Genomic DNA, 124330 nt, shown 5'->3' with positions numbered 1-124330 from the left:
CGGATTACATTGGCACCTACAATCCAAACTTGCATAGCGATTTGCTTTCGTGTTTGATGCAAAACACACAACCCACACTCGGCGTTACAAAGGAGTTTACACAACACACACAACACAAGGGAAACACTTGGATGGATGGCTCGAACCCTCCAACTGCATTGGGCGGAGTTGCAAGTTTTGTTTTTTTCATCTTTTTCTTTTGTTGGACGCTACCGCGGATAGAGAAGGCTTGCCTCTTGCCGCCGCCAGCAGATTTTTTTCAAACTGTACCTGAGGACAAAAAGAGTTTTGGATTTAATGAGTTTTTGACTCCCTTCTCCATCAGAGAGAAAACAGGGGATGCTTTTGAGCGCCGGGAACTTTTTGTAATGAGTTTTTAGCTTGCAGCTTGCAGACTTGGCTTTGGGGTCTTGTGCTGCCGCCGTCCCGCTCTACCACAGAGCAGGGGATGATGGGCCTTTTTCGGTGCGTGGAAGAGAAATATACAAACCATTTTAACGACGCGCATTAGTACACTTGGCTCCTCTCTACACTTACCTACGCCTCTTCCTCCCTGCTCATAAACAATCCTCCCATTCCATTTATGACATGTCACTAACTGGATCGAGGCAAGACCCAGGTAGCTGGGAGTGAGCGGTTTTCTCACCTCTAGGATTTTCTTATCCCTTCTTCACGAGGCAAGCGAGAAAACCCCGGTAGTAGGAGTAGGCACGTAGGGTAAGGAGGGTGTGTGTGCGTGTGTGTGTGAAAGTGATAAGTCTGATGAGTGTGGAATGGGAGTACCGGATCGATCTTGGTTTTAAAATTATGATATGTTACGGCCGACGACGCGGGGGTGGTTGGGTTGGGTTTGGGGGGGGGGGGGGGTAGGAGGAGGCGAACGCGCGAAATGGCCAGGGGACCAGGATAGGGTATTTGCTTTTCGTGTTAACGAGTCTAGCGGTTTTCTTCGTTGGCGTCAAAGTTTACATGCGGTAGTGTATGTTTACCTCGCGTGAGGTGCCTTTGCGTGCTTTTTTGCAGCTTTGCTGCAGCTAGGACCTGAGTGCTTTCTTTTCCTTTTTTTTTTTTTTTTCCTCCCCTACAGCCGTCGGAACCGAAACAGGCCTGGAATGGTATATCTGCCCATCTCCTATCCCGTACTAATTCTTCTTGTCTGATTTAGGAAGTCGAATGCGAACGTTGTCTTCCGCTTGGTCATGCATGCTTCTTTTTGATTGGGGGGGGGGGGGGAATGAGGTTTTTGGTTTGGTCCGGATGGGATGCTCCTCTCCCTGCAGTCCTGCGGGCTGAATGAGGAACCACGAACCAGAATGTGAGCTTCTTTGGGTATTAGAGGGGATCGTCTTCAGGGTTATAGATTCCCATGCTCGTGTGGTGTTTCTCTTTCTGCGGTAGTAGTGTCTCTGTATCCGTAGCTCTTTCTTGATTGTTTCATTGCTTCTTCCTTCTTGCTTTGTCTTGATGGGGGGACGGGTTTGAGGATGGTTGGGGGGATATGAACCACAAGGTAGGGTGTCCGGGGTCTGATGTACTACCCTACTTTGTAATTATGTACGGATGTGAATGGGCTAGCTAGCTAGCTGTCTAGCTGGCTGGGACGTTAGCTAGTCGGTTGGATGGCTGGTTGGCTGGTGGAAGAAGGCGGCGGCGGAGAACTGCATATGATCGGCCAAAAAGTGACTGGACGAGGTAAGGCGAAGCGAGGCGAGGCGAGGCAAGGTCCAGCTGAAGGGAGACTAGGTAGATGGAATAGATAGCGGCGGGTATTGAAACAGGGTAGTCGGGATTTGATGGCACAACGGCACGGGGGGGTTTGCTGATGGATGGTGGATCATGGCTTGAAGGGGAGGTACAGAGTAGGTGAGTGATGTACGAGGCTGGAGATTATGGTAGGACGATAACGGTGGTGATGTTGATGCTAGGCATGCAACGGCCGTACAAAGGGGGAGATGTGGTGGTTTGGGTAGGCGTGAGAACCATGCACGCCGGGTTGCTGAGACCATCACCGATGAGGTTGGCTGGTCTCGGCTATTGAAAGTCTTCCATCTTGGGAGTATCTCGTCTTTCTGAAATCGCTGGTCTACTGTATCATTGAGTTCTTGGCAAGCTGCTTTTCTAATCCATGTAGTCCGTCCCTGTTCTAGGTACAGGTTGCCTGAAAGCATGGGCAGATTGGTTGACTGGCCCAGGCAAATCTTCTCCAGACGCCAGTACTCGCGAGATCTGGGCGGCCTGTTCAAGTTGTGAACAATGTACCTCAATGGGCGACGACCTCGTCGTTGCCCTTGTCTTCGGTCTCCTCGGACTGTCTACATCGGACTAGAGACTTGGTCCTGGCTGGGCCTACTTCCGTGTCCGGGAGGGCAGCGATTTCAACTTGGACACGCAACGGATGTTCGAGATATCTCAGAGACTTTGATAAGCAAATCACTCGGGATGGGCGCTATCGTTAATTAGCTCTTGGCGATGCCCTCTCGAGATAGGGGTTCTGTAAACTGGCGGAGGAACAAAAGGAATCGTTTCAGGGGGTTGCTGATTAGGCAGTACTTTCACGTATTCATGTTCATTCCATCAACTGGGTTGGAGAGCGGGATAAAATACAAACGGGTGGGTTTCAAAGCCAAGGAGTCAAGATGATATTCGACTTCGCGTATCATGCCAAGGGGAACCGTGACTTTCATGGCTCAGAGCATGGGGCTTCCCTCATCCGGTGCCATTCAGCATAGAGCAACGAGCGAAAGGGTCACTCCATACCACCCCAACGGTGACTAGCAAATCCTTCCATGGCCAAGAGATAGCTCAGTTGACTTTGTTCCTTCGAGTTTAGGTCGCAAGTACGTGTTGGTAGAATCACTGATCTGCCACTTGTAAAGGTGACTTCAGACAGACTTACGTCCTTGCATCCCTCAAACCTTGTTGTGCTCACTACTGTGACCGACCACAAGGCAAGACGCCCTGTCGTTCTTTTTGTTTCCTAGGTTGTCTGTAAGTTGTGGGTGGAAGAGGTGACAGCTGTGTCGAGCACGCTACGCTGCGACCTTGTAGTTGATGACCGTCTTACTTGAACGAACACTCTACCCGGCATGGAAAGTTGATATGACGATGAGTGTATCCATCTACATACTAAATGCGGACAAGAGTTTCTCGAGCTCAACGCATCACATCACTTCCTTCGTAAGCCCCAACGCGGGATGACTTGTTGATGCTGGGAAGTCTAGAACGATTGATACCGACGATCGAGCTTCGGCGCCTTCATGATCTGCGGTATAACAAGGTTTATCACAACGTTGTAATGTCGAGAGATATAGCGCCTAGCGCTGCCGATGATTGTTGCCGACATATTCGCTTCCGATACACTCCAGCCCGGTAGTAGTTATAGATACCGAAGTCTTATTTACCTTACTGAATGGTGTTTAGTACGGAGAAGAGACTCGGCAACTCTGGAGGACATACGCTGGGATGGCCGAGGAGAAGATGGACGAGATCTCACGCCTGAAGGCAAGTCTCGGCGGAGGACGAGCCAGGTGGCACGCTCTACCACCATGTCTCACATCTCTAGGTCGCGGGAGCTGTACATTTAAAGCACTGAGCCCTTCGCGGACACGGCTTTGAAGTTGTCTGCGACCGTTAGTTGATGAGATAGTCCATCCGGGGGCGCGCTCTGTCACTTTTATCATCGTCAGCGACTTTGAAAATCCAATAAAAATTACCCGTAGCTTGAGGAAAAGAGAATTTTTTGTTCGTGCCTGGCCTTTAAGACTTCTGTCTCGTCTTCTCTGGGGTCGCGCACTGCCTGATTCGGTAGCGAAGAGGGAGTCGCGGAGGCTGAAGTCCTCTTGTCTGGCCGGCGTGGACGTAGACAACCCCCCCTTCTCCTTCATCCAGCTTCATATATCTACCTTCAAACCTTCCTCCTCCAGTTCCAATCGCCCGCCTGGGGGGTATTCAAAACCGTATACTCACGAAACCCACAACGAACACCGAAGGCGCAAACGGTCTTTCGCTCTGTGATCGATCTACTGCGTCAAAGTCTTGAAACATCCCGAGAAGAGTTTCACCAAAGCGGCGTACTAGGAGAGATTGATGGCGCATCAAGTCATCCGCGTCTGGCGCCGAACCAAACCGCAACGATCCCAGCCTGTCTTTATATACGCCATTCAGCCCTCCCGCCTCCAGCACTAAGGCTATGCGTAGAGCCTGCGATAGGGGTCCTATCTTCGAACCAGCAGTACTTAAGCTCTGGTTAATGCCGAGTACCCATCCAATGTAGGCTGACCTCTTCGCGCAACACGCAAGACCGAACGAATACAGCAACTCACAGACAGCACTCCTAGTCACCGACGAAGCTGCCTTCAGGGGCCGAGACCGATCACACACTACCTTACCAACAAGAGAACCGACATCCTAAGTAGCCACAATCAAACTCCCATCAAGACTGAAGATACCAAAACTTGAATTCCCGCGCGACGCGGTGCCCCATTGGGACAGTTGGGGGGTTATAAAACCCCCCTATGCTAAAGCTATCTATCTACCCTATCTACCTATCTACGACGGTTAAAGCCCCATTTTGGTGTGTGTTTTGCATGCATCATGACGCCTTCGCTTCCCATTTCAATACCGGCAGGGCCACGTGTTTTTCCTTGCGCACGGGTTCGTGTTGTCCTGTGTTCAAGCCTCCAACCTTTCTCTCCGAGTATTGGTTCACTTCCAAATGTTGCTTTTGTGAAAACACATAATGGCGTCCTCCCAGCAAGCTTTGAAGGCTTGTCCGGTTCCCCAGGCGCTGCGCCCACTTACTGAAAGTTCCCAACTACTTTGACCCTTCCACCACGAGCTACAAAGAAAATAGCCCATGTACCAAAGAAATAAATGAAAGCGTCTCTCGTCTCCAAGCTGCTCTGCCCATAAACACCCCGTCACATGATGCTGGCTCCGTCGGTATGCTGTGTGAAAAAGAAGAAAGACAAACAAACGATCCGTCTCGGCTGCCCCAATCACTTGTGTCGCAGAGAAAAGTTGATTGCCAGGTGTGTTTGTTTCACATCGTAACTCCGTCGCATTCTTTCTTTCGACTTGATCTTCTCTTGCGACCCAATTACAAGCCTGTTTTGCTCTCTTGATATGTTTCTTCCTCTGTCTCTCTGCTCTGCTCTTTCTTCCAAAAAGCATCGTCATTACTCATTTGTAAAGGACGCCTCGGTGGTATTTTCCTCCCCAAGTCATATCATGAAAGATCGCTCAAAATTGGGCCCATTTTCTTCGTGTTCAACGTCGTCTTCATACGCAAACGCTCAAACTGCGTCCACATGTTCTCGTCATGTAGAGTAGTACCTGCGGAGTTCTTCCTGATCCTCGGGCCGCATTTGGTTCACAAAGTCGTTGAACTGAGGAATCATTTCCCGGTACATGGTAATAACCTAGGATACGTCAGTAGGTATCGCTACACGTGGAGGAGGGGTTAGAGATGCTGACCTTCTGGAAGTGCTCGTGCAGTTCGGCCTTGATTGGGTTCCTCAGAGCAATGTCCTTGTACCTTGCAATGGCAACAAAGAGCTGGGGAAGCGCCTTCTCCATAGCCTGAGGGTTCTGCCCAACGACCAGGGTAAAGCCCTTGAAGGCAGTGGCCTTCTCTTCCAGAAACTCGACGTGCTCTATAGCTGAGAGGAAGTCCTCGGCAAAGGTCGGCAGTAGAGGGGCTAGGACTTCAGAGTTGTGAATGCCGAGGCGACCGAGAGCAATGGCTGCGTTCTCGCTGACGGCGTTCTGTACCCCAGGGTTCGAGACGATCTCGACCAAACGCTGCAGGAGTTCGGGAACAAAAGGAGAGATGGCCTTGCTGTTGACCATGACGATCTCGCCAGCAGACCAGCATGCATTGTTAACAACGCTGAAGCCACTGTCAATCTCCTCGTCGAGAATGTTGTCGAGATCCAGCTGCTTCAGCAAGATGGGGAAAATGGAGTTGAGGTGCTTCTCAAGCTGGGGGAAGACGTATTTCGCACAGTCTCCCAGCAGAGCGTAAGCTGATTGCCGAACGTCGTCCTGAGGATCCTCGAGACAGAAACCGAGAAGCTCGAAATATGTTCCCTCTGAGCCCCTGACCAGCTCCTGCTTCTTGTCCTCCTCCAGAGACTGAATAATAGCACTCAACAGGTCGAGACTAGTGACGAGGAAGTCCTTGTCTGGGGAGTCGAGTGTTGGGTTGTTGGTGGCCTGCAGACTTTGCTCGAGGTTCGTGTGGATAATGTTGACGCATCTTACGAAAATGGGCTGCGCGTAGGGGGTGAAGGCAGAGCCCAGCGCCATGGCAACGTAAGAGAGACACTCTAGCAGGGGGAAGAGCTCGCGCGAATCGTCGCTGACCTTTTGGTAGCGTTCAATTAAGGCCGGCATCAGCAGACTCATAGCGTCCGGCTGAGCAATAACGGGTCCAATGTTCTCCGCCAAGGTTTGGACGCAGTCGTACAGAATGTACATGTTTCTGTCCTTGTACCGGGCAAAGCACTGGACGAACTGCTGCAGAATAGGGATGCAGTAGGGCTCGAGGACCTTCCCAGACTTCTCTTCAAGGTTAGCGAAAGCGGATGCCGCAGCTTCCTGGACCTTCTTGTTCTTGTCGAGCATCTTGCGGAGGATGCCTTCCATCATGGGCTCAAAGTAGGTGACCTTTTGGTTCTGGTCGAGGTTCGCAGCCCACTGTGAGTAGCGGCCGAGCGTCCAGCAGGTAATTTGCCGGACAATGGGCTCGTTGTCTCCGAGAAGTGACAGGAGGTAAGGGACGAGCTCCGGCAGGTGGGGAGTAACGGCGTTGATGGTTCCCTCGGCGACTGCGCCGAGAGCGAGGACAGCGGCCTCTCTGTATTGCCACTCCTCGTGCTTCAGATTGCTCGTCAGATACGGCAGAATCGCAGTGAAGACGGGGTCGGAAAAGTCACGCGCAAAGACGTCTAGAGCAGCGGCGGAGCACTTGCGGATGGTCCAGCGTTCGTCGGGGTTCTCATCGCCATCGTCAAGGTCGTCAATCTCACCCTCTTCCAGATCATCATCCATGCTAGCCAGCTTCTCGTAGGCATTTCCGTTCTGGGCGGTGTCGGCTGAGGCCTCGCCACCCTTACCCCTGGCCGCCGACTTCTTGGCGAATTGAGGTTTGATGTCCTCCTCACGGTCTTCTTCTTCCTCGTCGTCTGATGCACCACCGAGAAGGGCAATATCCTCCCCACTGTATACCATGCACTCCAGCAATACGGGGATGATCTTGTCGAGGTAGGGCGTCAGGGAGCGCCACAGGTCCTCATGCTCGCCCACAGCCAGCCAGAATTCAGCGGCTTCGCACGCTAGATCTTCGTCGTCACTTTTCTGCTGGGTGATGATGTAGTCGACAAGGCCGGCAATGTGGGGCTGCAGCTTGTCGGGGCGAGTCTCGACCAGCTGGACGAAGGCATGGCACACCTGGCGGCGCACATCGGGGTGCTGGTCGCCAGCCAGGATGAAGAGGTGGTTCAGGAGGCTGTCAATGTTGTTGAGCATGGCCTGGGACTTGCGCGGGGTGAAGACATTGATGGCAGTGAGGGCCTTTGCGCGGACCTTGGGCAGCTCGCTCTTAGTGGCCTCGATAAACTTGGGAAGCAAAAAGTTCAGGGGGCGTTGACCGTTGTGCTCCCGCTCCAGAACCTTGACGTTGTCCTCGCAAATCTTGGCCATGGCGGACATGGCGCCCTCCTGGCCTTCGTTGGAAACCTGACCATTCTCGTTGGAAATAAGGCTGAGCAGCTGGGGAAGCAATTCAGGCCAGCTCAAGATACCACCTCTCCTGATGATCTCGGTCGCGATGTTGCCGGCGTAGTTGCGGACCTGGGAGTTCTTGTCTTGGATACCGAGGGGAACGGCCATCTTGATGAGGGCCAGGCTGTTCTCGGGGATCTGCTTGTAGCTGGTGCGCACGTTGTTCTTCAGCATAATCGCGGCGGCAGAGCGCACGAGGTGGAAGTCTTGGGCTGAGCATTGTACACCCTGGGGAGGATCAGCGCTGGAGAAGAGGTAGGCGAGGTAGTTGTTGAAGTCGGGAGAGGCCTTGGCCTGCGTGAGCATCTGCGCATCAATGGCGGTTAGCAAGGGTCGCAATGGGCGAAGGGGGCGAATGGTGGGCAACTCACGATCTCTGCCTGCTTCTGCGCATTCTTGTCGAATCCGCTGAGCGAGTCCTTGAGGCAAGCAGCCAGCTGGCTCAAGGACTCTGGGGCCGGCTGCCAGGCCATGACTGGCGCCTTTCTGGGGGTAGTTTGGAAGAAAAGATGTTAGACCAAAACTGGCGACTTGTGAGGTGGTCGAGAATCGGGGGAGGATTCGAGCGACGGAGCGATGGTGTGAGGTCGATCGGTCGGGTGGTTGTCGAGCACGGCGGGAGGGTAGAGAGGGGCAGTCGTTGAAGTTGTTCGGCCAGGGCCACGGTCGGTAGTAAGGGCAGTGGGCGTTGACATTGGCGACTGGCAACACACTGACTGGCGAAATGGTGGGGTCGGCCTGTCAGCTTTTTTTTCGCGATAACTATGGTGCGGCGGAGTAGCGGGTAATAGGTAAGGTACCTCTGCACGAGACCGCCTCCCAAAGGTACCTTGGCCGTGGTATTTCGAGCGGACGGAGAAGGGCAAATGCGACTTGAGAGAAGGTACCTTGGGCAAAGGTGGGATCAGTGAAGGTCCCTGGTCCAAGAAGCACAGAGTCGCAGCGCTAGTGGTCCGTCGTAGCGCATCTGGGCCCGTACCGTGGACGGTACGCCGTAATAAGGTCAGGTAGTCGTAGCGAGGGCACGCCGCACTACAGCTTTCACCTCAGTATTATGTTACCTTGACGCAAAGGTAGCTAAGGTATCTATACAGTAGGTGCGCTGGCCCCCAAATGTCTGCTTTCTGTTGGCGAGACGAGCGGTTGGAGGCGTCTCTTTTCCGTTCGAATGACCTGAGCAGGTGAGGCAGGCAAGGAAAGGTGGTCAGGAGGGGGGAAGAGGCAAAGGCACCTCAGACGCACATGTGCGAGTTACAAGTATGGCGAGTCCTAATTTTAGCCGTGCCGTGTAGTCTTCTCTCTCTGAGGTCTGTCCATCCCAACAGTCGTGGCGATGAATATACAAAAGTTTAATGTGCTGAGCTGTCATCTGTGTATCAATGTCGTGTGAAAGAACATGTGCGTATCAACTGTCTGCCCTCTCCTCTCTAATCACAAGCCTCTCTCCTCGTTGTCTCCAGCATTCGGGCAGATATGTTCGGAATTGCATGTACGGATACCTATTCACCACTCGATGATGAGAAAGCAGGCTGTGACATTCAAGTCCACAACTTGTTCAGTGGGTATGTGAATGGTGTTGGGGTTTGGGGGCAGAAGCGATAGGAATAATCCGATGGGATGCATGGAGGACGTCTAAAATGGCAGGCATTTAGAAAGCGGGAAAACGATACGGTAGGGGACGGGAGTTAGACGGTTGCAAACGGCAGAGGAAATGTGTAAAATGGAAGGTGGCCCGTCCTGCTGGTCGGTCCTTCCGCCGATGTAGGATGTGTGTCGGTCTCACACTCCGTCCAGTCCAGGTCCAGGTCCTTGTGGTCCTTCCACAAGCTGCAGTGCTGCCCACCATGAGGAGAAAAAATCTTGAGCTCATGGAACTGTGGACAAATGGATTCCTGTCTTCCACTCGTAGACTGCAGTACCTTTACTCTATGGCCCGTGCGCTTTCTACCCCTCGTTCCTACTGCGTCGACCGATGGGGCAGGCACGGCAGGCTCTCCCCCACCACGCCATGTCGATAAAGTCTGTCGTTCCTGCCAGGGTTCACTTTTATCTCAGACGGCACGTGGGTCACGCTTGCTCTTGCCATTGTGCCTCAGCGCTGGAATTCGAAAGAAAGTTTTCAACATATTCGATTTGCCGCCTCGCGAGCACAACCAACATCAGTCCAGCATTTGGCGTTGAGTGGAAAGTCATGAAGTAGTAAATCTTCTCAGGGTATAGTCTACGACAACTGACATGGAACACGTAAAAGAAGAGACCTTGACCGACCCCTGCAACTATCAACTAGCCTCTTGAGAACGGGCATTGGCTTGCATCTTTTTCTCTCTCTTCTTGACGTTGCCAAAAATGCGGTGGGACTCCACAAACGTCGCACAGGCCTCAGGAATCATTCTTTGGTGCACACCGCAAGTGACAACATCCTCCTATCGCTAATCGTACACTGTAGACAGTTGCTGTCCCCTAGACAACTCTGGGTCAGTTGAATCCTTAAACAGGGGGAAAGGAGGCGAGGATCAAACCCCGACGGTTCAACCTGAAGCCGCAAGGGGTACTCCCGCCCACTACCCGCCCCCCTCTGGACTGTGGACTTTACAATGGCAACTCTCTCTGCGTCTGGCAAAGGGGTGGGTTGTCGACCCAAAATCCTGAGCCGCACAGGTTCACAGACTTCTTTCCTTCGCGATTCATCACTGCTGAGTCGCCGCCTCTGCAAAGGTCATTGAACTACCAGTCGAGGTCCCCAGGTTCAAGGTATTACGTGCAGATCCTGTGACCCCTGTCAGAGCGCGTCCCGTGCCTCAACTCTACGGGTGTATTCTTCCACAAGAGAAGAAGAGAAAAGGAAAGGCAAGAAAGAAACAAAACAATGAGCCGAACTTCTACCACGAAACAGGACAAAACAATCTTAAATGAGAACCATGTGGCCGAAATCAACGGACGACTACAGCTCAGATTGCTCGGGCACGTCTTAGCCACGTTCTAGACTCGGAGAGCAAACACCTTCCAGAGATTCCAGAAGAAAGTCAGAACGTCGGACCATGAGAACCAGCAATTATGAGATCAGTTTTCAAGAATTTTGTAGGTGCCGGACGCCATGGTCTGAGATGTCGTCTGCCAAACTTCCATCTAGGTCACTTGCATTATTTGCACATGCTGTCATAGCAACCTCGAGCGCAGCCTCGTGTAAAACTTAGAGATGGCGGTCCTTGTTGTCTATGACGTTGGGTCATCATGGTCGTCCCCTGAACATTCGTCGCGCTGTACAGCCTTCTCACCGGTTCGCGATGATGCGCTTCTCCTTCCTCTTCTCCCTCTTGCACACTCAGCCCGGCAACCCCGTATGTGCAGCCGAACGGCCCGAAGCCACATGTGGGACATCGCCCCTCGGTCCGCCGCGTCCAGACCCCGGGGCCTCCTCGTGAGCCCGGCACGCCGCATGTCCAACATCCCCAAGCCCTTGTGTGACTGTCACCCAGTCCGCTTCAGGAAGTCGCAAGCAGCGAGGGCCTCGCCCCGTTCGCTCCCGCTCCCACTCCCTCCAAAGATTGCAGTGGCGGTCGATCAAATGCGGTAAACAAAGGGCGGGAGAATTGGAACTGTGTGACGCAAGTTCCCAGACCAGTACCCCCTTGCACCAGAATATCACTACTGAGAGTTGGGTGTGCGTGTGTTCAAGCACCGTTGACCAAGGGCTCTCCCTTGAGTTTCGCCGTGACGACGTCGACGATGGCCCGGAACGCCTCCATCTCCTCCTCCACCGAGAGACTCATGGCCGCGCCGCCCAGGTTGATGGAGCAGCCGACGTAGACGGGCATGTTGGCTCTCTTGGCTAGCAGCTTGGCCATCCGCGTCGTGAACTCCAGCGTCGACTCTACCGAGTAAATGGCTGTTGAGATGGGCTGAGCCGGCTCAAGTCTCTTTGTTTGTGTGTCAGCTCAAAAAATCTCGTATTGGTAGGTTTGCCAGTCTTTTGGTAGCATGTGGGATGAAAATACGTTTGGTAGTGCGTATACGAACGAGCCAAGTGCCGCTGGCCCCGACTGTTCGTCTTGCGTCACTGAGGTCAGAAAGAGGGTTGCCACCTTGGCCTTGGTGCTCAGGTGAATATGGATGCGGGTGTCGAGGGAGCGAGGCAGCGGAATCGAGAGCTGCGTGACAGTACCCGCAGAAGCCATGTTGCAAGTTTTTGGTGAGATTGGATTCAGCTGGGTAAGAAATGTTGCTTGGAGTTGATCGAGTGAGGTTGGAGATGTAAACGCCATGAAGTGTGGAGTAGAGGGATTCGTGCCGGAAAGTGCATGCGCACTGTATTTGTACTGTGATCTCCAACACCATCATGTAAAACTCTGGATACTCGGGATGTTTACTTCGCAACGCCATGTTGTGCTTCTAAAGGCGTAGAGGACCTCGTTTAAGTACATAATGATATTCTTTCCTAAGGAGGACTAAATGAAACCTGAAATTTTTAGTTCTAGTTGTTATGTATTGAGATCAGACCCGCGATGGGCTGAGAGGTTCCAAGCGTCTCAATCCCGATATGATCAACTTGACATCACCAAACCCTCACATACGACCATACCCATTGGAAAACTCGGGATCCCGTCCGCTCTCCCATAGATAAGCCAATGAGGGCCGGACTAGTAGTTGGGTCGGTGACGACCAGCGAATACCTGGTGTTGTATGTTTTGTTTTGCACTCAGATGGCATCCTGCCCTTGAAGATGTAGGCGAGAACCCAGGGGATCGGCTCACCTCCTCTATCTTTTGCTCTTTTACTCTGCCGACGTCCGAATCTCAGTCTCGTAATCTCTCTTTCCATCAGGTATACATTTTTGTTATCTCTATGTGACTCTTCTCTATGGGGTTTATCAAGGCGCCTTAATGTACACAGCTATAATACAAATATCCTACAAGGGGAACGGGAAAAAACAATCTGAAGACCCGGGCAGCTCGCCTTCTTCTCCTCCACTGCTGTCCTGTTTATAAGTTTTCTCTCATGAGCTTGTTGGCGCTTCCTTTTCAGGCAATACCTCGGTCTCGGGGACAGACGTAATCTCAGGAACAGCTACAACCTCATCCGCGCTCTCCTCTAGCTTGGCAACCGTCGGAGGCAGCTTTGTAAACACCGCAACGAAGCCGCCCCCGACAACTCGCGATCCGACCTTGGGCCGACAAACAATCCCCCTCGCCGCCGTACCGGTCTCACCCCTCTCAATCGCCTTGCGAATATTCACAACCTTGACGTCCCAGTTCCGACCGCCCGTGCCGTCCTGGAACATGTCATCGCCCGATGTCGACGTCTGCAGCTCCACGACACGGTCCTGCACCAGCGGCTGTTCTGTGTCCTTGGCCCAGACGACAAAGTCGAGGATCTGCGTGATAGATGGGAAGAAGATAACGACTTTCCCGTCGGGCTGGAGGGCCTTGACGGCCATTTCGGCGTACTCCTGCGAGGCCGGGAGGTCGAGGATCACGTGCGAGAGGAAAGCCTCGCCTCCGTTCTCGGTGAGGCGCGAGGCGAGGTACGACCGGATCGTGCAGACGTGGAAGTCGACGTCGGAGAGGTACAGGCCCCTCTTGAAGTGCCGAACGAGGCCGTGCGCCATACGGCTCGATGTCGGGTTGACGTCCAACGTGTGCAGGATCGCCCTGCGACTCGCCAGGTGCTCCTTGTACATCGCCGCGAGTTCCGGATCTTCGATGTCGAGGGCGTGTGGTACTGCCTTGTGCACTTCCTTCTCCCCCTCCTCCTCCGCAGCCTCATCCGACGCGACCTCCTTCCGAAGGGTGTTCCTCGCGTACGGTGCTGTGCAAAGTGCGTCACGGAGGCGCGGCGGCAAGGGCGGGTTCGCGCCGTGGATCGCGCGCGCGAGGTGCAGCGTCAGCGCGCCCATGCCCGTGCCGGCCTCGAAGATCTCGACGGGCGGGCCGGCGTCAAAGTCCGGGTCCTCACCGGGCACGGGAAGATTCAGGTCGAGGAAGGACACGATGAGGTTGGCGTCTTGGGGATAGATCTAGCCCGAGAGTTGCCGCATGGCGCGTTTCAGTCTTTGTCGACCAACTTTTCTTGTTTTCTCAATAGTTCAGGTCCTGGGAAGAAGTCGTTTCATACCGGTGTCGCCACGCGCGGGGAGTTGGCGACGTATTGCCCGAGCGACGCCTCGAGGAGTCGCACATTGCGGCCGCCGCTGTCCTTGATCGAATCGAGAAAGGACTTGCCGATGATGTCGGAGGCGTTTACCTTGCTACCGTAGGAAAGCTTGATCGCCGCGTCCGGTCGGAGAGGAGGCGAGAGGTGGAATTTGGGCTCTTTGGTCCCTCGTTGGCGTAGGATTACTACATCGTGCTCTACGGAGAGGGTTAGTTGATGCACCTAGGATGAAGTAAAGATGGGGTTTGGTTGGAAACGCACCTCTGATAGCGTGGCTAGAGCTGTAGGCGCGGCACAACGACGATTTGGTTCGCCTGAAAAGACTCAATGGCACGCGTCTCGGTAGCATTGTGATAAAGATGCTTTCCGCGATCTTCTTATTGTCGGAGCGAGCTTGCAGGGATTCTGGGAAACTCCTGCATCAAATTTGCATTGATGAATATAGTCTTCTTGTCGCATAGAGTGGGGCGTATATCTATGTAGCCGTATCTCAATTCAACCTCACTCAACCTCCAGGTATGAGCACCCCAATTATCCATCGCCCTGAATTGAAATCACCGTAGCCACTGGCTCTGGAAATGTATGGCATTTGTGGATTTTGAGTCACTGTTTTGCCCATATATAGCGAGAATAACAGCCCTTTCCGTGACGACATTCATGTTCGTTCTCAAAGTTTGGCCCAAGGTTCGGGTTCCTACGGCAGAGATATCTCACGTTCCCTCTCGGCGTCTGCAGCGTCCTATGTCCCAGTTCCTCTTCCTCCCGCCTTTTCTATCGGAATATCAGTCTGTATATTACTAAAAACAACATTTCCAAGCTCTGCGCCTTCCACGGAGGCTGAGCAGCCCCTCACATCAGTCCAAATATCTCAGCCTCGGGAGTGCAACATCCCCTTCTCTGGGCCCACTGGCTATGTGAAGATGAGCGCTGTTATAGCTAGTACAGAGAACCAGATGTATAGTATTGTCTATCGCCGGTACCCAGAATTGAAGTTGAAAACATGAATCAAATCATAGGCCAAACTCTATCATCGAGGTGTCCGCAAGGCAATCGGAGATGCGAGGGATGGTAGCTCGTTAACCTTTTAGATGTGCGTATCATTCGACCCCTTCAGCCAAAGGCAAGATGCCAAACGGAGATATCCCCCTGCTGTCTTTATATAATCATGTTTCTCCCCAATAGTCGGGTTTTTTTTTCCTATAGCACTCCAATTCTCCTACTTCTCATCTAATCCCTTTTCTCGTCTTCACTCAATCCTTCCAACCTCCTTTCTCGTATTTACCGTACAATACTCCTACGACGCCATCTACCAGTCAAATTCATCACGATGGCCACCCAATCCAACGACCGCATCGACTTCACAATGGGCAATCTCCAAAATGCTCTGGCATACACCCCGCGGCCCTCGGGAGACTTTCCGTCTCCCAGGGCTGCGGAAGCGACAGATTGGCTGGCCCACATTCTCTCCGAGAATGAGTCGGGCCACTTCATGAGCCAGGCAACGCGAGCCCGCGCTGAGCGGCTTCACCACCTCTGTTCCGAGTCCGTCTACTCGCCTCTGTCAGATCTGACGGGCCCTGCCCTGGACGCAGTGAAACACGGCCGCCATGAGACTGAGTCCCTCATCCGCATTGATGGACGCCATAAAGCAGCGGGCCTGAAGTGGGAGTGCATGGCCAAGGACTACATCGTCAAGCGTTACGCCCCATACTCCCAGGAGATCGAGAAAAAGCGTCGGAAGATGGAGAGTCAGACATGGAGACAACTCTTCAACGGCCACAAATCAACCGGCCCCATCATCAAGTGTCCCTACGAGACCTCGGCCGTCTTCGCCGTCATGGATTGGGTCGATATTGACCGCATCCTCGACTTCGAGACGCGCGAGAACTCACGATGGACCGAGTACCCGGGCATCTCAGCTTTCGTCGACTTCTCGACGAAGATCCCGGGGAGACAGCCCCCGTTGAAGTTGACCAGCTACGTGGAAAACGTAGCCAAGACGCATGGCGACTTGAACTGGAGGAAGGTGCGGAAGTTTATCAAGATGTACGTCGCGGAGCAATATCCAGCGTCTCCCAACTTGTACACGGAGACCGATTGGTTCGAAAACCGGTTGTTGTTTTCCGATGTTCCCGACACGGGATACGAGATCCAGAACAAGACTTCGAGCCCATCGAGCGGCATGTTCGAGACCTCTGAAGAGGTCCAATGGCAGAGACGCTTCGACGAGGACTCCCGAGCTCTGTCGGAATGGACTCCGAAGTGCTGCTCTGACTACAAGGTTCTGGCGATTCGGGCGATGTCTGCGTTTCAGGCTTGACTCAATTCGCTAAAGACGTCAACATTAGGCATGGTCTCTGTTTTTATGGTTTGTTCGGTGGAAAATTTCGAAGACGATAGCCAACCACGAGTTGTGTTGGTATTGTTCGGGTCATCTTCAAAGCCTCCACTTGAATAATCTGTCAATGAGAGGGCTTATTGTAATCTAGTTTCCCTACGTCGTTACTGTTAATATAGTTGCCTTCGCAAACACTGATCGTACTCCTGGCCGCCATTTTCGAACTCCAACGAGCAGTCAGCCTTACTTCCAATGTGTTGTGTTGACAGGTCGCCCTCACATTTCCGGCCTCTGATTTGACGGCCTGGCAGCTTATTATCAACTTTCCCTTACACATGTGTGTTTCTATCTTTGTCTTGAAACGAGATGAAGCGCATTACTTACACGAGATACTGTAGGATATGTCGAAGGGCTTGAGTTCATCTCGCAAAGTTCCGCATCACATGGAACGCACTCTTCAAAATTTATCTTGTTCATCCTGACGGTATATGCGTTATGTATTTCGAAGTACCAATAGACATATGCTGCAGCTTCGAAATTTGGAAGGGACGATGCCAAAGAAAGAAGTCTTGTGGTCAGGTGACTGCAGACCGTAATGAGGACTGGGCTCCTTCCTCTGATGTCTTCTCACCACCGAAGTAGTAAAATCGCTTGAATTTCTTTTTATACCTCCAAACTGATGCGCCACACTTTTTTACCCTCTCAATCTGTCATTCGGCCCCCTCGGCTCCTCTTCGCTCCTCCCTGAATCAACAAAATTCGATATTTGAAGATCGACGCCAAGACTTCGTTCAAAAATGACGGACATACGTACTTTAACGAACGACCGAGCGCTACAAAATTACCTACTTCTCAGCCACTTGTCGAGTGGTTTGATGTATCGACAAGAGCCGGCCAACATACGCGGGCTAACCTCCCTAACCGTGATCATCAAGATGATCAACTCCTGTCTTTCATTGGAAGCAAGAACCGCCGACAACCCCATGAGACAGCTGGAGGAGAAGAACTCACTGATGCGCCACGCATGGCTGGACTTCAGTTTTGAAGAAGGCGAGGAGGAATATGTCAGAGCTGCGGTCAAGATTCTTGAGGCTTTGTCGTTGGGTAATGGACCATCATTCGCGGAACTAGTCTCATCAGACTCCTTGTACTCTACGCTCTGGGCCAGACCTGAGCATTGTTTCTGCTTCGATCCCATCTCCTCCAACTCGGCATCATTGAGCCATGGGAATTCTATGAGCGGCACGTTCACCGTCATACGACCGGGTGCTTCAGCCCCTTTCAATCTCGGAGCCCTGATTGATCAGGAACTCGACAGAGTAATTGGGAAAGACAATCGATACCGCAGCAATCCGGAATTTCTCCGCCTGGAGTATTCCTCTGCCTACGGCCAACGGGCTGCGTCTGACGGGTTGCACATCTTTAGCATCAGAGACAGATGCCTTATCACCAAAAGTCACAGTGATATGGATGACCGCGGTCGGGTCACATATATACGAGCAGCAGTCCGACTGCAACAGAGTGGAATGGACGGATTGGATCAGATTAAATTTTTCACTCAACATGAAGACTTTCTTTGGGACCGGTTTGGAAATCCAGGGGACACATGGTTCCTGCTTTACTGGAAGACCAAGCCGGGATATCGAGTTGGTGGACCGTCAGCAGAGCTGGCCGACTCGAGAATCGAGGAGAATAGTAAGGGCACTCAAGATGAGTCTCGGTTCGTGCCGCCCCGATAAGAAGCAGAAAGGCGATCCGCTAACCATGCAATAGTCATATAAACGACTCTTCGATGAGAGCTGAACATGAGAGCGCCCTGAAGACAAAGAACAGCACAAGCTTTGCTGTTCCACACCAGAGCTCGTCGAATCAGGGCCATCAAATCTTCTCACCTCGTCGTCCGCTGTCGGGCTGGGCACCTCCGAAGCGGACCCCCGACCCTGTCGCCCACATACCCATGACAGGAAACGATCTCTCCAGCGCGACGAAAGAAACGCCAACGTCATCTGCGGGCACTGCTCAGCTCTCGGCCATGGCTTGATCGATTGCATTTGGCCAGGCCCATTCGGCGACATTGACGGATGCCCCATCTGCAACACAACAGAGCATCGCCTTGGCAATTGCGAGGCCTTCAAGAAAAATAGATACAAGTTCCCGCGGCTGGAATTACTTCGTCATGTCCTGATTGCTCGACGCGCAAACAAACCACCGATCCTGACCAGGGTTGCCTGGGTCGATCTTGCTGACCCCCGTGGGAACCGTCATGAGAGAATATACATGCAGAATCCAGTGGGTTATCCCTGGACGAAATCTTTTGCCATGGAGGTCTGGAAGAACACATTCAAAGACGTCAATAAGCAGTTTTGGCTCACGTACGACTACTCCAAGGATTCTGGAAACCAGAGTAGCCTGGAGGTGGACCCAGCGACTAGGGATTGGGAAACCATCTCGCAGAATAGAGACTTGATCTGGGAAGACCAAAGGCAGCATGGATGGAACGTCATGGATGGAAGATGGGGGGATTTCGGCTTCTGAGAGTCTGGAGGAATTGGACTTCGAGTCACAGAAGGTGGGGTCATGAAGTGTTGGGACGCACCAAATTTGCTTTTGTGAAGTTTTGGCAAGATGAGAAATGGCTTGGAATGGAACTTTGTGAGGAGTATAATGATTAAGTCCCTTTTGTAGAAAACATATTTGCAACCTGCGTCAACAGCCCATACTCCTGCGATGCAATCGTCCATGTGCGGACGTGAATAGTCTTCGATCAATTTGACTTCATCCATGAGAGTTTCTGGTAATTGGGATGTGATATGAAGAAGGACTACCACGGTGACCAGCCATCTTGGCTATTGCGATGATCTTCCGTCAAATGTCTTATATTCGAGATGATTCGAGATCGTACGGAGGCCAGCGATATCTAGCAATGAGTACCATCACCGCACAGTCTCATCCACCAAATTATAGATGAATAACTGCGCGACGATGGAAGCACTTATGATGGAAAAACTCACGAGCGTCTAAATCATATCGAGTAACAAGGAGCTGGGTGGCAGAGGCATTGGAAGGCAGACATCGCCCCAATCTCCCACACAGTGACAGACTCACATGATCAAGTTTGCATAGTTTCAGCTACGGTTCATGGGGGTATCCTCATTCAGTTACTACCCTTGGACAAGATACCACTGCGTCCATCCACCATGGCCGCAACCAGATTAGGAACAAAGTCGATCCATTTCATCCTCCATCCTTCTTCCTGACGTCGCCTAAACCCATCCATCTCAATGAAGATCCAGAGCCAACCAACAACACCACATCAAATCCATCCAGTGTTGCTTGCTTGCCTGATCTCTCTCCAACATTAGGATCAATTTAGTAATAGCCCATGCCAGGTCCCGGCTGCGCTCCAGGATGATGATGATGATGCTGAGGCGCAGGGTAGAAGTGTCCAGCGGTACCTCCGTGGACGACCGGCTGGCCCATTCCTCCTCCTCCTCCCATCATACAGGGTCCCTGCGAATGCATCGGGACGAAGGATCCAGGACCGTGGTTGCCGGTAGAGCAACCACCACCACCCTGGGCAGTAGGAGGAGGACCACCGGGCGCCGCCATACAGGCCGCCGGCATGTGCGCCTGCTCTCGGATGAGGTAGGTCCCAGCGGCGGCGGGGGGAACCGACATCGGGCGGGCAGCGATCGGGGCAGCGGCGGCGGCAGCAGCCGGAGCGACGTCCTGGGCGCGGGGACGCTTGTGCTCGTACTTCTTGAAGTAGAAGGCATACTGCTTATCCATCAAACCGCGGTCGAAGAAGCGGATCTGGCCGTACGTGTAGTCGAACACGTACTTGCGCTCCTCGTGGCTGTGGGCCTTGTCTGCGAAGAAATTCCAATGTCAGCAACGGGTTTTCTCTCCACTTCAACAACCAGTCCTCTCCCCCGTAAATCAGTAGGTGGACCTACCCATAAGCTTCCACAAGCCCTCAAGCTTGAGCCAGTCGCTCGCCTCGAGACTGATGCGGACTTTGCCCTGGCCCGCAAAGTGGCGGTAGACGTGCTCCTTGGCCTCCTGCGCCTTGTCGTAGAGCAGGGCGACGGTCGCGTCGGGCCATTTGGCCACAATGTCAGCGAGGACGCGGTCCTCGAGAATGTCGTACTCGCCAGGTCCCAGGCCCCATCTGGACAGAATCTCGTCCCGCTGTCCCTCTCTCATCCACGTCTGGAGGTTTCTGTCGAGGTCTCCCATGGAGACCCAGGGCTCGGGGGCGGGGGCGGGGACGGGGGAGTGAAGACGTCCGAGGGCGTAATCGTCACGAGCTGACCAGGGTTCGGGAATGCGATGGGTTCGATCCTGCTGGACACGTCCGCGTCCACGGCCACCGCGACCGCGCTGGTCTCGGCCGTTGGCTTGAGCCTTTTTGCCGGTGGGCTGCTCTGATTTGACTCTACCCATCGTTGCTGAGTGTGGATGGGCAGGTAAGTATGGCGGTGTTGAGGGGTGGAAGTGAAAGGTGAGTTGATCTGGAAAGAGCCAGATTAAACAACTTGTCTGATGGTGAAAGAGGGCTGCATATGTGTTCCATTACGGGGAAGTAGGGTGAAAACAATTGGGTTGTCGAGCCGACCCTGGAGGAAGGGTGAAATAGCAGCTCTCGCCGCCTGGGTCGCTCACCGATGTCGAGGCTAAAAGGACTCGGATAGATGATAGGTCGACAGCCTGTATATAGTCAACAAAGCTATGATAGTGATTTGCTATGTAGCACTAGATAGGGCCTGGGAACAGGCGTGGGCGCGGAGGGTGGCAGACAGAGCCTCAATCAACCTCGAGAGGATGATACTGATCCGGGGCGAATTGAACATTTGCTCACAAAGGCGACGGTGCCCACCGAATGTCTGCCGTCAATCAGCTTTGTCAGTACAAACTTGTTTTCGCGGAATAATCTGGGGGTGGGACATAAAGCAAACCAAACCAAACGAACCGAATCAAAGAAATGGCCAAGTCGGCTTCCAGGCCAGGCACAAGTTGTGTTCGGTGGCTTCTTTTCCTATCACGGTCCGTAGATATCTTTCCAGATTGAACCCAAACGTAATCTCGCTTCTATTCATGGTATCATTGACACGTTTAACCGATCATCTCTTCGTCGTCGTCACCGCCGCCACCCATCTTCCGTCTCAACCTCACGGCGTCCTCATCTCTCTTCCTCCGTTCGAGGCCCTCCTTGATCCAGGCATCGTATGCCGCATCGCCGCCCTCAACCTTCTGCGCAACAACGCCTTTCAGGACTTCGCCAGCGAAGCCAACGAAGTTGTGTCGACGCAGGGCATTCTCGAACCTCCAGTTGCGACGCTTCTCGTTCTCTCGCTCCAGGGTCTCGGAATCGCCAATCTCTTTAGCCGCGATCCTCGGGTCGCGCACCATGGCCAGCACGTTGAACCGAATCTCAGAGCTGGCGTACGTAAGCATGCGATCCTGCAGAACCTGCGTCACCTTGGCCGGAAATTCTTCAGTCGTGCAGGCGCCGTGCGAGATAGGCGCAGGCTGCAGTCCATCCAGCTCGTACAGCTTGCCGTTGATGGGCGTGTAAGCGATGAAGTGGAAGGCATCCTCAGCCTCGCCCGTCTTCTGCGTCTCGTCGACAAAGGGACTGCTCTTGGCGAAGCTGTTGTGTACATCGCGGATGAGCTCAGAGTTGCTGAGCGCCTCACCGCGGAACTCAGGAGGCAGGACCATGGTGAATTCACGGAATTCGCCAAGCTTCTCGCCAATCTCCACCTCGTTGGTCTTGTTTAGAACGACGCTCAGCAGCGCTTGCGTGCCGCAGGCATTCTGGATGGTCTGCTGAGCGAAGAAGAGGCTCTCGGCGGCATCGCGGTCGTAGGAGTCTGCTGGCCGCGCGGGCAGGCCTTCGGAAGGGTAGCGGAAGAGGAAGATGATGCCGTAGATTGGCTGCAACGGCGCTAGCTCATCAGGAGAGAGCGTGAGCAGCTCTTCGAACTGAACACCCTTGACACCGAGGTTCTCGAGCAGGTAGGTGAAGACGCCCTGGGCGGTTAGTTTGGCGCTATTTCAATTCGGTGGAGTCACGTACTGCATCGGACTCGACTGCAACAGTTAGCAAAGACAATTGGCTGAAGCTGCTTTCGGGGGCTGCATACTGGTATTCCATCCACCACTCATCTTGGAGGCGGAGGAGGGGTATTTACTTGTGAATGTGGTGGGTATTGGTCGCGGAGTTGTTTGAGTGTTCTGAAAGACGCCTTAGTTGCCTGAGTGGTTCGCGTCACAGTCAAATGGGATTTCGCACTCGGTCTGGAATTGGTAAGCTGGAGATTGAAGCTTCAATGTTTGCAGACGAAGCGCTGGACCGTTGACGCAAGGTCGGAGCTGTGGTGGGGCACGGTGGAACGGGACCAGGGTCAAAGATTCGCCGGGGCACCCGACTCTCCAAGCTTAATGTACCTTATCGCTTACTCACAGACCACCAATGTCACCATCATGGCAAAGGAATTAATTCAAAGCTGGTGTCTCATTGCTATCTACAATCATTGACAGCTGATTCAAGTGATATAGCCAGTAGACCTGGCACAATATTCTTGCAAGAAGATCGCCTCCCCGGTAACAGAAATGAAGAATCTAACCCTAGACCAAGTACTTTTCTTTAGTGCACGGAACGTGGCGTGACCGCACGCTGTGGGATCGTCACCATGTGAACACCGTCCTCCTTTTGGTCCGATGAACCCATGCGCGAACCCGGAGCGTATGAGCTGTCGTGGTCATCCTGCATGTTGAACTGGCGCTTGCTGTCGTTGTCGCCGTTGCTGAAGCAGCTGTTGCGGACAGCGCGCACAAACCAAGGCTTCTTGCCAGAGCCTCTCCAGGACCAGTATTCCTTCGCATCGTACTCGCGGGGCTCGATTCTACCCCCAGACAGCCAAACAGTCAAGGCGATCAGGCCGTTAAGAACAGTGTACACGAAAACGCCCCTGGGATGGTCAGCCATAGTAAAAGGGTTGTCATGAGAAGAACTTACGCAATAAGGCCGTAAGCGACGCTGTAAGAGAAGGGAATGAAAGTCATTACGACAAAGGATGGGAGAACATCGCCGATGTAGCGCCAGTTGATCTGGGTAATTTGACGAATCATCATACAGCCGACCTGCGTCAGTTAGACCGGAACACCTCTCGAGACCTTTGGGACCTTTTGGAACTTACCAGAACGAGCGTGCAACCGGTTGCCCAAGGCGGGATAGACGCAAAGATGGGAGCAAAGAAGATGGAGACGAGGAAGCAAAGACCGGTAGTCATGGAAGTCAGTCCGGTGCGGCCACCTTCTGCAATACCCGCGCCACTCTCGATGAAGGCAGTGACTGGGGAACAACCGAACAGTGAGCCAATGGAGATGCATGCCGCGTCGCAGCAATAGGCAATGGTAGAACGAGGGAAGTCGCCATCCTTGGGGTCGACAACGCCGCAAAAGCGGACCATTGAGTACAGCGTAGCCGTGGCGTCAATGATGTCGACGTAGAGGAAGGTGAAGAGAGCCAGGGCGAATTGAGATCCGTTCTTCGTCACATCCCAGTCCAGGGCGTTGAGGGTGTGCTCGATTGGATGGAACGTGACGACGTTTTTGAAGAAGTTGAAGCGATTCTCGCCCTCCTCGTTGTAAGGGAAGTAGGTGATGGATGTGTTGCGTCTAAAATGGTCAGCAAATTCGCGTCACGGAGTGCGGATGACTTACGGCCAGGACAAGATGGACACCAGGGCAATACCCATGATGAGGGCATACTTGACCCGGAATGACATCAGATACGCCGTGACAAGGCCGCCAGCGAAGATTGCCGTCCACATCTTGGGGCTCGACATGATACCTCCAGCACACATCTGGGTGTCCGGGTCGATCATCTCAACAGGGCATCCCGCGATGGCGAGCGGAGTAGATTTCCAGCCTCCAGTAATGGCACCGATTCCGGCCGAATAAGAAAGTCCAATCTCCGTCAAGAAGAAGCCGATACCGACGCCGGTTGCCGTCTTGATAGTGGCGGGGATGAGCTTGACAAGCCACTGACGCATTCCGGTAAGAGCAAGGACGATGAAGATGAGCCCCTCCACAAAGACTGCTGTCAAGGCGACGCGGTAGGGAATGTTGCCCGAACCGTTGGGTCCGACGACCTGGAAAGCGAAGTATGCGTTGAGGCCCATGCCGGGGCTGTACTTTCTGTCAGTATGGGCCAAATTTGGATACGAGGCAAACACTTACGCAAGGGCCACTGGCAGATTGGTGAAGAAACCGAAGATGAAGCTAGCGAGGCCGGCAATGGCAGCAGTCGCAGTGATCAGGTCAAGTCGAACATCTGGCAAGGTTAGCCGGGCTCATGGCGTGATCTCGGCCGACTTACTCTCTTTGCAGGCCTTGTAGCTGTCGATATTGTCGCAGTCGGCTCTGTTTACCAAGTCGCACTCACAAGTGCCACCTGTCTGCGAGAGAATGATGGCCTAGTTCGATCAGCACATGACTCTCACAATCGATCCAAGATATATACTCACATTGACAGCGATGATGTACGCCATGGTTGCAAAGGTGGTCACTCCCGCGCGAATCTCCCTAAAGAATGATGTATCGGGAATCTCCTTAGGCTATCCGGGGTTAGAGAATTCGGCAACAGAGGCAGGGGGAGAAAACATACATGGCCGCTTCCCTCGAGTCTGAAGATCCGTCCAAAGGTGGACGTGGAGATTCGCTTGTCGCAGCGATCGACAGCTTTCCACATAGCATGGAATTTGCGGCCGATGACGGATCGACGAACGGACGACTCGACGGGTTCCAAACGCTCCATGTTGGAGTGAGTCGACACGTTGCTCATAGCGAGCGATGGAGGAAGGAGAGTCGGTGGACGAGCGTCCAGGCGACTCGGAAAGGTAGGTGGTAGTGAGTGTGGTAGGGAGCCCGAGTGGTGAGGAGGCTGTGGTACAGGACTCAGTACAAAGGAAGAAGGTTGAGATGTCTCAGAGTGCTGTACGAGGCGAGGCGGGACGTGGTTGGCACACAATCCGCGAGGAGGCAGGAGGAAAAAGAAGGAGGAAAGCCGCAGGAAAACCTGGAAGTGAGGTCCGGCGGGTGTTGGAACCGAGATGGGAAGGATTGAGTGGAAGAAAGGAATGCAAAGTGAGGTGACGAGAATTGAGGTAAATCCAGTATTCGGAACTTGGAAGAGGTGGTACCCGGGACGGCCTGGCAACGAGACCAAATCCTGCGGGAAGGATCGATAAAAGAGCTGTCTTGGAAAAAGAGAAGAAAGGGAAGGCAGGTGCACCGTTGGAGAAGAAAGTGAAGGTGCGTTAATGGTCAATAGAATGCCTAGAGAAGGGAAGAACCTGGAAGTGGAAGGGGCGAAAGTGGCAGGATCAATTATATCCTTGCTCGCTCCTGCCCATGTCTACTGCACACCTGCACACCTGCAAACGACCTCATCGTACCTACCTTACCGGACTCACCTACCTCAAGCTTGCTCAAGCCTAAGGTACACACATCTCCTGCATCTCCTGGACGACATCCAATGTCTCTTCTTCCCCTCTCTTCCGAGAAGGATACCTTTCCTCACCGAGTTGACCCTGCTTTAGTCTGCCACTTTCTGAGGTACGCCAGTGAAAGAGGGTGTACCAGTCTTTCTTTTCCTCAGCAAAACCTATACTGCGCCAATGCCGCGTGGAGGTGGGGAACGTCTTGCGGGAAGTCCACATTGCGGACTAAGCCTCCAGACCTGAGTATGAGAGAAGTTCCAGGCCGCCACTAATAGGCGCAGCTTGTCTCTTCCACGTTGACGCGAGGCGCTAGCCTCATGGGAGATCTACACTCGCCGGCCGGGACGTGGAGGTGCTCATGCCAATCTGCCATCAAAGGACATTGCCAGAGAGCTCCTCCTAAACCGGCCATCTCTCGACGCCACGAATGTTCAAAAGGCTTGAGTCCCCAAAGCTGAACGACGACGCTTTTTTCAACGATAAACGCCTTGTCCATTGATTCACCACAAGGCCTCGCCGACGGGCTGTGAGCCGGCCCTCATCATCGATGCCTACGCGCCAAACTTTCAAGCCACGACTGATATCGAGTCTACGCTCTCGTACGAGTTGATAGGCTTTCAGAAGGTGAAAGATACTATCCATCACGTTAGCTTGAGCCTCTCAAGAAACGAACTTCATCTGTGCGCAACGCCTCACGAATCTACGACCCAGCTGTCAGGTTAGGCGCGCCTTAGCCTTGTTCGTCAATCGCTCGGACTGCCGAAGAACCACGCCATCGTCCGAACGAAGCACTGAAATCGCCTGCTTCCTGACCTTATCGTCGATGTTGGACGTCGTCGCGATAGCTTCATCATCGGAAACCGCCCAATCGGCCTTGAAATCAAGCCCTCCATCGCCCAAGCCTGTCCAGAAACGTTCGCCATCGTAGCTCTGTCCCCTATAATCGATCAAGCCGCAGCCAATGGCCTATCCGACTATTCCTTTCTTCATCTGGCCGCTCAGCTTTGCCGTCTTTCCAGATAATAAACCAATAACAACGGGAAACCCAACCATGAGCCAATTTCTTGCCTGCAGGCGGCCGCTGCAGTGCATACCTTGGCAAGCGAGACATGTCTCGAAGTTCCTTGATAGGACCGCCAAGGTCGGTGACCGGTACTTTGCATCATATGCGGGAAATTCGTCCTTGTACCGAAATTGAGCTTGTGACAATGTTCTGCTCTCGCATCAGCCCCTGCTGACCATTGCTTAGCTATCACCTGTTTGCTCTTTTGCGGCTAACCTTGCGTGTGCTACAGCCGTCATCAGTCTGACTTGAGGGCCTCTTCACTGGCCAGTGCTCCAGAAGACTCAGACATACGCACGTCGTACCTTGCCTACGCATCATGCACTGCTACAAAAGGCCGCTCTTTTCCTCGCTCGCTCGCTTCTTGATCGTCCAGCACTACGGAGAGTTTAACGTCGGTCCTGGGCCACGCCCGAAGCGTCGTGGCCAAAATGTCAAACCACGTGGGAGAGGTGCTCCGTGCTTGTTGGGCTGGAGCTATCGTGATTCGATCTTCCTCCGGTCTCCATGGATAGACCGTTAGGAGATGTTGGGACATGTTTGTGGTCAAGCCCGTTGGCAATTTCGAGTTGGTCGCAGGTGATGGTTGGCAAACCGGACCTTTGGGGGGTAAGGTATGCCGCATCTAGCAAGGGCTCAAGAGTCAAGACAGTCTTCTCAATGGCACAAACGGGAAGTGGATGGACTACAAAGGCCCTCCGACTCTGGCCGGAATTGAGTTGGGACCTGCTTGAGACCTCGTTGGATTGGGTCTTTGTTGGAATAAGAAAAGGGAAAATATGTTTGCTTTCCATTGTCGTTGGTTGGCAAACTCGCTTAAAGTGGCCAAGTGAGCCGCGAAAAGGATGGTGGAGGGTGGCACGGATCGCTCCGCGGCGCACCTGGGCGTGTTGGGCTTGGCCGGACGATGCCATCGCTGAGCCGTGAGTGGTCCCTGGGCCACTAAGGTGCCTTAGGTTACCATCTAAGTAACTAAAGTACTGCGGTAAGGAAGGCTTGCCAGCAGTTACGGCCGCCAGGACGTGCCCCGCAGACTGCAAAGTCCCCTGACACGGGCCCCCTAGCGGCACCGCTGCAGTGGGAAGCTGGAACCTGACCACTCACGAACCACTTTGTCCCCCAAGACGGTTTAGATCTCGCAATCCTCAGGGGTGGCCCTGCCCCGGATTGCCGTCTCCCTGCAGATCCACCCGCGCCCTGAGTCCAATCTGTGATCCCGACTCTTTCACCTTGCAGACGACATCCCAGTGGCCCTCGTCCCCTGCTTTGCACTCCATCTCACTCTTAACCTTTAGGTTCAGTCTTGCGAGCCTTCCAACGCCAACACCAAACATCGGACTACGATGCCACCGCCATGGCTTTGTAGCTAGCCACTTATCAGCCCCTGCTCAAGTGTTGACGTTTGCCCAGACCAGTGGCCCCCTGGACCCCTTCACATACACACATCCACGACGCCTCATCATCGTCTGCACTCTGCTCCCAACAAGCGGTCTGCCGGTCCGAGTCTCTGGAATCCGCTTCGAGCGGGTACTGTGTAGGCTGCAATGCCACCATATCGCCCGGATCGTCCGTTTCTCGCCGGGATCATGGACATCCCCGGACGACATGGACGGATACCTCCCGTAAGACGGTCTGCCGGGACCTACAGAGCTACCAGACTGCACAGTTGACAGCTGAAGACGACACTACCGCGTGTGTCATGGACTCATGGAGAGATTCTGTACGACGGCTTCCCCGCCGGTCTTGCCGCTACGCTGCGGATCGAGAGGGGCACCGCCTTGAGTCGAGAAGGCAGCTTGCAGCTGTCTTCAATGGTGCGAGGGCACTTTGCAAGAACGGAAGCAAACACGGCCCCGATGCTTCCCCATCGCATGGCTAGCACACTTTCGTCCAGCATGAATGGTATGCACCAGGCAATTTGGATTCCAAAGATACGGCTAGCTCCCACAAAGACGCAGCTCGACGCGCGAACTTGTCGATAGTCCACAGCCCCCAAAGATAGCAATGTGTTTTGCCATGTGGCCGACAACGTAAGCTTCGCACCGTCCCTTTCGCTGAAAGCTTCCATAGGCGCCGTCTTTGAGTGTTTGAGGCAGGGGCAGCAATGCAGGACACAATGAGCACGTCCTCGTCTCCCTGCCCTTTTGCGTTCCATACGAGCCAAAAATGAGGGTCGCAACGTGCCAGGAGTCGAGGGAGGCCGGGCAAGGGAATTCTGCTGTTTGACAATGCGAAACCCGTTGACGGTTCGGAACGGTTCGTGAAGAAGGGCATTCATCTCAATATTTCCTCCACCAATGTGGCACGGCGCGTTGCGTCCCGTTGACGTTGGCTTCCACAAGTCGCCGCTGCTGTGCTTGGTGCAACTGGCAGTTCGAGCGTACAGTCACCTCTTGTCTGTGGGCGAGGGCAAAGTTGACGATGCCGGCTGGGACGCCCTTGTCTGGTGGTGGTGGAATAAGCAACGCGGCAGCAAGACGGATTGAGACAATGAAAAACACTTGCCGATCAATGTCCAATGATTCTAAACCAGCACGACCAGATGGATGGGGGGCCCAGGGCCACGACCGGCAGGACGCCACAAAATCTCAGATGACTGCATGGGCTATCGGCGAGATTGAGAGGGGAGCCAAGGCCAAGGTGGTTCAAAAAAAGCCGGCTGTGTTAGTCCCAATTCGATATATGGACAAGCCGGGGAGCACAAATTCATACTGGAGCTGGATCGACCGCCGACTCGGCTTGCTAACCAACCTGCTTGCCCAAGAGTATCAACTGGTGTCCTGATCCTATCCATGACACGGTACATAATCAGACGGACACGCACGATCACACACTGTCGAACCTGGTTCCTGTTGGAAGAGAGAAATCAATTACCAATTTGTACAAATACAAATCTCTCGGAACGGGCCACTCACTCTCCTCTGACGCACTCTTCCCGCTCTTGTATCATTTTTTCCATTCTTCATCAAGTATCGAGAAGCTGGCCCGTTTGTGGGTTGCGCATTTCATACTTTCAAATCCATAGGTTGTTGCCGTCGGCCGCACCGGATCTCGACCTGGAGTTGTCATCCCTCACGTTGCATTTCGCATCTGCGGCGCGTATCGAATCTCCTGCAGCTGCCGCACAAGCACGACGACAACCGGAAGCGACGCTCGCACACGTCAACTGTCAACTGCCATCTATCTGCAGCTTCGCATACCACACCTTTGCGTCCACGTCTACGTCCTCGTCCTCGCCTTCCCTCGGTCCTTCCTTCCCCCGGCCTCTATTCTATACCTGACGTCTCCTGCCTTCCCAATTGATACAGGTTTCGCGTGGTTCTCCTGATACACTAGCGTACTTCTCAATCAGAACTGCACCTGCCTTCTGCCACATCGTGACTGCCCTTTTCTTCTCCGGCCATCTTTCCTGGGCTTTAGTCAACCACCACATTCAATCTCCTCCGTACACCACCTGCCGACGTCGGCTTCCCTTTTCACTTTGTCGAATCTCCCCCCCCCCCCTTGAGACGGCACTCTCGTCGATCCAATTTTTTGCATCTTTCTCCCTATTCAACCTCGACCGACTCTCCTCCATGGTCCAGGCTGTCGGTCATCGCAGCTTTTCAACCTTTCACCCCTGCGACTTCCTATCGCCGACCGCAACTGTATCTTAACTTCATCCTCACTCGCTTCCACAACACCAATCATCAGACGAACTACGTCCTCGGTCCCCACAGGATCTGAACATTCAGCAACACGCCGTTTTCTGAACTTCGGGCATGCGATTGATCGGCCGGTTCAAGCTCACAGTTTTGCGTCTCGACCAGCACCAAAGTGGGCTGGCCGTATATATCCAGCATCCCTAACATCTCCTCTGGTCACTCGGATCTTTGTTGTAACACACGTCTCTTGTTTGGACCGACGAGAAAGGACTCGCAATGTGGGAAGTCGTGTGGACGGACCCCGACAGGGAGTCTAGGAAGGAGCACCGCGAGAGGAAAGCAGTTGAGAGGGAGCACAAGGACAAGACCAGGGCATCTAGGAGCTCCATGTCCACTCGCAGCTCTTCGTCGTCCGACAACAAACCGTTCAGCTTCTTCGGATCTAGGAGTCTTAAGAGGACACTGACGCCGTCAAGCACCAAAACATCCACCACACACGCTCTCAAAGCCCCGAGCATTGATAGCACATTCAGAGGCTCGCTATTGTCGGCCGTCTCGGAGCCACCGCCACTACCCACGGAGCTCCCATGCAGCCCCGTCACTACGGTCGAACGCACTTACATGCCGCAAGAGCAACATTCTGTCGAGTCACAGCAGAACTCACCAATTTCATCCAACAGAGGTAGACCGGCCCATTTCCACAAGCTTGCCACAGCTCACTGATATTCAGGATTCCTAGACTCTGTTTTCTCCAAGTGGACAGACACCTCTGTGGGTGGTCCGATATCTCCATGCAATACGTCGGTCGCCGAGTCGACGTCGGCAAAGAGAGAGCATTACGTCCAGACCCTCGGCCCAACCTCATTTATCACCAAGAGCACAGAGGTCACTATCCTGCCTCGGACGATAGAAAACGACATCTCAGGCATGATCTCTCATATAACCATCACTGCTGAGCCGGTTAAAGAGGAGCCTCCAACACCTCCGCGTTCTCCAACGGCGCAGTGAGTATCTCGCAATCCCCTTACAGCATCATCACTGACAAAATGTAGGCCCGCGGTAACAGCTATGATATCACCGGCCATGCTCGACTCGCCTGTCAACCTTTTCCCTGGCCACCCTAGCCCACAGCGTTCATTACGGCGAGTTCCTTCATGGTCGATGGCATTCAAGCCGAACAATCCCGACTCCTGGAGACCACCAGATGCGTGGGACTGCGGCCCACCTCCGGAAGTGCGAACGCCAGTGATCGAGGCAGTCATTGAAGAGACACCAGAGCTTGATGCCGCATGTGCCATGTCCATGGATCTTAACGGGATGCAGCGTGAGATCAGGCGGATGGCCGCTGCCAGCCACAGCATCCGCCTCTTGCGGTTGAAAGAGGTCTGGGGCGAGACCACCGATGCTAGCCTCTATAAGGAGCTTGAGATGGAAAAGAAGAGATGGGTGCTTTCTTCTTTGCACAACATGGACAAGCCAGTGGAGGGGGACCAAGCGAAGGCTCACCCCAACAAGATTACTCCTGCCAAGGCGAAGAAGGTCCTCGCGCTTTACGAGACTCAGGGTAAGTGGAGACAAACTCAACCTTTGGTTACTCCGACTAACGTGCACAGCAACAACCTCATACCTGGCCGCCGTCCACTTCAATAAGCAAGTGTACCATCTGGCTTCGTTGCCGCTGTCTCACACACTCTTTCCAAATATCCACCCGGTTAATGTACCTGCCATTTCGCCATCAGCCTTCCCAGTGGCCCCATCCCTGTTCGGCATAGTCTACTCGTTGGCACTGCCGGCGCTTCTGCCATCGCCTGAAGTTCCCAGTCTCCTCAAAAATGTTCACCGGTGCCTCGCTGCCGGTGGTGCCTTCCACCTTACATTGATCGACCCCCTTCCCGTCACGAGTACGTTGGGTCCTCTTATGCGTTCGTGGATTGAGGAAAACCTCATCTTCAACCTCGAGAAGAACTTTCGCTGCATGAACCCAAGCAAACTCTTCCCTCTGTGGTTAGCAGATGCTTCCCTCCGTGCTGAAGGCAGTACCATCACCACTGTGAGGTTTTCCGCCATACCACCAACAGACAGGCCAGACACGGCCACGACCGATGCCGAGGTGCTTGCAGATAAGGCTGTCAAGCAGGAGCTACGCAGTATCGTCGGTCGCATGCTCTGGAGGGAAGTATGGGGACAGTACATCACTGCAGATCAGTGGTGGTGGGAGAACCCCAGAATTGTGGAAGAGTGCGAGCAGCTCAAGACGGCGTGGGAGTACAGCATCATTGAGGCAGTCAAGGAAGCGTAATGATAGTTGCGCTGTCATATACTGTTTGGTTCTTTCGCGAATCACAAAGAAACGGATGGAATGTTTTTGTCACTTTGAGGGAGCAGAGATGTTTCCCTCGGTACGGCGTTGGAGGCCAGATTTCTTTCACAATACCCCCCTGGATGGCCGACAGAGCCACTTGCTTTACATATCGGCTTGGGAAACGGATCCAACGGGACACGGTGTGGTTTTCTATGTATGCCGCTGTGCCCTCATTTATCGGGCTTCTTGGGGACTTCTGAGAGGCCGGGTGGGCCCACAGCATTACGGAAGATGGCGCTGCCACTATACGTTGGAATCAGCTGTAGTTATTACTTTGCAAGAGTACCCAATGTTAGCAGCAGAACTATACAGACTGGAATCATGGAGACGACACGGTGAGGTCTAAGTCAATCGGTATATGTCACTCGTGGAACAAACAGCCTTGCCAACCTTTGAGGGTGAAACGTCCACGGCGAGGTCCCCGAAGATTTCACAAAAGTTTGACCGCATGACTCGAATACCCAATGCTGGTTACGAAGTTGACACGTCTAAAGAGAAGAGCAAGTGGCAGAGTTGTTGGATTCCATCTGGCTATGAGTTAATGACAGGTGACTTCGGGTTAATCGGGCAGAGAGGTTCCTAGCATCCCCTCGCATATTAAGTCCAGGAACCCTTATCTGAGGAAGGGCTTCTACGATGATGGGACCCTGGTGGTTGGATAAACCACTATTCGAGGGTTTATCCTGGTCCCTTGGTCCCCGCATTATCCACTCGTTTTGTTTCTATATCGCGGGAAACTTTTGGAGAGTTATGTCGTTTATATTGTTGATGGTTTTGGTAGACGCTGGAGGCCGGACTCTCTATCATCTGAATGCTGTTAAGATGAGAAAATTGGGCATGCGCGAGTTCACGGGGCAGAAGTAAGGACAGTCAACACACTCGTAACACACTAGCAACACGAACAATGAATAAGAGAGGTCGTATACTTTTTGGGGATTTTTGAAGGCACTATGATCCGCCTATCTCGTGTTCATTCCATCCTTCTCTCCTTGTGAAGAAAAAAGATAGATGGGAGGTATCGACTGACGCGGGATTTTTTTTACTAATGGTGAACCAATGCTGTCTATTGCTTGCTGACGCTTTGTGGAATTCCATGAATCCTTCTCATCATCTTCCTCGACGCTCAATATCTCCATTCCCCTTCCGAAAGTGAGTGTTGATTATCTCTATACTCGAAGGTATAATCACAATCGTATTCACACCGTCTCAAGGTCGTAGGCTTTTTCTTGGACGTTGGTAAAATGTGTTTCTATCAGGTTCTCAAGCAGACGCGAAAGCGGCGGTGGGAGGAGGAGGGAGGGCTGACGTGGGTTCACAATACCTCGGGGCTGACATCTTCTTCTCGCTTCTCGAGGAATCCCTCGTTCTCATCTTCTCTCTTCTCGAGTAGTTCTTCGGTCTCCTCATCCACTTTGGAGGTTTTCTTATCGTTGTGATCGAATATGACGATTGTTGCGAAGCCTGCTGTGTAGAGGCTGACTAGGGTAACGGCTAGAAAAGTTGCTAAGAGGGGCATCTTGAAGGAGAAGTGATGAAGATACAGTTTGGAAGACGGTTATATGCGGAATTAAGGTCGAGTGGAAGCGGATGAGATGATGCTCTGTTGTCTGAGTGTTTCTAGATACGTTGTGCTTATGCCAGTTTGATGGTTTCTCTTCTTTTCATGGGTTTATCAAAGATATGAAAGGAAAATTTTATATCTCCTCAAGGCTTTCATCTATACTATACTCCATCGAGAACAGCGACGGCTGTTCAACCTTTGCGGACTGGAGCGGTTTGCCGACCTTGGGTTACTATTCGTGGCACATAGTGTCACTTCAGGCAGATAGCAACCATTCATCTAGTTGCAAAAGGCTCAAAAACGCAGTCGGTGGGAGATATATTTCGACGATACTGCCGACAAGGGACAAGGTTATGAAGCTTCCAAGCTCGCAGTTTCTTTATTCGCAAAGACCATCGCACGGGAAGACTAGATGGTGGATATGAAGCCAAGTCCATCTGCACCTGGCTGGAGGGGAGATGAATAATACAGCGCAGTGCAAAACAAGAGCGCTGCTTGGTGGGATATCTGTAACCTCTTCAACTCCAACCTGGCTCCGTTTGCACTCATGCCATCTCTAAAAAATATAAAAATAAAAAATAAAAAACAGTAGGGAAAGTCATGACCTACGAGAAGACGAGGATACAGCCCCCTTCTCTGTTGCATTACCGTACTATACCGCACCGAGACGATTCGATTACCTTACGGCCACAAAGATGCAAAAAAGCAAGTCGTACGATTTGTAAGGTACACGCCTTCCGCCTCAGAGAATGCGGTACTTCTTGCGCTTTGACGTTTCCCTGGTAAGAAATAGCCCCAAAAACAGGGCTTGCTAGGAGCAGCCACTGCCGTTGAAGAACGCCCTAGATCTCATAACCCTGAGTGTCTGTTGAGATGGAGGGGCAAATACCAGGAAGTTTTTGCCTCGGGACTCGGGGAGACGGTATTCATCCCGCCACGACTTGATTATCTCTGAAGTTGGGGGGATGTTGATCCTGTGGTTGTAATTTTCGAATTGTAGTGACCTGCGCCCCGCGCGATGCTTTTACTGTACCTAGGCTGCAGGGCGGGCATCTTCGTACATATTACACCGGGCCGTGAGGAACCGTCGTTGCTTTATCGGAGTGGATGTCTCGGTCTGGTGGCCCGTTGTGTCGTTGATTACCTGAGTCACATCGTCATCGACGAAAAAAAAGAAGAAATGGGTAGATCTTGGAAAATAGCACGGGAATATATGACTGCCGGCGACAGACGATGCAAGGGGAACCAACCGACCACCACTCTCCACACAAGAGGATCACGATGAACAAGAGCGCGTGCGGTTTCACTTACTCCCGGATACTCGGCCTCAACCTACGCGCGGGAAGAAAAATCAGCCACGTAGAAACGAAAACCCAAAGCTGCGTCCGTTCCACCGTAGCTTAGACATGCATTTCGAAATCGTGTGATCCAGACTCCAGAAAGCAACCGTGACGGCAGATGAAACGGGATCGTCGGGAAGGGTTCACCATTCAAAAGAGAACAAGTGCCGTACTACCGTGGTATCGTCAAATGTTGCTCGTCGGGGAATTTTCGACTACGGATACTACTGTCCACATGCCTGCATGGCCTTGCATGCGGCTTCTTACACTAGATAATGGATTCAATAGTCCCGTTTCTCGAAGAGGATCGGATCTTCGACCGCGGCATTTCTTGTTGTTTGGTTACATTAAATTGGTGGTTGCTGTCATTTGTCTTGATGGTCTCTCCACGGACCACAACCCGCCCTAAGCTTGTGGTGTCTGTTATGTACGAATAGAGTAATAGTTTGACGTTGAAGGTATAGGGCGACAAGGATTGAAATGCTTGTCGAGCCGCCGTCAGGACAAAAGGCAGGGCAGGCTAAGAAGGGTGGCTCCTAATAGCAAGAACAGTGACTTCCAAAATGTGTTTGTGTTGACGAGAATATTGCTGGCTAGTGATGAAGACGAAGCAAACCGCCAAGTCCACACTCCAAGACCAACATCGCCTCTGACTCCGAGGCCAGGGTGTTCAACACGGTATCATTTTGAGGCAACGCAGGCAAACCGAACCAGGGCAGATGCAATGGAAGAGCACACAAAGCTTGAGGTTTCCTCTTGCAGTGAAGCCAAGTTTCGGGGAAGTAAACCCGCCCGAGACGGCATCGCCAAGTTTACCAAGCATCAACTTCCCCCACGCTCCCCATTTCTCTTTTATTCCCGCAGCCATTACTGAGGACGAGGTGATTGTCAATCAGGCCAACTTCAGAAGTACATACAGTGATCCCTGTATGCCCCTGCATGCGCGCCGCCAAGGTTCCCCTCCAACTTGGCATTGCGGCATTGCGTGGGACCTTTTTTTCTCCAGAAACCCACTGGGCTGGGAAAGTGGGTTTGTGTGGGAATTGGGAATGGGAATGCAATGGTACTAGGGCAATTTGCTCCATCTTCTCTGCAACCCCAAGTCCGATGTAGACTTCGTCCCAGAGGGTAAGGGGGGCGGTGTATCCGTGATTTTCTCTGTCTGTCCTTCTCTTGAATTGTAATTGACTAAAATCTTCATCAGCGACAAGCACAGTCAAACTCAAAAGCAATAGACTGAGCGAATTTTCGTCAGTCATGACTAAAGACTTCTTTCCCAGCAATCCTGCGTGAAGATGCTCCCAGCTAGGATGGATGAGTGCCCCTGAGAAGAGATCAGCCAGCCGCAGAAACACCGACAGTAAGTCCAGACGAGGTTGCAACACAAGACTCATCACTCAAGAGACCAAAGAAGACGGACCCGAATATCGCAAGGCAGGAAGAGGAAAAAAGACACAGACAACCCCGGCGTCCCTGCAGCCGTCTGCATGACCAAACGACAGACGTGAAGTGCCGGGAACCTGGCACCCTGGAAAGGGACCACGAGGTGTTTGCTCAGCTCTGCTTGCGCGCAGCTGTCTTAATAGAACACGCACCGCCCCGAGAAACGTGCGCCTGGAACAATTTCTGAGCTCACGGACCGCTGGGAGTGTCGATCCATTACGTTCTCTGCAACTAGAAAGAGAAAAAAGCCCAAGCAATATACGCAACATGTCATACTTACGTGCTCTGCTTACACGGCACGGCTCCTGCGCGCGCGTAGTGCCCTGAGACGAGACCAGACAACACCAAGACGAGACGAAAAACCCAAGTGCAGACTTAGACTACCCGAGGAGGAGCGCGCCGTTGGAAAAATGCAGGAACCCATCTGAGTCTTTGGGACGGACGGCACGTGGAAGCTGAATGCGCTTCCTCTCCTCTCGAGTTAGTCCGTCTGGTCGTAAGCGCCAGTCCCAATGGCGTCTTTTTCATGGCGTTGTGGGCAAAATACATTTGCTAGAGACAACGAGTCCGCCAAGAGACTTTACATCAAGGAGATTTCACAAGGCGAAGATACTGAAGTTCTGCAGAGTGACAAATGAACAATAAATGATGTGTTATCTACAACCAACGAGTTTTACAGACAAGATCATTATAAATATTCAGCTGGGGCATGCCAACGCAACAAATGCCCCTCAAAAGCAACAAATTGAAATCTGCTTCCGCGGCAGGGCCTCCCAAAACAACAACATGGCTTCGGGGTATCATCCACAAGAAATCGTTTCGCTATCGTGACAAGGGCGCATCTCCTACATACACTACGACCGCGATGCCTGCTCATTTGAAACCGGTCGACTATTCGTAAGCTCCGTTATGCTTTCACTCTCGTAGTTTTTTGTCCTGCGGTTCTGGCTCGGGATCTTGAACTGGTCGCTGTGCCTGAAACTGCCCACAATTTCCGTCACATCTGGCCGTCGAGACGAATACTTAATATCGGTCCATAGCGTCTTGCAGGCCTTCCATGAAGTCACCACGTAGATGAGCGCATTCCAGAAGCCCTGAAGCGGAAGAACGAAGGCACTCATAAACTCAAGCGGCGTCGAAGACTCCTTGGTGTGAATGACCGAGTAGACGCGGTTGGCACTCGACGGGACCCAGGTGATCAAGATGACTGTGAAGAACAGGATCGAACATTTGGTGTAAGACCAAGCCGCGTTGTTGAGCTCGTAGTTGCGTCGACGAGCAGAGTTCATCGGCCGCTGGGCGGAAGCATCCGCCGTGTTACTTTCGGCAGGCGGGACAGCCGCTTCTGCTTGTGATTCATTGCGGCTATAGCGATTGGCAGAAATGCTGACAGAGTAAGCAGCGTTGGGTAGTCGTGGGACTGGCCCAGCTTCCGAGCCACGTCTTCCCACTGTGGCAAGACCAATAGAACCCTGAGGCTGATCCATCGCTTCCGAGGTGACGTAGACTTCGGTCGTTTTCACCGAGGTTAGAACGTCGTGGAACGAGTTCATTTGGTCGTGGTCCGAGGAGCTGAAATTGTGAAGCTGCTTTCGCTTTTGGTAAATTTCTCGGCCCGCGCGGATGTAGATGAAGAAAGTGATCAAAATTGCAATCCTGGACAATTAGCAAAACCCAATTGAAGCGAGAAATGAACCTACCAAACGGGTCCGTAGAATGTTAGAATGCGCCAGATCTCCCACTCAGGTCGAATCCAGCACCATAATGTCGCGTTGCCATAGACCCTCAATCCATCGCCGTTCCTGACAAAGACATAGACCAGTGCTGGGATGAAGGGAATTCCATAACAGCAAACAAGATACGGTATCTCCATTCTCCGTAGTCTTTCGGCGTCGAACTTGTAGTAGAACGTCAGGTAGACGTTGATGGCCATAGTAAGTGTCCAAAATGCATCAGCCGGCATGAACCTTCAGTGTGTTAGACGAGAACCTGTAGCGGGGCCAGTGTACCAACATTTGAACCAAAAAGGCCTGAAGCTGGCAGCCTGGCGAGTCCGGAGAACCAATGTAGGACCTCGCCATTAGCGTGCCAACGTTCGTCATCGTATTTCCAAAGGAAGCGAAGAATACGAGCCGATTGATGGGCTTGTGGAACGCTCTAGACGAGCAAAATGTGACAATGATGAATACACATCCCAGCAGCGAGAAGACCGAGCAGGTCCGTTCTATGATGCTGAGAAGGTCGAGGTCTCCTTTGTCCAAGTTGGCCTTCTCTTGCGGTGCGTCCATGTTGTCGATGGTAGTCTACGGTACCGGCAGAGGTCCTTTGTGTGGTCGGGTCGATTTACACGGTACGAAACAACGTCGGACTGGTGTCTGCGTTGACGGCAACCAGCGATGTTTTGAACAAGTGATAGTGATTGTCGACGACTTTGGTCGTGGGCCTTGCTCGAAATGTTGCAAATAGGTTTCGTGAAATGGTGGACGGCCAACCGTTCAAGTACACTGACCCCCCTCACTAAATGGTCCCAGCCAACGAAAGTAGCGACAGCTCTGACGAGCAACGGGTTGTAAAGGCGTTGCCCAACCCAATAGGGGCGGTCCAATATGTCAACTTCCTATCAAGATTCTATGCAAACTCCTGACCGGGATGGTCTGCAGGAGAGCACAAGCGGATGTGCTGAGCCAGAATCCAGGAACCGAATTGTCGAGAAACGAGAATCAACATGGTCCGGAAAAGGCGTAGAAGACGGAATCGAAGATGATGGCAACGACGGTAAAATGTAAGAAAAGAGGAAAGGAGCCAGTCATCAACTCGTCGGCGCCGCAGGCCCTGGGCCTTTGCATGGCGTGTAGCAGGGGCTGTGTAGGGCCGGATTGGCCAGGATGCTGTCGAGACCATGTTCCATGTTGGGACCGGGGCGTGTAAGTACGTGAGCACCCTCCTGGACACCCTCTTGGGCAGAGAACCACGGGAGAGAAGACACTACGCAGTAGAGATACCTGGCAATTGCTGGAGATTTGGTGTGGTCGCCATGTCCGCGTGAAGAGAAGTGAGAGGGCACTAGGGGGTTTAGAGGAAGGATGTTGTCGAAGCTGGAACAGGCCAAGTGAAGGACTTAGCTCGCCGCATCCGGACCCACTGGAACCAGCTTGGCGCGGGGTCGGACGAACCTGGGGACGCCAGGGGCCCCTGGGCGATTCCCTATACCAGCACCGTTACAAGGCTCCCCTGGCCCTGGGCCAAAGTTCTTCGTTGGGTGGGTGAGCTGTCGAGCTGCATATCCGTAGGTATTCTGCAGTGCCCGAGCGTTTTCGTTGAACAAAATTGCCATCAATTTCTGAACTCCCTGAGTGATGGCCGTCGCCATCCTCCCTCACCGCGTGGCCTCCTCATGGTGACCGGATACCCCTGAGTTGGCATTGTGATGGGAGCTTGTCATCCTACCCAAGCCAGCCATGTACTTCAGGCGGAAATATCATGTTTTCTCGCAGAGCTTGGACGTGCAAATCATGGTCAAGGCGGCGGGATGGTCGGCGGAAGGGTACCACGGTTCCAAACCCCAAACTGTCTGGCACTCAGGCGCCTCCTGGCCGATGCCTCTCTCGACTTCTATCCTCCTAGTGAAACCCTTGTCAAGCCACCGCAAACCAGGGATCGAGGGCTGTAATTTGGATGTGGCGTCTTTGGACCAAAGGGAGCTCGTGTTTGCTGACCCCATGAAGACTAGCAGGGTAGTTGCGATAAAAGAGTCGGGATTACGACTCGAGGAAATTGTGAGTTTTCCATAGACTGTAGGGCTAGTTGGCCTTGCTTTCAACGAAGTGCTTAAGCCGCAGAAGGGTGTCATTCTGCAACCCTCGGATGGTGCTGTTGGAAACGGGCCGTGGGCGCTGACGTTCTGCTGCAGAGTTCCGTACAGCACCATCCAATTTAGAGAGCATTGCCACGCTGTGGAAGGCGGCAGCTAGCGAAGGCTGACGTCCGCGTTGCTTTCACCGTATCATCCGATGCGCTGGTGACACAGCCATGGTGAATCAGGTATGAACAAAGACTGATCTCTGACCTTGAGATGGGGAGCCATTCCGTTTCGGGACGCAACGGTCAGTATGCAGTCGTTGGTTCGCGCAGGGCCTTTCAAAGAATTCATCATTGAGATGAAAATAGCTTGACGGCCAGCCACAATGACTCGAAATGCCGTCGATTTTGCTGGCTGGCTGCTGCTTTGTCCCAACATTTCTCAGACCGGCTGGCGGCACGGTGGAAGCTTCGCCCACGTGGGGAGCGCCATGATCGACAATGTCTCCGAGCTGATGGTGAACGGGTGCTCGTAGGATGGAATCAAAACAGAGACGAAGGCGACGGCGGCGTGATGTCGTCTGGAGTGTGGTCTCCTATGGGTTTGAGATGGGACGAGCGAGACTTTCCAGCGCCGCGCCGTCTGCGAAATTCGTGGTTCCGACTGCTCGGTGCCAAGCCACACGCCAGAGACAGATCTGTGGAAGATGGCTGTTGGAATGGGTTGTTGAACTGGACGATACCACGCGGTGATGAGAGACCTAGGTAGCTGGACCTCGGCCACGAAGCTCAGATTGATTTTGACCGACCCCAGTTTCAGACAGCCACTTCACAATTAGGCACAAGCTGTGCCGTCGTTTGGAGACCCAGACGGGATAGTACGGCCGTACCGAGGTGTCTGTTGGAGGATCTGGATGGACGCTGATTAGCTACCAGGCCTGCCAAAGCCCGGAGGATGGGAGGCGTAGAAGCCTAGAAGGGTTAAAATGCATGAAGAAGGCAAAGTCTGGGGAGGGAGACTCGTGAATCTGCAGTGCTACAGTGCATGCTCCGAGATGAACTTGGTTGGGTGCGGTCGACCGGAGCGAAGCAGCAGGTGCCAGGAGCCTACTGTGTACGAATAGGAAGTCAGGACCCAAAGAGAAGGAGGCCACTGGGCGGGAGGTTTCTGGTGGTGACAACGAAGGCAGGAAGGGTGGCATTGAAGATGGGGAATTTACCCATATTTACCCCAACACTGCACCACTCATTCCCCAGGACCAAGGTGCCTGTTCCTGCCTATCCCAAGCGGGGGAAGTGGGGCTCTCTTCCGAGCATCGGTACGTACCGCACAGATTTCCGTGGGAATCGGCAACCACCAAGCTTTTCAAGTCAAACACGCCGGCCTTCCAAGAGTCCAACCATGGCAAAGCCAACACGCGGGTCCCGTCCATAGGGCCTAGCCCAAGCTGGTCTTCATTCATCAGCTTAATTTACCGGCTTATGCCGCACCTCTGCGACTCTGGCTACCTGCTTTACCTTTTTCTTTGAGCTCTTCGTTGTCGTTGGCCAGCCTCGATCCTCGGTGCAAAGCCTTTCGCCGCGGCGGATCGTAACCTCGATTGTCCCGTTATTATAATCCACTGGTGAAGGGGCTTTGTTTGGAATCCGGACAAGAGAGTTGTCCGAGGCTGGTTGCCACTGACGGCATCGAACCATGTTACCTTTGCCTCCAACAGATCCGAGGTCTTGGTGCCGGCAGTCCATTGCCTCTGAAGGGGGTCAAATTGTGTTTCATCGATCGCAGCGCTCCAAGACTGCTACCTTGGACGGACTTGAGGGCGTGTTCCCGGCTAATCATAGCCTTGAGAGTGGCTCTTCTCCCCAAAATGCCCAGAGGTTTCTCGACCAGGCCTCTCGTATTGGCTTCTCGTGGGAAGGTACTATGCGGTCGAACTCTAACATATTGTTGGTATACAACCCTCCGCCCCAGGGCGACGGATCTATGGATCTGGATGACTCGACAAAGTAAAGCTGGGCAGATTGCGGAGAAACATAGAGAAGCCTAGCGTGTGGTAACATAGAGAGAGTCCAATCCCAATTTTTTTCACTAATGCCTTTATTAAAACCCCTCACTTTTCCGTATAGTTTACGGATACAGATAACTACAGCAGTTCCAGACCACACTAGTCACAAAATGTCGACGGTCGACCACACCTGCTCTCTTACCCCAGACTTGCCTGCTTCAAGGGTCTGCCCTTGATGCGCAATATGCGTGATCGAAGGAGCTGAACCTGGCCGTCCGTTCGGGGTTCTCGTCTGTGCGTTCCCGTCAGAATTGACATGAGCCGCCACAACGCCGCGTAGGAGAGCTTTCCATTACCGACCCAGCCGGGGCGGTGGTGTCGATGCCCGTTTGAGCCATAAAATTCGAGCAGATACCTTACGCACTCTGATATAGCCCTCCCTGCTGTCCTGCTGGCTGGTGACGACTTTGTCCGACCTCCCTGTCGCTGGCTTCACTTGCTCTGGTGGTCTCGTCGTCTGGCGGTCTGGACATTATACAAAAAGAATAAACGAGAGGAAGGAGGGGGAGTACTGACCTTATTATTCACGCCCCTGCCCGGACTCGAACAGCGCGCCCCTTAGTCAACCTGGACTCTGACTTCATGGGAGTATTTGTTTATTTGACCTTTCGACGACCTCGCACACAGCTTGACCTGACCTCGCCGACCTAGACGGGCGCTGCTGTGCTGGTGACGGGAATAGGATTGAGGTGGGGTTGAGGAAGGAGGGACGTAGAGGTGGGAAGGAACGGCTGAGCGAGGTCTGGATGGTAAATGCTGAAGGTCGTGATCCAAAGGCGCGCATCTACCTAGGTAGATTCTTCGCTTGTTGCAGCCGCCTTCACGTCCTTGTCCACAGATCACTCCAGACCCAGACAAAGGTTGACGAAGAGCGAGAAGGAGAAGTCATCGTTCCGTATCCTGGTTTCTGGCCCAAGAAAAGCCTCGCCCAAGTTTGAGAGTGACCTTCAGAGCCACTTTGGTGGTAGGCAACAGGTATCGGTAACAGAGAACCCCCCTCGCTCAACTCTCCTCTTTGCAGTCTCTGGTGTTGTAATTCAGCCCTCACAAGAAGACGGGACACACACGAGCCAACTGCCTCATTGGGTGGCTGGTTTAATCAACGTGCCGCTTTCTTGACAGCGCTAGCGTCTGGGGTAATACATAGACCCGAATGATTCTTTTCGGGAAAGGAGGGCAACGCATCTATCAGGGGTGTGTACGCCACCACGGCGACATTCGCGAAATTTGAGCATTTACTCCGAGGTCGCTTTGACGGATGCAAGCTGAATCGGTGGTATTCTCTAGGGGTTGGGATTCGATGTTCCCCCTCTTTCTGATCCAACCACGCGGGGACAGATATGAAGGCCATGGTTAGTGACTGAAGGAGGCTAGAGGTAGCAAGGGCCTGGTTGACGGGATCCAAAGGAAGCCGAGAGAAGCCCAGGGGTGCAGAGCTGTCGTCATATTGCACATTGCGGCGAAGGGCATCTAGTTCCTAGGTGTATTTGGTCATGGCGAGTCCGAGGCTTCCAACATACTCTTGTGCCCAGACCTGTTTTTTTTGTAAGTCTTCCTCGGCTTGTCGTCCCGTTATACCCAGCTGCTAGGGAAACGCAACTTGGCGTTCGGATAGAAACCCCTGATATGTGGCCAATGTAGAGAGGCACGGCTCGGTTGTTTGGACTGTTCTGGGCAAAAGGACGAGGCGGACTGCTCCAGTCGACATGCGAAGTCTTCAATCGCCGAAGTAAAACAAGCAGTCCAAATTTCGAGACATACTCGTCGTCGGTCGGTTGACCGTTGATCTACACTCTACCCTAGCACTATCTGGGTCTTCCAGAGTCTAGACCAGCCGCGAGCCAACTCCTTAGTGAATTCTAGCGCTCAATGAAGGTCGGTCTTTCTTTCGGCGAATCTAAGCCTGGTTCAGTATGACCGAAGCAGTGGCGCCGTGATAGTCGGATTATGCCTCAATCGTAGTATTGCGATCGTTGTTCAATCTCGTGGTCAATCTTTGTGTCGAAGGAAATTCAAACGGGAGATAGCTTGATAAAGTCAAATGGAACTATTGCTTTTGAATTGGCAGTGAAATAAGTTTGGATTGGGCATTTTCAGACTGGTAATTGAAGTATGGAGTAGGCAGTGTTACCGGTGATCCTTTTGACTTACAACGCCAATCCATAGCTCTCCTCTGGAATTTCAGGTCCACTTATGCCTGTCAGAACTCGTCAGAAAGCAATAGCTGATCAAAGTCTTGGCCTTGGCGATTCGAAATGCTGGAGTAGGCTTTGTCTCATGTCTCAGTCAGGGCCATCGAAGCAAAAGGATGCTGCTTCTTTGAAGTATTTTGCTGGAAGGGGATAGAAACGACATGTCATCCCAAGAAGTCACAACGGGAGAGGAGCCTCACCTCATCACTGTTGAACCTTTGTGAGGCCTGGCATTGTCGTATTGCTCAGTTTCGAGGTTGAACGAGGCTGGCCTCTATAGATACCTTCTAGTACATTGTTCCGTCACACCGGGGAGTCTTTGCTCGTTGGCTTCTAGAAACTTAACATTCTATCGATGGGAAACAAGATCTGGGTCGTTCTGGCTTTGTCGTCAATATGTCGACAATATGTCGAAGGTCAGAAGATGCGCGAGCAAACCTCGCAGGTACAACCGAGATTAAAATAAGAAGACTTCATCGACGGACAGCCTCAACCGGAAAGTTATACTCCCTGGATATCCAGAGTTTGAGCAGTTTTGAATCCCCTCAGATGGCGGATAGCCACACATGTTAGTATCCTCGTCACACCCCTCTCAAAAAGGATTCGACCTCTACGTGAGGAACGTCACAATGTCACGAGGCCACAGAATGTCGAAACGCGCATCCAAACGCAGGCAAGCCAGTCCAGAGCCGGACCTGAGTCTCACAGAAGGGTTCCCCATCGTCAAGACCCGTCGATACCCTTCTCGGAAAGATATCGAATATCACGCAACTCCAAGACACCGGTCGCTGTACGAACATCATCATCATCCTCCTCCTCCTCGTTCCCCCAAACGCCACCGACAGAACCGCCAAGCCGAAGCCAAGTCGGACACAGACGGCGATCTGAAGATGATCCCCATGCCACCAGAGTCACCCTCGACAGCCCTCGTCCTCAGGACATCAAGGACACCGGGCTATAAAAAAGACCACCGAAAGAACGACAACGACGGCTACTTGGATATCGTGAGGCGCCGCCGAAAACCTAAGCATAAGCCCGACCTCGAGCTTAATCTCGAGCCGGTGAATCACAGAGCCTCGAAACGTCGCCGCAGCATAAACGACACCGGACGCGAGATACGTCAGCACATGCAGCAACAGAACAGCGACCTCGTCGTCGACAACTACCACTTCCGCAACCACATTCTGTCCCTCTTGGACGAGCAACGCTCATCGGTCGAGTCGTGGGCCCGCAGCGTCGGCGCCGGGGGCCCGGCTGAGCCGATGGACTGGCAGCCCGAGCAGGAGCGGGTCGTGTACATTGCCCGCGACCTCGTGGAGTACGGCTGCTACGAGGACCGGTGGAGAATCGGTGGTGGGCAGGAGGAGCAGCCGCAGCAGCAGCTGGAGGACAGGCCGACGGCGCAGCTCTCGTCGGGATTAGTGTCGTGGGCCGATCAGACAGAGGATGGGTCGGAGATGTGTGGGGCGCCGGTACTTGGCTTAAGTCTTGTGGATGTGATTGAGTGAAGCGGGGGCTGGGCTGCATGAAGTCTAGACGTACATGTTGGGGATAAGGGGTTTCGGGAGCTTTCATTGACGACTTCGATGACGGAGGCAATTAGAGCCAGGCGGAGTGGAAGTAGGGGCACATCAAGACAAATGTTAGTCACTGCCATTGTCAGTCACTACGGAGGGGGAAGAAAATGAGACAGCAAAAAGCGCAACGAACTACTACTCCTATTCAAGTCTATAAGCCCATTAAACATGTCATTTTCACCGCGAGGGACTTTTTGAATACCTATATGGGTTAACATGCAAGTTTTGAACTAGACCAGTCCTAAATTCCTAACGCCTGTCCAGATGAAGTCCGACCGACCGTACCCATTGAAGCAAAAGTCAAATCTCGTGGGAATCTCGCAAATGTACAGATTCAACCGCTCACCCACCACTCTTCTTTACGCAACGCATACAATACTTTTTTCTCCCTTTTCGTTTTCACATTTATTTCGCGTAGCGCGAGTACTCGGCAGCGACGAGGCAGTGATCACGCTCGAAGGGCTCTGTGATAGTGTGTTAGTCATGAGGGCTTTCCCTTCTAGAGGAGATAGGGGGATACAAACCTAGCGTAAGCTGCTCCTTGGGGGTGATGCGCTCTCCTCTCAGCTTCTCGACCTCCATGGCGAAGACCTTGTGAGCGGGGGCGGTACTGTCGATACAGTTGGCCTTGATAGAGATAAGGATACCACCGCCGACCTTGAGGAACTGGTGGGCGTTCATGGCGACGATACGGGCCTGGTCGGGCTGGGCAACATCGGCAAAGATGCAGTCGACCATGGGCATGAGCATGCGGTACTTGAGGGGTTGGCGGGCGTCCTCGACAATGGGGACAACGTTGGTGCGCTTGGCGGCCATGCCGATCAGATCACGGCCGGAACGGGGGGAGAACTCGACAGCGTAGACGAAGCCGGTAGGACCGACAATATCGGCGACGTGGGAGACTGAGGTACCGGAGGCACCACCGAGGTAAAGGACCTTGGAGCCGGGGCCGAAGTAGAGCTTCTCGAGACCACCAATGACGGCGGCGGCCAACTTGGAGCGGAAGGGGTTCCACACGCGGTACTCGATCTTGGTGGTTGTGGTGGTGCCGTCCTCGTTCTGGGTTTGGTTGTCGACAGAGACGCGCTTCTCGCCGTAGACGGACTCGCCGGGGACAATGTTGCGGGTTGCGATGGCGTCCTCCTTGCCACGGACAACGAAGACACCCTCGTGACGGTGGGGCTCCTGCGATCTTTTGTTAGTGAACAATGCTCATCATGAGAAGAAAAGCCTTGGGTTGTGACATACCACGATGACCTTCTGACCTCCCTTCTGACCGCCAGCAGCACCACCACGGCCGCCCCTGCCACCCTTGGAGACACCTCCGCGGCCACGACCACCGCCAGGACCACCGCGACCACCACCTGTAGGATCTTGTTAGCACACTCATTCTTCCGCACTTGACATCGCGAAAAGCAGATTCTTTCAAGAACTTACCACGACCACCACCACGTCCACCGAAACCGCCACGGCCGCGGTCACCGCCGAAGCCTCCACGGCCACCACCACCACGTCCGCCGCCGAAACCACCACGACCGCCGCCGCCGCGACCACCGCCGCCACGAGGAGTGAAGGGAGCCATTGTCTTTTAAATATGTGTCGGGTAGTCGAAAAGGACTCGTTGTTGCAAAAAGAAAGAGAACAAGACTGGCAGTTCCCAAGTTGCGAAAGAAGAGTCGAATTGGGGGTGAGAGGCGCAGATAATGCTAATCCTCTTGGTGGCGGGTTGGGACAACTGGATACTGGGCTGGGTGTTTGAAATTTTTCGTCGGACTTTTTTTCTGAGAGCTTCAAGAGTACGCACGGGCCAAACTGACAGAAAGATTGTGGGGTCATCAAGGTGATTGGACAATGCGGAATTTCAGAGGAGCCGCCTTCCGGCAAGTTTTTTTTTCGCGATTAGATAAGGAGGGACACAGGGTCCACCTGCAAAGTGGGGTCTCATGTTCGGGGGAAGGCAGGAGCGTCAGAAACCAGGTGGTAGTGTCCAGTACCTGGCTTGCAACGGAATTGAAGAACACCTCGAAATATCACCTTTTCCATTTATCCCAACTTCCCAAGCCGCCAACTCATTCCAGAAAATCCCAAAAAGCCCCAGGCTGTTCATCATTCAACCAAACGAATCGTGAGTCTCATCAGTTTTTTCATTGTGATTTTTCCCCCGGTCAAAGCTGGAAGAAATCGACCATTTACCCCATAGGGTTGCGGAACCCTAAGGCCGACCCCCCTGCCGTTTCCCGATCCGCAAGCGAGCCAACCCGGCGCAGGAGGGCTAGGGTCAACGAAAGTTGTGAATTTCTTCTAACCTCACTCTGACAGCCAGCCCACGACCGACCACCGACCGACCACCGAAACCATCACCACACCCAACGATCAAGATGGTAAGTCGCACCGCCGCTCGCTTTCCCTATGTTCCGCGTCGACGAGAAAGAGGAGGAAATCTGTGTACTCGACGAAATTTCGACCCTGTTTGCAGCCGCCGAGACGATTCCCTTGCCCCTCGTCGAAAGAGGGTCGAAATTTCACGATGTCAAATGAAGAGAAAAACTGGACTTGTGACTCAATTATGTCACTCATGATGGTCGACCAAGAGGAGGAATGAGGAACATGCGGAACACTTGGAGACATCCAGTGCTCGTTACATCCCAGAACCCAAAAGACTGACCCCTTATTGTCACAATTCAGGTTCGCTACGCCGCTCAAGAGATCGCCCCCGCGAAGTCGGCCCGCGCGCGCGGTGCCTACCTCCGTGTGTCCTTCAAGAACACCCGTGAGACCGCCCAGGCCATCAACGGCTGGAAGCTCCAGCGCGCCGTCACCTTCCTCGAGAACGTCTCCGAGAAGAAGGAGGCCGTCCCCTTCCGCCGCTACGCCGGCTCCATCGGCCGCACCGCCCAGGGCAAGGCCTTCGGCGTCACCAAGGCCCGCTGGCCCGTCAAGTCCGCCGAGTTCCTCCTCGGCCTCCTCAAGAACGCCGAGTCCAACGCCGACGCCAAGGGCCTCGACACCGGCAACCTCGTCGTCAAGCACATCCAGGTCAACCAGGCCCCCAAGCAACGGAGACGCACATACCGTGCCCACGGTCGCGTATGTTTTTACCACCCGAGTCTGTCCTCTGAGAAGGAGAAAGACAGAGACTAGCAGAAGAAGGTGGACGAACTAACACTTGTCCCAGATTAACCCCTACATGTCCAACCCCTGCCACATCGAGCTCATCCTCACCGAGGGCGAGGAGGTCGTCCAGAAGTCCGAGGCCGTCGCCGGTCGCGAGGACGTCCGCCTCAACTCCCGCCAGCGCGGTGCCCGCACCCGCCAGGCCATCACCGCCGCATAAGCGAATCTCCCAACTCTTTAATCTTTTAAGAAACGGATCTTCGATTTTTGTGGCGTGTGTGCGGTTCATGACGTGAGCAAAAAGGGTCGGCGCGAAGTGTGGACAAGCGCGGTACACCACAACAACCCCCCTGGGATGGATTTGGTCTTTGGGTTGTGGATGGATGCGTGGATTCAAATACAAAAAAGAACTTTGCGGCTTTTCATATGCTGGTGTACAGGAAGGCTATGGTCTCATGGCATTTAGGGATTGGCATGCGAATTCACACGCGCAACGGTCTGCATGGGCCACCAATAAACAAACATGCAACAATGATTCCCCCATGGCGGTCCCTAGTTTACCATGATCGGCATCGGCATCGGCGTCAAACGGTTACGAGGAAATGCATTCAATTTTGGCTTGCTTCTAAATCAAATCACCCCAGTGTCGCCCCCCGTGATGAGTATGGAGTACTACGCTGCCCAACTCTTCGAGTCTTGAGGTAGCAATTCCTACTATGGTCGGCCTAAAGAACAGTCCTGTTCTTGTGACTGCAACTTCAGAGACGCAATTCAGCCCGGCTTACAGGTAATGATGACGATGATTGTGTTGTCAACTTTTGTTGTCTTCCTACTATAAGGTGACTACGGAGTTATGGGTCCCTCATCCAGTCATTATCCCGCCCGCCTTTCCGTCCCAATTTTGAGCCCGTGGTATCTTTTGCCAAAAACGCCGAAAAACCAAAGACTCCCGCGGCCCACCCAAATCCCAATTGTTCATTATACAGTTTCCATCGTAATCAAGTGGTGCAGCTCATACCTGCTCAGCCATCTTAGTAATCATGCCCGTGATTCGTCCTCTTCCAGGGTGAACGATGCCATCCCTCTTTGCAGCTTCAATAACCTCCTCATCGTACACACCGGTCCACTCCGTGTCCATACCAAAGGCGGTCGAGAGGTTAAAGTGCTCCTGGTTGCTGATATGATTGGTGATCTTAGCCGCTAGCCTGTCGCCGCAAGACTGCATGAAGGGCATGAGCTCCCGCCGACGCGCAGTCACTTCCGCAGGCTCTTGCCAGGGGGACGTGGTTGGCATGATGCTATGATTGTCAACCATCGGAATGTCCAGGACCACGTAGCCGCAGGACTTGAGGGAGATGTTGTGGATACTGAGCAACTCCTTCTCCCTGACGAGACTGTGCGGCCGCGGCAAGAGCGAGAATCCGTCATCCTTCCGTACAAAGTCATCCACCCAATCCTCTTCGTCATCTTCGGTACCTTGACCGACCATGATCTCTTGAATCGGTGGGGTCGGTGCAAGACGTTCAATGATGCCAGCCCAAGACAGCAGTCGTGGCTGTCGTAGTCGCATCCTACCCCAGCCGGCCATTGGATCAGGTGGAGGTGGAGGTGGAGGCGCCGCGTTGTTCGCCACATTGGCGATTAGCGGAAGAGGTTGCTGCATCATCATGCCAGCTAGATGCGCCGGCAAGATGCCAGGAGCATGCAGCGGGCCCTGAGGGATCGGAACCCCTGGCGCACCCCCGAAGCCCGGGTTGACTTGCGGTTGAAGAGGTGCCGGCGGCAACGGAGGCGCCTGATTCTGACCCGCGGCTTGCGCACCTTGAGCCTGGCCATGCCCGTGAAGTACAATGCCTGGACCATGTGCCGGGCCAATGACGAGTGCAGGTCCAAAGGCATTCTCGGCAGCAGGATTTCTCGTAGGTGCGCCCGTGAGAGAGACACTTTCGAGTTCCAGCTTCTCCAGAGACTGCGATCCCATTGTTCGTAGAACCTGTAGAAAGACGTGAGGCGCCGAGTAGCAGTTCTTGAGCGACAAGTGTCTGATGTGCGGTAGAGTGAGCAAGGCGTCTGGCGACTTGGCACCTTCAGGATGAACCATTTGCATCGGGTCGCAGAATGGAGCGGGAAGCACATATTGATTCCGCTGGGTGATGCCAGGTGCGAACTCGCCACCGCAAATCCACTCAAAATGGAGGAATTTAATGTTGAACTGTGCCGCGATGTGGTCCTGAATCAAACGATACACCTTAGTCACCGCCTTGACAGGCGAGACGAAGTCGTCCTCGACGCAACCAGGGGCAACTTTAGAAACCTGGCGCCAATCGGCTACAACGGCAAGCGCAACGTTGGTCAGGTTGGGCAGACTCTGCCAGAAATCCGACCTCTGGAGCATGTAGACGTGGCTGCCTGGAATCTTGGCGATCGTCAGGGTCGTCAAAGCATTGAAGCTATTCATCCGGGCGTTGTCGATGAGGGCGAGGACGTAAGATTGAATGAGAGCTCGGTGGGCCCATTCCAGCTCCAGCAGCATCTCCTTCTGAGCTCTAGTCAGATTCCTGGGCTGCAGTGGATGGCCAGCCGTGAGCTCATTAAGCACAGTGGCCGCCGCTCTCGCTTCAGCGTTTGCTTCGGCAATCTCATCATCATGGTCGGGAGGATCGAAATCAGCCGCATTGAAGAACGGGGCAGGTTGACCCTGGGCGATGAGTTGGGCAATGTTGGCAATGTTGTGCTGGTTGGCGTGAGCAGCTACGTTGGCGCGAGCATCTGCGGTGGTCTGGGCTGCATGGGCGGCCGCATGGGCAGCGGCGGCAGCAGCGGCGGCGGTACGTTCGTCAAAGTCAATGTTAGTGAGTGACACGTTCTCGGTGCTCAAGAGTATAGCAATCGCGTCCTTAGCCTGCGCCTGCGTGTACCCGGCATTCGTGACCATGGTCTCCAGCACCGTGTATTTGAAATCTCGAGGACTCTCAAAGGCGAGCTTTCGGGCGTTCATAGAGTCCGAATCGGCTCGCGCTAGGCGTCGCTGCAGGTTTCGGTATCGCAGATTGCGGAGGCCAAAGACCGGGTGAGGCAGAGGAGGGCTCTCCAACTGCTGGTCGGGTCCCAGAAGGTAGCCAAGCCCGGCATCGCAACACAGCCCAAGCTCCTGAACCTGAACGAGGCACTTCAAGGCCTCTGTCATGGACGCTGTCTCATCGGCAGTCTGCTCAAGCCCCTCAAGTTCCGCATATCGGTTGTACGACTCATGAGGCCAGCGGTAGATACCCCAGTACGAGGTAACGGCTTGCTGGGTCGGCTTGATGGGAGGGTAGGCAAGGCTCTCCTCGTCCAGCTCAAGCGACAAGGCAAATCGAAGAATATGCTCGCCGAAAGACTGGAAAATGCGCATGCCACTGGAGAAGAGGGTGTCCTTTCCAAGTTGAGGCTGGCCTTGACCTCCATCGTCCAGGTACTTCTGCTTTCTTGCCTTATACATCTCCGATCGGAAAGGAACCACGACGTTGCGGAAGTGCTTGGACGAGATCATCTTGTCAAACTCGTGGTTGACCAAGCGGAGGTTCTTAACATCCGGTCGGGAAAGGTAGGTCGTGATTTCGTCAAAGATCTCGACTGGGACCCGGCCAATGGGCCAGGTGAGCTGGGGAGGGTCTGAAGCCATGGCACTCTGTCCTCGTATCCGCCGGCGTTTGCGGGGCATTTCCGAAGAAGCAGGTGCCCTTCTGTTCATTTCGACCATTGGTTAACCAAGCATAGGTGAGCTTGGCTGGCTGGACTTGGTGTCGGTTGTCGAGGTTCAGTGAGGGAGTCGGAGGAGCTCGGTATTCATCGGTCGCTCGGTAGTGGGCTGTCGGGTCGGACGATTCGGGCAATGGAATGGGAGACTGTAATAATATTGTACTCGACAGTGACCTGTCCCAAAATCGAGGGGAAATTGGTTATTGAAAGCAATGAGTGGTTCGCTGGATAATTGTGCTTCGTGGCTGCAGGAGCACTTGGTCGGATACAAAAATCGATCAAAGAACGAGTCGCGGGCGACCGAGCAATCGTCAAAAGGTGCACAATCGTCTTGGCCAGGGAGTCAGCAATAATGCATGATGATGAAGGATCTAACTGCTGTTTACATACCTGGCTACCGACGGTGCGCAATAAACAATGCGAACGATCGGCTCAAAGAGATATTTGGTTGAAGCGGGTTGTTGGAACGGATTGTTGAAGCAATTAATTGAACAAAAAAAATCCCCAGTGGGGAGGTGACAGTCCACGGAATTTCGCTGCAAAGCACAGCCAGCAGGAGCCGAGAAAAGTGAAGTCACTGGTGGCAGGTGCCCAGGTCGGAGGTTTGTGAGACCACTTTTTAGCGTCAACTCAGACAAAAGCAACTGCACTATTGGCTACTCGGATCAGCATGTGGCCCTAGGTGGGGCTATTTCCTAGGGATCAGCAAGTACCTTACCTCAGCCCTCCCAGGTGTTCAACATGGGATTGTTTGGCGGGGTGCTTCCGGCAAGGACCGGGGCGAGGCTAGGTAGGTGGTGGACCCAGTCAGGGTCCTGACTACCTACCTTAACGGCCCAGGCTTGCACTGAGTATCACCGATGCTTCCTTCCACTTGCGTCTCACTCACCTCATCGTTCTCACATTCTCCTCATTCCTTTTGGGCATGCACTCACATGATGACTTACCCATTATATTGCTGTCTAACCATCTCACAGATGCGGTGACCACTTTCTCTCAATAAGGTTGGCCAAACTGATAAAGTATGATGAAAGGGCGGCACGCCGAATTCACACCGTTTACGGATACGGCTGCCTCCATCTTGTTGGTCTTCGTATCTGTAAATATTAGGAACGAACTTTGACTCATGCATCAATACGAACACCTCGATGGGCTTCACAAGACTCAACAGACGACCATTCCATTACGAGTGTTATCTAGCGGCTTCAGTCTACTGGCCGGCCTAATCTCCAGCCACAACACAAAAGTTCATCAATAGGATGATGACCTATACAACTGCCGTGGGAATACATGATGGTATATCGAATAAGAACAACTATGACATATTTCTGCGGAAACCCAAAAACACCTCCAACGCCTTTCGAATCAGAACAGTTGATTCTCTTTCGCAAAGTGAGTGCTCATCAAGTGGTGCGACTTATTGAGCTGGGCCAGAAAAGAACCAGTATCTAAAGCTTGTTGTGAGTCAAACTGATCTATGCAGTCTCAACTGAGGATGATTTTAAACATACTGTGTAGCGTACTGGACTTCAATCGTAGCAGCCTGGCCCTGGCACGAAGCCGGCGCGCTGCCGCCGACGGTGTGTATCCTGTACACCTCCTGGACGTCCCCGGTGCTGGGCTCGACGGTACGCAGCCGGAGCCAGGGCACCGCCGCCTCGCCGTGCTGACCGGACTGGGCCGTGAGGGGCGCGGGCATGGACGCGTTCTTGGCGCAGTAAGAGTCGCCGACGGACGCGCCGTCGTTCTCGAGCATGAAGAGCGGGACGCCCTTTCCGGTGAAGAGGTGGTGGCCCGAGATGGCGAGGTTGCTCGGCCCCAGACGGCGGTTCGTCTCCTCTTCGGTGAGGTTGAAGTCCATGGCCACCACCGGCAGCTTGTCGAGCAGGTCCGGGTACAGGGAACCGACGCAGCTGGCGTTGAAGAGGGTGGCGACGGCGCCGGTGGCGATAGGGACGGCTGTCGAGTTGCTGGTGTCGCAGGTGTAGTTTTGGGTGCCGCGGCCGATGGCGATGTGCATGAGGGTTAGACCGTCTCTGGGCTTGCCGAGAGTCTCGGTTGCGGCTGGGGAATGTGGTGTTAGTATACATAAGCCTCTTACCAGGCCGCGGGAGCTCTCTCTCAACTCACCTTGAGGTAGCTTAGCCGTGGAGAGGTCGCAGACTGGTGCGGTGGATAGGTACTTGGTGGCCTGAACCTTGGTTGCCAGCATGTTGAAGTACTCGGAGATTTGTTCGATGCTACCCGGCAACGCGGCTTGGAGGTTGAGCGTGGGGTAAGTCGGCGCAGCAAGGGCAAGGGATGCCAGAGCCGGCACCAACAGTGTCGAGCAACGCATGTTGGTTATATGTGACTGCGTGTGTTGGGGGTGATAATGTGGAGTAGAAAGGGCGGATGTCAAGGTATTCGATGATGTTCGGTTGTTGGTGTTGGTGATTATGCTTCGTTCCCCAGAAGAGTGGAAATGTCGAACCAAAATTTCAAGCAAGTAAAAACCCAAACGAAACCAATGAAATGCGAGACTAGGAAATAATGAAAAACTCAAGAAAAGCGGAAGCAGATTCGTTCTCTCGATATATGAGATGAACCGTGGTAGATGGAAGGGGTGGGCTACACAAGTTCCGTAGTGCAAGCGGGCAGCCGTTTCTAATATACCACGACGTCCTCAAATCGCTTACCTCCCTTCCCCGGCGGCAAAGAAACGGCGGCCAATGCATCTCATTAGGGCCCTAGGTTCCTGACCTGCCCAGAATGGCATGGTATCAATGGCAGGTTACAAAAAAAGATGGCGGGGGGAGGGTAGCCGGGGGAAAGGGGGAGTCTGCCGCCGTGGTGTGCGAGGCAACGGCTCGGTATTCGCAGCGGCTTCCATGAATCAAGACTGGCAGCCGCCATGCCATGCAACCGTACGACGGGCGGGAAGAGGACAGGAGGACGAGGATGTGTGGGAGCGAGGGCGAATGAGTGGAATGGCAGAGATGCAAGTAATACCAGCGGGGTGTGTGGATGCCAGGCGATCTTCGCCGGGGTCAGGGAAGATGCAAGCGCCTGGCCCGCTTCGAACGGCCTCGATGTGTGGTGACAGGTAGCGACGCGCTCCACGTTTTCGAGGGTGTTGTGCTCGCTCGCTGCTAAGGACTCGAGGATTCGAGGTCGCAGCCGTGTGTTTGCGTCTATCTTCTATCGATTACTTACCTAAGGTATCTGAGGTATATTGACGAGAATATGTCAGTTTGTACAATAAGAGTGCTATGCGAGTGAGGATGGTGAACAACGGAGGGCGTTATCTTCTGTCAACTGTATCGACTGCTATACCCGACCTACTACATGGCAATAATCAGTCCGCCTTTGTCCTTCTTGACCCGTCTGTTCATTTGCATCAATATGGTGAGTATCGATGAAAGACAAGGCCTGCCTCATCTGGACTTTGACCGAGAGAGTGTGTGTATCCTCATATGTGTGTCTCTGCAAAATAGCGAACCAGAGCGGCTAGAAACCTGAAATAGCAACAAGAGAATCGCGTCAACCCTCACATATGATAGGCCAAACCGACTGAGATTACCCAGGGACGGTACCACCTTGCAAAAAAAGCTGTACCCGTCTCTGGCCCGGCGACGCGCCCACGTTGCATGTACCCGCTCTTGTACATTTTCAAGGTTATGTTTGCTTTCTTTTGCCGCGCTTCCAACCAGGGCCGCAATAGCTTCTCATTGGTTGCAAGTCCATGTCCCCACCCGGGCCGCGCAGACGGGCCAGCGTCAAACGGGAATCGCTCGTCGAATGGGAATTGTCGCTGGTCTTTTTGGATATTTGGGTGGCAGCTCGGGACTGGAGAAAGCCTTCCACCCTACCCTAGGTCGAAGCGGGAAGGGAAACCTAGAATAGAACATCGTGGTGGACCAGGTGGGGAGCCACGGTTTCCCACGCTGCTTGACGCCATCTAAGGTAAGGTATGATCTCGACCAGATGATCTCGGATAATGGAACAAGTTCCCGTTCACTCCCCGGTAACTGATATTCAGAGTGATCTGGCATCTGTGTTCTGACAACATCCCACACTCAGCCAAGTTAAAGTACTGCCGCGGTTCATACCAAATGTCCTAACGCCCAATCGTACAGTTGTCGGTAAAAAACAAGTTTTATGCATACAGTTTTCGCCCACATAGAGTCGTTCGTCGCTGGTTTAATCGACATCCATCTCGTTGCCCCCCCCCCCCTCTCATCGTCAAGCAGACACCTTACGTTACTGAACACCGCCTAGTGCCCACTAAACCCCTCCTCTTGCCAGTCGCCGTGGCCGTTTCCGGCCCCTCCCTTGAGGCCCCCGGCGCCCGCGGCGGCGGCTCCTGCTACCGACTTGCCAAGGTTACTGGCATGCTGCTCCACGTCCACCGTGCCGAGCCAGTATAGCGAGCAGAAGACGAGTAAATGCAACGCGACACAGTACGCCGCAAATAGATTTCTACTAGTCCGAGAGGCCAGCACCATTCGCGTTACTGAGTATACCACTCGTTCGGGGAAGCTCATTCGCTTGTAGGCCCTGGCAGACTCCCGCCCTCGGAAAGCGGCAAATGGCGAAATATTCGATTCGTATGCCTTTTTGTATCTGTCCATTGTAATTCCCGGGTTGCCGCTGCCTCCAATGGAAACCGTTGAAGGGTTCGGGTTAGATGCGAATGCCGCTGAAGACGACGTTGCTGAAGGTCCGGCCCGATTGTATGTCGAGACGTACCTCGTCTTCTCGTAAAGATTGAGGTTGTCCTTTTGAAGAGCTGATACTTCCTGTCTCAGCTGCGAGACGGTGCGATGCGTGTCCGACAATTCGCTTTCTAGTTCGGCAATTCGCTTTTTGAAACGGTCACGTTGCGCTGTGATCATTGGCAGGATGCCAGAGCCGCCGCCAAAGGGCTCTCCTCCACCACCCATACGTGGGTCAATTCCGCTGATGATGGATGACGTTGGCGAAACTCTTCCACCACCTCCTCCTCCCCTTCGTCCTGGTGCGATTGATGGGGCGTAGCGGTTGAATGTTCCTGCGACCGACGCGCCGGAAGGGAACGCGTTGGACGACTCTGACTGCAGCGTCGCAAGATCGTTCTCGAGTCGCTCGTTCAGTTTCTGCGACTTTTCGAGATCCATGTTCGTTCGCGACATGTCCTCCTGGAGGTCAGAGAGCTTAGTCTGTAAGTCCTGGTGGGAAACGCGCAGGATCGTCAGCTCATCACCGAGCTTCTTGTTTCGTGCCAAGAGAAGCTTCTCCAAAGTGTCGCTTTGGCCCTTGGACTCGGTGGCACTTTCGACCACATCCTTCACATCATCATCATCACCCGTGGAGAACTCAATGCTCTTGAGTACCTCAAGCTCCTGCTTGACGTCGTCGTAGTCACTCCACTTCTGCACCTTGGACTTGAGATTGTCCCTTTCTTCTTTGAGCAGGCCAACCTCTCTCTCCAAGCTGCGCAGCCTGGAATCCAGATCACGCTTGAGCCCCTCCTTCTCAACCCTGCTAGCATCCAGCTTCCGGATGAGTGATGAATTTTCCGATCGCATGCGCATGTAAGCAGGGTCGTCTTCTAAAGATGCTGGCGTCTGGGTGGTCGCGGATGACTTTGCCTGTGCTAGTTCCAGTCGCAGTTGCTCGTTCCGGGCCTCGATCTCGGCCAACCGCTGGCTGGTCCGGTCAAGGTCTGAGTGAAGCATCTCGATTTCGGCACTGGTGACGTGGCCTACCTGGCCCTCCGCATCCCCATCATCCGTCTTTCCGAGGCGCTGGTTGACTTCGTAGCTCGCCTTGATCTCGGTGAGCAGACGCTCCTGGTTCTCGACCTTTTCTTCCAACGTCTTCTCCTTTGCAGCCCAGTTGTCCTTCTTTTCATCGAGCACCGCCACCCACGAAGCCTCCACCTCCTTCACCCTGCTATCCAGATTGCTTTCGAGCTCCCTCTTGGCAGCAGATTCTGTCTGCAGCTTGCTCTCGGTATCCTCAAGCTGGGTCGTCAGCTTAGCGACAGACTTTTGCAGGTGCTGATTTTCCTCAGTTAACTTCGGAAGGGTGTCTTCGGACACGAGCATCGAGTCGACTGACGCTTCGAGAAGCGGGTATGGGTCGGGCGCATCGGATAAGGATGTGTATGTCTGAAGGAAGGCCGAGTTGATTGACTTTGAATGGTTCGTAAGGAGATCGATGAAGGTTTGGTACGCTATTGGTTTAGTGAGAGTAACGCTCCAGCCATGAAGACGGCATACCTTTCAACAGGCCCTTGATCTCGCTCAACTTTGTTGTATCATCCAGCTTCCTGAAGTCCTTTGTCTTTTGGGCTAGTTCCTTTCTCTGGACAGTTGAGTCTCGCTGGTATGTGACGATCTCGGAGGCAGTGTTGTCGAGGTTTGCGACGAGGTTCGTGTAGTCGATAGCTAGCTCGGTCAGACTGCGTTTTCAAAGTTACAGCCAAGGGGCTCTCTCACTTCTCCAGGCCGAGATGGCATGCTGGAATTTGTTGCCGCCCTCGGGCAGGTTGGGACTGTCTGAAGGTGCGTCTGGCTGCGGCGCGTTGGCATTGGCCGCCAGGACGGATTCTACGTCTGCCATGTTGGGTCGGTTTTCTCGGTCGCAACTTGAATGATCACTTCATCACCGGGAGCCCATGGAACTCCAAGAAGTCAAGGTTGACGGCAGGGTCGAAGAGTTGTTTCAATCCGCCGGTGTCCGTTGTAGCTGTTGTCGTTCAGTACAGATCGAGAGTGTTTCGACTGAGCTCGCTGGTTCGGGGAACGTGTTCCCTTCCCGGGCAGCAAGTTGATTGGCTGCGCACGGCATGCAGGGGTTCAGAGGCAGCAACAGCTGGTTGTTTCCGTCCCTACGGGGCCGCCCCAGGCACATGCCTGCGCCAGTACCTAAGGTACCTTTAGCACAGCGACCCGGTCACCCAGGACAGCTGGGCTACGTAATCCGCTTACGGTTAGCTGTACATGAGGTAGGTACCTAAGGTGATATACCTACACTACTGGACCATGTCATCAGATTACCAGCCCAGCTTCGGAGCTTCCCAGCTGCATCATATAGGTTCCCAGCAGAACGACTCTTTCGCGCCTCGAGACGACCGTCGCATGAGCTCGACAATGGCATTACGGCACTCATGATAGCACGACTGATTTAATATGGCATCCGAGGATCCAGACGGCCAGACTTCCACTGCGCCCGAGAGCTCCAGTGCGATCGCCCGCAATGACGGGCCCTTTGTCCTGCGCACATTGTTAAAGGATGTGCCATTGTCGGCAGATGGCACTGACGAGGGGACCAAGATCAATTGTGTTGAATACCTAGGTAGGTAGATGTGACTTCTTTCATGGCTCATTACGGTTCTGACCATCCTCTCACCAGACCACAACCTATACATCGGCACGAGCGCATCCGAATTGCTTCATTTTGTCCAGATCCCAGCCGACCCCGCCGATCCGGCCGGACGACCATCTTTTATACTTGCCTCACGTCTGCGGCCGGCCTTTGCCGAGAACAGTAACACCCTCCCAGGCATCCAACAGATTCTCCTTCTGCCCAAAGTCGGAAAGGCCTGTGTGCTTTGCAACCAGACCGTCACTTTCTACTCCCTGCCCGAATTCAGCCCCGTATTCGGGACTACGCAGGTGAAGAACTGCAACTGCGTTGGGGGAGTGGACTTGAACGATCCCCAAGATGATGTTGATGAACCCGCTGCAGGGGTGTTCATTCTCCTGTCGCTAATGCGAAGGATTCAGGTTGTCAGGATCGGTGAGGTCGCAAGAGCAGTCAAGGTACGCAATGCCTCGCCCCGTAGGCGATTGGTGACTAACGGCTATTCAGAATATCGACGTACCTGGGACAACGATATCGATCCGTCGCGACTCCATTGCGTGCGTTGCTGATTCACGGAGTTACTCCTTGCTCGATGTTGGCAGGCAGCTTAGAATTCCGCTTATGACCATATCCTCCTTGGACGACTCACAGCCTGCGGGTGAAATAGGCCAGGCTCAAGACATTGCAGGCAGTGTAGATGGCGGAATCTTGAGAAGTGCCTCAGCCGCTCACAACCGACCACTCCTGTCTGCTGGTGACCCTCACGGCCATGCTAGAAGCACGAGCCTGGGCGGTCTGCTCAGCGGTGGTCGGAGGGACCTCAGCCCTCGAGGAGCTGATGATAGCGCACGGCAAGGATCTTCACCACCAACTCCAGCTGCCAGTCCAAGACCTTCGGGCGAAGGCCCCTTGCCGCCGCCATCAACAGACAAGCCCTTACCAGCGGCGCCTGGTACTGCTCGCGCGGAGACCTCTCCAACAAAGTCGGCTCCCGTCTTCCTCAAACCCCACATTGTTTCGCCAACAGCCGAAGAATTCCTACTTGTCACTGGCACTGGTCCGTTGGACCCCGGCATCGGGATGTTTGTGAACCTTGACGGGGACCCAACGAGACCGACTGTCGAGTTTGACAGATACCCGCGGGAAGTGGTGGTTGATGGTGGGTTATCTAACCAGGCATCTTCCAGGATGGCACTGGAACAGGATGAAGAGGGATATGTCATTGCATCCATGACGAAGGATTCGGAAGCGGGGCTCCGTCACGGGCTGGAGATTCAGAGATGGGATTCCGACGGGGCGGACCCAGAAACTTCCAAATGGTGGTTGGAGACGGAAACACCAGGAGGAGATGAAACGACACCTTTGGGTATTCGCTCGCTGATGGGTACCGACGAGACCCATTTCGAAGAGATTGTCGAAAAACTTTGCCAGAGGAAGTTCTCCCCGTTTCCTGGAGGCCTTGCCGAAAACCCGATATTCTCACCGAGAAGTGCGGACTCGCGCACCGCATCATCCCTAGAGCAGATGACGAAAGAACGAGAACTGTTCGAGCGTGATGTCGACTCCCAGGAAGAAGACGCATTACCCGAGGGGTGGGAAGAAAACAGAAACGCTGAAGAGAGTGAGTTTGCCAGACGACTGGCAAATGCTAACTCCAGGATAGCAGTATGGGCAAAGGATCATATTTGGTGGGCAATTCGGAACCCAATGTTGCTGCGGCTGGAAGCCCGACTAGAAGCTGCATGCGAGCAGGACGGAACGTCAGACCCGGCCAAGCTTAACCGACGTGCAATTTTCACGGTACTCAACTCGTTTAGAGGGCAGGATGCCAGGTCGGAGCTGGAGTTTGTGACATTCAGTTACCTGCGCCAGCGTGCTGGTGTGCTTCTCCTTACCAACTTATTGCATGCGACAGAGGCGCCTTTCACGGATGCTGAGCTGAAAGCCTTGGAGGAAGTTTTGGTGGAAAGCAGTCTGGATCCGCGCGTTGTTTTGTCTTTGATACCCGGCCTACGGAATGAGATTGTTGAGAGCCGAAGAGGCATCTGGATCTTTGGCGGCGTCAAGAGAACGACAGAGAACTACTTGGAAAGCGAGCATTTTCACAAAGACAGTCACTCAATAGGGGACCTTGACAGCAAAGTCGTACAGTTCCTGCGGCGGTTCCTAGCCGCGTGGAGAAAGAAGAAGGGATTCGGCAGCGTTGCAGACGAGAGCGAGGTGTTCCGGACCGTCGATGCCGCGTTGTTACTGGTGCTCCTTGAGCTCGACCAGACTTCACCCGTAGGCCTGGCGAGGAAGAGCTCGTCTGTCCGATCAGAACTATACGATGTTGTCGACAAGGGCGTAGACTGCTTCGATCGAGCTGCGTCCCTTTTGGAGTCATACCACCGCCTATTCGTACTCAGTCGACTATACCAGAGCCGCAAGATGGCGGGCGACGTTCTTGCGACCTGGCGGCGTATCGTCGAGGGCGAGGCCGACTATGGAGGCGAGCTGCAGGATGGAGAGCAGCGCGTCCGTGAGTATCTCACAAAGATTAGCAGTCAGGCCCTTGTGAGGGAGTATGGTGTCTGGCTCGCCAGCCGCAACCCAAAGCTTGGCGTACAAATCTTTGCAGAAGACAAGGGCAAGGCGCCAGGCTTCGAGCCAGCGGAAGTCGTGGCCATCCTTCGTGAAGAGGCTCCCGACGCAGTCAAATATTACCTGGAGCATCTGGTTTTCGGCAAGGGGCACACTGGTTACGTTTACGACCTCATCGCCTACTACTTGGACATTGTTCTCAGCGATCTAGAGACGTCGCAAGAAAGCCGAGACGCGTTTGCCGGCACGTACACGTCATATAGAGCACTACAAGCGCCGAAACCGACATACAGACAGTTCCTCACGGACAACGCTCCCGAAGACGACGAAGTCTGGCAGAGCCGACTGCGACTACTGCAGCTGTTGGGTGGTGCTCACCAGTACGACGCCGCCGCCATCAGGGAGCGCATCTCGGCGCTGCCAGACGAGCTTCTCGTCCCCGAGACTATCATCCTCGACGGCCGCGAAAGGCGCCACGAGGATGCCATCCGGCTCCTCGTACACAAGCTGGGCGACTACGACACGGCTGTCTCGTACTGCCTGCGCGGCGGTTCGAGCATCTACACGCGCCCGGACGGCAGGCGGGAGAGCACGCCGACGCACGACATGCAAGCGCGGCTGTTCCGGGCTGTCCTCGGCGAGTTCCTCGCCATACAGGACGTCAGCGATCAGATTGAGCAGACGGGTGCGCTGCTGGAGCGTTTCGGGGGCTGGTTCGACGTCGAGGATGTGCTGGCGCTGATTCCCGACCAGTGGTCCGTCGAAGTCGTGGCCGGGTTTTTGATGACGGCGCTGCGGCGCATCACGCAGGAGAGGCACGAGACGACGGTCACCAAGGCTCTCAGCTCGGCGGAGAACCTGAGGGTGAACCACGACCTGATTGTCAAGGTGGATGAGAAGGGTCCGTCGATTGAGGCGCCTAATTAGTGGCCGCGTAGCCGTGGTTGGTGTCTTGGAGATTCGAGGAGGGTCATGTTTTGATTTAGAGTAGATTTGGTCCGTAGAGGACAAACATAGCAAGTCAGGAGAAAGCACGATAATGATGATGCCCTCATGGAGTTTCGTTCCCTCTATCCGGTCGTTGCAGTGCAGGGCGAGATGGGAGAAGCTGCTTGATTTCTTGACAGTATAGGCAGTGGGGATACAACACTCTTACGATCAGGGCAATGACCAACCACTGCTATCGTATGCCGGAACATGCTTCACAAACCATCAGGCCTCCCGAACAAGCCGCTGCCGTTGCATCTCAAGAAGACGAGCATCTAGCGTAGCCATCGCAGACGGGGGAAACCAAGGTCTGAGTAAGTGGAGGCCCGGGTGCAAAATAGGAAACGGAAAGCAGCCCCTCCTTGTGCGCCCCTTTCCTTTGACGAAGCCGCTGCATCCGGTCACGGGAAGTTGAGGCCCTCCTCCTTTTCTCTCATCACTTTCCATGGCCGGTTCAAATCACCACGGAAAAGGGTGCCAAGCTCGACGCAAAGAGACGGGAGGGTTCGCTGCTGCTGTTGGGGGGTTGGTACCTTACCTTGCCTGCCTGCCTGCTACCTACGTATCCATCTCAACCTGCTCACTCAGCTCCTGGTTATCTCGCGAGACCGAAACCGAATGCGCCTGGGGTGGCAAGGCATGTAAAGTTATCTCTATCCAGCTTGCCCAGCTGAAGTTTCTCATTTCTTGACACGAACATGAATGGATACACTACACTAGGACCAATGGCAAAATATGTGGTAATGAAGAAAAGATTACTGATCGAAACTTGGGCATCTTGTCTCATGTGGGATTTCTCTCGGAATGGGAAAAAGACAGGAATGGGGGAGCGGGGCTGATGCGGAGGGCGGGAAGAATGGACAATGTTTCGATGGGTCTCGAAGGAGAGAAGCTGCTGTGATGGACATGTTTGCGGTGCTGTAAGGTGGGAAGTAGGAAGGTCAGATACCCCGTACGGCAAATAATGGGGGACGAGTCAATAGTTTATGGAAATTCATTGCTGGCGCGTGGATAGCTTCAAAGGGGGCTCAAGTTCTATTGATAGGTCGGGCCCCTCTTTCGGACCAAACTCCGTCTCTAGTTCTAGTTCTAGTGGTATTCCCCCTCCGAGCCATCCTACGGGCATGGATTCTCCCACTCATAACACCTCTCCCGGCCATCGACCACCAAACAATAACCCAAACACTTGAGTGGGAGTCCCGGCTTTTAGCATCTAGACCACCCTCGGCTACTGCCCAAAGGAGCTTACTCCATCAAGTTCTGGGTGAGAAAACGTAATAGGACAACGACGACGGTTTCAATGATTCCAAAGCGCCATGCGTCAAACCAAAAGTTCCTCTCAGAAAGATCTCAACAAGGGGCCTAGGGGGGCCAGCCACAATGTCCAAGATCGAGCCAATCAAGAGCCGTGAACCGGGCTCAGCTCAGCTTAGAAACAGGAGAACCCGTACCCCGTAGGGCCGTAGGCGCGCCTCTGAGCATCAGGGTTTTCAGCCGCACCGGGCCTGGTACCCGAGCATAGCAAGATGCGCTTTCTGCCCTGTGTTGCTTAGGTATTATTTTGTTGCCATGCCTGCGTCAAAAAAGCTGATTGCGGGCGAAACAGATCCCCCCCGTCATCTTCCTCACGGGCGCTAACTTGCTCCCTCAGCCACCTTTCTCCGAGGAGATGAGAGTGTCAGTGAGTTGAGGGAAGGAGGAAAAAGGCAAAAGTTCCCCCGGAGAATGGAGCGGGACCTCGGATAGGGCCTAGAGCCTAGGGCCTAGAGCTGAATCGAGAAATGATGTCGTTGAATGTCTCAGCATCAGGGAGAGAGAGAGAGAGACAGAGAGAGCGGACCGTCGAGGTCCGCACCATCCTCCATATAAGTAAAACCTCCATGCCCAAAACCACCCCCCCCTGTGCCCTGGCCGTGTGTTGTCCACTGGACCATGGCCACTTGTGCCGTGGCCACCATTTTATAGTTTGTCTTGTTTTTGTTTCGTTTTTGCTTTCTTTCACGCAGCATCTTTGCGTTTAAGCACGGCAATAGTCAACCACCTCTTCCGAATCGTCACGTCCTCGATGCCGCGGTCCCAAGCCCACTCCCGCTCCTCACCGTCGCAGTCCCGCTCCCAAATGGTCTCGACCTCGAGTCCGGCGTCCGCCAAGCTCGCCTCCTCAAAGAAGCCGCGCATCTTGGGCCGTCCCGTGTGAAACCCGGCCACGACCCAGCAGCGGGCCTCGGTGCCCTCGCGAAGAAACCAGGCAATGGATTTCTGCAGGTTGGCGTGCTGCCAGGGCATCCAGAGGCAGTCTGCGACAAACAGGCGGTCGAAGGCGTGTTTGTTTGCCAAGGAGAAGGCGTCGTCGAGCTCGCCCCACGAGTGGCCCTCGACCAGGACCTCGCGGGCCGTGAGGGCTCCCGTCGGGGAGACGGCGGGGACGATGTTGCGTGTCGCGTTGAGGCGGAGGGACTTCATGACGGCCGGGGCGGGGTAGTCCGTCAGCACGGTGCGTTCCGCGCCGAGGAGGGCGGACATGATGCTCGGTAAGGCGGTGCCGGCGCCCAACTCGAGGGTAGACTTGCCGCGGACGTCAAAGTGCGACAGCGGGGGCCCGAGGCGGATGGGCACGGCGGTGTCGATGCCCAGGGTGCCGGCCTCGACGAACTCGCCGAGCTGGAGGCTCGAGTTCCAGAGGTAGTGGCTGAAGAGCTTGCGGTCGTCGGCGGCGTCGGGCTCGGCGAGCTCAAAGGTTAGTGGACGGCGGAGGTGCGGGGAGGTGTACTCGATGCCGTTTACGGCGTCGCCGTGCTGGTTGGTGACGTCGTCGGGGAAGATTACGCCGAGGGAGGACATGAGGTAGTCCTCGGGGGACTCGGCGGGCGGGCCGGTCAGGGAGATACGGGATGTGAGCGCCATTGTTGACGGGACAGGACGGAGAAAGAGCGCCGGGGCCCGGGATGTCGAAGGAGGAGGGGGAGTGGGCGGTCGGGACGCTGGGGACCGAAGGACGACGGACACCGAAGCGAACGAAAGCGAGTACGACGACGAGGACGAGTTCGACAACGAGTTGCCTGCCGCGAGTAGAGTGCCGTTGAAGCGCAGTGGCGTTGAGGGTGGTGCGTAATGCAAAGAAAGACTTGGGCAAATGGTTGAAAATTGTCGTCCTTTTTTTTGGTGTGTGCGCGCGTGCAAGGACAAGACGAGGTCAATTGGCGCATGGCGGGGTAGTCAAATTGCCCCGCCATCCACCTCACATGGAAGTTGCGCTACCTATGGATACCTTACAAAGTACATCTGCCCTCAGTCATCGGCCAGCAGCAGCATCGTGCACAGCGAGTCCGAACCAGCGAAATTCGCCAACGGAAGAAAACAAGAAAAGACCGAGAACGGCACCGCCACGAAAACAGGGAACACGTCAAATTCAAAAGATGGGACGAAAGAGATGTGGCGTCTGTCAATGCCGAAGAGATCTCGCGGTGGCACCGACGGGAGGAAGAAGGGTTTGAGGGGGCACGCATACACAGTACATACGCACAGCCATCAGAGCCGCAAAGAACCGCGTCGGCGTCTGATGTCAGTGATGTGGGATGAAAAGTTGTTGAGCCTCAACGACGCCACGGCATGAAAGACGCAAGAGCAAGAGATGGGACGGGAGGCGTAGAGGACGTGGACGCGCACCCACGACACAGGGCACCGCTGCCCATTAGGAGTTGACATAACCTTCCCATGAGGTGGTTCTTAGGTACGTTACTAAGGTAAGGTACATGGTCTTCATACCTAGTTGGCTGGCAGGGTTGATGGTGAAGGTGGGAGCTTCCCTGGAGGGAATTGTCAGGATCGCCCAGGTTCATGATGATAGTGCACCTATACTGCGTCCACCATACGGAGTAGTAAGAGTAAGCGTGTAAGGTAAGGCACTTTACTTCAAACCTCTCCTCTGGGATGCTCTGCAAGGTACCAACCTGCAGCCTGCCCGTACTCCCTAGGACCTGCCCTGGGCAGAGGAAAACAACCACGGCGGCGCGGATGCTGCCGCGACACAGCCACACCGGCCACGATGTTTTCTTCCTCCAGGTTTCTCCCGCCTGGGCTGTCCCTCGGTCGGTGCGTTGGGGGCCTCTTCAGGGACCACTTCAGGGACCACATTGCCGGAGAAAATCGTCGTCAGCGGGTCCCTTTTCTTGTGTCTCCATCCCTCCTCCTCCAGGGCAGTGGAGGGAACCTGAGCGCAGGTGGCTGTGCAAACAAATCGCTGCAGACTGCAGAGTGGTTCCCCCCCCCCCCCGCCAACCCCCCGTAGCCGGAGCTTAGCATTGCTAGGGGACTCGTAGGAACCCGCATCCCGACAGCAGTCTGCTCGCGCGCCCCGACGGTGGACTGGGCTAGTTGGTGGGTGACCCTCCGCTCCACCCCTCTGAGCTCCCTCTCCCCTCCGTCATCACCACCACCACTAGGGAACCTTACAGAGAGGACCCAAAAAAGAAAGAAAAAAAAGATAGAGGTAGCGCAGTGCAGTGGCTGTGTCGCCCTGTGCCGTCCACTCGCACCCGCATCCGCAAACCAGATCTCATCCATAGGGTACCTTAACCTTCCAATGTGCAAAAATGCTTGTAATTAGTGTACAACCACACCGACAATACCTTGGACTGCGGCCGCAACATGTGCATGCCACTTATGCATGGCTATTTTCATCCCCTCGGGTCATCTTACTTTTCAGTGTTCATCATACTACCACAGCATATGATGCTTACCCTGACACGAACAAACGTACTCCGTACCTTACATTTCATCCCATCGTCATCAACCATCCATCCACCCCCGATCCCGAATCCCGTGAGCCTGGCTGCCACCCATCTCCAACGCCTAGCCACAGCTACGGATACGGGCTACCCAAACAGGCCGGCACGCCCGTCACCGGTCACCGGTCATCCACGCCGCAGAGCGCGGAAGTCGGAACCACTAACCACGTCCCCCTTCACCGTTTATTCTTGCTGCCTGGGACCTTGGTTTTTGTGCGACCTCAGCTAGGCTAGCCGCTCTTCTCAAAGGGCCCATCGTGATTCGTGATAGTCTGACAACGCCTGATGGGGATCTTGGGGACCCCCCATCACACCCATCCCCGATCCGGTAACACCGCTGCTGATTTTCGGCACGGCTCTCCCATCCAAGTGCTCCCCCATTCGAATTCCTCCTTGCTTGACACTATTGCTGCCGATCTTTGCTGCCAGTCACTGACCCTGTCGCGCTGTCAAACCCGTCAGCCTGTTGCTGTTCCTGTTCCTGTTCCTGTTCCGTCATCCCTTGTTTCCGAAGAGTAATCAGATCGGGATTCGTTATCCATATCGCATCATTATACCCGAGGCAGCACGGTTGTAAACCCATCATCACGAGTGAGAAGAGCCAGAGTGAGAGTGACAAGTATCTCTTGTTTTATACCATCAAGCCTTGGGCTATAATATAGTATAGGGTATCAATCAAAATGCTCCTTTTTTCTTCAAGGTGCAAAACAACATGGAACTTGTTCCGTCCAATCATGAACCTCATGTCCCTCCCGTCCTCGTAAGCCATTCGTTATAGTCCCGTACAAGTCTGCGCCAAACCATGCAACACCAAAATGTAGTGTAGAGATTTTTTTTTGTGCCGCTCTTCAAATCGCTCCCGCCGAAAAAAAAAAAAAGAAAAAAAAGAAAAAAGAGACCAATGTAGCATCCCAATGACTTCGTCCCCCGCCACCTTCCATTACTGAGCCGTCTGGCAGCTCTCAAGCATCGCCTGCATCTCCCGCAGCTGCTCCTCCGTCGGATCGTCAGAGATCCAGGGCCCCTTCTCCTCATCCGTCGCACCAAGGAACCCCTCGGCACGCTTCAGCGTCTGCACGTCCAAGTCCGTCACGTAGTTGTTACCGTCCGCGAGCTTGATGCGCACCTCGTGATCCGTCGACAGCATCATGTCGTCCTTGGCCAGCCGCCGGGGACCGTCAAACACTGCCATCACCCGCTTCTTCATCGTCATCTGGCCCTTGTCGAAGCCCCAAGAAGAAGGGTAATCGCGTCTGTTCTTGCGGCCCTTGGCCTTGACAGGCATCGGGCCACCTCCACGGGAGTGTGTGAGGCCGCGCGACTTTTGAACGCCGTTGACCGGATTGCCCTTCCTCTTGGGCGACGCGCTGATGCGCTGCTTGCTGTCTTCCTCATCATCGTCCTCCATCATCTCCTCGTCGTCGACCTCCTCGTTCGAGGGCATTTGCGTCTGCGTGGGCAGATGGTTCTTCTCCAGCGTCTGGTGCACTTCCTTGTCGTTCTCAACCTCGGCCAGGCGCTGCGCGTTGATGGCTTCGGAAGGGTCCTCCTGCTGCACAATGCGCAGCACACAGTCGTCCAAGTGCTCGTAAAAGTCCTGAGCGTTGGAGAAGGTCTGCGAGCAAGTGGAACACTTGCCAGTGGCATCGGGAGGGTATCCCGCGAGCTTCTTGCCGCTGTTGGCGCTGCTGCTCTTCTTGCGACTGTTGGGTGGTGTCTGCTCGACGCCATGAACAGCTGTCAAGTGACGCTTGAAGACATCGGCGCGGTTGAACGACTTCTCAGCCGCCGAACCGGAGCCGGGGCAGAAGCCGCACACCATGGTTCCCTTGTAGTGTGTCAGGGTGTGGCGGTTCTTGTCGTACTTGCGAGCGAATCCCTTGACGTGGTAGTCGCAAGTCACAATGGGGCACTTTTCGGGCCGCTCAGTCTGGTGGGTGAGCATGTGCGCCTTGAGGTCCTTGAAGACCTTGCCGCACTCGGGATGGGGGCATCTTTGCTTCTCCTTGCCCTCATCGCCGCTGTAGTTGTTGCCGTCAGAGTAGGTTGAGGGGAATGAGTGAAGGCTGGGGCGGCGGGCGTCGCCGGGAGTAGCGTAAGGGCTGAATTGCTGCTGCTGTTGAAAGCCGCTGTGGAGGAAGGGCGATTGACTGCCGTTGCGAACCATTGACATTGACTGTGATGAGGGCGAGAGAGCAGGCGAGGTGGGATACTGGTTGGGGTTCTGGAAGTTGGCCATCATGGGTCGGCTGATGTCGGGGTGGATCAAAGAAGGGTCTGGAGCGGAGAGGTGGTCAGCGGGCGTTCCGCGATAAGGATTATGCTGCTGCTTGACAGAGGAAAACCAACAAGAAGAACCAAGAGGAGCGATGAAATGGCCGCTGCTCTGAGAAAAGAAAGTAGAGACTCGAGGAGTCTTTGGCGAGTGGCCCCAGACGGGCGCCGGAGGAGAAGAGAAGGAAGTAGAGCTAGGAGAGACAAAGGACAAGCTTGACTTGCGCGATGCGGGCGTGACAGGGGAGGAGGAGGACGAGTGAGTATCCAGCACTGGGCCCGAGTCGCGCACACGCACACGCACAGCTGAAGCTATAGCTGTACTGGAAGACGGAGAGCCAATTGACTCGTGTGAAGCAGAAGGAAAAGAAGAAAGCGCGCGAGATGAGGGCGCAAGAGTGGTTCTAGAAGCGTTTGGCAACTCACCCACGAAACCCGGGGGCTTGGTGTTTGCAAATTCGAAAGTTGCAAAGTCTTCCATACCTGGGCCGGCGTAGGTCGAGTACTCTGTGCCGGCGGTGTTGTAGTAGTCGTGGGGCACGATGCCCGGGGTCACAGCGATGCCGGGGTGCGCCCAGTCGAGGATTGGCGCCGGCTGGTCGTTGTGGGATTGGGGCGAGCCTACGTTGGAGGAGGCCGCCGATGGTGCTGATGCGGTGGAAAGGTTGGAAGAAGGCAATTGGAACTCGGCGTCCTCGTAGAGGCCAGGTGATGTGCGTCCTTGGTACATAAAGTTGTTGTCGTAGAGGGCGGGCTGGTGATCCATTGCCATGGAGGTTGGGAACATGTAAGAGGCGTCGGCAGGGATGCTCATCTCCATGGGTGCTGTGCTGAAGACTCCCTGTGGTGGCTCGGGGTAAAGAATGTAGTCGTCGTGGTGCTGGGGGCTCAAGTGCCTGGGGAGCATGGTATATGACTGGTCTATCGAAGCCATTTTGTAGGTAGATGTGTTATGATGATGTGGTGAAGAGGGAAGACAAGTGAAGGGTGATGATCTGTGGAAGGCCTCTCGGTCAAATCCGAGTTGCAAAGTCCCAGAGTTGATGTTATATGGTTGGCTGGTTGGTTTGCCTGTTGCTGTCGCTCAGTCCGAAGCGAATACACACTGCTGCTCGCTCAGTTGCCTTGTATTATGCCGTCACTGCTATTCTTCCCGCTGCTGTCAGTCGTCTGTACTATTTGACCTGCTAAAAACTGCTGCGCTGTGCTGCGCCTGCTTTGGATGTGGGGCTGGTGAGCGCACCTGCAGCGATGTTCATGCCCGCGGCGTTTCCGCGTTGTGAGGTACCGGGGCCGTTGGATGATTGGCGAATGCTTTCTCTCTCTCTCTCTCTCTCTCTCTCTCTCTCTCTCTCTCTCTCTCTCTCTCTCTCTCTCTCTCTCTTTCGCAGAGCTTTACTTTGCGGGTGGTAGTATGCCTCCGAGGATGTGGTTCCTGAGTATTTGCCACGTCAAGTAACAAAGTGTAGTATCAAGAGAGTTGTTGCTGACGAGAGTGAAGTAAGAGACAGTTTGGGTGGAAGATGTCTTTCTCGAAACGTGAGACAGACTACTAGGTGATGGACCGTCGTCTTGGTGTCGTAGGTATCCAGAGATCTGGGTCTGATAGATAGATGTAGAGACTGATGGGGGCGAGAAACAAATCACCAAGAGCCTTGGGGGCTTCACGACTGATATAGACCGGCTGCGAGCTACGCTCTTGTCAAGAGAGAGAGAGAGACACACACACAGACGCAGAGACAAGAGACCACCACATCTTGCAGACCGGGGGCACATGGGTTCGACGGCCGTGGCTTGCTCGCTGTTGGCACTTGGGGACCCGGTGGACGACGCGGATCAGTCTCCTCCAGATGGTGAACCCCCAAGATGGACAGGGGACCAACGACGCCGCCCAGGGGGAGGAGGGGTGCCTTTGCTGCAATGTCGAAATCTCGTAGGGCAGAGCAACAAGCAAAAGCGACGAGAGCGAGCAAGCGGCAGCGGCAGCAGCAACGCCAGAGCGAGAGGCGGTACCGTACCCTACGCCGACCTTGCGGCAGGGGTCAGGGGTGCGTCGAGCGGAAAGGGGGCGTGGTGGGGAGGAGGGTGGTGGTTGCTGGAGACCTCGACGTGGGTGTGTGGTGGGCATGAGCCTTGTCCATGGGGCGTGTGGGTGGTGTGCGTGCATAGGTAGACCAGATGAGAGGCGGGCTTCTTGTCCCTCGTTCTTGTTGCTCCTCCTCCTCCTCCACCTCCTCGCCTGTCTGCACCATCCCCTCTTGTCCCCTCTGCTTCCGTGGATACCTCATTTAGCGCAAGATACGCACCCAAACGAACTAGCCATGCTTGACTTGGCTGGGGGCTCCGCCTGAGGACGCCGGGTAGTAGAGCCACGAAACAGCGCCCATTCCAGACTCGGGTTTTCGACCTTCGACTGCGAGCCTTCTCGACACTTTCAAGAGACACAGAGGGAGAGGGGGCGTGTCCTTCTTCGTTGTCTTTGCCCACCGATGCGGGATGCCAAGATCTGTCTCTGAAATGGTCTCCCATTTCTATCCGTCGTGCTCTCTGAGCCGTCTGCCGCGGTGGTGTGCCACAGAGACAGGCTTTCATTAGCTTTCGAGCGAAAAGGAACCATCTGTCGTCGTCGACAACTTCTGGAGACGGGTATCTGGGAACAAAATGGTGACGGTCAGCCATACTGCGCAGTAGCAATGGGTACTCATCAGCTCTGGTACTCGGTACTTCGCTGGCTGAGCTGGTGGCCTCCGAAGACCAGGCCTCAAACCCACTGCCGCGCTACAGAACGGCAGCCAGCAACCCCTTGGGCCATGGCAGCCAGACCCCCAGCAGCTTGGGCCTTGGTACATCCCTGACGTCAAAAAGCACGGTAGACAGTACATTCTCGAATGTACATTTGGTCTGCGGAGCAGAGTCGAGTTGTGTGCAGACCCTGGTATCTGGCTAAACCCCCCTTGAGCGGGCCAGTGCTCTCGGGTCCTGTCCCAGTAGACGCGAGGGGCCCGACAAGGGCCCCAAATGAGACAGACAGCAAAGGTGCAGATGCTGTGCGAAGCATTCCCAGATGGTAACTTGTCAGGACCAAGGACCCAGTTGGGAGCCTCTGTCTGCAACTGTAAGTATCTCACTTCGTAGTCCGGTAGCCTGTTGGCAGCGTACGAAAAAGCAGAGCCGTTCCCCCGCCAGTCAGGTGTGGTCCTGGGGGCGTCGCTCTCCGCCGCCGCGGGATGCCGTCGGTATGATTTGGATCTATTGACCCGTCTGCTGTGGGAGGTGTTGACGTCGCCGCAACCGGGTTGCAAAGCACTGCACCAAATACTCCGTAAGGCTCAATTATCCGTTTGCGCTCTGTTGCCGGCCATGCGTCCAGCGGCCCTTGGTTCGTCCTCCATGAACAAGGAGATATATTGGATCATCAGTGTGTATGCAGCTCATGTTGCGAGCCTGGTCTGCTCAGTGACAAAAGTATCCGTACGTTTCTCGGTCTATGTAGCGCTTTCTTCTTCCTGTACCACTCTCCCATCAACTCTCACATCTAAGAAAGTACGTCGCAACTTTCGACCGTACTGTAAATTCAAGGACCTGTAAACAGCAAGCGGTATATGCAAGGTCCTGCATATGCTGACGGACGTAAAGCAACGTGAGGGTTCGAAAAAAAAAAAAAAAAAAAAGAAAGTTGACTTGGAAATAGGGTGCATGAAGCACGTCCAACAGCCACAGCCCCCTTTCGCCAACCTCAGAGCCAAATGTGGATAGCAACAGCCAAAGTTGTATCTTGAAGCGACAACAACTCGCCAGTGTGCGTCAGATGCGTCAGTGACAGCTTGGGCGCTCCGCATGTTGGCCTCAAAATGGCATAACTTGACTCCAAAACGGGGTTTATCATGACGGAGGGGGGAGCGGGTGATTGTGGAGGCACTGGCGGGAGGTGCTGCTGCGGTGTATTTTCTCCCACACTCTACGAGTCTGTCTGTATTCGTACTCTGTGTCTGTAGGTGTTGCGTTGCTTACTCTAAGGTAAGGTGCCGACGTGGTTGAGGGGCGGGATATTTTTACTCACTGCACACTGCGGGTGCTCGTGCTGTGCTGAACAAGCCTCCTTCATCCCAAGCCCAGGGATCTCTCTCATTGCGATTTTGTACATGAGTGTGGGAGTTGGCCCAATGAACGGCGTCGCGCCTCTCTCCACGCTTGCAGCCCGTGGCAGCACTTTGGTGTGCAAGCCGGGCCCGCCTTCGACTTGTTGGTGTGCACAGCCCGGCCTTATCCGTCCCTCTAAGTTGTTAGTCGAAGCCTTTAGAGGTTGTACATTACATTGGATGATGTCCTGCAGTCACCCCATATCGCGCTGTTCCAGGCGGTGCCTGGAGTGTGGGTAGCACTGTTGACTGGATATAGCGACCTCGAACCATACGACGGCGCCTGTGCCTCCTCAAAGGTAATGGGATCATGTACGGGCCGGAGAGAGAATCTGTACCGATCCACGTCTTTGCGACGGCCACTAATGTTGCTGTTCCTCCCGCCCTTCCTTGAGATAACGATGCGTGTCAGCATCTTGTTCGCGGCATCGTGTCCCAAAACGGTATCCAGGCAGCTCAATCTTGTCAAGCCTCCGAGTTCCAGTGTGCGGGACAGCTTGCATCGTACATGTTCGACTGGCAGAGACAATCGGGTGGGCTGGTGGTTCAAATTCTTCGTTGAGAACAGCCTTCCGGCCACCGGCCACGACACGCGGCAAAAGCATCGAGTTTCGAAAAATCGGGACGGCCCAAATAGAGTTCCACGACCCAAGCGGCGTGACTGAGTCTCTTGTCTGTGATGCCATGCCAATCCGGGCTGGCGGGTTTGTTGGCTGGTCCAAGGGTTCAGACGTTGGAAGGGTTCCAGAGCCGTTCGGTCATAGTCATCGCACGCTAGACGCACCACGTCGCGGCACCGCTCTCTAGAGGCGTATTTCATCCAGTCGATGGCCAGAATTCGAGATGGCCCAGCCCGAGACTTGATGTTGGTGCAACCGGCCCCTTGGGAAATGTATGTGCGGCAGGTGGAGACCAAAGTTCTGGTGGTTAGATGCTTCTTTTCGTCCTCAGTCCTCATGCCACCAAGCACCGGGCCACGATGAGACAAAAGACTAGTGCCGACCTCTGGAAGATTCACGTTGTTGCCATTCAACGCCTCGTTCCCATTGTGGCAGACAAGCCAGTGCTCCTAGGTAGCCTTTCTCGGTTTGTTGCTTTGGCGTTGCCTCGCGACGACCTGCCACGGCGGTCCCAAGCCGCTGCACAGAGTATGACACGTCGAACGCCTGGATAACTATGTGCGTCGCATCGGGTTGGTGAATTCGAGACGTGAAGCCGGACCATTGGAACATCATCGTCCGCCGGCGTACCAAACAATGCCTTCTTGCTAGCGCGCAGGACTGTGATGGAAATTGAAGTAATTCACTAGTCTGCGTGGGATTACGGCCGTTGCCGCACGGGCTGAGCAAGGGCAATCTCACGCTCTCCCACTCTCGTAGAGGTCGCCGAGTCTCGACGATGTTGCTTCTTGAGTTGTCGCTAATGCCCTGGAGAGTAACATTGGCCAAATCATAGTTCGCAATACCAGTCGCATTCAGACGTACACGCATAGGGTGGTTTCGCTTGGCGAGATTCGATGCGCTACTCCGTCCTGACCAAAGCATTCCGCATCATGGGTCGCCAGCCGGGGCGGCTCACACGAGGCACCCATGGAAGCCATGGGGAACTCGAGTTGTCTCCGCACTGCGAAAAAACCGTAGAAAGCCAACGTGGGATAACATCGTCCATCGAGACATGTCGCCCGATTAGGTGTAGCGGTGGCTCATCTGCCCGAGACCCTGTTTGGAAGCCTGTGATTGGTGCTTTTACGGCTCCCGATATCCTTGCCGTGGAGATAGTCAAAATCTTTAAAAAGAAATCCAGGAGGCGGTGCAACCTTGCCGTCGTTCACCAGCCCCAATGAACCCCAACCTTGCCAAGGGCTGCCACCCAGATGCCATGACGGGTGAGGGCAGTGTTCAGTGACTTGAGCATCCACCAATGTTTCATGCTCGTGGCACGTAGTGGTACCTTGCACTCGCCGGCTTGACTCCATCCCGTTTTCCTGGGAACATGGATGCGCCTTACCGACCCGGATTTGTTGTCCATCAGAAACCCTGCAGTCATCAAACGTGGAAGCATGTCGATAATTGGCATCTAATATTGCCTGACCCGCGGGACAGAGGATGATGCATGTACGAATATCTGTAGGTGGCATCCTTTGCACGGCGTATTCCTTCCGTCATCTCGTGTTTATAGCAACGCCATGTGTGCTCCTTGCGACCCGTACAACGCTAACGGTTGATCAATGTGTCCTCGGAATATTGACTTTGACGGTCGGCTCTCTTGGTCACCGAGGATGCGTAGGTTCGTTCCGAGTAACGCAAGTAGGGATGTCGTGTCGACTTGGAGGTGGTGGTCGCCGAGACTCAAAGACTCTCCCCGGAGCTTGTGGTGTTAGCCTGGTGTCTCTGATTCCGAAAGACGTTTGGTCAGATGGGCTGTATGCCGGCCGGGACTTGCAATGCTCTAAGAACCAGCCAAACGGAACCTGCCATGCTCTTCTTCTCCTTGGCACACCTGTGCTGATGCGGGTTGCAAGCGTCATCTCGTCTTTGGACCCGCGTGCGTGCCATTGCTTCGAATGAAGCAGTCCGTAAGTGAGACTCGACCAAGGTGGTTGTTAGCACGGGGCAGAGAAGCCCCCAAGCCCCTTGTTCTACGAGCACACACATTGCATGCTTTCGTTTGGTGGCTTGCTGAAGCTCAAGGGTCTTCGTGTGGAGCCAGGGGACGGGAGCGATCCCGCCATTTTGAGGTATAACCAGCCAGCCGGCGTTGGGTAAAGAGACATGCAGCACGCAAGCCGCTCCTGTCCCGCCCAATCCTTTCCTGTAACCCGCGCGTCGGGTTCTTTCGACGCCGCCATGCGTCCTTTCAAGCAAAGCGAGTCTGCGCCCAGAGAAGTCGACGACGGTCAGCCTTACCGAATCAATAGCACGCCCAAAAACGAAGAAAAAACATCCATGAGAAGGGGTTCGTCGGATGTCCTAATGATCTCTACGACTCGTAAAGTCTCCTTTTACGCTCCTCCTGCCCGTAGTCAGGGGGTTGTTATGCATTCATCGTGTGGAAAGTTTGTCGCAAAATCCTTCCGTACACGCTGAAATTTGCAGTCGAACGCAGGGAGATGGCACGTTAGAGGGCGACGGCGCCGGGCACCCACTTGGTTCTTTCATTGGTTCAACCGACTCGAGGCATCCCCTCGCTGGACACTTTAGCGTCCGTTGCACTGGTTCAATGTTGGATGATTGCGGCCTCCCATGCTGCTGCGGCCCAGTCATATCATTGGTCGTGTCCAAGGTAGAATCCGACTCTGTAGTAAATAGGGGTCTCTTGCTTAACTGGTCGTTGATGATATGGAGTACGTGCGAAGACAACGAGGACCGTCCCTTGGATCGTGCTGACCGGGTAAGCCAGGACCAAGGGGTGAGGAAAGGGCAAATGAGAGGCATAGGCGTGGGGCACCGAGGGATGGGCAGACGTGAAGGATGGGTCGGAAAAGCGACGATTGCGGCAACCAGAGAGAGACGTCGAAATCAGTGGGTGAGATTTGTGGATGTAAGTGTGCGCAATCGTGGCCTCGTCTGCAATGGCATTGGCCACATCCGACTGTGCCGCCTAGTCGCTGCATAACCATGGCTATGCGGGGGGTCGTATTCTATTGAAAATCAGGTTCATAAGTGATCTCATGACTGACCGACGACGTGCAAGGCAAGGCAAGACGGCAAGCTTGGCGAGGGTGCGAGAAATGCTGCAGGGTGGAATGGGCTGAAGGGATGAGACGATCATAGTGACTTTGATCAGACGTACAATGCAATGGCAGCTGCCATGGTATGGTACTTTGAAGCAAAGCGACCGTCGGTGGGATCGAATGAATACGACTTTGGCAATGGCCGGCGATAAACTCTAGGGTCTAGACCAGTCCGTAAGGTGAGCGATCCCACACAGAACGACGACGATGGTCCACTGACCCAAGAGATTGGGCTGCATGCGATGCGAAGTTTGGTAGGCGCAGATGGCGATTCAGACGAGCCAGGAAAATGCTTGTCTGGGACAAGGTACATGGTGCCGGAAATCGATCATGTTGGCGGGGGGTTCGAGGCCATTCACGAACAGTGGATTGTAAAATGAAGTCTCATTCTTCTTCTGGCAAAGGTAGACGAGGGCGAGCCACGAAAGGGCAGAGTACATTGGGGATTGGCGTCAAGGGCGGCGTGGTATCGCATCTTTTGTCGTATGTTTCTGGCCGGCCCCAGAATGTTGCATCGGCAGTCGGATTTAGTTCATGGATGATAGATCATGGCCATGGAGATGCCCTCGCAGTGCCATGCCCATGTCGGCGTTGAAGCCTAACGATGGATGCTTTTGTGTATCCGACCCGCCGGGTCCCTTGCCGTGGACGCCAGCGCCAGTGCGACTCCTGGGATGCTTCGTTTTTCTGATTCTGTTGTGGTGGCCCCCCGAGGAGCAGGCTACAATGTAGTATTGATGAATGCGCATGTGTGGCTGATGACACTAGGGAATCTGGGAGACTGGCAAGCCGTAAGACACTGGGTATCGGGATGGACTGGGAGGTGTGAGGTGGGAGCATCCATAGGGCTGAGTCTGCCAGCCACCGCCGGGCTGGCAAACTCTCAAGTACAGCAGGCAGTCGCAGTCACAGTTGCAGTTACGGTCGGGTTGCAGTTGCAGGGAGGGTGAGATCAGGGGAAGGCGCTGTCGGCGTCGTTCCCAAGGTACGGTAGGTACTCCCTCCAGTCACAGCCTTCCGTTGTGCAATTGCTGAGGTAATGGAAGGAACTAGGCACCTTACGGAACGTAACCTACCTTCCATTCGTGAACATCGCGGCAAGGTACCGGCATCTGCCGCGTGTCTTTCTTTCCTCGCCTCAAATATTGTCATACCTAGGTGTTTGAACGCACACGAATATCCAGACATGGACTCAAGTTTCTCAACCACTCAACGCAGAGGAGAGGAGTATCCGTAATTAGCTCCTGCTCTCGTTGCGATTGGCTTCTCCACGAAACCACATTTCCTGCCGGGGCACCGGGGGGTGGTGGTGGACTGTACTGCCACTGCGTAGTCTGTGGAAGAGAGTAGAGACAAGTGTCGCGAGCGTCAGATGTGGACACGGGGCGATCCTGCATCATTTTCCATGCTGTTGCAGTGGTTTGCTCGAATCACTGGCTGGCTAGCCAAGATGCGGAGGTGAGGCACAAACGGAAGCACAGGGTAGGGCCACAGGATGCAGATGCTCGAGACACCGACACCCATCATCCGAATGCTTGGGACGAGACGGACGGAACGACAGGCAGGCAGGTGCAGGGACGAACAGCGCAAGGGTCATCAGTACCACGGTGGAGATCTCGAAAGGGAGGGGTGCCTTGCACGGACCAGCGCATTTCCTAATTCGGCAAGCTGTGCGATGGCATCACCCTCGACTTTCCTCCACTGGCTGGCAGGCCGCAGCCATACGGCAGGTACGGACAACTTGACCATGAGCTGTATCCGTACGGATTCACATTGGAGATCTGACTGGTGATTTCCATAATGCTACCTTACTCCGTCCGTACGGGCTTTACTTTACCATGCAACACACGCAGTACTGCGTACGCAATTACAAGAGTCTCTCTACCGTGGATGCAGTAGTTGGAAATTGCCTGAACACCCATGGCCCATGGGAGTCGAGACCAAATATGACGGGAATGCGGGTTCAATCAGGTTGATACCCGGAAGTCAGGACGGTCCAAACCCCCAATCGTTCGATTATCAAACCGAACCCGTTCCCCCGCCCAATGTACCTAAGGTAGGTTGTCTTATGCCAAAAGACACAAGACCCCTAACGTCGGTTGAGCGTAGGAACTTGCACATACTCGGGATACCAAGTCCACGCAGACGGAAGAAGTGCTCCATGGCCTTCCTCCAAGACTCCAAGACCTTCTCCGAAGCATCGTCATTGTTACCAGCATTCTTCAATGGTTCCGGGTTGCATCTCGCATTCTGCGGGGCGGCACCACGGTGGACTTTCTGTCGTGATTTCCATTGCAGCGTCAATCACCTGGCGGTGACGGCGGAACGCGGGAAGAGAATAGCGTTTTTGATTGGACCTTGTAACGGACATCCCTCATTGGTCAATGAAGCGACGATCGATGATTAAGGTTCTTGGGATCGGCGTCGCCGAACAATATACTGCGTAGCAGCTGGTGGAGACAATATCTCAAAGACCAATCAGAAGTCTCTCAGAGACCTCACCCAAGGAAACATCTCGGGTACGTACTAATTATTTCCACTATCGACTCAGATGAGCAAATCAGAAGGCGCCAGTACAGTTCCGTTTCCTCAATACCGAATGAGAGACCCATCCACCGTCATTCCGTGTCCTACGGAGTCACATTCCTCATCCTCAAGCCTCAAGGCCTGTTCAGTGTTCACTGCTCAGTCAATCCTCAGTCACCATACACTAAGGTACCTAGTCCAACAGTGCTCTCCCAGGGTCGCAGGGTGGGGACTCCACGATCCACGATGCCACCGACAACCGTTGAGGCTTGTGTGGTTCTCGAATGTCGACGACGGAGGCTAGACTGGCGACTGCCTCATCGGATGGCTGAGACTTGGGCACGCAGAGATTCGGTCGTTTGGTTGCCATTTCAAATATCCATGCCAACGTTTCAAATACGCATCTTTCACTTGCTAAACCCGACCTTCTCTAGGAACTGAGGCGTTCCTATTGAGTCGTCGTTGTCGTCGTCGTGTCGAGTCGTTACGCATAAGTCAGAAGCTCCGACATTGTCCACGGCCCGGGGCAACACTGCATACCTGGCCGGCGGCGGCCAATGGCTCGCATCCGATGGGATGTCGACTCGGATTGGCGGGTTCGCATTCTTCGAGCAGAAGCATTGGCAGGCAAAGAAAGGTTGCGTGTCTCGTTCCCCGACAAAATCAATAAAAGTAATTCCGTACTCCATACTTCATACTGATACCTACCGCAGGGTTGAACGCAACCCTCATGCCTGTCCATCCGTATACGAACTATTAACTGCCGTCGCGGCACCTCATGACTGAAGACAAGACGATTGCAGGCATGTCTCGATTCTCGACTCCTCGTCTCGACTTTCAGTCTGTCGCCGTCATGATCCACACGGGTCATGCGGATGTCATAAACGCGGGCGGGGTCACGAGCTGCCAGGGCCCAGAGCCGGCCTTGATGTCTCTCAAGGCAGCAGCATTTCGACCGTGGTTGCTTTTCTGTGTCGAATAGACGAGATGCAGGCTTTGTACAGGAGAAAAGACGCTAGCCAGGGGCCCAAGTTGCCTGCCCTGGGGATCATTTTCACCATGTTTTCTTTCCCACACACGCTGCACGCACCCAGACGTGCCAGACAAGAGGGGGGAAGATGAACACCAGGGCTTTGGGCAGCAAATCGAGCCGTGTATTTGCAGGACCCGTTTCTCTGGATTCCGCAGATCTCATTTTGCAGGGTTTTGCCTTACCGAATCGATGCTGAGGACGCTTGCGACGAAAACAGTAATGGTAAACGAGAATGACAAGGGAGCCCAGGCCCGAAACGGCATGGGGCGGGCTGTCTTGGTGCGTCGGGGAAGTGTGGGAAGGGAAGCGGGCACGGCGGGTCGGGAGGATGCTAGCGATTTGAAGACTCGAGCCAAGCACCGACCCGTGGACCTTGTCTTCTGCCCCCAAGGGCTCAAGACTGTTACACAGACCATCACGACGCCTGGGCAGGTTGCGACGTCGGCCAAGTCTAGTCTGGGCCTCTACTGGCCTAGGGCGACGACGGCGCAATACGGCGTGATGGTCTTGGGTGGTGCTAGTGTATTGCAAGATTAACGGTTTTGCCCGTGCCGCAATGGCTTGTGGCGGACTGGCGGCATCTGCCCCAGGCTTGCGGCTTGCCAGGCCTGCCAAAGTAGACGAGCACTGGGTCGGCATAGCATGTAGCGTGATGGACCAGACTCCTGGGACGACGGTTCGACTCTGGGGTGTGAGAGTCGGTCATTGACAGTCTACAAACAACAGTGCCTAGGCATTCCTTTGAAGCACGATGAGTTCGCCACCACCAATTCGCTGCGAGTTGGCCGTGTTTCTTCCATTTGGGGGCCAGGACAAGACCACAGACGGAGGCTTTCGCCTCAAAGCTTCGCCAGAGGGCCCAAAGCCATGGATCTGAGAAGAAAGCTAGGAGATCCTGTTACGAATGTGTCTGGCAACACTACGAAGAACTGTCGTGACACCAAGCCGTCGACACCTAGCTCGGGACCCAAGCCGTTCTCAGACCGATCATGTCCCTGATGTTTCATGGCGCTTGCAGAGAGAGATGGAGAGGAGCAATTGGCAGTCTTTGGTGAGAGCGGCATGGCACGTCTGCCCATATCCCCGTCCATGACAAGTCAACAATCCAGTGTCCACTTGCTTAGTGTCACTAACAACCTAAGAGCAAGAGGAGAAAGGACACAGAAATGAAAGGAGTGGAGCTTGTGAGAGTGCAAGTTGTGGACTGTGGTCGGGGCGGGGAGAGAGAGAGGGCCCGGGGGGGGGGGGGGTTGGAAAGACATAGAAGCGGTGCGGGACACGTGAGAGACAGCGGTACGTACTCCCTGGTGGGTAAGTGGAGACGGAACAAGACTTTGATGACTCGGTACGTACTGACTTAGTCGAGGCAGCGAGAAAGAATGAGAGAAACGTCCCCACCACGCGTCAAATCAAGGTTTCTATCTTTAACCCCAAACGAGATAAACTCCGAACACACGCAGCACAAGCGTCTCCTTTACCGTCTACAGATGCCTTACACAGTACACTACGCACAAGAAAGAGCGGGGACCGCAAGGCACCCATTCCCCCGCCGCTTCATGCTCTCCAAGAGAAAGCCTCGCCTACTGCACCACATACATTGCACCTCGACCGACTCACATCACAGTACAACACTACACTACAACAGTGGACAGTGGTGATCCAGGCAAGCCAGGTTGTCCTCTACAATGGATCTGGATACCCCTAGGCGCGATGGCACTCGAAGCCGCTCGCTAACGAGACCCAGACAGGCTATGCATGCCTATGCCTTGCACGCCCAGAGTTCTGAAAACCAAGGTAAGGTAGTCAGTCCCTTGACCCTTCACACACCAGTACGAGGTGCGGCATCTACGCAGTAAGGAACCCTCCCGCTAATAGTCGTATACCAAATCCAGCTTCGTCTGGATCACACTGAACCTATTAGGCTTCGTTCACATGGAGAGCGGATCCCTTTTTTTTTTCATCCTTTCCTCGGCCCTACTACGACTACACTACCAGATAGACGTACCTACGGCACTGTCGTACAGGCTTCAACCACGTTCCAAACTTTCGGCAGAATGCCCCCGGTTCCCTGCCAAGCGTGCCTTGGCCATTGCAAAGTCTCGCCCATCTTTATTATTCCGCAGTACCTATGTTCGCGCCGGGTTTATGGGCATTGGGCATGCATTGTTTGACGAAAGTGGGCGCGCGGGCATGCAGATACAGTACGGATACTCCAGTCTCCGTGAAGGAAAAAGAAACGAAACAAGATCGGTGCCCACTGCTTCTATGATCTCAAATTCTTGGGGGAGAAACACAGGGGGGAGAGGGCCTGGCCTGGACCATCGAATGGGCGTCAAATGGCTACCTGACGTGTTTGTGCCCTGACATACGGGGGACCAAAAAGATGATGGAGTGTCGTTGAAGACAATTACGGGCTACTTGCAATTGGCCCCTCCATCAGGTCTCACCCGTTGTGAGAAAGCGTGTAATTGGGACACATACGGCCCAAACGTCCACGCTCGCAAGCACCCCCGCAAATTCGTTCGAACAAGTACTTACTGAACATCAGACGTTCGTTATCGTCCCATCACTCAGGACGAGTGGGGAGGGGATCACAATCGCGCAAAGGGAACTGCATTCAGTCGTCTGCTCCTCCTCTTTCGGACCACTATCTCGGAGAACCGGCAGTATCAGGTAAGGGAGGAGAGATATGGAAAGAAAGCAAAGGGGAAGAAAATCGCATCTCTTACCAATCGGCGCTACCCCCGTTTGCAAAAACAATCCTTTCCGACTCCCGACTCCCGTCTGCTCTCTTTTTTTGCTCATCGTGATAGGTTGGCCAGCGGGAGATTGCCCTATTACCAGTATGCAGGCTTTCCAAAATAGGTTTGGCGTATCGACGTGTGGAGAGCTGAGGACTGGGGGGCGACAGACAGGACCATGGGCTCATCAGTCACTTTTTTTTCTTCACCCCTGGGCCCTGGAAGTATAATACCGAATTTTTCGCAGTACGGATACAGAATTCTCTCCCCCATCCCCATCCCCTCGTCTACTTCGTACTCCGTCACGTCCGTACGTACGGTCGGCGGCCTGCGGCAAGTTGCCCCTGGGCCCTGCCCACTGATGAGGAATTATGGCTACCTGTCTTGTAGATCCGATGCTACGTCAAAGGTGAGCCGTCACCCGTGGAACTTCTCTGGGAGGTGAATAATGATCGACATATCAAACATGATGTGCGAAACCCCGGTCTCTGTCTCCCAGTCTGCGTGCCTGCGAGGGGAAGGGGAAGGGGAGGAGAGGGGTCCGGGAGACAGATGGCAGAGAGTGATCCACGAGATCCAGCGCTTCCATCATCCATGCATGCCATGATCTCAATGAGAAAATGCAGAAGGGATAGGCAAACGATACCTGGTAACTCCGTAGGTCATCCGTAGGCAACTACATAGGTCTCTCGGCGGGAACGAAACGATGTCACGATCTGCCAGGACAGCGGAATTACGCAATGACACAAGCCTCACCTTTCTCTCTATTCGGTATCCTTACTCTATTTTTCCAAGTTTCCTCCTCTTGGACTCTCGCGCATTCGCTCTTCTTTCTCTCTCCGGGCCTCCCTGCAGTGTAGATCCTGCGCCAATCCCAGGAACCCCAGGGCTGTTCTCTTTCCAGGGCTGTTCTTTTTTCTTTTTTCTTCGTCTTCTCCTTTTCCCAGACCGCCGCTTGAATGCGAAGTCGTGCTCAGGCACTCTGGGTTTTTTTTTTCCCACCGTTACATCGGAGACAAGAAAGAAGGTTTGATTCTCCAGTGGCATCCGTATTACACTACCGCGACTACATAGAGGCTTGTCTGGCTGGAGCCAGAAGAATCTTGATCGGTCTTGGCCGCGGGCCGGGGGTTCCATGCTTCATGATGAGCTGGGGGCTGCAGAATGCTGAAGCTTTTCCAACAACCACCAAGTAGTCGTGATGCGAGTCTTGTTTTTTCTTTTTTTTCCCCTTTGGCAAGGCAAAGTTTTCGGGAGGCAGCCCAGTCGTTGACGACCATGGTTGCGTGGTTCTTGTCATTGATGAGCTGTACCTGGCTTTCGTCCAATACTCTCTCACATAGAGGCGCTGAAGTTCTCAAGCGTGGATAACCCCTCCCTCCATTACCTACTCCTCTATGATACCGTGCCTGCTATCGTTCGTCCCCTGGATTTAATAGAGATGGGTGTGCATAGGTAGTCATGCATTTGCGTGTACGCGTTATTCGCCGATAGTAGGATGAGAGGGGTGCGTCGGAAGACCACATCACACACTCTCTCCCTCCTTTCCCAGACCGTCCAGACGCCGTCCCCGTGCCACGAAAAAGAGATGTGTGTGTGTGTGTGTGTGAGGCGGGAAGCAAGCCCAGTCCCAGCCCAGCCCAGCCCAGACGCCGTGATACTGCGTCTACTGTCTGCCGGCAGCGGGTGTTGGTGATGGATCAACCCGCCCGGACCCTTATTTCGGGGATATTTTCTCTCTCTGTGTGTGTGTCTCTCTTTCTCTCTCCGGTTTTCGCACTTGAGGAAGAAAACAATATCCCCGTAGCGTCTGCAAGAGTAAGATGGAGGCGCTGCAGGCCGGTGGCTGGGACCTCTTGGTGACCTTGGTGATATCGTGGGACTATGGTTCTCTTGTTTTTGTCTGTGTATAGAGACTACTGTTACACAATAGCCAAATGTAATCCACACCTACCGGTCTCCCCTGATCACGGAAGCGCGTACACACGAAAAGGCCTTTCTTGGTGATATTGCTGCTGTACGTTGAGTCTCACACTCAACGATTGAAGTTTCCCAACAACTTGGTTCGAGAGGCGCTTCCCGCGAGAGGAATACCCTTGCTGATAGGAACCAACGCAGCCCAATCATCCTAGCTTGACTAGGCAAGAAATCACTAACAAAAGTAAACCACCATCGACGACACCAAAAGGCACACACACACACACCAGATCCTGCCGTGCCTTGGCTCTCCTCCAACGGGCCGGGGAGGAAAGGTGGACGACGAGTCTAAGTCTTTAGAGACAACCATCTTCTTTTCTCTCCGGGTGCCACAATTGGTCCAGCCCGGAGTTGCGCATTTGCATGGGTAGGTATTGCTGTTCCTCCCGTCTCAGCCATGAAGAAGAGTCCGAAGACTAGCATAAAATAGCACGAGACTATTGAGATATAAGACAGGCTTGAAGGTATGCTGTTTCTTTTTTTGGTGGTGTCTGAAGGAATCTTCACGCTTGACAACACCGTCACACGAAGGAGGGCTTATCTTGGTGCTCAAGCGTGAGGGGGGAGCGGTATAGTTGTCTGATACAACACTGTCTACATGCCAAAACAAAGGCAGGCCTGCCTTTCGACCTTGTAATAAACCCGCACCAGGCGAAAAGTATTCTGGATCACCAAGGCCTTGCCACGAGGGCCTGGAAGTTGAGGTCTTTGACCGGCCAGCTTTCTCCATTCGACGTGGCGCGTGGTCTCTGCCTTGCAGTTGTCTCACTCGCTCGAGCGCTCTACATCGCCCAACTTTTCCAGGGTCCTTAACCAAAGAAAGAGTGGCCGGCCACTTGGCTGGTTTGTTTTTGGCGCCATACAAACTAAGCGTTGCAGAATAGGATAGCGGTTTGGTGAATGGTGATGGGCTAGACAGGCAGGTGGGCGCCTGGGTGGTAACATCGGGGACCTCTACTTGCAGTATGGGCAAAGTTACAATGGCTTGTGACAGGGTAACAAACGAGGGTTTTTACTAGTGTTCAACAAAACGCCTTTGAGATACCGGCGTCGTCGGACTTTGCTTCTTTGTGAGGTTTGGTTCCTCGTCCAGACCTCGTGGCGTCGTCTCCATATCGCACCCCCTCTTCTCTTTGATGCATAGCAACGGTGGAAGAGTCCCAAGAAAACATCCAGTAAATCTCGGTACTTCTGGAGAAGAGGCCAATTACTCGACCGTCGACCGAGGGCACGGATGGACCCTGGCTTGAGATGAGACTGCCGTCCTTGCTCGCCGCGTGTAACTTCGGGGACTAGATCGTACGTGCGAGATGAAAAGTGACCACAAACAGCAACAGTGCCGGAAGATTTTGTCCACCCCCATCGTTTTGAGTGAAGGCGAAATAAGGCAAAGCTACCCGTGATGGTATCCATCTGCCATTACCGCAGTCTTGGGTCCGAAGCACCCAGACCCTTGGGACTAATACATGCATCCCAGCAAAAAGAGGCGTCACGCCGGCTTCTCCTAAGGGGGAAAAAGGCCACTAAGCCAGCGTAAGGGTAGCCACCAACGCGAGTCGCTCTCTCCCTCTTACTTTCGACTCAAACAATGGGCTTAGGTACGATACCGTTGAAAGGGGTAGAGGAAAATAGGTCTAGACCCGAGGGGAAACGCGGGCTTTGACTAGTCCTTGGACGCACACACGCCCGAGAGGAGGTCGGGACAGCACAAGAGACAATAGGGAAAACGTCGAGGTTCATGTTCTGCCTCCCCGTCCCCTTGCTTTCTCTTTGCCATCTGTGCCTGTGCTAGGCTAGTCTGTGGGCTAGATGGACCAGTAGAGTTTAGATAAGGAAAAGGAACGCATCGTGGCTAAACAGCATCTAGATTCTAGACACTTGAGGCAAAACGCCAAGAGAGATTGAGTTGGAACCTTGGGGGTCGGGACTGGGTTTATTCTGCCCGCCCCTCTGCGCAGAAATCAAAAACAAAGAAGCCGCAGTGATGAGAGGCAATGAACGGGCGTTGGAAACCAAAACAACGCAAAATTCGCAAACGGGTCTCACAACCAGAAGTGTGTAGGACCCGAAGCAGCGGGTTCTGACCGGCGCCACGCCCGCCTCCCGACGATGCGATGGGTTGCAACTTGCGGGCGGGTCAGGGTATTTCTTCCCTCTCCGAAGGGAGTCTGCTGCCGTGGCCGCGAGGCTAGACGACGAAATGCCACACCAGACGGATCAAAGTTGCCTCAAAGGCCCTAGGCTCGTCCAAAACCACGTGTTGATGATTGCGCAGGGGTCGCCTTTGTAGGCGAGTGCGGGAAAGAAGCTTGGAGCACACGATGGCCGGCTTCGCGTAGAGTATTCGGGCCTAGCTTGTTAGCTCTGGGAGAGGAAGGCCGGCGTGGTCATTGAATCAGTGAATCTAGACGAGTCTGTCCTTCCCCCGGGCCCTCCTTCGCTCACGATACCCTCGCTGCTGCGGGGATGAGAGGCACGGCGTGGGATGTTCTGCAAAGACTACACCGACGGCGAGGCGAGGCAGGCCGAGGCTGGTACGGGCGATTATGCAGGAGTCGGAGTCGGAGGCGGAAGCGGAGAGGCACGTGAGAGGTGGGAACTTGGGTTGGAAGTGTGACGGTTTGACATGGCCGGTAGATGAGGGAATCTGGAGTCCTGGATGGTTGTGACCAGACCAAATCGATAGTCTCAATCCTTCGCGCTCCACTGCCGAAGAACAGCATCATGGATGAGTAGGTGGCGGGTAGACTACCAGCAAGCAGCAGGCGGCGAACCGGAGCGACCAAGGATTTTGACGTTGTCATATTTCGCCTGCGATGAGCATCATTTCGCGGCTCCCTTGAGCGATCAAGATGGATTAAATCCGGCGCTACAGATGACTTGATGTCGTTGAGAGACTTGGTAGCTAGAGATCGGAATCGGAGTCGGAGTCCAAGACAGACAAGGGCATGGGTGACAGGGGAGCAGGCATGGGGATGATGTTCATGTTCCCGGACGAAAAGCCATCCGAGATTAGTCGCTGCAAGATGAGGTGGAAGATGGTCGCCGACCACTCTTGCACATATTTTTCCTGAGCGAATCGCTGCCCCCTGTGTCGTCAAGGCTCAAAGGTGTGGTTGAAATGACAGACAGAGGCGTGACAGCAGGGAAAATGGGAAATCCCTAGAGAAAGAGAGGTCGGTAAGTCGGTATTCGTACGGCTACATCCTTGAACCTCGCTCGGAGGGGTGCTCCCTGGCAGGGAAAAGACTGGAAAGATCGACACGCCAATTCTGTCATTGTTTCTTCTTCCCTTAACCGCTTGGGGGTGCCAGTGCCACGGTGCCTGGCAAGCCGCAAATGCAGACTCAAGAGAATCAGGATCCCCCCCGTCGCTTTTGGCTTGCCTGAGTAGCCCTGCCTTCCTCGCAACTCTCCACCCGAGTGGTAGCCAAGCAGAAGCCACGGACAGACAGAAATGCAGGGGCTCTAGGGGTGCCATTTCTCAAGAGGGAAAATGCCTGGGATGATGTGCTGTTGCATCCAGTGGCCGTATCCGGCTTGGGGCGAAAATTTTGGTGTGTGTATCAATCGCACTCCTCGGACTTCGGCGTCGGAGCTGCTGGTGATGCCCTCAACTCCTCTCATGGGTGTGTGTACGAATGTGCGTGTGGTTGGTGTTCATGGGTAAGAGTTAGCTTGGCAGCCCACCATCCCGGTCGAGCTACGACCTTCCCTACAGAGTATGCTGCTGTACGCGATGTACTGATCTTCACGGCGCGAACCCATCGTGTGGCCCGGAAACCCAGCGTCAATCTTTGGAGATGGGGGAGGGTTGCACGGCATAGGCAGACCGTAGCAGCCAGGTATCTCTTCCCCATGCTGACAGCTGGTACGCTTGGGGAGGGACAAGGCTCTATACAACGGGTTGCAATATCCATGAACCCCCCCCCCCTAGTCCGTATTCAAGAAGCTTGCCTACGGCCGTATGTGAGTGTGTATAGATGATGTATGTATGCAATGCGGGCAGGGCCACCGTCCACGACTAACCCCCATGCCCTGCAGCGCGGCAGCTGGCTCCGTTCGTACCACGGTCTATCATATCACGGGGACACAAATATCACAACTCAACTCGGACACTGGGGTGCCAGCGTTTGTGGGCCAGTCAATCTTCGCCATGCTCTCGTCGCTAAGTGTATCCGTATTGCTTCCGGCCTCGTCTATTGCGGAATTGTGACCGCGGCGGAACCTCTTGACTGCCCGCCGAGCCTCATCCCCAGTATCGTGATGTGTGATGTGTTGCAGAAAGCATATCATTCTGCCTACCACGAGGCTTTCCTCGGTGCTGAGAAGCCTCGTGAGGGCTTTCTTGCTATCAAACACTATCACTTGATGTGACTGAGCCACTCCAAAGTCTCCAGATTGAGATAGTCTTCAATGCTATTGCGTCGCCCCATCTATCTCGCCCTATCGTATACATAGCCATCATACAGTTGCAACCTCACTGCGCCAGCCCCATCCACCAGGTACACCCTCACCGAGTTGACTCATGCCTGAAGCTTTGCATATGTCCATGACAATACCTCTCACAGCCCTCACCTCCTCGGCAGATGCGCCGCCGTTGAGGGCGCCTTTAAGATGACCCTTTAGCTGAGGGTTCACATCCTGCGGTATCAGCCCAGCAATGAGAACGTACGACGTCTCCACTGGAGATAGAACGTTGGTATTGCTAAGGATGTATCCATACATGAGCCGGGCGGTCAAACCGAGGTCTTCTGTGCCCGAGCGGTCCATCTGACTCATTACACGTCTCGATATCTTGCCGTAGATGTTATCCCAGAAGCCCTGCCCGCGCTGCAAGATCTTGGAAGAGGGCGTGTGGTGTATGTCCACATGCCGTGCAGTTGGTGATGAGGAAAGTGTATCATTCGCGCCTTGCGGCTCATCCAGTAGGTGCTCCGGTGTCACTTTCTTCAACTCCATGAGAGAATTGATGGTCTACTTCATGTTAGTGACTGTTTCCGGGTGGAGAAGTATAGTATCGATTCGGTACCTTGGGCAGACCTCCGACTGCAGAGGCCTTGACGAGTGCTTCACGTAGCTTTCTCAAGATCGTAAGCTGTTCCTCCGGGCCTGGCTTCACATCATCGGGCCCGAGACCGTGTTTCATGACATGGTTGTAGACTTGCGGTATCTCATCTGGTCGATTCAGTATAGTCAAAGTCGTGGCAGCAATGAAGTACCATGCATTCTTGGGAACGTGCGGTTGGTTCCTCAGCGACGTAAGAAGCGCCGGAGTAGCAATGGGCATCAATCCAGCTGTCATCGTGGCCATTGATGAAGCACGAGGTGAGGAAGAAAAGAGAGGTTCACGGCCAAGTTGTCATTGTCGCATTCACCACGACAGACTGATGACTTTCCAGAAAACCACTTCGACTTCCTCAGCATTAGAATGAAGGAAGACTCTGGCGTCTCCTGTGGCACAAACTGTCCGTTCTCAAGCGGATGTAAGGAGAGCGTCATCCAACTCATCGCGGAAGACGAACACTGTCATCCTTATCGGAGGCTCGGTGGGTTTGATAAGGAACGGCGAGCCTGCCGTTCAGTCGCGGCCGGAGTCGGCTTAAAGTAGCTCCGAACTAGGCACCTTGTGTAACGAACCATCACGTGCTCCACCTCCAACCTTCCTGCGCTGCCGCGTCAAGGCAGTTGGATACTGTGGCGTCACTGCTCTGCTCAGGTAATCCACCGCAGCAAGTGGATGCTTGTCATTAACGTGGCATCAACTACGGCCTCCGAAAGAGACGTACTACCACGCCAACACCGCGCATCCGGACTTTCTTTGGCCTGCATCAACAACATGGGCACTTGAGGGCTTCCCTCACTCCACATAACCAATTCCCGTGCTAACAGCCCATCAAAAGTCAAGATGAGGCTCGCGTGGTACGCAGGGGTAAGTGACGCTGTTGGAGCTATCGAACAAGCTCCGTTCGCATAGCTCCGTCTCCGCCAGACACGCCTGGCCATCTCGGAGCTGTAACGTGCTGACCCAGAGACATAGGTTTCCACGGCCCTGGCGGCCTCGGTCGTCGTATCAGCCTTCCACCAACGAGCCAACTTTTACTCGGCCATGGTCTACCTTGCGCAGAGCAACTTCTGCTTATTGGTGCGTTGCCTGGCCTTCCTCGTGATCCCGCTGCGAACGAAGCTGATTAGTGCTCCTAGGTCCTGGTCAACTTCATTTACCTCATCTACGGCACCCTGATATACGGCCTGCAACGACTTCTGTATGGCCCGCTGCGACAAGTTGAAGTCGAGCAACTTTCCGAGAAAGCTTGGTTCGCTATTACCGAAACATGCCTCGCGATGACGATATTCCGGGAGGAGATTGGCGCGTGGTTCCTCGTCATGTTTACCGCACTGGTGACAGGCAAGGTCTGGGGCTGGATTGGCGACGGTCGCGTTGAGGTTCTTGAACAACAGCCTCCTGCGAACCCGGGTTTATTCCACACCCGGCTCAGCTTGTCGCTTCTCTTGAGCTTGGTATACGACACTTGGCTCCTCCGATACACTGTCTCTACAGTCATCCAACAAGCACGTCCTAACATGATGGTCATGTTCCTCTTCGAGTTCGCCGTTCTCGCAACTTGCTCGGCACGAACCGGAATTCGGTACCTGGTGTCAGTGATGGAGCACAACATTGTCAAGACGCAAACAAGATTGCGCTTGGAGGAGCGACGAAGACAAGTTCGTGAGGAGCGCGAGGAACTCATCCGACAGCACGAACAAAGCGGTGCGGGCGAGGATCAGCCTGACTTGCCTCGCGAGGAGGACATTGATGAAATGGACATCGAGGTTCCCGGATGGGAGGCAAAGGGTCAGTGGATCCTGATCCTTGACCTTATTGCTGGTAAGTTACCCCGAAACTCTGCGGCCGTGACCATGCTCTGACGATATCTAGATTGTGTGAAACTGGCCATCTACCTGGTGTTCTTTGGTATTCTGCTCACATTCTACGGCTTGCCGATTCACATCATGCGTGACCTCTTCATGACAGCCAGATCTGTCATTAAGAGAGGCTCAGCACTCTGGCGCTACCGCAAGGCTGTCGAGGACATGAACAAGTATCCTGATGCTACCGAGGAAGATTTGGGGCGGGAAGACACATGCATCATTTGCCGAGAGGAAATGCGTCCCTGGGACCCAAGCAACGGGGCCGTTGAGCGTGTGCGGCCCAAGAAGCTTCCGTGTGGACACATTCTGCACTTTGGATGCCTCAAGAGTTGGCTTGAGCGTCAACAAGTCTGTCCTACTTGCCGCAGCCCTGTTGTTATTACGAACAACAACAATAATGGCGCTGCACCGCAGAATCGGGACGCGATGTTCGCTAGAATTGGTCTCGGCGGTCTCGGAGCTGCGCCTGCTATCCCCCCTGGCCAGCAACCGCCTGCGAACCATGCACCGGGCGCCGCTCCCGGCGGTCAGCCAGCTCAGCAACCGCCCCGAAACGGCGCAGCGCGAGTCTTCCAGCTTGGCCCTCTCCGCCTCGGTTTCGCCCAGGGCGAGAATATGCAGCAGTTGGCACAGCAAATGGGCGTTCCCCAGGAGGCCATCCCTACACCCTTCGCTCAGGGAGGTCCCGCTGGACCTTTTACGCCCGCTGCACAGACGCCAGGTGGTAACAATATGCCAGCTATCCGGCAGCAGATTCAACAGCTCGAGCAGATGATACAGCGTGAGGTGTCAACCCTTCAGAGCGTGCACCAAGAATTGCAGACGCTACAGCTTCTTACAGCAGAACTGAGCCGCATTCGCCAGCTGCAACAGCTTACAGAACAGGCGCAGAACGCACCCCAGAACCCTGGACTGACCCCGCCGGTGTTCAATCTTGGCCAGCCACAGCAAATGCCACTTCCGGCAATGTCGTTATCGCAAGTTCCCATCCATCATACCCTGCGTGTGAACACCCCGGTTGTGACACGGCATGGAGCCGCAAACCACTCCAACGCAATCCCGGCCGGCAGCTCTGAGCTCCCAGAAGGCGTAGTGATCCCACCTGGATGGTCACTTCTTCCTCTTCAGCGGATAGAAGGCGCCCCCGGATCTCAACCCTTCCCCGAGAGGCCCTTGTCGGCGTCGGGCGAGACAGCCCAGCCTTCAGAGGCGCCTGTCCCGCAAGCTCCAGTTGTTGGCGTGACCCAGGATGCCGACTCAACTCACGCTGCTGCGAATGACCTCTCAACGCGTTCTACCACCCACGAGCAAAGACAGGACCCCATTGGCTCTGAGCACCATGTCTCCACAAACCAGACCGACCCGCCGCCGGTCCTTGCCCCGAACCCAGTGCTACCTAACTGGGGCGGAGCGAACCAGCTCTTCGGCAACGGGCGTGGTCTGTCGGGGCTGGGCAACAACGCACCCTCGGAGACGTCAGTCGATGAAGCCTCGAGATACGAAGAGGATGCGCCTAGAAGTTCGCCAGAGAAGACGTCCGCTACAGCCCCCGCGGTGTCCGAGGGAAGTGCCGAGGAGGAGGGCGGTAGCAGTAGCAAGGGAAAGGCCAAAGCTGTCACGGTCGAGGAAGCAGGTGACGACGACGAATAAATACGGCCAAGGAGCAGGCATTAACGCGGCGTTTGGGGTGGGACTTTTTTGGTTGAGGTGTAAAAATCATACCAATGTTCTGTAGGATTACTAGCGAATACTAAGTACGCGAGATAAGCATTCTTCGAGAACTCGTCTTCCATCCATCGTGTTAGGCATAATGACCCAGCATGTCACGCGTGTGCTGGCTTCAAACAACTTGATAATTTTCTGCCCATTTGTTCAATGTCGTTTGTACTCTGGCGACTATGAATCGACATGAGACCACTATACACATGATATTTGAAAGTAGGCAGAATCTTGCGAAGCCTTTTCCCTTGAAAACTGGCATGCTTTGATATGAAGGTAGAGGACGGTCTAGATGCAACCCTCGAATCGGCGAGAAAACAAATCATGATGCCTACACAAGTAGGGATATTGACAATGTATGTATATGTACCAATTCATTTCATCCGACTCGCCATTCTTCGTCTCGACATTATCACCTCAGGCCCCCCACCCGCAATGAACGGCACCTCGGAAGCATTTCCACAAATATAATACAATGAAGTCCCCCCTTTCCTTGCCATATGCTACCATATCCATCCTTTGTAAGCCTGAAATATTGCTGCTGTATGATGTAATTATTAGACAGGAGTTCCACAGTCTTCATTACCCATTATGTGTCGAGCACATCGCGCTGCTCTTCCGTAGGAAGTGCAGGCGTCTCCCACAACGGGGCACCCTCTCCCCTCTCCCAGGCGGTACCCGGACCTTGGTACGCCGGCTCTTGGATCTGTGCCTGCTCACCACCCAGATTACGCAAAACACTCGTGGTCGCGCTGCCTTTCACCGGCTGCGGACTGAGTACCACTCCTTTAGACGACTGCGCAACATAAGTAGGTGGAAACACGCCCTCCGAGCTGAACGGCAAGGAACGTTTTGGGATCTCTCGACTCACACCCTCGGGTTCACCTTCACCACCACCGAGCTTCTTCAACAAAGCCTCTGACTGCTGCTTGGCCAATTCCTGAAGCTGTGCAGAAGGGTCCTTGGGGCGCAAGGGCAGGTTAGTATATTCGCAAAGACAGTCTGCGGGAGTCCACCGAATTCCATGCACACATACCCAGTCAGTCTGCGGCGGCACGCCCTGGGCGACCGGCAGTTCCTCGTCATCCTCTCCGTCGCCAGGTCTTGGGCCACCGCCCCAGAACTTTGGCCGACGGATAGGTGCAGGAGTGACTGGAAGACTAGGTCTGTCGACTACGCTAGGGAAGTCTGTGAGCTTGAGCCCATGCTCCTTTGCTGTCTTTCCATCAGAGATTCCCACTGAGCCCTGGCTCTTCCCACGACGATGCTTCTGGAGACCCTCGACATAACGCTCGATTTCGGGTACTTCGTCCCAGGCATTCGTACGTGTAAAGGCGGTCCAAGGGTCCGACGGGCTGACTTTGATAGTTGGAGTGGCTGGGGTGCTGGGCTCGCTCTTTTGACCAGTCGTCGATGATCCTAAAAGAGACGGCTCAGCGGGAGCCTGGGATGTGGAAGACGCCGTGAAAGACGCCGCGTGCTCACCAGTCGGCGTGCTCGAAGATTCTTCGGCTTCCGGCTCGGCCAAATCCGCAGTGAAGACTCTGGTCGGCTTGGGTTGGTTGATTTCCCACGGGAAGAGGTGACGAGGCTTCTGCGTTGGCTTGTCCTTCGGAATCTCATACCACATGTTTCTCGGGGGACTCGGATATCGTTGGGGGGGCACAAATGGAGCTGGGTCCTGAGACATCTCATACGTCTGTGAAGGGAAGTTGAGTGCCTCTGGTCGTGAATCTGCCGGTGGGGGTTGTCTGGTACAAAGTTAGTACTGGAGAAAGAACTAGTAGGCCATATCATTGACGAACCTTTGAGCGTCCCATGCTGGCGGAGGAGTTGGCTCTCTTGGTTGCTCCACGGGTACTGATTCACCCCGCCCCTCATGTGCTGAAATCTGCTCTGATCGAGCCTCAGCTTGCGTTCCAGCAAAAGCACCAAATGACTCGCTCGAAGGGGGTAACGAATGGCCAGCCTGATACGCGATCTCAGGCTGGGATCCTTGACCATGGTAGGGCTGTTCGTGATGAACACATGGCTGGGAAGGGCCAGCATCATGAGCATCATGGTGGGAAGGACCATGAGCCGGATGACCCGAGGAAGGGGGCGCCGTCTGGTAGTGTATACCACCGTGGCTACGGGGCGGAAACGCCCCGTGATAATGCTCACCCGTTGATGCTGCTTGCGCTGCTTGCGGCTGGAATTCTCCTTTAGTAAAATACTGTACAATCTCAGGAACCTGCGGTTCCTGATGCATCTGCTGTTGTTGGGCAGGAGTATGCTCCTCCTGAACCTGTGGCTGCTGCTCTTGTGGTGGAGCAGGTGCTGTTTCCTATAGAGACGTAAGCTCTTGTTCTGCCAGAAAGAAGACGACATTGGGAGACATACGGCAACTCTGTAATGCCGGTCGTAAACGGCCCACCATCTTCCAATCATGTCTTCGAATGGCGAATCTCCCTTGCTCGCTTGTCGACCTTGGAACCACGGCTTGTCGGGGCCAATGAAATGCACCATGTTGATGCTGGACTGGAAGTGTCGGTACGCAGGCACGTACTGGTAATGCGCGGAGGGTGTGACATTGTAGGTGAAGCTGATACGGTTGTACGTATTTTTGAAGTGCATGTTGAGGAGACCTTGGTCAGCACCATCGAAAGAAATACCCCTCTCCGCCATTGCCATGAGAGCATAGTAGTCTCCCATGCTGGGGCTCAAAACCATTACACCAGTATTGAAAAGATCCGGCCATCCAATATCGGGTGCGGCAGAGAAGGGTGCGGCAATGTCGAATAGTTCGTCAGGAGCTCGGTAGGCGACGACATCGGCATCGATGTAGACAATTTTGGAAAATTGAGTCTGTCGCCAGAGGTTGACTTTGGTGAAGGCTGAATGAAGATCGGGCCGGTTCATGAGGTACAAGTTCGCTGGTCGAGCGTTGCGAATGCGCGGCACGGGGATGACATGATCGTAGACGGCCTACACCGGGGAGGCATCAGTATGTTGTGCGGAGAGGTCAATTGGCGCCAAAGTTGTCGCGAGCTCACCTTGAGTTCTGTGATAACTTCGGCAGATACGGTGTCGAGCGTGACGAGGACGACCAGCTGTTTCGAAGTGCCAGCATCGCGTAGAGAATGAGCAAGAACCAATGCGCCTGGTTGCGAAAAGGTCAGCGGAGCTTTGAAAAGTATATCGAGGGCCAGAAACTAACCTGGAAGGTATGTGTCGTTCAATAGAAGCTATACGAAAGTAGCTGTTAGCTCTTTGTTTACTTTTTTTTTCTGTGTGCTCGCTGAGCTTTGCGATGGCGGGTGGGAATACGAACCGTCGCATAGACCTGTTCTCCTCCACGAAGCGGCGCCATTGTGTGTGTAAGGCGTTGCGAGACACAAAACTAAAGAGCAGGATCAACGATACAACGACAGAGTATCTGTTTTTTTAGCGAGTGGCCATGAACAGTATATTACAGGTGTTCTTGTAGGGAGGTTGGAGGTGTTGAGTGGCACGACAAAAGTTGTTTGCGAAGTGACGGACAGCGGATGGGCGTGGCGGGGATGAGGAGCCGTGCGTCCACGTCCAAGTCGAGGCCCGGTCCAGGTTCAGTCCAGGTGCGAGCTGGTGCGGAGAGAGAGGGAGGCGTGGAGGTGGAGGGCAGCTCAGAAGTGGGTTCGCTGCAGATGTCGGCCAGGGTACCTTGGCTATGCGAGAAGTAAGTATCCGCGGAGGAGACTGAGGTGGTGATATGATGTGGTTCTCCTTCGTATTCCACCATGTATCCGGCCCTACCTTACCTGGGAGACGACGTTGCGAGAGAGAGAAGAGGTAAATGGAAGGTGGGAAAACGAGAGGAAGGAAACGTCACCGGCGCTGATTTATCAGAGTGAGGAGAGTGAATCAATGTCAACGCCTGTCGCAAAGAGGCATGCGCGAAATGGGACGTGGAGGGTCTGGACAGCCAAGCGGTTGGTCTGTGGCTCGTAATCATGTCATTAGCGGGAAATCGTTGTTAGTTGCGATGCCTGTCATTTTCCGCCCTGTACGAAGATGAAGAGCTTCGGGTCGTTGTGCAGCAAAGCTAGAGTCGCACAACCTGATAAGGACGTACCGGTAAGAACGAAGACGGGCTAGCAGCAGCTTTAGTCCAACGCTTCAGGTATTTCCACCTCTATCTGAGGGGAAAATGCAGAGCTATTGGTATCGTAGCGAGGTCGATGAAGGACGACTGGGGACCCAGGTAGAGCTTTGCGGTCTCGGATAGGACAGAAAGGGCGGCGTGGGTCGTTGGGAAGCTGCACAAGCAAGGCCGTTGCAGCTACGGAAATTGCAATTGAGCAAATACAGCTGGGATGTTATAACATCAGCTTTTTCCAACTGCTTTTTCTTAGCTGTAGATGGATGACGGCCAAAAAAAAGAAAGAACTTTTCTGTGCCAGATAGGCTGTTCGAGGCAAAATAAGCCAAAGGTAGGCACGCGTGTATTCTGTTTGGCAGATGGAAGGATGGACGTAACAAAAAGAAGGAAGCGAAAGTGGGAGCTTCGACGACTTTGAACCAAAGTACCTATGTATCCGTGCGTACCTTAGGTAGTGTAGGTACTTCAAGGAGCATCTGACGTCTGTGAAGGTAATGCGCAAGCTCGTAAGGTACTTGGACAATTGAATCGCGCCGTTCTAGCGGGTCTTTGCATGCTGAGGTACCTTTAGTCCCGGCCTGTTTGGAAGCAACCTGGAACCCACCTTGAAGGTTCGCGCTGAAAAGCAATGGACTTCGAACGGCTGCCAAGGAAGGTCAGAGCTTGTGCACCTTTTCGGACTGTGTCCCGGTCTGGTCATACATTAAGGTACCTACGTTACCTACGTTACCTGCAGGTTGCGTAAAATTCTCCTCTCCACACAAGTCTTCTCTTCTGCGTTTCCCGATCAATTCTCATTCAATGTGCGTATATCCCTTTGATGCTCAGCTTCGTTGAGGGCCTCGACCCAAACGTATAGTGGTCGTGTTCCTCAATCCATTCCCCTACTAGATGAGAATTCCAGAGGTAGAAATGAAGACTCAACGGCCACACGCGACTCAGATATTTCAGGTCATTCTTGCCGAGGCTCGAGACTCGTTCTTTCAACCTTGTCCAAGGTACTTCAGGAAAGTCCCATATAAATATGTCACTCGCCCTTGGGTCCCACAACTTGCAGCACGGTAGTGGAACTGAAGGCACGAGACATTGATGCGGCTTCTGCTAGCCCGGCACAAGGTTTATCAAGGAAGGAAAAGACGACGAGAAAAGACCGCCAACAGCTCCTTTGATACCGAAGGCAGCTTACCTGAAGTTGACAGTGAGGGAGAGTAGAAGAGCATCAGGGCAGGAGAGTAGTGGGCTGTTGAAAATTACTTGAGAGTGAGACATCTTGAATGGAAACATGGGGAGAGTGAGAGAAAAAGATTGACAAGACTGGCACGCAGGCTCCTTTCTTCTCTCAGACTTTGGACTCCCTGTCCATTTCTGGAGTCTTCAAGCCCCCCAAACCACTCGATATTGTTCTTCAGCTTTCGTGACGCACTTTCTGGACGCCTCGGAGCTTCTTGCTGATTCTCAAGGGAGCTGCTTCTCAGCTTCCTGCCCAGCTCAACAGCAATTTCCCTCCATTGCTGGGCATGAAATGCACATGTCGGTTGAGCAAATTTCCATGCTCACAGATCCCAATTACCAAACCGTCTGATGTACTTCCTCGGACATCCTTACCATAGAGCCCCTCGTGAGATGATCTAGGTTCTTACGTGCATAACCATTGCTAGCCGCCACAGTCATCCTGGTTCATCACTCAATCCTTTTCTTGCTCCGATAATGGACGTTACACTTTGACCACCTCATGACGGCGATCCCACCTAGGCAAGTTGGGTTAGGTTCCTTACCCAGCACGCTCAGGTAGTGCAGGTATTCGGAGGCGGAAAACTGCCCGTGGGCAGAGGTCACCAACCCCTCCTTCCCCACCCTCCAAGCTGTCGAAGCTGTCGAAGCTGTCAGCCTGAAGCTGGGAAAGCATGCGTACCATGTCCGTAGTTCCTACCCATCTCGTAAGTTAGGTAGTGATTTAAGGTAAGGTAGTTAAATGGAAAGAGGAAAGTTTCATAACATGACTGCAGCTTCCCCGCATCTACTGACTTCCTTCCTTACCCCCGAGACCCAGACTCGCATTGACTGCCATTGGGAAGCTGCGAGGTTGGAAAAAGGATTGCCGGGAGAAGGAAATGACGTGAGGTGAACTCAGGAAGCTCCTTGCACCAAGCTCCTTGCACCTCCCCTCCCGCATGTCTCGCCCACGGCTACCGCACCTATCGAGCTATCTACCTTAACCTAAGGTAGGTAGCCATCCGGGACATGGGGGGCTTCCTCGATCGAACAAAGATGCTTCCCATCAGGGAAAAAAAGACAAAGGACCCTTGGAAACGCGAACCGAGCCATGCGCCGGATTAATCTACACAATCTCTCCAACACCTCTCGTCGGGTTCCCTCTCACCTCATCCGTCCATCGGCACCTCATCCTCTCTCAATTTTTGCCCCGCCTTACTACTGCATACCACTGCATGCCTGACGTCCCTCCCCAGCTCGCCTAACATCCCGTCAGTGCTAGGTATGCTGCAGACAGACTGCTGCATCATACTCGTCATCCGCAATGGAAGGTCCCGGTGCTCATGACCGCCACCAATACGCTACAGACGAGATCGTCTACCCGCCCAGTCCTGGTTGGTCAATGTCAGAGCCGGAACTACAGACACAAGCCGTCATTGTGAGTCTGCATTTGATCTTCTGTCCATCACCGAGTTTCGTATCTGAATTCTACCATGCTTGGGGTAGGATACCGGAAGACGTTGGACACGAGTGTGGGCCATCTGGGGATATCCATCTTCTACACTATGGAAGACAATGGCACTACCTATGCCTACTTACTCACCCCAACACTTGACCCAAACGTCACATGAGCTGAGGGATGCATTGAGGTGGGCAAAGCAAGAAGGACCCTTTGGACCATCTCCGCACCTCGGTGTGGGGACCCAACAGCTCTCGCAGCTCAAGCTGATGATCTGCATCAAGGGTCTACCCAGCACGGCACTTTCAGTCCTGCAGTCACTGGACTGGTCGTCTGCTACACGCTCATAGCCTATCACCTATTCCCTAATTGCCTACCACATTGGGGCCTCATAGCATTTTGCATGCTCATAGCCCTGTCCGTTTCTTCGTGGAAGCGATCCTTGCTGGAACTATTCTCAATGATAATGTTTAAACAAACTCACTTCTTATAGCCATTACGGCCAATCACCGCAGAGCCTCGCCCGCGCCGCCCAGACTTTTTCAGTCTCCCTTACGAGCTCCGCCTAGACATCTACGAGCTCCTGCTCCTCAACCCGGAGCCCATTATCGTGTCGAGCAGCCGCCGCCAGCTCCACGTCAAAGTTAAGCCGCCGGAGCACCAAGTCGCCTACCTACGCGCCCCCCGTCCGAGACCTCGCGTCGTGTCACTCACCCATGGGAAACCCCACGTCGAGATCCTACAGACATGCAGGCAGATCGAACAAGAAGGGACCCCAATCCTCTATGGCCGCAATGACTTCGTTGTCGGATTGAGGCTACGTGCGACGCAGAGCCACCGGATGGACCCCTTTATCCAATATCTGCGGCCATCGACACTGCTTCAGCTGCGCTCGGTCACTTTGCGGCCGGGTTGTTGTTGTGACCAGTGGCTCAAATCTCTTGGGAGCGGTCAGAATGTCGCAAGCATGCTAAGCAGCATGCAGCTCAACGAGCAGAGAGATCACAAGCAAGTATTCTGGGACATCGAGACAGCCATGTGGCAGAGTGCGTATACCCCCTTTTGCTTAGGACAGCCCTGGGATGCTAACGTCAAGTGAATCTAGATGTTGTCAGCAAGAGCCGAGTTTGTGCCTTTTGCCATACCACTACTGGGGAGCGTATGTTCATATAAATTCTACAAAGTATGTCCACAGAGGCTGGCTCTCACATCGCACTGGTGTCAAGGGCCTAATGAGCCGAAACGGGGTTGTGATACGATTATGAATTGCTCTTGTCACTCGAGTTGGCCCCAAAAGGAACATCGGGAACTAGTAGTGTTCTTTTGTAACTGTCATAATAATGCTCTTCAATGTTTCTTCTGAGAGCTTTGCTATCGGCTATTTGGCGTATACTATTACACATCTTTACAGGTCCTTCTTGAACGCATGCTCCGGCTTGTGTGTAGTCTCGTAGTCGATATGTACGTAGGCCCGCTCCACATCCGGTAGACTCTCCAACTTGACTTGCAGCGCCTCTGCCACATCGTGCGTCTGGGCAAGTGTATTGGAGGGGTCCATGACAATATCCACCTCGGCGATGAGCCGTGGGCCTGAGTGATAGACACGTACCGTGTCGATGCCCTGAATGGCAGGGGAGTGCGTCAAGCAGACGTAGGTGATGAGCTGCTGGGTCTCGATCGAGGCCGTAACACCAACGAGTAGCAAAAACTCGGCGATGGCGGTTCGCAACCAGATGCCGGATACGATCAGTGACAATATTATGGCGCCAGTTGGGTCGATATACCACTTAAGTTTTGAACCGCCAACAGACGTAAGGATACCGAAGCCGTTCACCAGCAAGTCGTTGCGGTGGTCGGACCAGAGGATTCGAACCTGGGAGTATCTGTTTCGCAGGGAAAAGCAGTACAGGAAGAGTACAAACTTGGTTGCAAAGGCGCAACAGACGGCAACGATTGGCTCAATACGGAAAGCCTTTGTCTCGTTGGCCGACTCCCTCTCGGTAGCCAGCTCGCGCGCAGCAAAGGCGATAATGATGAGCGAGACCGAGATCATGAGGAAGCAGAAGACAATGTTTCCGACGGTCTCGAGGCGGGCCTTGCCGGCGGGGAAGCGGCGCGGGTTCACCCTCTTGATGGCGCGGCCGGCCAGGATAAGGGTCAGGTTGCTCATGGGGTCAAAGATGGCGTCGGCCATCGTGGTGATGAGTGACAGGGAGCCGGTGCTGATGGCCGCGTACAGTTGCAGAGCTGTGAGGAGGATATTTGCGGCGAAGGAGCCCCAGACCGCGATCCGAAACTGTAGCTGGTCGTCGCCGGCTTCCTGGCGAGCCTCAGCGACATGCTCGTCGACGGACTTTAGCATGCGCTCGATGGCAGCGTTCTGCGTTTCGTAGAACTTCTGGACCTTGTGGCCCTGACGCCAGGAGCCGTTTGGCGAGGTTCTACCGCTGGGTTTGTCGGTGGCGGGTTGACTGTCCCGTTTGCGCGAGGTGTTGGCTCTGATCAGGGCGAGGTCCTCCGGCGTCTTGAAGGCCGCGGAGAGGCCGTAAGGGTCCGAATCGGATCGCAAATGGTGCTGGCCTTCAACATCGGTAGCGGCAGAAGAGTGTCGGGCGATGGGCTCGTGCTTCTCATCGTGCGAGGCGGGATGGTGAGGTGCGGCCTCTATGGCCGTACTAGAGGCGTTGGCTGCGACATCCTCGCTGGAGAGTTGCATCGAGCCTCTGCGGGAGGTGTTTGCAAGATGGGATGGCGTGTGCAGCCGAAAGGGGTGCGGGTGCATGGTGATGCTCATGGAGAGATCGGGCTCCATGGCCGCGGCAGGCGTCAGATTCATGAACCGTAAGTTATGCGCAGTACAGGATACAAGTTGATAATATGACGTTTGACGAATCCCTTGTTTCCAGTGTATCGATATAAGCCAGGCTGACGGGCTTTGAGATGAGAGGAAGGGTGGCGAAGGAGACGTTTGGAGTGTGATGCAGAATGGAAGTTCGGTGTCTGGGTCATGTCGCCTATGGTATTTCAAAGAGCTTCAGAACCCGTGTCGTTGCCCGGCAAACAAAGCCCACACCTTCTCTCCCCTCTCAAGGCGGGCTTTCAGGAAAGGACATCATATTTGGTACGGAGTATTGCAGGTTTCTGGGGGCAGGATCGCTGCAGGATGTGCGGGGATAGCGGGTGCAACGGGATGTGTTGTCGTCGAGCTGCTGCCGTGTGAGGTGCGCTTCTTCCCCACTGGCGCTGGCGTCTCTTGCTTATTCTGCCGTGTCGTTGATTAGCTCGCCAAAAGTGCCGGGGAGGTGGAGGTTGGACATGGAAAGAGAGAACATGTTCATGAGGTAAAACGACTGTGGGCCAATCATTTGCCCACGGGGAAGAGGAGGTCGACTGTCGTCTCGGGCGACGCGATTGAGGTGATGGACAGTCTAGACTAAGTTGCATTAGCATATTGTAGGCTCGAAGTGGTAAAATGACAGTGCAGAAAGAGAGAGAAAGTCGGCGGACTTGCCCTCAGGATGTCTGGGAAACTGCCCTCGCTTCATCTAGAGACTATTAGTGACCAACGTTGAGGGTAAAGCGTGGGAGACCGAGTAGGTGACGCCCAACCAAACAGCTCACTGTTTGAGCGCTGGAAAATGGGGTGGACACAATGGAATCTCTATGTTTGGCGCCAGACAGTCCAATGCCTGGGTCCTGTACGTGAGCCGGTGATCTCGATGACTTCATCGATCACACTCATCCCCATTCTGGGGCTTTCGAGCCAACTTTTGAGACAAATAAAGCGGCTTGAAAGTAGATAGCAGAAGCACTTTGCTTTGTGGCTCTTCTAATCGATAGTGAGAGAGAGTGAGAGCGGACTTTGATGGTCAGCTCTCAGTAGAGAGGTGGGGAACTGCTGCATTGTCGCACACACTCCGGAAGCAGTGGCCCAGAGAACCCCATCCACGATCCTTATGAGTAGGGCACAGAAATGAAAGGGATGAAGTTGAAAATCCCGGGGATGCGGGTCGACTTTATGTTTCGAAACAAGCCGTTACCTGGAGGGCCCCCCGGAGACCGAGACCTGCCGGAGAACTGGGGCGCCATTGGATTCGGGTCCCCCATTTCTCATGTGCTTCGGGCACAACCGGAACCGGGTCACATCCCACCCGCTCGGCAATCTTGGCGTCGATTTACACGCGTACACCTTACCTCAACAGGCTTGTGAAGAAGAACACCAAAAGAATGATTGGATATGTGTTCGGTCCATGAGCCGGAGATATTGCTAAATGAGAGTAGAAATGGCAAATGACTTGAATGACATTAATATACTGCTAAAAAGGAACTCATCCATTGATCCTACCAAGAAACGACAACGTCCATACCAATGGTATCCCACCAGCTCTGGTGTATCATAGAGACTGGCGTGGGGGCAGGTATAACCTGGACCTTTCCAAGCACAGTCATACATCGCAATCAGCAAATCAAGACACAAGTACCGGTCCCATGGACCATTGGCAAAGGCAGAGGCAGATACGCCGCAGGCCCGTTCAGTCTCCTACAGCTTGGATTCAGGCTTCGCCGCCGCCGCCGCCGCCGCAGGCTCTCCAGCCCTCTCAAGGATCCAATCCCCAACATCCTTGAAGAACTCGTCCTTGCACAAATCCGCGTGCAGCTGGTGATACGCCCCCTCGTACGGCTTATGGTGCCCGTCCTCGATCGTCGTTTGCGCGCCGAACCACTTCTTGCTAGCGTTGAAGCACGTCGTCTTGTCCTCGGTGCCGTGACCCAGCCAGAGACTCTTGACGTTGCCGCTCAGCGTCAGCTTGTTCTGCGCAAGCTGGTCCGTCCGCTCCAGCATGCCCGCCAGTCCCTCGAGCGTGCCCGTGTTGTGCATGAGGTCGTCGTCGCGGATGCTCTGTTGCGCCGATTTATCGCGCGTAAGGTGCTCGGCGGGGATCTCGTTGACGAGCTGCTGCTTGGGCAGGACCTTACTCGCGAGCTTGCCGAAGAAGACCTTCAAGAAGCTCGGCTCCTCGCCGGGCGTAAAGGCGATGAAGGGGCTCTCGAGGAGCCAGCCGCGCACCTGGCCGACGAGGTCGTGGTACTGCGGGTCGCTGGCCAGCGCGAGAACCTGGCCGCCGCCCATGGAGTGGCCCATGACGAAGAGCGGCGCGTCCGGCGGGGACGCCGGGATCTTGGATTTGATAAAGGCGGCCACGTCGGCGAGGACGCGCGACGTCGGGCCCGTGAGGCCCCGATCGGACTTGGTCGCGGCGCTGCGGCCCCATCCGCGCTGGTCCCAGCTAAAGACCTGGATGCCGCGGCCGGCGAGGTTGGGGAAGAGCTCGTCGTACCGTCCCACGTGGTCGCTGAAGCCGTGTACGAAGACCAGCTTGGCCTTGATGGGACCCTCGGGCTGATGGTACAGCGTCAGCATGCCCGGGTGTTTATTCATCATGGGATGCATTGAGGGAGTGAGTTGAGTGAATGTGACGAGTCTACACTTACCGTCCATGTTGTGCTGTGAAGCTTATGGCCGTCCACCTCAAAGGTGCCCTCGGTCTGCGTGGCCATGATGACGACAATGATGCTATAAGATCGGTTGACGGTTTTGACACAAGACTATATGATTGTAGATACAAATATATAGCGAAATTCTCACGATGAGCTAAGGGTTATGAGAAGCGATGAGGTGAGATGAAATTCACGTGTTATTGTTGGGGTTCGGATTCAAGACATCCAAGGTGCGTGGTGGTGGCGCTGTGGCCATGGGCCATGGGCCATGGCACTCAAAGAGCTGAGCTCCGCTTGCAGACACGGGGAGCTCGGAGCTTACTGTAAACTCCAGCTTCTCCAATGGAAGCTTCCGGTTACCGTCCGTTTCTGGCTCAGCGACACAGGTACTCGCACGCCGACCTGCCGTTTGGAACGGCGTCAACTTGAACAATGAAGAGTTCTAGACTAGACCTTTCTAGCCTGCAAGGTTTCCAGAGCCGTACTACTCTAAGATGGACAAACAAGGTAGACGAGTTCATAGTATGCATCCTGGCAACTCGAAGAGTACCTCACAGATCATGTTCATATTCTGTCTTCTGGCGATCAAACGCATTCAAAGTATTGAATTTGGAGCACTCCAGACGTCCATCAAGATCGAGCGGAGTTATTCTATGATGCTGTGTGACCGATGAATAGTTTGTAGTACACAAGACGGCAGCACGGTGTGAGCTGCGCCATAGCAGAAAGTGATTCGCCGTTGCTGCCGAACCGCTGCTTCATAGTTAAGCAGCCTTTTTGATATAAAACACAAGAAAATCACACATTTTCCCACTCAAAGCAATCCATTCTTGTCCAAAGATCAAGTGGAATACGCCTTATTACCGCCGTGCCTCCTTCTCCCTCGTCTCCTCTTGCAGCTGCTCCTCAACCTCCTCTTCACCCTCCTCCCGCTCTAGGTCAGATTCGATTTCTTCCTCTTCTGTAATATGAGCCCTGTCGCTAGAGCGAGGGTCGGGAACGTCGCCGCCGCTCATCTGCCACTCCATGAGCTTGCTAAAGGCGCTGTCCTTGTCGGCAGAAAGCTCCGTGTACTTGCCAATCTCTGCGACTCCGCCGTTGTTGGAAAGAACAATGATCAAGTCAGACCGCTTAATAGTTGACAGTCGGTGAGCAATGGAAATGGTTGTGTTTCTGCCTCTGAGAAGCGAGGTAAGGGCGGCGTTGACAAGCGTCTCGGATTCGGCGTCCAAGGCGGAAGTAGCCTCGTCAAGGATAAGAATATCGGGGTCCTTGATCAACGCTCGCGCGATGGCGATGCGCTGCTTCTGACCTCCCGACAGCTGTGAGCCTCTAGCTCCCACCTGCGTGTCCAATCCAGAGGGAAGGTCACTGATAAAGTTGCAGTTGGCCTTCCGCGCGGCCGCGATGATTTCAGCTCGGGTGGCGTTGGGCTTGCCATAGGAAATGTTGTCAGCGATCGAGCCAGAGAACAAGACAGGTTCCTGCGCAACCATGCCGATACGGCGTCGCAGTGACTTGACATTCATCTTTGAAATGTCAACGCCATTGATAGTAATAGAGCCAGAGATTGGATTGTAGAATCGTAACAGCAGGCCGGCAACGGTTGATTTACCACCCCCGGAAGGCCCCACAACACAGACATTGCTGCCCGAAGGAATCTCAAAGTTGAGATCGTTGAAAATATTGACGGCAGGTCGTGTAGGGTAGGCGAACGAAACATTGGAGAATCGAATCGGACCTTGTGCAGACTTCACCTTGAGCCCGACAGTCTGTGAGATGCCTGGCTTTCGGTCTTGCAGCTCAAAGAGGCGGCTGGCAGCACCCACTCCTTTCATCAGCTCTGAATAGAAAGACGAAAGGCCAAACAGACTAGATCCTGCAAAAGCCGTGTACATCATAAAAGATGTCAGGTCTCCTAGCGTCATGGCGCCATCGCGGACAAAGTTACCGCCGACGATAAGCATGGCAAGGATGGTCATGTTACCAGCCCAGCCCGTCGAGGCGAAGAAAGTGGCAGCGATCGTAGATTCCTTCTTACCCAGGGCGAAAATCTTCTTGACCTGGCGATTGTAGCGGCCGACTTCTTGGACCTCTCCAACAAATGCCTGGCTTGTTTTCACGTTGCCGAGGCGCTCTTCGGCAATCTTCGTCAAGGTACCAAGATTCTTCTGAATTCCCTTACTCACGTTTCTGATCGCGCGTCCGTAGAAGAAGGCTCCAACCGCAACAGGCGGCAACATGATGAGGAGAAGTCCAGTCAACTTGGGACTAAGCCAGACCATGACACAGAAACCGGCTCCTCCGCTGAAAAGAGCCCGCAAGCCATCGCTGATGTTCTGGGTGATGGACTTGCCGACGATGACGGTATCAGAACTAAGTCGCGAAATGAGATCTCCAACTCGGTTTGCGTCGAAAAACTCGGCATCCTGTACATATGTTCGCCGATAGAGGGACGATCGCAGACGGGCAACAACTCGTTCGCCAACGATACGTAGGAGAATTACGCGTCCAAAGTTGGCCATGGCTCCGACGGTCAAGATAACACCCAAGGCCGTGAAGAACTGCGGCATGGTCAAGCCGAACAGGCGCGCATCCTCAGTAGGGTCTTTGGTAGCCATATCGAGGATTCTGCCGACGGAAAACGGGATGGACATGGTGACACCAGACGAGATGACGAGGAAGATCATGGCGATTCCCAGCCACCGCAGCTCCGGCCGCGCAATCTTGATCAATCGCCAAATCTCGGAAAATCCGGCCTTGCCGCCTTGCGACTTGCCCTCCTTTGACAACTTGGCACTGAGGTTGACCTGGGCAGCCTTAGCAGCCCGCTCGCTCTTCTGGAAGTCATCAGGTTGTTCGGGGTCTCGTGAGGTGGATTCGGTCTGATTCGCGTCCTTGTCACCGCCTCGCGTAGCCGGAGTTTGCGTTGTAGGCTGGGAGTCTCGTTGCTTGGAGAATCCGTTCGAGAAATAGCGCAAGATCGCGATCGGTCCGGGCAGTTGAGGCTTTTGGGAGAGGGGAACGGGTCGATGTAGCGAAGATCGTTGGACGGCAGCGGACCGCGCTGCAGTTAATGATTGAACGGGCTTCGAGCTGAAGCTTCTAATCTGTGACAGAAGAGGATGTTGTAGTACTGGGGGTATCGTCGAGGTACTGCGCAGGCCGGGAAGGGTTGTCATCAGCGATGCCAATGTCGTCGGGCAGCTCCCGGCGCGATGCGGGAGCAACACCGCGGATCGCACTACTCCCATAGCCATGGTAGAATCAGAAGAAGAATTTATCTCATGGGAAGCGCATAGTCAGAAAGCGATGAAGAAGGGTGGACCATTATACGAAGAAGCTCGACGACGGGTTGCGCATGTATACAGTCACGACCTAGGTAGTTTTACGAAAGGACCGAAGAGATTCCGTCATCGGTTTGCGCTCGAAATTTACAGCGCTCGATGCATAGCCGTACCTGGAGGAATGCTGACAGCGGACGGGACGCTGCTGGCCGCTACCTGACCTTAGTAGGGCCCCTCGGTGATAGTCGGCCCGGGCATGTCTTTTCGCCGACCTGAATGCTCCCGTCACTCCGCAGCAGCCGAGGATCAGAAGGAACAGCACTAATAAGCAAATGGAGTATCTACGGCAGTAAAGTGATTATATGCGGTTCACCACTCACTCTGGTCAAATTGCACTATTTGACCATCATCAAGGATTCAAATCGGCTCAACTAATTGCTTGTCCTGTTTTGTTGTGATTCCTAGCTACTTGGCTTCTAACATACTATAAACACATGAGCTGGCGATTGGCCTCGACTCTTCTGATTTCCACCTCAAACCATGTTCCCAAGGATGGCCAGTGCCTAGAAGGTTGTTTTCCTGCTTCGAATTTCCGAGTACAGCTGTCGAGGTTCCGTCCCATAGTGAGCCCTCGAGTGTTCGACCAATCTTCGTAGTTGGTCGTGAGAACTAATGACGTCTGCGGCGTGCTCTTTAGTATAATACTACATGCCCCTGTTTGCCCAAAATCTCTCAATGTCGTGTCTGTGGCATAACGAGTGGACGAAGTGTCGCAGTCTGTAATGAACTGGTTATTCATGCACTGCCATTGCTTTCCTTACGCAGCATTTCTGCTACGTCTGCATCGATCCCATCGTCACCTCCAAGGTCAGGGAACTCATCTCCGTCGATTCGGCGTCTCTTCTTCGCGCCGTTTGCCGAGACAGGGATAGATTGATACTGCGAGGCAAGGGCTGACAGCATTTCGATGCCCGAAGCTGCTGGAGGCTGGAAACCCTGGCTCGATGCTGAGCGGGCACGATCCTCTTCTGCGAGGTGAGGAACAGACGGCTCGTCGTGGACAGGGGGAGGGGTGAGCGCTTCCACAGACGGCGGTGTGAAGGCCTCCACGGGGGGAGGTGTGAGCGCCTCAACTTCGGGTCTCTCAGGCTCAGGGGTCTTGGATGCTCCGTTGCCAGGGGATTGCGAAGCCTCGTGAGTCGGCAGTCCACGCATAATGGCTTGCTCAATCTCACGTCTCTTCTCCTCCGTCTCCGCCTTACGGGACATCAGGTCGGCATGCTGTCTCTCGTCGTTCGCAAGTGCCTCCTGACTTGCGCTGAGCATCTTCTCCAACTCGCCAATGAGACCCTTTCGGGCCTTGACGCATTCTGCGACAGCGCCCTCAGCACTTGCCAAACTCTTCAAGAGACCGTTAAGTCTTGCCGCGTAGACGGGAGCCGATGGGACGGGTGTCGAGGGGTCGGTAACCTTTTCGAAATCCTGGTTGGCGGTGCTCACAGCCGTCTTAGTGGGCAGGTTGAGCTTTGATACATTGGTGTAGGAAGTGACGAGCGGAGTGAGCTCTGCTGGAACGGAAGGACCACCACCGCCAATTCCGGGACTAGCGAAGTTTGCCTTGGCAGTTCCGCGAGCCTTATCGAGTTCTGAAGCATCATCAGTACATGTTGATGTCGTGTGTGGGGGACATATTTACCATCAATGCCGCGTTCGATGGCCTGTTGAACCGGCGGCTCGAAGATGAAGCGGTCTTTCCAGACGTCAATGACCCTTCTGAGCTTGTTCTGAATCTCAGCCGGCGCTCCCTTGTAGGCCAAAGCCGTCGCCTCAGCGATGACAGGAGAAAAGGCAACAAGGAAGTCGTCCTTGTGTCGAGCCTTTGATTGCTGGGTGACCTCTGTGGATGTGTAAGAATCATTCATGTTATATATAGATGAGTCCTCGTCAGAAGGACAAGGATTTTGTAATGCTTCAAGGCTCTTACCATTTGCAAGATAGACCAGGCTCAGTCTCTTGGTGCTTGATGAGTCTCGAAGACGCTGCATCCATAGTGCAACTGTGCGATCTGCATGTCTCCTGTGAAGAGGCCAAAGTCAGTTTGCACTGAAGTGAGGAAGGTATGGGTATCAGGACTCATCGGCTTGGCTTACTTATGGAACATGATCCATTGTGCAGCAGTTGCAATACTGTCATGGCTCTCATTCAGCGCCGATAGCTTTGCCAGCACGGCATCGTCATTGTACGCCATTTTAGGATGGATGCTGTAGATATGTAGAAAATGGTCTCTGCGACGGTGCTTGCAGTGGGAAGGTGCCCAATTGCTTTACTTGAAGCAAACACTGTCTGAGGACGGATGTGTTTCCTTGCTCTTTTCTTTGATAGAAAAGCAAACCCCAGCTGAAATTGAATTTTGGGTAGGTATGGTTGATGTGAAGATGACTTAAAGAACTTCTGTCGAAGTAAAAAAAAAAGCCCCTCCGAAATGTACTGTTTGAAAAAGTTTCAAACGATATTAGACCAGCGAGGTGGTGAGGTAGGCAAAGAAGGCAAGGTAGGCGACAGAGTGAAAGGAAGTAGCGAAAGAGTGGGTGGGACAGAGTGTGGGAAGGAAAGACAGGAAGGTATTCAATCAGTCAGTCAATGGAATCTCTAGGCCTGAAATCCTAGTAGCAAACACTTGACCTCCCAAAGCTGCTTCCGTAAAGCGTCCAGATCAATGCATCAGGCAGCCCTCCTGCACAGATGGCCAAACAGTGAGACAGATGAATTGGAGACCCAGAAATACGATACTTCTGGTCTGTGAGATGAAATGGTGGACTTTGCTGGCGACGAGAGAGATGGCGATATGGGAGTCAGTTCACGGAGGTCAACCAGAATCAAAACAATGCTGATGGCTCAGGCGTGGTCGCTCATGCTCTCTCAATAGTAATGCATTAAGTAGAGATTCACCTTCCAGTATCCAGTATATGTATGTATCCACAGGATTTCCTCTCCAGAATCCCCAGCCACAGGGGGGCTGCTCGGACCACATGGGTGACACTTCAAAAGAGGCGCATTCAACTAACCGATGGGGACAGCTTCAAAGTGGATACCTGTTACTACACACTGCACACGGCAAGCACCGCAAGACATCCCATCCAAGGTAGCCTCCTGTTGTCCCTATCACATATCAAAGGTACCTTACATTCCATACTTCGCCTCAACTTGATTCTGCAAGCCTACAGCCGCGATTGCATTCAAGCGCTTCCAGGCAGAAAACTCCGTTATTGACAACAACGTTGTACAGCTTTATTTCTAGGCGGAATTCTATCCCGATCGGTACTTTGGCATCTGATCCCCAGTAGCCACGTCGACAACCTGTCCATCTTTCCTATTCTTCAACAACCCATAAACCAGACATCAAAATGGCCGACAGATTCCCTTCGCTAGAGGATTTCGATTCGGGTGGTAGGTACTTTCGGCGTAAATGTGCTTCCTCAGGCTGACAGATCGCGCCCAGCCCAAACCGACATCAAGGACACCGGCGCCGAACCATCTACCGACGATTTTCTTGCCCGCGAGAAGGCGCTCCTTGGTGACGATGCCGATCAGTTTGCTACCGGCGATGATGCCATCGCCTTTGGAGCGGGCGACGATGATCTCCTTGGAGGTGGGGGTAGCGGAAACGTCATCAGCGAGGAGTCGACATTCGAGTCGCAATTCCCAGACCTTGCCCAGAACGAGGTTCGTCATACCGCAGTTTCGCCCCACGAACTGTCTAACAGATGAATACACAGGCCGTCACTGGCGACATTCCCGGCGCTGGTATCACGGCTGCTCCTAGCGTAAACTACAACTCTGGCTACAACGCCTTCGTCGAGGAGGAAGAGGAGCCCGCGGTCATCCGTGAGTGGCGCGAGAAGAGAGATGCGCAGAACGAGAAGCGGGCACAGCAATTCGCCCAGCAGCGCGAGGAGACGATTAAGGAAGCCAGAGAGAATATTGACGATTTCTACAACAACTACAACGCTAAGAAGGAGAAGGGTATCGCCCAGACGCAAAAGGACGCTGAGAAGTTCCTTGCCAGCCGTGAGGATACTGTCTCCGGCGGCACGAGCTGGGAGAGAATCGCGAAGCTGGTCGATGTCAGTGGCAAGGGCTCCAAGGGTGGCGCCTCCGGCTCCGGTAAGGAGCGCTTCCGCGAGCTCCTCATCAGTCTGAAGAAGGATGAGAAGGCACCTGGAGCCAGCGGCTACTAGGTGCTGCGAACAAAAGATGAATGAGAGGGGCGGCTGTCGCTTTCCAAGAGGATTGGGTGATGTTCGAGCACTAGACTTTGACGTTACTTGCGGTGCCGATGCGCATGTGTATTCTAGATGACCTTTTCTGCCTAATGAATGGAGCGGGAAAAGGTTGGCCATTTGATTATTTTGACAGGCATAGTCAAAAAAGAGAACTCCCACGATCGACGTCATTACGTTTCTCGGGTTTGTCAACATGTCACTAAGGAAGAATGGCCTAGTGAAGTCCATTTGGTCTATTGGTCGCCCTACGAATCATACAGTCCGGTCCCGAGCCTCTCGCTACCGGGTGGTATCCATCGCGAGCAGCGTCTATTCCTTGCCGAAGTAAGTGTTGTAGCCGAGGACCTTGCGGCCCATGCCGTAGAAGGAGACTGCTGAATGTGAGTCTTCGTCCTAATGAGATTCCGAGCAAGTAGCAAACATACCACCGAGAGATCCCCACAGAAGGGTAACGTAGGGGATCATGTACCAGCGGGAGCGAGGGTTCTGCGATTATCGTGTCAGCATCCGTCCGTCGGCGCTGGCGCCAATTGCGCAGATGCAGAGTCAATTCGACATACAATCTTCCACACACGGGTGTGATCCTTGTAGGCGGCCTGGTAGAACTTCTGGAGGTCGGGGACCTTGTTCTTCGCGTCGACGATACTGTGAGGACGTCAGAAATGCCCTCGTATGATAATTGTTCTCGACTTCGACGTGGACAGCGATTGACGGCGACAGCGCTCCGTCGACCGCCGGCCGGTCCCTTGTCGTCTAAAAAGGCACGTACCCCATTTTGATCGATTCAATTGCGATTGGCTTCGGATTTGTGGTGGTTTACAGCTTCAAAGGCTTTCACGTATGTCGGCTTTGAAGGACGGACGGAGCAATCAGGAAGATGGGCTCATGCCTTGCGTGGGCCGAAAGGCCCCCGACTGACTCAGCAGGACCCGCTTTCCAGGTACAGGCCGACGAATGGCGCTGAGCTCAATTCGGTTGACGGATGGATCTTGCCTGGGGAGCTTTTTGGCCCAAATCTGAATTTCCTCCAAGATTGCCATTGCTAGAATCCTCCTGCCGATTCAGCCTCGCGATGCAGCCCGCCACCGAACCTTAGCTTTTGTTCAATGTGCCGGCTGCTATGCTTAATGCCCCGTCTCGACGCAATTGTGCTTTGCTGGTTCTTCAAGCGGGGCAATGCAATTGGCCTCGCAATGCCTCTGTCACTTGAATAGAGCAGCATGCCTCAGCCGGCGGCAATCACATCAAGGACTCGGCGCGATTCGACGAACAGCCCCGGCGTTACCGAGATATTCACGCAAGAGCTTCACTACCTCCGACTCCTTGTCGCGCGCTCCCAGCCTTGACCCGCGCGTATCCAGTCTTCCAAGATGTAGCCCAACTTTACTGCAGCCAGCCGTCAACGTTCGCGACTTGAGCAGTACGACCACCCACACGGACAATCCGCTGAAACCTTCAGACAGTCTGCCTCTTGGATTGAGACCAGCCCTTCTTCAACCTCGAGCCATTCGAGGTTGTCTCATCCAACGAGAACCTGGTACCGGCACCGACATCGATCCAGGAGGAGACATCTGGCTTTCCGCTAAATCCAATGTTGAACTCGACGGAATACCGGAGAACGAGAATGACCCTTCACTCTGGGTCAGCGTACTTATTGCTGCAAAGAAAGAGCAGGGGAGAGACGGTGTTCTTGCTGTTTGGGAGGCTGTGAAACGGCGCAAGTCATGGAGGGACGTGACGAGCGAAGAAGCAAAATCATTTTGGAGCATCATTCTGGAAAACTTCCTCCACGATGAGGACAAGCTCAAGGACGTTGCGTTATTTGCAGAGCGTCTTCTTCATGATAACTCTACCAAATGGCCTTCGTTATACCTGACGACAGTCTCGCACTGTCTCCGCAAGGGCCAGTACCGGCGAGCACTGCAGTGGCACATGCGTCTGATGCCGAACTTCGACCCCGGACAGGAGGCCTTCGGTGCCTTATTACGAGAATTCGCGGCGACAAGCGAAGCCGACATGCAACAGATATTGCAAGCTCTTTATCTTACAGCCATGCACCGCGGGTTGTACAATGAGATCATCCCCCTCCTCTACGAAAGCGGCCTCTCTCAACAATGCGCCAGTTGGCGTTATGTCTTCATACATCACGACGATCTACCCCCGCCGAATACCGAGTCACAGCCCTATCTGAGGTTCCTTGCCCGCTACTATCCGACTATTACCCTCGAACTGGAGGAACAGGTCGTCATTGGCTTGAATTCCAAGGCCTACTGGGACGCCCAGGACGATTCATTATGGGATGCCATTCATGACACACATGGCGACGAGAGTGAGCCTCCAGCAAGACAGCACAGTGATAAACTCGGAGCGCGGTGGTTTGCAAGCTCTTGGGTGCCTCTTGACTTTGCAATTCATGCTGTCCACGCCCTTGGGGTGCACCACATCGGCCCTCTGTCACTTCAGTCAATTGCCTTGCGCGAACCGACGGCCAAAGGGGTCCTGGCCCGGATCGAACAGCTACGGACAGTCAATATTGGCATTGGGCATTCAGCCTATGCATGGGTGCTCAAACGATTTGCCGAGAACAATGAGGACGAACTGCTCGCGGAACTGCTGCATACCGACATACACCCAGACGTCTTCGACGACCCCGCGATGCTTGCCAGCATACGTGAAAAGGCCTTTGATGAGGGAGACTGGAAAACACACCGGCTGTTGCTGTCCGTCCAGCCCGCAATGGTGGAAGACTCGGTTGACTCCATGTCAAACATCTTGTTGCACCATTTCGTCGACGAAGGGAGGTTCAAACAAGCTTTGGCTTTGCTGGATGAAATGAGAACGATGGACATCGAGGTCCACGCATCAACGACACAGCACATCTGTGCGAGTCTTCTCGACCCCTTACCGTGGAACCCAAAGACGACCACAGTCAATCAGGAGGCGTTTTCCACAGCCATTGCCTTTCTTACACGCCTGACTCTGTTACAGAAGCCTCTACATTCGCGATACTGGCAGAAGGTACTCTTCGGACTTGGCAAATTCGGCCGCTTCGACGTGTTGGAGGACATCAGCCTTGGCTTATTGGACACGTACCGGCATCTCTGTATCTCCAATGCAGGACTACTTCCAGTCCATCCTCTGGATACACCGCTGCTGGGTGTGGAGAGCTCTGCTAGAGATATTTTTGTTCCGACAGACTTGCCCATAACCCATGAGCAGCACCCGATGCGCCGAATCTTTGATAACCCTGCTCTGCACGCCGCCATTGTTCGTTGGGGATTCAAGGCCGGCGGGTCGCGATGCCTCGATCATGCGGGGGACACCCCCTCGAAAACACAGGCCGCAAGCGGCGGGTTCTCTCTCGCCCGGGGTGTGCGATTGCTCGCGGTACTGAATGAGCGAGGCATTCCCTTTCGAACGTCTGTTGTCCAGGAGGAGGTCGTCAAGCGCTTGGCCCGGACGTACCTAGGCCAAGCCAACAGCGCACCTAGGGTGCAAGCGGGATTGCCCCCGCTGAACAGCATTCGGGAGCTATTCAACAAGGCGGCTGGGCGTAGGCTTTTGCCAGAGGTTGCAGAATTACGAGACCTCATGATGGAGGCACGGGGGAGGCAAAGGAGAGGGCGATGACTGCTGCCGCGGCGAGAGCAGCCCCCTCCTGTAACATCATGTATTAAATAACACTCATACCCAACACACAGCGACGCTGGATGGGTTTGATCATCGTTGCAGGTCGATGATGGATCCCATAATCGCTAGACATTGTTCTAAAATAAGAAAATTCATACATTTAGTTTACACCAACTTCTTCGTCTCTTCATTGAAGCGCCCATTCGGATTTCTTCACTCGTCGTCGCCGCCTCCGCGTTTCTTGGGCTTGATGACCAACAGGATGATCATGCCCGCTATGATGAGGAGGAGAAGCAGGATAATCTTGCGCTTGGTCGTCTTCTTCTGGTACGTGTCGGCGATGACGAGCTCTTTCTCGGCCCCCTTGACGTCGGTGGTCATCCGCTCAACGTTGTAGTCTATCCTGTCCAGCATGGTGCCCTGGTCAATGACCATGTTCTGCAGGTCGCGGAATATGTCGGCGAGCTCGATGATGCCCTGCGCAATGTCCTCGATTTCGCGCTCGCGTTGGATAATGGCCGCGTCGTTGGACTGCAGGAGCTTTTGCTGCGTCGCTTGGAGCGTCGACTGTGAGAAGGACCTGTCGGCGTCCGACTCGACCATGGACGGGTCGAGGTATGAGTTGGAGGGTTGAGGTGTTGATCCCCTTTCGCCAGGCACGCCTACGCCGCCGGCACCGAGACCGCTCATCCCGCGCAGTTCTACACACATTGTTAGCATATCGTTTTCTCCCTCCATAGACCGCGGTACTGACTTTTCAAGTATGCGCTCTGCTTCTTTCTGAACAGCGCGCTTGCTTCCTGCACCCGTGAAGCTAGGGATATCTGGATATTCTTCGCCATGGTCTCCTCGGCGCTAGTAATCGTTCCGGAATGCTTCGAGTCCCTCACCATCTGCTCAACCCGCTGGATACAACCATGGCAGTCGTGGAACCCCTTTGTGATCTGCTGCGTGAGCCTCTCAATATCCCGCTCCTCGGCCTTTTTCGCATCCTCATCGTTGAACCCCGGCAGTACGTGTTTCTGGTGCAGGCGCTCGAGGGCCTGGCTCCTGGTAGCTATATCGGCGAGCAGGTCGGTAATCTCGTCGGATATGTCGGCCCAGCGTGGGGGCAGGAGGTCCATCTCTATGACGGCGTCGCCATCGTCTTCGAAGGCACCGGCCGAGAGGAGACCGCGCGTGTCGTCGTTGCCGCTGGCATAGCTGGTGTTCCCCGGGAAGACATCGCCGAAACCATTCCCACCGGCCGCGCTACCGCTGTATTTTGTCCGTTTTGTCGGGTGGTGCGCGTACGACTGCCGATAGGAAATATAGCTGTAGGTCGGAATGCGTTGTCAGCAAAGGAACAATTGAGCTTGGTTGCCACCTAGCTAACTGCGGGCACAGCAGCCCAGGTGAAGACGATGCGGGTATTGAGAGGGTGAACAAGGGCCACTAGACGTACAGATTCGTGCGGTCTCGCCACATAGCGGACGCCAGAGTAGGCCGCGATGGCGCTGCTCAGCCTGGTGTCCTTTGTCGCTCGCTGCGCGGGCCGCTCAGGGTCGCCGTCATGAACGAGAGATCGCAATTACGGAACAGGACACCATTGGCGTTGGGCGAACACAAAGTAGCGGCGATGTGGATGGTGTGCGGTCGAGGGAGTCTTTTAGGATATGTACGTCAGATTGGATGATTTAGTTATGCCAAGGGCGGAATCGGTTTAGCTGTCTAATACCCGTAAAGATGCCAGCGCCGGCCGGCTTTCAGCTTCAGGTCGCACTGATTAGTTAGCGGAAAGCGATATGTGGTTGATTTGGGAGATAGCCAGGTCGAGTCCTCAACACAAGACAAGCACGGATACGTAGGGAAGCCCTTGGATCACGAGTCGAGGTGATAGGATGAAAAAGTAAAGTGAGGTGAAGTACGTGGTGGTGGTGGTGGTGTTGGTTGATTATTCCGCCCTGTGTAGAAACGCGCCGACAAGCTTGCATTAACTTGCTGATGAATTGGACAGGTATCGCATGCCAGGATGGGAGCCTTTGGGAATGGGGACGGATTGCGTCAGGTCCACGGGTCTTATTCGGTCGTCTGCGGATTGAGCCGCGTGTGGGCCGCGCCAAATCACAATGGCTCCGTACCTACCGTCGAGGCAGCCTGCCTCTAATAAGAGGGACTCTGTAAGGCACCTTTAGGTACCTTGAGCTGGCGACGCGGCACTGCTCGACGTCAACTGGTGTGTTGTTCTTTATGCATCCGCTGCTTCGGGATGGCTTATGTCAGCTTTTTCTTCTACTCTGTACTCAATTCAGGTGCAGAATGGAATGGATGGGAAATAGGAACAAGTGGGCCAGCCAGTGGGTGCGACGGGACGCTGGACACCTGGCACCTTCCAGACCGTCCATCCAATCCGTCATCCTTTCATTTAGGGGCCTTCTCTAGGTACTCCGTAAGGTACCTTTGGGTGACACCGCCAAGTACACAGCGACCCCTGGCACCATTGGCCCATCAGGCTGGGAGACGCGGTGCCTTGACACGCTGAGAGATGAAGCTCCCGCCCTGGACGACGCCCGCTGCCCAGCGGTTAAGGCAACCTATGGCTGTCAGCCACAGACCGAGCAGGCGGCCCGTCAGCTTCGTCCTTTCGACGCCCGCGGCCCCCCTATCGCCCGACGTTCTCCCCCCGTCTGCCCCATCTCTCCCCACGAGCTGCACACTACAGAAAAGCTCGACCCCCCAAAGGCATCCAGTAGCATCTAATCTGGCCAAGGCTTGCGAACACTTTCGTGAACATCTTCCAACTCCATACCATACCCTACGGCCCCATTCGACGTAGACCACTTCCAGAACCAGTCCCGTATTCTCACAACAAACAATCGTCAACATTCGCCATGGTCAGTTGCCCAAATCCGAGCTCCGTCCTCTATCCCGCCTTTATGTTACCTCTCGTGAGGTAACCCCGCGACTGAGGGGCTACCAACGCTATTTTCGGCGAGCCGAACTGACACGGCTACCTTCAATCTAGGCTGACTCCCTCACCGAAGAGCAAGTTTCCGAGTTCAAGGAGGCCTTCTCCCTCTTTGTAAGTCACTCCAAATCCGCCCCGGACGTCTTCCCATCTCCTCGAAAGGTGTTTTTGAATGTTAGCTGACCCATTCATACAGGACAAGGACGGCGATGGTTAGTACCTGGTCCCCCCCCCCCCTTTCCCTTTCTCTCGACCCCGCGCCCGTACAATTTCGACTCTCGCGACCGCTACGATACGAGATCAGCATTGAGAAATCGTCGAGACTTGATCATGCGGATTTCAGGGCACGGAGCTAAACGATGCGGACAGGACAAATCACAACCAAGGAGCTCGGCACCGTCATGCGCTCCCTGGGGCAGAACCCCTCCGAGTCGGAGCTCCAGGACATGATCAACGAAGTTGACGCCGACAACAACGGAACGATCGACTTCCCTGGTAAGTCTACACGATAACCACTGGCAATCATACACACAAAATCGGCTCGCTGACGAATAACCTGGCAGAGTTCCTCACCATGATGGCCCGCAAGATGAAGGACACCGACTCCGAGGAGGAGATTCGTGAAGCCTTCAAGGTGAGAATAGCTGGCGCAACGCGCATGTAGATAGTGCTGACCAGAGACAGGTCTTTGACCGCGATAACAACGGCTTCATCTCCGCCGCCGAGCTTCGCCACGTCATGACTTCAATCGGCGAGAAGCTCACCGATGATGAGGTCGATGAGATGATTCGCGAGGCTGACCAGGACGGTGACGGACGTATTGACTGTAAGAAGACATTCTCGTTCCCCCGCTACTCGTTGCTCCCGTTGCTAACAAGCATCCCCAGACAACGAGTTCGTCCAACTCATGATGCAGAAGTAAGGCGTCAACTTGGTCGAGCGGCTGTAGTTCGAACCCATCTACGGTGACATTGGCCGCGCAGCATTTGTTTCTTGCGAGGAACGACACGAACAGGTTTCAAAGGGTCAGGCTGGTCAGAAGGTATCCTTTTAGACCGTGGGAGTTGGCATACGAGAATAACCAGCGAAAGGACGAGTTTGACATTCGGACGTTTGAGGGGGCTCTGTGCATTCGTCTCGCTGCCAGCACGCTTGCCTGTTTCATTCCCGTTCTATCACGATGCTTATTTAACGAACACACTCTCCTACACCTACACCGACACAGACACAAGACTTATTTTGAATGATACGGGAGTTACGCTTAGAAGGGGGACTCCTCCAGGGCGGCGAATGCAAAAGTCAATCAACCCGGCGATTTCATCAATTGTAACTGCGAAGCTTGACGTTATTTGTGATCTGGTGCAAGGCACGTGTATGTTGTCAAGGCTTCTCTACGACGCACATCACATGCTGAAATAAGACGCTGATGATTATGATGACCAC

The 124330-nt window shown here is 54.0% G+C and overlaps 42 protein-coding genes across 42 annotated transcripts; 15 read left to right on the top strand and 27 right to left on the bottom strand.

The window, feature by feature from the left end:
- Window positions 1–5028: 5028 nt before the first annotated feature.
- BDZ83DRAFT_384128 (armadillo-type protein) lies at window positions 5029–8547 on the bottom strand. Its single transcript, XM_060502731.1, has 3 exons — window positions 8157–8547; window positions 5476–8091; window positions 5029–5420 (listed from the first exon to the last, which is right to left on the bottom strand). The coding sequence occupies exons 1-3, from the start codon at window positions 8256–8258 to the stop codon at window positions 5319–5321; spliced, it is 2820 nt and encodes a 939-aa protein (XP_060363812.1). The 5' UTR covers window positions 8259–8547; the 3' UTR covers window positions 5029–5318.
- Window positions 8548–9042: 495 nt separating this feature from the next.
- BDZ83DRAFT_625555 (uncharacterized protein) lies at window positions 9043–9736 on the bottom strand. The gene has a single exon (XM_060508498.1). The coding sequence runs from the start codon at window positions 9653–9655 to the stop codon at window positions 9434–9436; it is 222 nt and encodes a 73-aa protein (XP_060363811.1). The 5' UTR covers window positions 9656–9736; the 3' UTR covers window positions 9043–9433.
- A 1720-nt stretch (window positions 9737–11456) lies between these two features.
- On the bottom strand, window positions 11457–11960 carry BDZ83DRAFT_720461 (uncharacterized protein; the record flags this gene model as incomplete). The annotated part of the gene is made up of 2 exons (XM_060512276.1): window positions 11457–11702; window positions 11781–11960. 2 exons carry the CDS (start codon window positions 11958–11960, stop codon window positions 11457–11459), a joined length of 426 nt encoding a protein of 141 aa, XP_060363810.1.
- Window positions 11961–12422: 462 nt separating this feature from the next.
- BDZ83DRAFT_720460 (adenine-N(1)--methyltransferase) lies at window positions 12423–14284 on the bottom strand (the record flags this gene model as incomplete). Its single annotated transcript, XM_060512275.1, has 4 exons — window positions 12423–12455; window positions 12815–13798; window positions 13897–14132; window positions 14197–14284. 4 exons carry the CDS (start codon window positions 14282–14284, stop codon window positions 12423–12425), a joined length of 1341 nt encoding a protein of 446 aa, XP_060363809.1.
- Window positions 14285–15262: 978 nt separating this feature from the next.
- BDZ83DRAFT_652820 (uncharacterized protein) lies at window positions 15263–16255 on the top strand (the record flags this gene model as incomplete). Its single annotated transcript, XM_060510558.1, has 1 exon — window positions 15263–16255. One exon carries the CDS (start codon window positions 15263–15265, stop codon window positions 16253–16255), a length of 993 nt encoding a protein of 330 aa, XP_060363808.1.
- Window positions 16256–17208: 953 nt separating this feature from the next.
- BDZ83DRAFT_793385 (uncharacterized protein) lies at window positions 17209–18314 on the top strand (the record flags this gene model as incomplete). The annotated part of the gene is made up of 2 exons (XM_060515778.1): window positions 17209–17993; window positions 18047–18314. The coding sequence occupies 2 exons, from the start codon at window positions 17209–17211 to the stop codon at window positions 18312–18314; spliced, it is 1053 nt and encodes a 350-aa protein (XP_060363807.1).
- A 1272-nt stretch (window positions 18315–19586) lies between these two features.
- On the bottom strand, window positions 19587–20937 carry BDZ83DRAFT_384058 (uncharacterized protein). The gene is made up of 2 exons (XM_060502730.1): window positions 20230–20937; window positions 19587–20142 (listed from the first exon to the last, which is right to left on the bottom strand). Exons 1-2 carry the CDS (start codon window positions 20717–20719, stop codon window positions 19643–19645), a joined length of 990 nt encoding a protein of 329 aa, XP_060363806.1. The 5' UTR covers window positions 20720–20937; the 3' UTR covers window positions 19587–19642.
- Window positions 20938–21388: 451 nt separating this feature from the next.
- Window positions 21389–22764, bottom strand: BDZ83DRAFT_720458 (ubiquitin carboxyl-terminal hydrolase, family 1; the record flags this gene model as incomplete). Its single annotated transcript, XM_060512274.1, has 2 exons — window positions 21389–22328; window positions 22739–22764. The coding sequence occupies 2 exons, from the start codon at window positions 22762–22764 to the stop codon at window positions 21389–21391; spliced, it is 966 nt and encodes a 321-aa protein (XP_060363805.1).
- A 161-nt stretch (window positions 22765–22925) lies between these two features.
- BDZ83DRAFT_580194 (permease) lies at window positions 22926–25127 on the bottom strand (the record flags this gene model as incomplete). The annotated part of the gene is made up of 8 exons (XM_060505326.1): window positions 22926–23250; window positions 23298–23422; window positions 23479–23959; window positions 24005–24472; window positions 24524–24617; window positions 24663–24759; window positions 24811–24900; window positions 24951–25127. The coding sequence occupies 8 exons, from the start codon at window positions 25125–25127 to the stop codon at window positions 22926–22928; spliced, it is 1857 nt and encodes a 618-aa protein (XP_060363804.1).
- Window positions 25128–30449: 5322 nt separating this feature from the next.
- Window positions 30450–32901, top strand: BDZ83DRAFT_383914 (uncharacterized protein). The gene is made up of 4 exons (XM_060502729.1): window positions 30450–31174; window positions 31232–31496; window positions 31545–32056; window positions 32106–32901. The coding sequence occupies exons 1-4, from the start codon at window positions 30769–30771 to the stop codon at window positions 32789–32791; spliced, it is 1869 nt and encodes a 622-aa protein (XP_060363803.1). The 5' UTR covers window positions 30450–30768; the 3' UTR covers window positions 32792–32901.
- A 123-nt stretch (window positions 32902–33024) lies between these two features.
- Window positions 33025–34370, bottom strand: BDZ83DRAFT_753249 (uncharacterized protein; the record flags this gene model as incomplete). The annotated part of the gene is made up of 2 exons (XM_060514333.1): window positions 33025–33114; window positions 34176–34370. The coding sequence occupies 2 exons, from the start codon at window positions 34368–34370 to the stop codon at window positions 33025–33027; spliced, it is 285 nt and encodes a 94-aa protein (XP_060363802.1).
- A 3670-nt stretch (window positions 34371–38040) lies between these two features.
- BDZ83DRAFT_383882 (G-protein coupled receptor) lies at window positions 38041–39656 on the bottom strand. The gene is made up of 3 exons (XM_060502728.1): window positions 39212–39656; window positions 38899–39165; window positions 38041–38854 (listed from the first exon to the last, which is right to left on the bottom strand). The coding sequence occupies exons 1-3, from the start codon at window positions 39484–39486 to the stop codon at window positions 38053–38055; spliced, it is 1344 nt and encodes a 447-aa protein (XP_060363801.1). The 5' UTR covers window positions 39487–39656; the 3' UTR covers window positions 38041–38052.
- Window positions 39657–39804: 148 nt separating this feature from the next.
- Window positions 39805–43007, top strand: BDZ83DRAFT_652813 (uncharacterized protein; the record flags this gene model as incomplete). The annotated part of the gene is given in 7 exon segments (XM_060510557.1): window positions 39805–39980; window positions 40424–40484; window positions 40693–40974; window positions 40990–41065; window positions 41533–41761; window positions 42121–42260; window positions 42715–43007. 7 exon segments carry the CDS (start codon window positions 39805–39807, stop codon window positions 43005–43007), a joined length of 1257 nt encoding a protein of 418 aa, XP_060363800.1.
- A 2876-nt stretch (window positions 43008–45883) lies between these two features.
- BDZ83DRAFT_753247 (uncharacterized protein) lies at window positions 45884–46762 on the top strand (the record flags this gene model as incomplete). The annotated part of the gene is made up of 1 exon (XM_060514332.1): window positions 45884–46762. One exon carries the CDS (start codon window positions 45884–45886, stop codon window positions 46760–46762), a length of 879 nt encoding a protein of 292 aa, XP_060363799.1.
- Window positions 46763–46944: 182 nt separating this feature from the next.
- BDZ83DRAFT_625509 (Fibrillarin-domain-containing protein) lies at window positions 46945–48640 on the bottom strand. The gene is made up of 4 exons (XM_060508497.1): window positions 48269–48640; window positions 48080–48195; window positions 47356–48016; window positions 46945–47295 (listed from the first exon to the last, which is right to left on the bottom strand). The coding sequence occupies exons 1-4, from the start codon at window positions 48411–48413 to the stop codon at window positions 47237–47239; spliced, it is 981 nt and encodes a 326-aa protein (XP_060363798.1). The 5' UTR covers window positions 48414–48640; the 3' UTR covers window positions 46945–47236.
- A 569-nt stretch (window positions 48641–49209) lies between these two features.
- Window positions 49210–50165, top strand: BDZ83DRAFT_652810 (ribosomal protein L22; the record flags this gene model as incomplete). The annotated part of the gene is made up of 3 exons (XM_060510556.1): window positions 49210–49212; window positions 49517–49918; window positions 50007–50165. The coding sequence occupies 3 exons, from the start codon at window positions 49210–49212 to the stop codon at window positions 50163–50165; spliced, it is 564 nt and encodes a 187-aa protein (XP_060363797.1).
- A 792-nt stretch (window positions 50166–50957) lies between these two features.
- Window positions 50958–53648, bottom strand: BDZ83DRAFT_580114 (F-box domain-containing protein; the record flags this gene model as incomplete). The annotated part of the gene is made up of 2 exons (XM_060505315.1): window positions 50958–52555; window positions 52643–53648. The coding sequence occupies 2 exons, from the start codon at window positions 53646–53648 to the stop codon at window positions 50958–50960; spliced, it is 2604 nt and encodes an 867-aa protein (XP_060363796.1).
- A 1455-nt stretch (window positions 53649–55103) lies between these two features.
- On the bottom strand, window positions 55104–56024 carry BDZ83DRAFT_580219 (malate dehydrogenase; the record flags this gene model as incomplete). Its single annotated transcript, XM_060505328.1, has 3 exons — window positions 55104–55134; window positions 55198–55750; window positions 55817–56024. 3 exons carry the CDS (start codon window positions 56022–56024, stop codon window positions 55104–55106), a joined length of 792 nt encoding a protein of 263 aa, XP_060363795.1.
- Window positions 56025–57942: 1918 nt separating this feature from the next.
- BDZ83DRAFT_652807 (CASP C terminal-domain-containing protein) lies at window positions 57943–60274 on the bottom strand (the record flags this gene model as incomplete). The annotated part of the gene is given in 3 exon segments (XM_060510555.1): window positions 57943–59885; window positions 59932–60113; window positions 60132–60274. The coding sequence occupies 3 exon segments, from the start codon at window positions 60272–60274 to the stop codon at window positions 57943–57945; spliced, it is 2268 nt and encodes a 755-aa protein (XP_060363794.1).
- Window positions 60275–60843: 569 nt separating this feature from the next.
- On the top strand, window positions 60844–64528 carry BDZ83DRAFT_580178 (uncharacterized protein; the record flags this gene model as incomplete). Its single annotated transcript, XM_060505322.1, has 3 exons — window positions 60844–61009; window positions 61067–61476; window positions 61526–64528. The coding sequence occupies 3 exons, from the start codon at window positions 60844–60846 to the stop codon at window positions 64526–64528; spliced, it is 3579 nt and encodes a 1192-aa protein (XP_060363793.1).
- A 2058-nt stretch (window positions 64529–66586) lies between these two features.
- On the bottom strand, window positions 66587–67492 carry BDZ83DRAFT_580175 (nicotinamide N-methyltransferase; the record flags this gene model as incomplete). The annotated part of the gene is made up of 1 exon (XM_060505321.1): window positions 66587–67492. The coding sequence occupies one exon, from the start codon at window positions 67490–67492 to the stop codon at window positions 66587–66589; it is 906 nt and encodes a 301-aa protein (XP_060363792.1).
- A 2499-nt stretch (window positions 67493–69991) lies between these two features.
- Window positions 69992–73029, bottom strand: BDZ83DRAFT_625493 (uncharacterized protein). The gene is made up of 2 exons (XM_060508496.1): window positions 72893–73029; window positions 69992–72793 (listed from the first exon to the last, which is right to left on the bottom strand). Exon 2 carries the CDS (start codon window positions 72581–72583, stop codon window positions 70316–70318), a length of 2268 nt encoding a protein of 755 aa, XP_060363791.1. The 5' UTR covers window positions 72584–72793; window positions 72893–73029; the 3' UTR covers window positions 69992–70315.
- On the bottom strand, window positions 73011–73436 carry BDZ83DRAFT_625492 (uncharacterized protein). The gene has a single exon (XM_060508495.1). It carries the CDS (start codon window positions 73423–73425, stop codon window positions 73045–73047), a length of 381 nt encoding a protein of 126 aa, XP_060363790.1. The 5' UTR covers window positions 73426–73436; the 3' UTR covers window positions 73011–73044.
- Window positions 73437–75741: 2305 nt separating this feature from the next.
- BDZ83DRAFT_383577 (uncharacterized protein) lies at window positions 75742–77169 on the bottom strand. The gene has a single exon (XM_060502727.1). It carries the CDS (start codon window positions 76744–76746, stop codon window positions 75946–75948), a length of 801 nt encoding a protein of 266 aa, XP_060363789.1. The 5' UTR covers window positions 76747–77169; the 3' UTR covers window positions 75742–75945.
- A 677-nt stretch (window positions 77170–77846) lies between these two features.
- BDZ83DRAFT_625489 (uncharacterized protein) lies at window positions 77847–78458 on the top strand. Its single transcript, XM_060508494.1, has one exon. The coding sequence runs from the start codon at window positions 77894–77896 to the stop codon at window positions 78353–78355; it is 462 nt and encodes a 153-aa protein (XP_060363788.1). The 5' UTR covers window positions 77847–77893; the 3' UTR covers window positions 78356–78458.
- Window positions 78459–78822: 364 nt separating this feature from the next.
- On the top strand, window positions 78823–79583 carry BDZ83DRAFT_383559 (uncharacterized protein). Its single transcript, XM_060502726.1, has one exon. It carries the CDS (start codon window positions 79008–79010, stop codon window positions 79401–79403), a length of 396 nt encoding a protein of 131 aa, XP_060363787.1. The 5' UTR covers window positions 78823–79007; the 3' UTR covers window positions 79404–79583.
- A 3427-nt stretch (window positions 79584–83010) lies between these two features.
- BDZ83DRAFT_383522 (uncharacterized protein) lies at window positions 83011–83852 on the bottom strand. Its single transcript, XM_060502725.1, has one exon. It carries the CDS (start codon window positions 83717–83719, stop codon window positions 83102–83104), a length of 618 nt encoding a protein of 205 aa, XP_060363786.1. The 5' UTR covers window positions 83720–83852; the 3' UTR covers window positions 83011–83101.
- Window positions 83853–84565: 713 nt separating this feature from the next.
- On the top strand, window positions 84566–85607 carry BDZ83DRAFT_383419 (uncharacterized protein). The gene is made up of 2 exons (XM_060502724.1): window positions 84566–84879; window positions 84973–85607. The coding sequence occupies exons 1-2, from the start codon at window positions 84836–84838 to the stop codon at window positions 85442–85444; spliced, it is 516 nt and encodes a 171-aa protein (XP_060363785.1). The 5' UTR covers window positions 84566–84835; the 3' UTR covers window positions 85445–85607.
- Window positions 85608–91588: 5981 nt separating this feature from the next.
- On the bottom strand, window positions 91589–93470 carry BDZ83DRAFT_780886 (carboxymuconolactone decarboxylase; the record flags this gene model as incomplete). The annotated part of the gene is made up of 3 exons (XM_060515535.1): window positions 92831–93470; window positions 92269–92775; window positions 91589–91693 (listed from the first exon to the last, which is right to left on the bottom strand). Exons 1-3 carry the CDS (start codon window positions 93110–93112, stop codon window positions 91589–91591), a joined length of 894 nt encoding a protein of 297 aa, XP_060363784.1. The 5' UTR covers window positions 93113–93470.
- Window positions 93471–93994: 524 nt separating this feature from the next.
- Window positions 93995–96595, top strand: BDZ83DRAFT_383379 (uncharacterized protein). Its single transcript, XM_060502723.1, has 2 exons — window positions 93995–94687; window positions 94739–96595. The coding sequence occupies exons 1-2, from the start codon at window positions 94144–94146 to the stop codon at window positions 96379–96381; spliced, it is 2187 nt and encodes a 728-aa protein (XP_060363783.1). The 5' UTR covers window positions 93995–94143; the 3' UTR covers window positions 96382–96595.
- A 444-nt stretch (window positions 96596–97039) lies between these two features.
- BDZ83DRAFT_580093 (family 8 glycosyl transferase) lies at window positions 97040–99802 on the bottom strand (the record flags this gene model as incomplete). The annotated part of the gene is made up of 7 exons (XM_060505313.1): window positions 97040–97411; window positions 97487–98201; window positions 98256–98776; window positions 98833–99417; window positions 99486–99592; window positions 99650–99677; window positions 99764–99802. 7 exons carry the CDS (start codon window positions 99800–99802, stop codon window positions 97040–97042), a joined length of 2367 nt encoding a protein of 788 aa, XP_060363782.1.
- Window positions 99803–102734: 2932 nt separating this feature from the next.
- Window positions 102735–104530, top strand: BDZ83DRAFT_383038 (uncharacterized protein). Its single transcript, XM_060502722.1, has 3 exons — window positions 102735–103220; window positions 103735–104287; window positions 104347–104530. The coding sequence occupies exons 1-3, from the start codon at window positions 103107–103109 to the stop codon at window positions 104412–104414; spliced, it is 735 nt and encodes a 244-aa protein (XP_060363781.1). The 5' UTR covers window positions 102735–103106; the 3' UTR covers window positions 104415–104530.
- Window positions 104531–104646: 116 nt separating this feature from the next.
- BDZ83DRAFT_580154 (cation efflux family protein) lies at window positions 104647–106053 on the bottom strand (the record flags this gene model as incomplete). The annotated part of the gene is made up of 1 exon (XM_060505317.1): window positions 104647–106053. The coding sequence occupies one exon, from the start codon at window positions 106051–106053 to the stop codon at window positions 104647–104649; it is 1407 nt and encodes a 468-aa protein (XP_060363780.1).
- A 155-nt stretch (window positions 106054–106208) lies between these two features.
- Window positions 106209–106785, bottom strand: BDZ83DRAFT_382926 (uncharacterized protein). Its single transcript, XM_060502721.1, has one exon. The coding sequence runs from the start codon at window positions 106689–106691 to the stop codon at window positions 106341–106343; it is 351 nt and encodes a 116-aa protein (XP_060363779.1). The 5' UTR covers window positions 106692–106785; the 3' UTR covers window positions 106209–106340.
- A 996-nt stretch (window positions 106786–107781) lies between these two features.
- Window positions 107782–108800, bottom strand: BDZ83DRAFT_580184 (alpha/beta hydrolase; the record flags this gene model as incomplete). The annotated part of the gene is made up of 2 exons (XM_060505323.1): window positions 107782–108642; window positions 108735–108800. 2 exons carry the CDS (start codon window positions 108798–108800, stop codon window positions 107782–107784), a joined length of 927 nt encoding a protein of 308 aa, XP_060363778.1.
- Window positions 108801–109498: 698 nt separating this feature from the next.
- Window positions 109499–112193, bottom strand: BDZ83DRAFT_382922 (ABC transporter). Its single transcript, XM_060502720.1, has one exon. It carries the CDS (start codon window positions 111998–112000, stop codon window positions 109601–109603), a length of 2400 nt encoding a protein of 799 aa, XP_060363777.1. The 5' UTR covers window positions 112001–112193; the 3' UTR covers window positions 109499–109600.
- Window positions 112194–112752: 559 nt separating this feature from the next.
- On the bottom strand, window positions 112753–114511 carry BDZ83DRAFT_382897 (RNA polymerase II-binding domain-containing protein). The gene is made up of 4 exons (XM_060502719.1): window positions 114178–114511; window positions 114012–114103; window positions 113724–113924; window positions 112753–113673 (listed from the first exon to the last, which is right to left on the bottom strand). Exons 1-4 carry the CDS (start codon window positions 114273–114275, stop codon window positions 112823–112825), a joined length of 1242 nt encoding a protein of 413 aa, XP_060363776.1. The 5' UTR covers window positions 114276–114511; the 3' UTR covers window positions 112753–112822.
- Window positions 114512–115431: 920 nt separating this feature from the next.
- BDZ83DRAFT_720438 (clathrin light chain) lies at window positions 115432–116265 on the top strand (the record flags this gene model as incomplete). The annotated part of the gene is made up of 3 exons (XM_060512272.1): window positions 115432–115474; window positions 115527–115750; window positions 115804–116265. 3 exons carry the CDS (start codon window positions 115432–115434, stop codon window positions 116263–116265), a joined length of 729 nt encoding a protein of 242 aa, XP_060363775.1.
- A 354-nt stretch (window positions 116266–116619) lies between these two features.
- Window positions 116620–117084, bottom strand: BDZ83DRAFT_753227 (uncharacterized protein; the record flags this gene model as incomplete). Its single annotated transcript, XM_060514331.1, has 4 exons — window positions 116620–116681; window positions 116736–116796; window positions 116871–116955; window positions 117080–117084. The coding sequence occupies 4 exons, from the start codon at window positions 117082–117084 to the stop codon at window positions 116620–116622; spliced, it is 213 nt and encodes a 70-aa protein (XP_060363774.1).
- A 235-nt stretch (window positions 117085–117319) lies between these two features.
- On the top strand, window positions 117320–120044 carry BDZ83DRAFT_625417 (pentatricopeptide repeat domain-containing protein). Its single transcript, XM_060508493.1, has one exon. It carries the CDS (start codon window positions 117487–117489, stop codon window positions 119938–119940), a length of 2454 nt encoding a protein of 817 aa, XP_060363773.1. The 5' UTR covers window positions 117320–117486; the 3' UTR covers window positions 119941–120044.
- A 2-nt stretch (window positions 120045–120046) lies between these two features.
- On the bottom strand, window positions 120047–121558 carry BDZ83DRAFT_382812 (SNARE domain-containing protein). Its single transcript, XM_060502718.1, has 3 exons — window positions 121385–121558; window positions 120695–121254; window positions 120047–120641 (listed from the first exon to the last, which is right to left on the bottom strand). Exons 1-3 carry the CDS (start codon window positions 121405–121407, stop codon window positions 120154–120156), a joined length of 1071 nt encoding a protein of 356 aa, XP_060363772.1. The 5' UTR covers window positions 121408–121558; the 3' UTR covers window positions 120047–120153.
- Window positions 121559–122810: 1252 nt separating this feature from the next.
- On the top strand, window positions 122811–123809 carry BDZ83DRAFT_753224 (calmodulin; the record flags this gene model as incomplete). The annotated part of the gene is made up of 7 exons (XM_060514330.1): window positions 122811–122867; window positions 122945–123001; window positions 123084–123099; window positions 123257–123382; window positions 123451–123521; window positions 123572–123713; window positions 123775–123809. The coding sequence occupies 7 exons, from the start codon at window positions 122811–122813 to the stop codon at window positions 123807–123809; spliced, it is 504 nt and encodes a 167-aa protein (XP_060363771.1).
- Between the last annotated feature and the right edge of the window lie 521 nt (window positions 123810–124330).

Source organism: Colletotrichum acutatum (assembly GCF_030867785.1).
Source record: "Colletotrichum acutatum strain CBS 112980 chromosome Unknown BDZ83scaffold_61, whole genome shotgun sequence".
Lineage (NCBI taxonomy): Eukaryota > Fungi > Ascomycota > Sordariomycetes > Glomerellales > Glomerellaceae > Colletotrichum > Colletotrichum acutatum.
Note: the sequence above shows the minus strand (reverse complement) of the source record. Positions and strands in the feature narration are given on the sequence as shown.

Excerpts from the sequence above, each read along its gene's own strand:
- BDZ83DRAFT_384128 (XM_060502731.1), bottom strand. The coding sequence starts at position 8,258 with ATGGCCTGGCAGCCGGCCCCAGAGTCCTTGAGCCAGCTGGCTGCTTGC. Across the intron at positions 8,092-8,156 it reads CGCAGAAGCAGGCAGAGATC|ATGCTCACGCAGGCCAAGGC; the intron begins GTGAGTTGCCCA and ends ATTGATGCGCAG. Across the intron at positions 5,421-5,475 it reads TGCACGAGCACTTCCAGAAG|GTTATTACCATGTACCGGGA; the intron begins GTCAGCATCTCT and ends GACGTATCCTAG.
- BDZ83DRAFT_625555 (XM_060508498.1), bottom strand. The coding sequence starts at position 9,655 with ATGAGCTCAAGATTTTTTCTCCTCATGGTGGGCAGCACTGCAGCTTGT.
- BDZ83DRAFT_384058 (XM_060502730.1), bottom strand. The coding sequence starts at position 20,719 with ATGGGTAGAGTCAAATCAGAGCAGCCCACCGGCAAAAAGGCTCAAGCC. Across the intron at positions 20,143-20,229 it reads GGGCTTGTGGAAGCTTATGG|ACAAGGCCCACAGCCACGAG; the intron begins GTAGGTCCACCT and ends ATTTCTTCGCAG.
- BDZ83DRAFT_383914 (XM_060502729.1), top strand. The coding sequence starts at position 30,769 with ATGTGGGAAGTCGTGTGGACGGACCCCGACAGGGAGTCTAGGAAGGAG. Across the intron at positions 31,175-31,231 it reads ACCAATTTCATCCAACAGAG|ACTCTGTTTTCTCCAAGTGG; the intron begins GTAGACCGGCCC and ends CAGGATTCCTAG. Across the intron at positions 31,497-31,544 it reads CCGCGTTCTCCAACGGCGCA|GCCCGCGGTAACAGCTATGA; the intron begins GTGAGTATCTCG and ends GACAAAATGTAG.
- BDZ83DRAFT_383882 (XM_060502728.1), bottom strand. The coding sequence starts at position 39,486 with ATGGACGCACCGCAAGAGAAGGCCAACTTGGACAAAGGAGACCTCGAC. Across the intron at positions 39,166-39,211 it reads CAGGCCTTTTTGGTTCAAAT|GTTCATGCCGGCTGATGCAT; the intron begins GTTGGTACACTG and ends AACACACTGAAG. Across the intron at positions 38,855-38,898 it reads ACATTCTACGGACCCGTTTG|GATTGCAATTTTGATCACTT; the intron begins GTAGGTTCATTT and ends CTAATTGTCCAG.
- BDZ83DRAFT_625509 (XM_060508497.1), bottom strand. The coding sequence starts at position 48,413 with ATGGCTCCCTTCACTCCTCGTGGCGGCGGTGGTCGCGGCGGCGGCGGT. Across the intron at positions 48,196-48,268 it reads TGGACGTGGTGGTGGTCGTG|GTGGTGGTCGCGGTGGTCCT; the intron begins GTAAGTTCTTGA and ends AAGATCCTACAG. Across the intron at positions 48,017-48,079 it reads GAGGTCAGAAGGTCATCGTG|GAGCCCCACCGTCACGAGGG; the intron begins GTATGTCACAAC and ends AAAAGATCGCAG.
- BDZ83DRAFT_625493 (XM_060508496.1), bottom strand. The coding sequence starts at position 72,583 with ATGGCTTCGATAGACCAGTCATATACCATGCTCCCCAGGCACTTGAGC.
- BDZ83DRAFT_625492 (XM_060508495.1), bottom strand. The coding sequence starts at position 73,425 with ATGTGCCCCCGGTCTGCAAGATGTGGTGGTCTCTTGTCTCTGCGTCTG.
- BDZ83DRAFT_383577 (XM_060502727.1), bottom strand. The coding sequence starts at position 76,746 with ATGAGGACTGAGGACGAAAAGAAGCATCTAACCACCAGAACTTTGGTC.
- BDZ83DRAFT_625489 (XM_060508494.1), top strand. The coding sequence starts at position 77,894 with ATGATGCATGTACGAATATCTGTAGGTGGCATCCTTTGCACGGCGTAT.
- BDZ83DRAFT_383559 (XM_060502726.1), top strand. The coding sequence starts at position 79,008 with ATGTTGGATGATTGCGGCCTCCCATGCTGCTGCGGCCCAGTCATATCA.
- BDZ83DRAFT_383522 (XM_060502725.1), bottom strand. The coding sequence starts at position 83,719 with ATGCCGACCCAGTGCTCGTCTACTTTGGCAGGCCTGGCAAGCCGCAAG.
- BDZ83DRAFT_383419 (XM_060502724.1), top strand. The coding sequence starts at position 84,836 with ATGCCTATGCCTTGCACGCCCAGAGTTCTGAAAACCAAGGTAAG. Across the intron at positions 84,880-84,972 it reads GTTCTGAAAACCAAGGTAAG|CTTCGTCTGGATCACACTGA; the intron begins GTAGTCAGTCCC and ends TACCAAATCCAG.
- BDZ83DRAFT_383379 (XM_060502723.1), top strand. The coding sequence starts at position 94,144 with ATGACGATATTCCGGGAGGAGATTGGCGCGTGGTTCCTCGTCATGTTT. Across the intron at positions 94,688-94,738 it reads GATCCTTGACCTTATTGCTG|ATTGTGTGAAACTGGCCATC; the intron begins GTAAGTTACCCC and ends GACGATATCTAG.
- BDZ83DRAFT_383038 (XM_060502722.1), top strand. The coding sequence starts at position 103,107 with ATGGAAGGTCCCGGTGCTCATGACCGCCACCAATACGCTACAGACGAG. Across the intron at positions 103,221-103,734 it reads TACAGACACAAGCCGTCATT|CCATTACGGCCAATCACCGC; the intron begins GTGAGTCTGCAT and ends CACTTCTTATAG. Across the intron at positions 104,288-104,346 it reads CGAGACAGCCATGTGGCAGA|ATGTTGTCAGCAAGAGCCGA; the intron begins GTGCGTATACCC and ends AAGTGAATCTAG.
- BDZ83DRAFT_382926 (XM_060502721.1), bottom strand. The coding sequence starts at position 106,691 with ATGCTAATGCAACTTAGTCTAGACTGTCCATCACCTCAATCGCGTCGC.
- BDZ83DRAFT_382922 (XM_060502720.1), bottom strand. The coding sequence starts at position 112,000 with ATGGCTATGGGAGTAGTGCGATCCGCGGTGTTGCTCCCGCATCGCGCC.
- BDZ83DRAFT_382897 (XM_060502719.1), bottom strand. The coding sequence starts at position 114,275 with ATGGCGTACAATGACGATGCCGTGCTGGCAAAGCTATCGGCGCTGAAT. Across the intron at positions 114,104-114,177 it reads CAATGGATCATGTTCCATAA|GAGACATGCAGATCGCACAG; the intron begins GTAAGCCAAGCC and ends GCCTCTTCACAG. Across the intron at positions 113,925-114,011 it reads CCTGGTCTATCTTGCAAATG|AGGTCACCCAGCAATCAAAG; the intron begins GTAAGAGCCTTG and ends ACACATCCACAG.
- BDZ83DRAFT_625417 (XM_060508493.1), top strand. The coding sequence starts at position 117,487 with ATGCAATTGGCCTCGCAATGCCTCTGTCACTTGAATAGAGCAGCATGC.
- BDZ83DRAFT_382812 (XM_060502718.1), bottom strand. The coding sequence starts at position 121,407 with ATGTGGCGAGACCGCACGAATCT. Across the intron at positions 121,255-121,384 it reads TGGCGAGACCGCACGAATCT|CTATATTTCCTATCGGCAGT; the intron begins GTACGTCTAGTG and ends TCCGACCTACAG. Across the intron at positions 120,642-120,694 it reads GCAGAGCGCATACTTGAAAA|AACTGCGCGGGATGAGCGGT; the intron begins GTCAGTACCGCG and ends CAATGTGTGTAG.